Source organism: Chionomys nivalis, chromosome 9 (assembly GCF_950005125.1).
Source record: "Chionomys nivalis chromosome 9, mChiNiv1.1, whole genome shotgun sequence".
Lineage (NCBI taxonomy): Eukaryota > Metazoa > Chordata > Mammalia > Rodentia > Cricetidae > Chionomys > Chionomys nivalis.
Window position 1 is genome coordinate 71,036,722 of NC_080094.1, and position 143,746 is coordinate 71,180,467.

Below are 143,746 nucleotides of genomic sequence, written 5' to 3' on the forward strand. Positions count from 1 at the left end.
ATTAAAGGCAAGCACTGTCGGTTTCTATGGTAACTAGTGAGTGTGGCTACTGGGATTAAAGGTGTATGTCACCACTGCCTGGTCTGTAAGGCTAACCAGTGGGGGCTGTTTTAATCTCTGATCTTCAGGAAAGCTTTATTTATTAAGATACAAATGAAATGTCACTACACACATGATTTGAACCAAAGGTAACTTCTGCAAATGAACCTCAAAGAACAGAATGCAAATACAGAGAAAGGAAGCAACTACTCTATTGCAGTAGGAAAAATTAACGTTGAGAGTAAGGGAGTGAGTAAACAAAGAAACAAATCTGCTTTGCAAATTGTTCAGCTACCAGGAGGGAAAAAAATAAACATTTTTTGGGGAGGGAGGTATAGAAATGAGTTGGGAAAAACTTCATCCCAGAATACTAAGTGAGAAAAGCAGGCCATGGGGCTGAGGACAGGGCTCAGTGGGCAGAATGCTCGCCTAGTACACACAAAGCCATCCCCAGCACCACATAAAACAAACATCTTTGGCATACACCTGTAATCCCCAGGACAGAGGAGGTAGAGTGTGGTGGTTTAGATAAGAAATACCCTCCATAGGCCCATTTATTTGAATACTTTGTCCCCATTTGGTGGTGCTGTTTGGGGAGGGCCTAGGAGGTTCGGCCTTGCTGGAGGAAATGTATCGCTGGGAGAGAAAATAGGAAGTACACTTGAACGCATTGGCACAAGAGACCACTAAACATAACCCTGGTAGCACAGACACTGAGAAAAACAATTAATAAATGGGACCTCCCGAAACGGAAAAGCTTCTAGAAAGCAAAGGACACAACCAACAAGACAAAACGACAGCCTACAAAATGGGAAAGATCTTCACTAACCCCACATCACACAAAGGTCTGATCTCCAAAATATACAAAGAACTCAAGAAATTGGTCATCAAGAGCCGGGCGGTGGTGGCGCACGCCTTTAATCCCAGCACTCGGGAGGCAGAGGCAGGCGGATCTCTGTGAGTTCGAGGCCAGCCTGGTCTACAAGAGCTAGTTCCAGGACAGGCTCCAAAAAACCACAGAGAAACCCTGTCTCGAAAAACCAAAAAAAAAAAAAAAAAAAAGAAAGAAAGAAAGAAAGAAATTGGTCATCAAAAAACCAAATAATCCAATAAAAAAAAAATGGAGTGCAGACCTAAACAGAGAACTCTCAACAGAGGAATCTAAAATGGCTGAAAGACACTTAAGGAAATGCTCAACATCTTTAGTCATCAGAGAAATGCAAATTAAAACAATTCTGAGATTCTATCTTACACCTGTAAGAATGGCCAAGATCAAAAACACTGATGACAACTTATGCTGGAGAGGTTGTGGGGTAAAGGAAACATTCCTGCATTGCTGGTGGGAATGCAACCTGGTACAGCCCCTTTGGATGTCAGTGTGGCGATTCCTCAGATAATCAGGAAACAACCTTCCTCAAGACTGAGCAATACCACTTTTGGGTATATATCCAAAGGATGCTCAATCATGTCACAAGGACATGTGCCCAACTATGTTCATAGCAGCATTGTTTGTCATAGCCAGAACCTGGAAACAACCTAAATGCCCCTTGACTGAAGAATAGATAAGGAAAATGTGGTACATTTACACAATGGAGAACTACACAGCAGAAAAAAATATAGACATCTTGAATTTTACAGGCAAATGGATGGAGCTAAAAAAAAATCATTTTGAGTGAGGGAAACCTGACCCAGAAAGACAAATATCATATGTACTCACTCATACGTGGTTTTTAAACATAAAGCAAAGAAAACCAGTCTACAAACCACAATCCCAGAGAACTTAGACAACAATGCAGACACTAAGATCTCATCTACATGGGAAGTAGAAAAAGACAAGATCTCCTGAGTAAATTGGGAGCTATCTTACTGCTCCGTATTTTCTTTCTTTTATTATTTTTTATTTTTGTGATAGGGTTTCACATATGCTAGGTGAGTAGTCTACCACTGAGCTATACCCCCAGTCGTGTGTGTGTGTGTGTGTGTGTGTGTGTGTGTGTGTGGTGGTGGTGGTGGTGGGTCAGATGACATGTGGCAGTTGGTTCTTTTCCTTCTACCTCGCGGGTCTTGGGGATTGAACTTTGGGTGCTAGGCTTGGCAGTAAGTGACTTTCCCACTGAACTGTTTAGATGTGATAGTCACTGACTATATGGGGTTCACATTCTAGGGACAGTGTGACTGTAGATACAGTAAAAGACACCAAACGAATTGCACAGAGCTCACAGAGCACTTGCAGGAGTCCAGCATAGCCCTTTGGTCCCTTCCCCTCTTCCCGCCCGGGGCCCACCTCCAGGAGGCCCCGCTTCTTGCCCCACCCTCTTCCAATCCTGTGGCCAATCAGGAGGCGGCCATTCCTAGGGTGGGGGTGGTGCTGATTGGCGGAGCCTGAAGTCACCCGCCAGCGGACCTGACCGACAGATCGCCTCCTCCGGGTGGAGACCTCGAGCGCGCCTAGCTGTCCTGCCTTCCGAGCTGTGCAGCTCCGCAGTCCTACACCATGGCGGACAGCCGGGACCCAGCCAGCGACCAGATGAAGCAGTGGAAAGAACAGCGGTCCTCGCAGGTACCCTATGTTCCCCGGAGTCCCATGAGAGAGTGGGCGGCGGCGAGTAACGGCGCGGGGCTCCCCCTGGGTGTTCTGCTCTGGGGCTGCACCCCTGGCCACGCGCGGGTGCCTGCTTTCTGTCCCAGGGACCTTTCCACTACCGGGAGCAGAAGATTGGGGCTGCCGGCCTGCAGGACTTGTCGCTGGCAGCAGGGACCGAGTGGTTGGCTCCGAGTTTGGCAGTTGTGCCAGATGGGACAGAGGTCACAGCTTGAGGGAGACATGGAGCCGCCTCTTTAGGCAAAGAGCTGTTGCTGTGAACCAGGAAATGGGAACCAGCTCTGGCTTTTATGTTTGTGAAATTCTACAACTGCACGTATTGGTGTATTGGTGTTTGGGGGATACCCTGGCCAGTGCCCCCAGCAGCATTTTTGGTGACATACAGTAGATGCAACACACAACGATTAAGTAAAGAGAATTTTTACACCCATTGTTTCATTAGCACTTAGAAGCATCAGATTTGGTATTTTAGAACTGGCAATGACATTAGGCGGTGGTCATTGCTTTGATTCACAGAGCTTTGAGTGCCTGTATTTGCTTGCCAGTTAAGCATCACAATGCCGGGCAAGGTGTACACATTCTCGTGCGGTAAGACCACACGCTGGAGAAGTTTAGAGTCAAGACTGAGAAACAAGATGTGTAAACAGATAATTACCATGAAGTTCGGCTTGCAGACTAGCTGTGGAGTGTGGAATGAGTACTGGAGTTGGCTGTAAGGCAACTGTAGAAGACACTGTGGCCATGTCTTCACAGATAACAGGGATTTCAGTAGACTTGGTAGGGGCATCCCTGGCCTCCTGGGCATCTTGGAGAGGTCAAAGCAGATGATACTGCATGGTCCCATAGCTTCTGGTTAGTGGGGGTGGGGTGGGGGAGCCTGCCTTCCTTGCTCTTTCTCAAAACCATGCTCTTGTTGGTGGACTGGGGGAATCAGTGACAAGTGCCCCTGGACTAAGTTTGGGGAAACACAGATATTCTTCTCTAAGCTCTTGGTCCCTTCAGTTTTTTCCTGAGTCCTTCAAGTGAACGAGAGAGACAGTCGTAATCAAGGGCGTGCAGTTAATTACTGGTAGAGAGAAGATTAGAATGGGGCCCCTTAGGGCCAGGACCTGGTGGGTACCCAGTGGTTGCTAAAGCCTGGTTCTTACTGTCACGGATACTTGGTGAACTGAGAAACACTTGGTCAGTGAGGTCAAAGTAAAATACACTTGGCCTTAAGTCTCCTGTTTATTCTGAGACCCGTTTGCCTGTTACTCATTTGGGAGTAATCATTAAGTCTTTGCTGCTGATTTCTTAGGCGAAACACAGATGGTGAACAAACACAGGATGAAACTGGGGGGCTCAGTTGAGATGTTGCTCTCTCTTTCTTCTTCCCTTGATATTTCCATGCTCTGCGTGTTGCCCGTTGAGGGTGATACTGATGTTTTCTTCCTCAATTTGTGCTACTCTGAATAAGTGTTTATTTCTGTGGGGGATCCCTTTCTTTCTGGAAGGAAATTAGCATATTCTGGATAGCTTGGAAAAGTTGAAGTTCTTGATTATGAAAAGAGCCGAGAATTCAGAAAAGCTGAAAAGAACCGCAGAACATGCCTAACTGCCCAGCTTCTGGATTATACAGTTAGTTTTTGTATAAGATTATTCACTTTCCTGTCCCTTCATTCATCCATGAAATTAGGATTTTTTTTTTAGTGTATCTCATCAGTATAATTTATACTGTATTCTTTATCAGTATACTTATGCAGGGATGTGATGGAGAATGTGCCGTACAGTGATATTTGCATGCATGTAGATTTATGTGTTCTCTTCAGCAAGGTTAAATGCGTACATGAACCATTATGTCATGAGCAAGATGTCAAGGCTGGACTGAGGTGATGCCTTACTAGGTAAAGTGTTTCCTGTGCAAGTGGAAGGATATGAGTTCGAATCCCCAGAATGCATGTAAACCTCGATGGCAGTGTGTCCCTTGTAGTCCCAGCATTTCTATGTGGAGTTGGGGGGTAGAGATAGGAGAACCCAGCCAGCTAACCTGGCGTGCACAATAGAACACAGCTTCAAAGTGAGAGGCGAGCGCTGACACCTTAGGTTGTCCTGACTTCCACCCACGTACATGAGCGCATGCACGTTTATACACACAAAAATTATTTAAAAAACCAAATAAAGAAAGGGACTGCCATGAGAAGAGGTCTCAATTCTGAACAACTATGCCCCAAATACAAGAGCCCCCGCATATGTAAAAGAAACACTACTAAAGCTTAAATCACACATTAAGCCCCACATATCAATAGTGGGAGACTTCAACACCCCACTCTCACCACTGGACAGGTCTACAAGACAGAAACTTAACAGAGAAACAAGGGAACTAATAAATGTTATGACTCAAAGGAACTTAACAGACATCTATAGAACATTCCACCCAAACATAAAAGAATATACCTTCTTCTCAGGACTTCATGGAACCTTTTCAAAAATTGACCACATACTAGGTAATAAAGCAAACCTCCACAGATTAAAAAAAAAAAATTGGAACAGCCCCCATGTGTCTTAGCAGATCACCATGGCTTAAAGATAGAATTCAACAGCAACACTAATTTCAGAAAGCCCACAAGCACATGGAAACTGAACAGTGCTCTCCTGAGTCACCACAGGGTCAAGGCAGAAATAAAGACAGATGCTTTCCCATTCCTCATGGTGTCGTGTATCAGGAGCTAGACCTGTCCCCGCTAGGTAGTGCTTTTGCTATGTTATCAGACCACTATTTGCTTACACTATTGCTGGACACCTGGGTTGATTCCAGGCTTGGATTATTATGAATAAAATTGATATGAAAACTCTTAAACCAGTCATTTTTTTTTGTGCCCACACTTTGATTTTTCCTGGAAAATATCTAGCTGGATGTGGTGGCACACACCTGTGATCCAGTACTAAGGAAGTAGAGGCAGGTGGATCACCAGCTTCTGACTTACATGGCAAGAATCCTGTCCTAATAAGTAAGACATAAACTCTCTCTCTTCTCAGAATACAGTAAAGAGATGATTCTACAGGTATCCGTGGAAATTTTCAGGGAATTGATATAGGAGTTTTGCCGCCCGCTGCTCAGAGCCTGTGGGTTCTTCCTAAGTCACCTCTGACCCCTGGAGAACCCAAACACCAGAGTCCGGACTCTGTCCTGTCCCCTTGTTACCAGGGAGAGTCTGGATCTTAGCCTGTCCTACCTGTCAGTGAGTTTTCTGTAAGAGAATTCATGTTTTTGAGGTTAACCCTGATAATAAGCGTGTTGAGGGCACACTGCCAACATGAGGGATGGGAGTGGAATGGAGCGGGAGTAGCCAGGTTAACTCTGGTGTGAACGAGCTTGCCCATCTCATGTAGGCAGGAGGAGCAGAACTGCAAGTCACGGTGTGTCAGCAGGAGAGGCATGGCAGAGCCATCCCGCCTTTCTGTGAAGCCTTCACCTTAGCCAAGGTCTACGCAGTTCATGTGTTCTCTCCAGGTTAGAGAGCAGGAGCTGACTGCAAAGCATAAACCAGAAAGTATTAAATGTAAATCAGAAAATATTAATTCATTGTTATTATTTTTGTTGTTAGCTTCTTTTTTTTTTTAAAGTACCTCAACCCCATCATTTCTAATAAAAAAAAGAAAAGGGATATTTTTCATCTGTTGATGACTTATCCTTCAATTCTTAGGCTTTTCTCTCCAAATTCTCCTTCTGTTCTCTGCCTTTTGAATAATTGAAGTAGATCAGACCAGTCATGGTGCTAACTAATTTTAGATCTAGTTTCAAGACAGAGAAAAGCCCCCTTTCAGTTGCTATTTTGTGTAGCTGGAAGATCTGATCTTTATAGAGGGTTATTCTAAATGGTTTTTAATTATTAAAATTTAGTAGCAGTGTTTTGGCCATGAAGTAGCAAAGTGAATATTTGGGATATATGAGCAACTACTGTGACCTGTTTACTCATGTAGCCTTGCTTGACAAAGCATTTCTCATGTGTGTAACTGAGTGATATATTCAGTCTGTTCTTGGAGCGCCGACTTGGTGGCTGTGGAACCTGACAATTACCATTTTCCTTCAAAGAAAATTGGAAGACCAGTTTTCCTAACATCGGTCTCATAGGATTATTGGGATGCTTAGGTGAAGTAACTTGGGTGGCCTGTTCTCCAGCCCCACCAGCTCACTGTAGATAGTAAAGCTCTATTGCATTGTGATATTTTGTTCACAGTGATTATTTTCAGGGCTTGGGATCCAACCCAGAGCCTCACACACATGAGAAAGTGCTTGGCCATGAAGCGAGACCTGCTTCCCCTGCAGCGTTTGTAGCTAAGAACATATATCATTGCTTACGAATCCCGCCTCAGCTTTCTGGCCAGTGCTTCCCTGTATGTCCCCTGAAGTTGGGCAATCTTCCTTCTCAGTCTTTGCCCTCTGGGCTCTTCTCTGAACTGCTACCTATTAAAGGCTTTCCCGTCATGTTTGTTTTGGAGGTAAATTGTTTGTACATGAGGCCACATGAGGAAATCTGTTAATGATTTAGGAAATTTGGTCAAGTGGTCGAGCCCTTGTTTTATAGTTCCAAAGTGACTTTTCCTCAGTGTTCTTCCGTAGATAGCTCACTATGCAGGGCCACCCCTAGGGACGTATGGGGACCATTTCCCTTCAAACCAACACAGTGGCCATGGGGGAGAATAAAGCTAGGGTGCGCACAGTATCATGCGGGACCTCGGACACTGGTCACTCAGTGGAGGGGCAGCCACGATACATCTGATGTAACTAGATCGGGGAATGGTATGTACTACCAGCAGTTGTTTAACACAGTAAAATATCCTGACTTGTTTCAGAGATGGCGACTTCTGTACAACATTAGTAATAGAATCCATTGTATCACTAGAGGTGCTAGAAGGGATACCACACATAGCCAGCATACACAGCTTTAGAGAAATGAACATCTAGCTGCAGCATTATTTCTGAACGTCCCCAGCACGGATTGTGTTTGTAAATTCCACTGCATAACAAAGTTCAGCCCTAAGGGAAGCACCAGCTGGCATGGAGTCTTTGAAAGACCGTCTTTTTACTGTTAGTTCTGACGTTGGGTATCAAGCACACAACGTTCCCTTTTGGGGGTGCTGACCTGGAGGCTCATGTGTGGACTCCAGCGCCCATCTGTGTTGTAATATGAGCGGCAGGGCTGCGTCCCCGGCACCCAGCCGCCCGCATGGCTAGCCCCAAAATAATTACACGGAAACTGTATTCTTTTGATCACTGCCTGGCCCATTAGTTCCAGCCTCTTATTGGCTAGCTCTTACATATTGATCTAACCCATTTCTAATATTCTGTGTAGTACCACGAGCTGGCTTACCAGGAAAGATCTTAACCTGTGTCTGTCTGGAGTGGGAGAATCATGGCGACTCCTTACTCGGCTTCTTTCTCCCAGCATTCTGTCTGTTTACTCCACCCACCTAAGGGCTGGCCTATAAATGGGCCAAGGCAGTTTCTTTATTAAATGAAAGTAACTCCTCCATCACATCTGTAGTAGCAGCTGAGCTGGGGAGCAGACATCAGTCACCTCTGCTTCCCAGGACTAGTGTCTTAGGAACTGATGTTGAGGTGTGAGAAGGATTTCTGGAGCAGACTAGTATGTCGTGCTCAGCACACAGGGAACTTAAGAACGGGGAGGAAGGTGTGGAAATTGCAGTGGTGACAGCGTCAGTCCAGGGGTCAGCCGCACTGACTCTGCTGTACTTCTTTTCCTTCCGTGTTCACGTAGAAACCCGATGTCCTGACCACTGGAGGCGGGAACCCCATAGGAGATAAACTTAATATCATGACCGCTGGGTCCCGAGGGCCCCTTCTTGTTCAGGATGTGGTTTTCACTGACGAGATGGCACATTTTGACAGAGAGCGAATTCCTGAGAGAGTGGTACACGCCAAAGGAGCAGGTAAGAGCTATCTGTGTTCTTCACTCCTAACCTGGCTCAAAAGGTTTCCCAAAGCACCTGACAACCTGAAGTAGTTATCAGACACACATAGGCTTTCTTCAGTAAAACCCCAAATCTCCATTCTTGGAAGAAAGGAAACCGTCTCATTAATAGAAGAGTTGCCTACGTTAGATTATATATATTACATGCAAAACAATTTAACAATATTTGTTCATTTAATATGTATGGGTGTTTTGCCTGTGCACTATAATTAGTTCCAAGGAGGCCAGAAGAAGACATGGGATCTCTGGAACTGGAGTTACAGGCAGTTCTGAGCTGCTGTACGGGCATTGGATATTGAACCTGGGTCCTCTGAAAGAGCAGCCAATGCTCTTAACTGCTGAGCCGTCTCTCCAGCCCCCAAACAGTTTTTAAGATACTAACTCTTGGGAGCTGGGGAGATAGTTCAGTTGGTAATGCGCCTACTGTGTAGCTGTAAGGACCCAAGTTTACGACAGCGTCCATGTGTAAAAAAATGCTGGCGGGCTATAGAGCACTTGTAACCTCAGTGCCGGTGGGAGGAGGGGGAGTGGATAGAAGTTTAGGCCAGATAATAGAGCCAAATTGATGAGCTTCAGGTTCAGTAAAAGACCTGTTTCAAAAAAGCAATCAAGGGCATCTAGTTTCTTTTCTGACCTCCACACTCATGCATATAAATACACACACACACACACACTCGCACCTGCATGCTTACATGGTATGCGCATACACAAATACAAAACAAACAAAAAAATAGAAACTTTCCAGCCGGGTATATCATGTGCCGTGTACCTGTAATTTCAGCACATGGGAAGCAGGGGCAGAGAGAGCCTGAGTTCAAACCCAGCCAGTGCCAAGCAGTAAAATCCGGTCTCAGTAAATCAAGGGTTGGGGATGTAGCTCAGTACTAGGGTGCTTATCTAGCAAACCTAGGGTTCAGTCTCCAGCACCACACATACTAAATGGCAACCTTTCATTATTTTTCTGTTATATAGTTCAGTGAAGGAATGAGACACAGACAGAGAAGCACAGCATAGCTGCAGCTTGGTTAAACCAACACTGTTCTTTATGGGATAAATACCAAAATGAGCTGCAAAGTAGGACATAGTTATGTGAAAATGGGGAATTTGTGTGATTTTTTTTGTTTCTTTTTGTCTAACTTCTGTAGACCTTTGATCTTTTTATGGTGGATGTAAAAGGTGATAACGGTATTTCAAAGAAAAGCCCAGTAAGAAAAAGAGCAGCAGCCAGGTACTGGTGGTGCACACCTTTAGTCCCAGCACTCGGGAGGCGTTAGAGGCCAGCCTGGTCTACAGATTGAGTTCCAGGACAGTCAGGAATACACAGAGAAACCCTGCTTTGAAAACAAAACAAATCAAAACAAAAAGGAAAAAGGAAAAAGAGAGAGAGAGAGAGAGAGAGAGAGAGAGAGAGAGAGAGAGAAGCATAGGAAGGATGCTCCGCCCTTCTCAGCCTGCTTCCCTGTGCTCTCAGTTGGCCTTCTCGGTTGTTTCCTCCCTTTTTTTAGATAAGTTTCTTCCCGACATTTTGTCTTGCATTTCCATTTGCTGTTTGGCTGCTGTTCTTTCTCCCTGTCTGTCTCCTTCCCTGGAAATGGGTCCTTCGTCTACCTCAAGACTCCCTGAAGTCCTCTGCCTTTGGTCAGCCTTGACCAACTCACTACTTATACCCCCCATCATCACCTCCTGGCTCCAGCCGTGTGGCACTCATTTGAGCCCTTGAGTGGCAATAGCTTTTCATTTGGCTCTTAACATTCTGAGTTCGCTTACTTCTTCTCTCCCGTCGTATTGGAAGATCCTGGACTTCTGCTGCTGGGGGTTTGGTTGTTGATTGCCACAGGTGCCTATTGAGGGCCTGATAGTCCGGGGAATAGTCTTGGCCTGAGAATTTCTGTCTTTCTCCTCAGGTGCCTTTGGATACTTTGAGGTCACTCATGATATTACCAGATACTCTAAGGCTAAGGTGTTTGAGCATATTGGGAAGAGGACTCCCATTGCTGTTCGCTTCTCCACAGTTGGTAAGTCAAGTCTGTTTTGCATGCTGCCTTTGGTCCCTTCAACCTGCACCTTATTTGGGGGCATTTATAATTTAATCTCATGAAAAACATACCAAGAAATAGGAAGCAAATATTTCTGTACATTTTAGCTTATTTTACGTTATAGAAAGTATCTGGAGACCCAGGAAGTTACTGTTTTGTTTGTTGAACCGTGAAGGCGTTGCCACTGCAATCTTATGACATTTTGAAATGACTTCCTACAAGGGCTGCCTCTAAGGGAAGTTTGAAGTGGAGATCTTTCATAACCATTGTAATCACTGCCCTTACTGAGAATTAAGTCTAGAGCGACCATAGTATGCGTGATTTACTTACAGGAATCTGTAGGTCTGCTTTGTCGTGTGGGACTAATGTATTCCAGAATGATTAAGAAATTTTATTATTGTATTTCAGAATTAGTATTTATAGCTAACATTATTATGTTTATCCTAACACATCACAGTGCCTAATTAGTTAGGCTTCTCTGTTAGGTTCTGTGCTCAAAAACAAACAAAAAACCGAGGCATGCAAAAATGAATGAGATAAATAATAAACCTGTATCGTAGCTAATTTTCTTATTACTAGCTTCCCCACAACTTGCTTGTTCTTAAAATTTTTATTATTTTTATTTTATGTGCTTGGATCTTTGCCTGCAGGTATATCTGTGTACGATGTGCATGCCTGGTGTCCTCAGAAGTCAGGAAAGGGTGTCCTATCTGCAGGAACTGGTGTTTAAATGGTTGGGAGCTGCCATGTGGGTGCTAGGAATTGAATCTGAGTCGTTGGTTAAAAGCAGCCAGTTACCTGCTGAGTCATACTGTTTATTGCTCTAATCGCCATAATTATTTTCTTACTTTAATTACCTGTTTAAATGGATAATCCTGTCAGGTGTTGGGATATATACGATCTCTTATCACTTTCAATTGTCCTTTTGTCTAGACCCAATTAGCAGGTAGGTTGTAGCCAAAACACCACAAACATTTAAATACCTAATCTGATTCCAGGAAGTGGATTGGAGATGGTTGATGCTAAGTTTCTCTGTGATTTATGGCTTCTTGGCTGCAGGGAGCTTGCCTCTGCTTCATTCTTCTGTTTCAATCCTCCAGCTGGAGAATCAGGCTCAGCGGACACAGTTCGTGACCCGCGTGGGTTCGCCGTGAAATTCTACACTGAAGATGGTAACTGGGACCTGGTGGGGAACAACACCCCTATTTTCTTCATCAGGGACGCCATATTGGTAGGTAGTGGACTGTTCTGCTCTCTGCGAGTGTTGTTGATGCGTATTGATTTCCAGTTCTCTTTAGGGATTGACATTTAAGGATACGTCCTGGAGAAAGAAGAGAGGGTGGATTGTCAGGGTTGCCGTTTTACATTTTTTTTTCTTGCAGAATTTAGTATATCTTTATAACAGTAGTTCTCAACCTGTGGGTCGTGACCCCTCTGGAGGTCACATATCAGACATCCTACATACCAGATGTTTACATTACGATTCATAGCAGTAGCAAAATTGCAGTTATGAGCTAACAATGAAATACCTTTATAATGGGGGTCACCACACATGAGGAACTGTATTAAAGGGTTGCAACATCAGGAAGAACCGCTGCTCTATAAATTCAAGTGATAATTTTCATCGGCCTTAGATTTGGCATGTCAAGATTCACTGGCCTAGTGTGGATGGTCCAGCTTCCATTGTAGAGCCTGGAGGATTAGTCGGCACTGGCTTTGTCCAATAAGCAGATAGAGGTCGTTTTTGTTTGTGTGTGTGTGTTTGGTGGTGGTGGTGGTGTTAAAGACATACTTTAGCTTTGAGTGCATTTGATCCTAGAGTATCCAAATAATTGGTTGTATATGTTGATCGAATTTCATTTGAAAGTTAAGCAATCTAAGCTTCTGGAATTGGGTTGATCAGAAATTATAATCCATAAAGGAGTCATAGACAGGATATCACGTCTATGATATATGATATATATATACTATAATAATTATAGGTTATTATAACTATGATATATATCATAAGACACTAGATACTATAATAATTCTTATAAACTTAGGCTTGGGACTTTGATTTTCTCTTTCTCTCTTCCCCTGCTCCCATTTAGTTTCCATCCTTCATCCATAGCCAGAAGAGAAACCCACAAACTCACTTGAAGGACCCTGACATGGTATGGGACTTCTGGAGCCTCCGTCCCGAGTCCCTCCATCAGGTGAGAACCGTCTCTTTTTCACGCTTAAATACGTCACTTGGGATGGCATTGCTGATTAGGTCTTGCAGTGTGTTCTTCCCACTCCAGTTGTCTTATTGGGATTGGCTTCTGGCTTTTTGGGGTGCTTCTTCGGATTTCTTGATTGCAAAGTTTACAGTGGCACAGTGCTTATACAGTTGGAAACACTATCAATATCTAGAAGACTAGGAATAAAGTCTAGTCTGAGGTGAAGCCGTGCACTAGGGAGAGGGAAGTGTGCTAAAGTCTTTGCTATTAAAATTAAGTTCGCACAGCATATGCCTCTGGTTTCCAGATTTACTTTAGCGTTCCGTCATAGAATTTTACGGTGTTACTGATTCATGCTTCGTCATGCTCTATAATTTTTGTCATTTTTTTTGTAGACAAAATAATGGCAACTCTTCCCAGGGGAAGTTAGTGAGTGCGTTCCATGTCGTGAAGAAGCTTCTGGAAATTCGTGGATGTAAAAACTTGGAACACTTCAATTTAAACAAGAGGATTTCCATTTCTGTTCCTTAGGTTTCTTTCTTGTTCAGTGACCGAGGGATTCCAGATGGACATCGGCACATGAACGGCTACGGGTCACACACGTTCAAGCTGGTTAATGCCAAAGGAGAGGCTGTCTATTGCAAGTTCCATTATAAGGTATTGTTGTCTGGGCGGCGGGTACAGGCTCCTCCTCCTCCCGAACTCTTTCCTTCTCCTGTAAAGACTGAGCAGAGACTGAGACTTCTCCCACCTTTCTCTGACTTCCACCCCAGGGTATAAAGAACTGATACAGTTGAATAGCACCATGACTATTTTGTGAATTTTCCTGGGCAAATTCAGGCTGCTGCTCAGTTAGAACTATGTACAGTTGGTTGATGGATTCTTCCTTACATGTAGTCAGAGGTTGGGGTGCATGACTTCTGTCTTTGATACCATCTTGGTTTATGTTACAATGAACAATATTTTACCAGTGAACTCGAGAGGGTTAGCACTGTTTTCTGAACACCTCAAGAGGTTAAAACCTTCTGTTTCTAAACTATAGGTAAAGTAGAAGGAAGTGGGTTCATGAGAAATGAAGCCTCCCTCGTTTTTGTGTCTGTGGTATTGGACCTGAACCTCCCCCCCCACCCGGCGCACACTGGGCAGGTACCCTACCACTGAACTGCCACATCCCCAGTACCTCTTGTACTTTGAGACAGGATCTCATTAGGTTGCCCAGTTAATCTTGAAGTTATTTGGTAGCTCAGCTGAGCCTTGAACTTGCAGTCCTCCTACCTCAGCTTCCTGAGTAGCTGGGCTTTCAGGCCCACACGGCCAGGCTCAGCAGTCTGTCCTTTTTTAACAACACCCTACAGGCCTGCTGTCTTCTGTCATATTTTAATACTTACTTGAACAAGCTATTTATATGTATTAAATGGGAAATCTGTTTCCTTTATATCTTGGATCAATGTTAAGAAGACAGTTGGTCCCTGGTTTTATAATTGCTGTGTAAGGTCACTTAGAGCAAGACTCAGTGACTGTGGGAGTTACAGAGCCTAGTTGCTAGCCCTGGAGTTAGGCCAACCTTAACTCGGATCTTCACTATCCCAGGTAGCTGTGACATTGGGCACATTGTTGAAAGTTCATTTCATTGTAAAATTGGGATGCCTCTCCAGTGTCCACAGACCTGAATAGATTGCTTACAGGTTTACTGAGCAGAGGATCCTGAGACAGACTGAGATGTATTTGGATTCATTCATTTGCTCATTAGTATAGCTTATTCTGATTTGTTGTGACTCTCTTTTTAACCCAAGGAATTTGGTGAGAATAAGAACAGTATTGCATTGTTATGATGCATTGAACGCATTGGCTCGTTGGGTAACCTGCAGCTGGTGGCCTTCATCTTTAAATCTTGAAGTTGCCTTTCCCTTTGGCCCCTTTCAGAGTTGATTTTGCTAAGTGTTTCCATGACATGTGGCTTCTAGAGTCTTCTTAAAAACATGGTCAGCCAGTTGACAGGAGTTCTGGGGAAAGTGACGTAATGCCTTTTTGGGTGTGATTGTTTTATTTGGAAAGGCAGAATGTTGATCCTGCCAGCTCATAGAGAATTGGTCTAGCGTAACTACAGTGAAATTTCTGGTAGCTCGGTGAACTCGTATTCTTTAATTACTTAGCAAAACAAAAGGAAAACAGCAGAGATGGAGGGTTATACTGATCACTATTTTAGGAATTTGTCTGAGCTGTTTTAAAGTGGGCATTAGGTTCTTTCCGGATTTCCGTGGTGTATATTTAAGGCAAACGCTACGAAACGGCGTGTCCAAAAGGCAACTACAACTCTTAGGCTTTTCGAAGCCGTGTTCATCAGATGGTGAATGGCTTAAGAAGGTGCGATATGGTGGACTGCTGTTTAGTCTGCGTGCGCGCGCGCATGTGTACACATACACACACACACACACACACACAGAGGCAGAGACAGAGACACAGAGGGAGGCCTTGCCATTGTGACATTGAGGGGAACTGCAGATCACTGCGCTAACTGACATGACGCGGCACACTGTGTCGCAGAGGTGGGATTTGGGAATTAGAGGAGGAGATTAGAATGTTGGTGATCAGAGGCCAGGGAGGGTAGGGGCGGGAGGGATGGGAAAGGCTGGCTGATGGCAGGCGTCGCAGCGGGGACACGGCAGACTGCGCTGCAAACCTCAAAACCTGGAAGAAAAGGCTTCAGTGTTTTACTTTAACTAAGTGCTAATTACTCTCCATTAATGTGCATAATTAATGCATCAGTTAAAAATAAATTTAAAAACCCTTTAGTTTTTGTTATCTCTTGTTGACTTTAGCGATGAGAGTTTTTATTATTAAGAAACTATTTTTCTGATTGAAAAGTAATATAAGAATAAAAGTATAAATGATATAGAATATATAAAGGGAAAGAGAGCAATGACTTCAAGTGTGAAAAGTGCAGAAGAAATTCCCTTGACGTTGAAGAGAAACGGGATAAATAAGAATAGTCAGATCTGAACAACAGAAGCATGATGTAAAGAAAGTGTCGTCTGGTTACATTTTGGTTACCTCTTCTCTAAACTTGGTTTGAGCTTTCTTCTTTTTCTCTACAGACTGACCAGGGCATCAAAAACTTGCCCGTGGAAGTGGCAGCAAGGCTTACCCAGGAAGATCCAGATTACGGCCTCCGAGATCTTTTCAATGCCATTGCCCAAGGCAACTATCCGTCCTGGACTTTTTACATCCAGGTCATGACTTTTAAGGAGGCAGAAACTTTCCCATTTAATCCATTTGATCTTACCAAGGTAAGTCAGCAGGAACTGTGTTGTTTTATAAGTGTCTTCCTGTTTATAATAATATTATTTTATTTTTATAGTTAACATAATAATAGTAATAATAAATAATCACAGCTAAACATTTACAGTGATGGGTAACTCTGCAGGGTCCTTGTGCCTGTGAGTGGGTGCCTGTCAATGCCTCACTTCCACTCCTGTGTGGGAAGTTTACTGAGGTCACTTTGGACACTTCCTGTGTTATTAGCAGGGGACAAGGTTTGAAAAGCTAATATATTCTGGTTCTGCACAGTTGTCAATATTTGCCATTTCCTATTGCAATGTGATAATGCAGTCACCTGAAATTCTTATCATGTTCCATTGGGTTTAGAATTATTTTCACTGGTGTGATTATATTTGCGAGTTGGTGTTTTCATGAATACCTTTAATATGTGTCAGTAGGTTATCTGGTAATTATGAATACGACATTGTTTTCAGATCTGGCCTCACCAGGACTACCCTCTTATACCAGTTGGCAAACTGGTCTTAAACAGAAACCCAGTTAATTATTTTGCTGAAGTTGAGCAGATGGCTTTTGACCCAAGCAACATGCCCCCTGGCATTGAGCCCAGCCCTGACAAAATGCTCCAGGTAAGCCATTGAGCTGAGACATTCTGAGGCGGGTGTCTGTGTGTATGCACGCATACATGAGCACACAGTGTATAACTTGACATGGTCTATGAGGAATCGCTCGAACTTTTACTTGGATTTAGTTGAGGTGCTTAATTCCTGTGAGATCATGGATGAAACATCCTTAGGTGACCGTTCTTTAGTTTATCAACATAATTTTATCCATTTCCTATTTCAAGGTGATACTTGCCTGTTTTCTATCTGTGAAAAATCATTCATAGTTGATTTTTATTAGCCTGATTTTGTGATTAATGGCAGTGAAATAGTTTAGTCATGCGATCTCACCAGGCCTTCAGCACCCTTTAAACTGCTTTTTAGGGTGCTCGGCCAAGAGTTCAAAGAGCGAAAATTCTACTTTGGACCAGGAATCAGTAGGAAAATGATTGGTTTAATAATTGCTGTGCAGGCGAATCTTTTGTGACTTTAGACTCTGACCACAGAACATGTTAAAGATTAGACCTTAGATCAGACCACAGAGGCTGAAGTTTGCTGCTCACATCAGTTCTGAGTTAGGCAAGCGTCAGGTTGCTTGGAGAGCAAGCCGAGCTTTTTCGTGTGTCTGTTGGGACATCTGAGGCTTTTTCCAACATACAGCTGAGCACTGCCCCGCTGGGCGTGTTGCTGTGAAAGGCTGGGCAACTGTAGTGTAAGGCAGAGTGCGACAGTGGGTCTGAGGTTGATATGTGTGAGCCGGGGACGTAAAACAGTCTAGGAACAAGATGGCGCTCGAGATGGAGTTTCAAGGCAGAGCACGGTCCTGATTTTCAACACGACAGGAAACAGTAGCAAGCATGAGGATAGGCACAGACGTACACTATGTTGGTAGTAATTGAACTGCAGACTCATGTGTCCTGAACGAGTAATTGAGTGTGCACATGTTCACCACGTCTGTGTTAGAGGAACCTTCAAATGTTGGACATTTGTACAACTGTCCATTCTGGGAAGATGGAAGGATTATTCAGTTTTGAGAAGCATGGCCTGATAGCTATCAAGTAGAATAACTCTTCTCAGTGATGAGCAGTAAAGGAAGGAGCTGGGGTTAGGGACAGAAAGGGAATTGGAGCAGGGAGCTGCTGTAAACAGACGTATCTGGGGCTTGCTTGGCACTGGGGAGTAGAGGAAGTTTGGCCCTGCCACCACCTTTCCTGCTTGGCGGGCAGAAAGGAACTGAACTGTGTGATTAGGGGCTATAAGGGGGCTCCTGGAAGGCCATCGTCATGGATAGAGCTCAGACTGCGTAATCCTGGTATTGAGAAAATAGAAAATGAAAGGTGATTTGAGTCTTCACAGGAGCCCAGTTCACCAGTGTTCTTTGGGACCACAGGACACCTGGGGTCAGATAACGGCTGAGTCACACAGCTCAGCGAGAACCCTGAAGATTGGGGTGGAGTACTAGGCCCAGGGCGAAGCACCCACAGCAACTGGTATTCTGTTCAACAAAAGAAAACACATGTAGGCCAGGCATGGAGTTATTTACTCACTCGTTCTAATTCTAGGCGCATGTGAGGAGACACACAGTTGGGGAAGGACTGTTAGGGCTCCTTTGGCCACTTGGGAAGATTCTTTTCTGGGAATATTGGGGCAGAGGGCAAGTTCAGAGGGCTGCAGGTACCCTGCAGAGAATGAACTGAAACTGGGCAGTGTGCTTGCTGTGTTGATGGCCAGTGTCTTCGCTGAGGTTTAAACAAGGTCATGTTAATAAACCTTCAAACTTAATCCAAAGCAGTAAGCCAGAGCATCAGAAACGGCCAGACTCGTGTAACACAGGAAACAGAGAGACTGTACCAGTGTCTGGCTATGCAGCTGTGTGGCCTTTCTTTGCTCCCATGCTCCGTCATTTACAGCTGGGATCTGGGAAGAAGCTGTGCTGGTTGCGTGAGTGGGGGACAAGTATTTGGCCAGGTGGAGCAGTGGTGTAAAGGACAAAGCCTCGAGTAAGGACCCCCGTGTCAGTGAGTGCTCCTGTGTCCATCGCTCCACCTGTGCACCGTGCCGGTGTGCACCGTGCCGGTGTGCACCGTGCCGGTGTGCACCGTGCCGGTGTGCACCGTGCCGGTGTGCACCGTGCCGGTGTGCACCGTGCCGGTGTGCACCGTGCCGGTGTGCAGTGTCTCCACTCATAGGCGAGGTTAGGGTTGCCTGCTAAACAGAAGGTGATCGAGTCAGAGTGTTGTGCTGGAGGCTCCATCCCGGGAGCTGCCCATGGCTCCATTCTATCTTCTAGCCCGCTGATGGAGTTGGGGCACGGCTTCTGGAGTCAGTGGAGGCAGCCAGCTTCTTTGTGGCTGGGGTCTCGTGCCGCCTGCATGACCAGCCATCTAAAAGTTACCTGGGTGATGTGGGTGATAATGGGAAGCAGGCTTATTTAGCCACCGTGCTGGCAGAATCAGTGGGTCCACGTTAAGCATGGTTACGTGAGTGATTCGGTACAGAATAACTGCTGTGTTTGCCTTCTTTATCTTGGTGCTTAGTTTTCATTTTTTTAATGCTCATTTTAAAAATGGAGTTCAACTTTAAAATTTTAAATCAATTTTAAATTAGCATACATATTAATGAGTTTTCATTAAGACATCTGTATATATATTGTTATATTTCCCCTTCCCCCCTGCCCTCCCTCCTCTTCTCTCCTTCCCATACTGCTTTCCCTCGCCAATCTCTTCGACCTTTATGTCACATTTATTCTGTAATCCCTTCTGGTTTTCCTTCTCCCTTAAAGGAAGACACTGGCCATCAACACAGCAAGCACACTGCCCCTCTCATGATCTCCTTTCTAGTTTTTTAAACCTTGGTTTTTATTTTGCCTTATGCAGTCAGGAACAGAAGAATACTGTGTGAGAGTCAGGCAGTGATCAAGGTTGTGGAGGGATGGCCATGGAGTAAAACCTTGCACAGTGTGAGACAGTTCAGTGATGAGAGGAAATACAAGGCCTAATTTGCATATTCCCCTTTGCCTCACAGTTGTTATCTGAGGCTGTGGAGGGCCAGTAGCTCCAACCACAGCTTTCTCTCCGTGTTTGTTGGTCTCAGAACACAGAGTGTGTCCAATTCCCCGTGCAGCGTGGGAACTGCTTCTTTGAACAGTTTCCGCACAGCTGGCTTTCTAGAATTATGCTGTGTTTTATGAGCAAAGGTTCAGTTCTTTCCCTGGAGTAGAGGGCTGGGGAGATGGAGAATTAATTCAGGATTCTGGGGAGGCAGAATGTGAAATACCATACCAAGGCACTATGGCGTCCTGGGGAATGGGCAGGCATCATTGTCTAGGACAGATGCTATGGGACATTAGGAATGATTTTTTTTCTTTTTTTTAAAGAGAGAATGCACTCTCTAGTGGGAAGAGGCTTGGATCTGCTGAGCAGAGCTGGGCAGGGTTATGCAGTAATCATGTACTTGGGTTTCTAGAATGATGTTTGTAGCACCTTTCCTATTTCAAAAGCAACTGTTCCTGACGTCTCCCGTGTGTACCTCCGTAGGGTCGCCTCTTTTCCTATCCGGACACTCACCGCCATCGCCTGGGGCCCAACTATCTCCAGATTCCTGTGAACTGTCCCTATCGTGCTCGAGTGGCCAACTACCAGCGCGACGGCCCCATGTGCATGCACGACAATCAGGGTAGGCCTGATGTAAAGGCAGAGAGCGTGGGAAGTGGGTGGGCTGGGATGCCGGCCGGTGATTCTCAAACTCCTGAGACCTCCTGCGCTGTACCGTGCTCTGCAGGTGCTGCAAGCCACCAGGTCTGATGCTCAGTGGGAAGTTTTGAGCTGCATGTGGTCTCTTCTTGTTTCTGGCTGTGTTATTTACATTTTTGAGATGCCCCCCCCCCCAGCTTGCTCTTGCCCGGGACACTGCAGATGAAGCTGGGAAGACGAGCTTGCACAGGGCCTAGTGGTGTGTATTCAACCTAGGTTACAAACTGCACAGCTCCCCAGTCATTCTTACTGGGACTGAGACCTTGAAAATGCTAAGGCACAGAGTTCATGCTTCTGCCTGCGGTTCTGGTGAGGCTGGAGGGCTAGATCTGCCTGGAATTTGGAAGGGAAGGGAGGGAGATAGAGAAAATCAAGAAAGTCTTTTCTACATTCTGTTGTGGACCGGCCTTGACAAAAACACTTCTTGCCAGGGTAGGAGCATGGGGTTTTTGAAATAATAGTAAAGAATATGAAGATGCATGAAAAATAATAACAGCAACCATAGAAAGTACCAGGGGGCAGTCCAGTGAATACTGAAATCACCTGCCTTTATTTTCCCGTACATTTTTATACCCAAATACAAATGAGGGGAGAATGTAACAAAAGATTTTATTAGCATGATACAAAGGACAGCTCCAATGGTCAATCGCTTTAATACTCAGAGACATCAAATCATTAGCATTCTGTTGTTTAGGCAGTGGAGCTGCTCTAGACCACATATCCTGAAGACAGCCACTTCCCAGGTGACCTCGTAGTTACAGAAGAAGGAGCAGAAGTACATTGGCATATCCTGACCACCTGTCAGGATGGCATGGACCTGCTTGTATGAGTTGTTTTAATGTCAAAAGAATCAAGTAATCACATCCTGAATTGGGACTTGCAACTACGCTTGTCAGCCACTTAGAACAACCTCCAACTCTCTGACTGCAGACAAGGTGGAAATAGGCTCACATTTTTGGGCCTTCTCCCAGGTTAAGTTTACCTAAATCATCAACTGAGATGTCGTTCTCCTGCATTTGGATATATTTTGGGGTTGATTTGTCAAGAGCATGACTTTTCCTATTTAATTATCCTTTTTGATGCAGTTGCCCAGACAGCCTCAGGTTTTGATTCTGATTAGCCATACTGAACACTTAGCTGCTGTGCTTTCTTTTAATATTCCTTCTAATGAATAACTTGGTTTTTAATTTCTTGCTGGGTGCCCATCTTTCAGCAATAGGCTGCAGAAATCATTCTCTGTAGAAGTTTGACCAGTGATGTTTATTTGTAGCCATAGCTATGTATATGAAAATTAATATTGTATATTATAGGGTACACCTCCAATGAAAAGAATATATATCTTAAAGGGGACTTGAATAATAGATGATAAAAAGTGACTTAAGAGTTCTGACACCCAGAGGCCATGGTGATGGTATTTTTATGTATTTCTTGCTGTTCTTTACAGTGATGACTTTTACACATTTAATTGTTTTTATACATGCCATTCAGTGTTCGCCCCCCCCCCCCCACGTCATCACTCCCAGGCCTCTCTGGTATTTACTGAGCTTGTACCCTTTCTGTCAACCGCTCCTGAGTGGATATAGTATTTCTGTTCTCTTAGGGCTGTAGAGGCAGGGGTCTGAAGTTAAAGATAGCCCCTGCATCTGTATGGTCTGTAAAGTCTGTATGTGTCTTTTCATTCTCGCAGACTTTGTCCCCCCCCCCCCTTTTGTGGTCCTTTTGTTATTGCAGCTGTGCCTGGCACAGGCATCTGTGTTTATCTTGAGCTTCATTTGTAGCGAATAGTTTCCTGTTTGAATCCCATTGATACACTTGTGAGAAAGCTGCTTTGGGGTAGATGTTGAAGCCCTCTGCTTGGTTTTAGAGCGCATTTGGGCTATGCTCTGGAAATTCTCATGAAAGAACTTGGTTGTTCCCAGTTGCCAATACCTTCAAGACAACTCCCACGTTTGGGTAAAGGTCAGAATGTATTTGGAAATAGAATTTAAAAATTCTCAAAGGGTGAATTCTTAGTGAAGAAATACTGTGGTGCCTGGCTGCTGAGCCCTCTGCCTTTGGTACCAGCACGGCAGCTTCAGGGCTACTTTCTGAAATGAAGAACTGAAGGCCCCAATAGTATCCGCTCTCCCCCAACTCCACACGCCCTTGGTATCCTGATCTCTGTGATAGGAAGCGTCTTCTAATTGTTCACAGTGGATAATCTGTCCCTGCAGAGAGCTGTGAAGTTTTCCAATCACAGGCTTCTTCCTGTAAGCCCCTTGTGTTCCCAGGCAGTGTTCCTGTACAGGCGGTGTAGACTCTGATATCTGCTGATATCAGCTAAAGCAGGGCGTGGTCTGGAAAGTATGTGTACCAAAACAAGGGGCCATTGAGATGACTCAGAGGGTAAGGGCACCTACTGCCAGCCTGAAGCCCCAAGTTCAATCCTTGGGACCCACGTGGTGGGGGGAGAGTTGACTCCCACAAATTGTCCTCTGATCCACACATGTTTTGTGGTACAAGCACACACACAGTAAATAAAAATTAACTAAAACATGACAAGGTGAGAAAAAGAAGAGCTTTATCATTTATCTCAGGATCATAAAGGTTGTGTAAATATACCTGCCAATATTCTGTTCAATAAATCTGGATAAATGAATGCTAACATATTGTAAATACAGATTTAAAAAAACCCTTCCCTTTTAAAAAAAGTTTTCTTTAGGGGAGAATATAAAAGTGGAATTGAGGTGAGGATTAGTCTGCTAAGGAGAAAAGTTCTAAAATCCGTGTGAGAAAGAGTGTCATCAAGTTTTCTCATGGTGACAGAGGCAGAAATGTAGGTTCTAACCCCAGCCCACCTCCCTCCAGCCCCTCGGTCAGCAGCCCTGAACATCTCAGAGCGCCACTTTTGGTCTGCAGGTGAGGGAACAGGGATAGAGTTAGGTTGCTCTGTGCAATTGAGAGTCACTGTTTGGATGACGCCTGCATCTGAATGAAACTGTCAGATCTCTGGACTGATCTCAGTGGCAACCACGGCTTTGAAGATTCTTCTTGGTGCAGATAAGCCAAGACCCTTTGAGGTACTTTGACACAGCCTTTGAGATCTCTTTATTCAGACTTAGAGTGAGGCAGCCCACGTGAGCATTTAGGGAGGGCAGCGTCGTCTGCTGAGCCTGAAGTTAGACCTGGGAAGTGAGGGACCATTTCCCAGCTTACGGTGTGAATACATTGGCACCTAATGTATGTGTGTCTGATTACCGCTGGTACCTGCTCCTTCCCACACTGATGGCGTGGGGATATTTATCGTTTCCCTAAGTCGGTCTCTGCTTCTCTTTAAAGGTGGTGCCCCGAACTATTACCCCAACAGCTTCAGTGCGCCGGAACAGCAGCCCTCAGCCTTGGAGCACCACTCCCAGTGCTCCACAGATGTGCAGCGCTTCAACAGTGCTAACGAAGACAATGTCACTCAGGTAACGGCTTCCTTGGCTCTGTGGTGGACACTTGGCTGGTTTTCTTGTCAGTGCTTCATTATATAACCCTATCAGTCTCATTATAGAGTTCTGTTGGCCAGAACTTGCTGTGTAGACCAGGCCAGCCTTGAACTCTTAGATATCTACTTCCGTCTCTCAAGTGCTGAGACTAAAGACATACGCCGTCACAGTGACTTATTGTCCACTGCTTAAGGTGCCTAATGCATCTTGAATTGAAGTCAGAGAAGACTTAGCTCTAATAGTGAATCAGGCTATTGTGTGGAGTCAAAGAGTAGTACCATACTGTCCTTTCCATTCAAGATTTGGGGACACATTCTCAGTTCCCCTAGCCTTTATTGAAGCGATGCAATTGGGTAAAGCTCTGGAAAAATGATTTCCTGAGTATCTAAGAAATGGGCAAGTAAGACACGCGCATCCTAGCGGAACAACCCAGTTTCCAGGCGTTAGACCTGGAGATCCCAGACAGCTGTTGGGCTGGGAATGCGGTACAGTGCTTGCCTTGCCTTGCATGGGCAGGGCCTTGGGTTTGAATCCAAGCCACAAAACACAGACACCATCAGCCACAATAGTATGTGGGGTTCCATGCCGGGCTCCTGGGCACGTGGCTCAGCTGTGCCCCAGATGTTCACTTCTGCTTTGCTGCCACTGTGGGCCCCCACTTTTCCCCTCTCAACTTCCGCTGCTTGCTCATGCCCATGGCTGACTCCTTTATGGCTGTTTTCTTTTCTCTTTTCTTTTTGAGTGCCTTCCACTCTGTTTCCCAATGGTCAGATGGTCTTGGCCGATCCTCTCACCAGGTTGTGTGTGCTTGGCCGTGGCTCAGCCTGCTGCCCTCGGTCAGGTGCTCACCCTGTTTCCAGTCATGTGTGGCTGCCCTGTGGGCTTTTCCGGTGGCAGCTGTGGGAGCTTGTGTGTGGGCTAGGATGTGCCCAGGGCAACACCCACCACACCCAGCCAAAGAATGAGAGTATGGTTGCTCCACAGTCCTGTGTGGGAGCATTCTGCAAATTGATATTTAAATTCAATTAGAACTATTTTTATTTTCTCAGTTTGAAAATGTAGATTCCAAGTGAAATATTTATAAATACGTAAATGAGTCTTTGCGTGAGTACGCGTGTGTGCTGTTTTATTGTGGGATATAAAGCACATTTAGGTGAGCCTGAAATAACTTGTAAAGGCTTTTATAGTAAATGCATTATTTTTAGAGATATGGGTGGCATCAGGTGTATTGCAGTGTAGCCTCTGCTGCTCAAGGAATTTGCTTTTGTGAGGTTAAGACAGGAGCAAAGCAAGCCATGCAACTCCTACAGAAAGCAGTTAGTTAACGAGACTGCCATTTGCACACTAAGGCTTGCTGTGTGAGCTTTCTTAGGACCCTTTTTGTTTTAGTGAGAGGTTTTCTTATCACTACGTAGGACTCCTATTTTTAACCAGCCATCATACTGGCATTTTGGATTCAAGCATACTGGTGCACTAGTAAAAGTCTTGTGAGAAATACCTAAGAAGCTTCACGTTGATTTCCTTAAGCGATTCATGTGGCTTTCTCTACCTGGCTTAGAGGACTTGTTCATATCAGACCTGTCCTCTTGCTCCTTCTACTTATTGTCTCTGCCTGCCAGGCCTGCCTATCCTCTCTCCTGCCTTGCTATTGGCTGTTCAGCTCTTTATTAGACCAATATAGATACTTTAGGCAAAGTAACACAGCCTCACGGAGTTAAACAAATGCAATATAAAAGAATGCAATGCATCTTTGCATCATTAAACAAATGCAACACATCTTAAACTAATAATCCACAACAGTTGCGTGTGTGTAGACAGTTGGTTTACAGAATTCCTGGATAATTGACAGTGAGCTCCCTTGACAAGCTGGCTGTAGTGAACCACTGGAAAGGCTTCCAGAAATTCCTTCTGGGGCAGCAAGATGACTTCAGTGGGTGAAGGTGCTTGCAGCCAAGCCTGACAACCAGAGTTTGATCTCTAGAACCCACGTGTAAGAAAGAGCTGATGCCCGCAAGGTGTCCTCTAGCATCTACACACACGTGTGTGTGTGTAAGCTTGTGCATGACAAACAACACATAAATAAATGTAAAAACTCCCTTTTGGTTCAAGATGATAGGTATAGATGGCCTTCCTTCCTTCCTTCCTTGCTTCCTTCCTTGCTTCCTTCCTTCCTTCCTCCCTCCCTCCCTCCCTCCCTCCCTCCCTCCCTCCCTCCCTCCTTCCATAAATAAACTATATAAAATGTTCTGGAAAGGTATGACAGCTCAGTTATTACACGTTGTCTTTAAGGTCCTGTAACCGGAGTGAGTCACAGTTGTAACTGGAGGTTTGCTGGAAGTATATATCTGGTGGTGGTGGGATTCTTTGGGGGGGTGGTCAAGACAGGGTTTCTCTATGTAGCAGTCCTGACTGTTCTAGAACTCACTCTCTCACTCTGGCTGGACTTGAACTCAGAGCCACCCGCCTCTGACTGCTGAGTGCTGGGATTATAAGCGTGTGCTACCCCGCCCAGTATGGTGGGACTGATTTTTCTCTTTGTGAAGGAGTTAGGTCTCCGAGGGGTTATAGAACTGCAGGTTTCGAAGGTAACAGAAGGCTAGAACTGATCTCAGTGTTGCTGAAAACCAGGGAAGAGCGCCACTGTGGAGATATTACCCGTCGGCCTGAGCATGTGTCTTGGAAGCATGCGGGCTCCAAGTGTGAGAATCCTGAGAAATTTTTAATCCTGAGAAAGACACAGACACAGACACTTGTACATATATGCACACGTACATATCTGTACAGATTGTGTATTTCAAATGTAGACTCTTGGGTGAATTTTGTTCATGGTAAAATGGCTGTTCTATTTTTTGTTACTGCTTGAGCAGGTGCGGACATTCTACAGGAAGGTGTTGAACGAGGAGGAGCGGAAACGCCTGTGTGAGAATATCGCCGGCCACCTCAAAGATGCTCAGCTCTTCATTCAGAAGAAAGCGGTGAGTCCGGCTTTGATAGCTGAAGGGTGACACCTGCTGGCCCATGGAGATAGTGCAGCCGTGTGGAAGACTTACAAGGAAAAGCGTAGTTTCCAGTTTACCTGAGCTAAGATGATCTTTAAGCAGTGCGGCAGCTCCGAGTCAAACTATGATTATCTTGTCTTTATGTTTTGTCTGGTGTGATAACACTCTCATTCTTACCTGTTTCTTCAGCGTGTAGAAATTTGTTTGTGTTTAAAGTAAATTCTTGTGTGTGTTGTTTAATTCATCTGCAGCCCCTTCTGCTCTCAGTAGTGTGTCATGGCCAGATGTGGCTTTGCCTTAGCCTCATTTAAGCTTTTCAGAACATGAGAGGTATTGCTTCCAGTCTTGTGGTTTGAAGCCTGTGTCAAGGCTCAGTGTCACGAGTCTGTGACTGTCCGTCAGGCAGAGTAGAAGAGAAGCTTGCTGAGTCAAAGGTGCTGGGATGTGTCTGCTGGCTGCTCATTGAGCTTCATGAAGCCCTCTCTCTGGCTTCTAGGTTTTTGGTTTGCTGCAAGTGTACATTCATTGCAAACATAGTAGCCCTTTGGTTTCCTCGTGTTAGTTGCTGCTTCTCTGATCATAGGAACCACTCTTTGGAATGTTCTAGAACCCAGGTCAAGAACCAGCAAAGAGCCTGGTGGTTGCTCTGGGGGATAGGCAGGGCAGGTTTTATCTCTTGTTCCTGATGAGAGTAGGCAGAACTGGGCTCGCATCCTTGGCAGCCTCCTGTCACACACACTGAATTGCTAAGGCTTTCTGTTTGTCCCTGGTGTCCCGCCTCCTCTCACTGTTTGCCGGAGCACAACTGCTGGTTGGGCATTCCTTCATGGAGTTGCCTGGCAGATACCAGGCTTATGCTTCTTTCTAAATCTAGGCAGTGTCAAGTCTGTTCCTGCATACAGATTATGGACTTGTGAAATACCCCAATTGGAGGTCAGCCGTTTACAGGCGGCTGGTACAAGTCCTCCAGGTGTGTTTCCCCCCCTAATAGCCCATGAGGTTGGTTGTATGCTTTCTCCCTCAACAACAAACAGTTCTTAGAATTCTCTGGTGGTGTTTAGTTGTCCTGTGATTCATTTCGGTTGTGACAGGAGTCCCTGGAGTTAGTGTTATAATCTTAGATCTAGGGGGTCAACTCTGTAAGACCCCTTCCACTTTACATGTCGAGGATACCTGACACATCCATAAGTTCTGACTACTGGGGACTGGAGAGATGGCTCAGAGGTTAAGAGCACAGGCTGCTCTTCCAGGGGTCCTGAGTTCAGTTCCCAGCAACCACTTGGTAGCTCACAATCGGCTAGAATGAGATCTGGTGCCCTCTACTGGCGTGCAGGCATATATGCAGGCAGAACACTACATTATAAATAAATCTTAAAGGTTCTGACTACTGTCCCAGGGTTCCCTGGATCATCTGCCAAGGTTAGTGGTTGGCTAGGGCGGCTCGCAGAACTCAGGAAAACACACTATCTAGGATTACTTGTTCATCATAAAGGATATCGCCGCACTCCTTACATGGAAGAGACATAAGCTAGGTTTGTGGGAAGGACTGGCAGTTTCCACGCCTCTCCGCTACATCACCCTCCCAACACCCGCATGCTCCCACCTACCAGAAGCTCCATGAGCCCTCTCATACAAGGGCTTTCATGGGCAGGCTGGTGAGGCCATCTTCTATGAGGTGATTGGGCGCCATCTGTAGGCCCACTGCCCTCCCTGGATGCTCAGGGTGGATTGGAAATCTCAACCTTCAAGTCCTCTGTTTGTTGTGTCTGGTACCAGCTCCACCCTGAAGCTCATCAGACTTTCTACAAACCTCCTCAGTGGCACACTGAAGATGCTAAATTCCAAGGCTTCAGGATCTATGTGCCAGGAACGTAGGTTAAAGACCAAATGTGTTTTGGTGGTACCCTACAAATGTAGCTTGCTCATTTGGCATGGGGACATTGAAGCTCAGCAGATGAAGTGTCTTCGCCACAGCAGCTCAGCACACAGACTGGAGAAGTTAGGCTGCTCAACCTCCAGGTCTTCCTCCAGAGTGTGTATAATGATATGCCGTATGGTACAAATTCCTATTGAGATGTCCTTCCTCTCCTGCCGAGAACGCACAGTGAAACAGACACTTGGGGTCAGTGTATGGGTGTGGAGATGCTTATCTGTGTCTTCCTTTGACTCCAGGTCAAGAATTTCTCTGACGTCGACCCTGAGTACGGGGCCCGCATCCAGGCTCTTCTGGATAAATACAATGCTGAGAAGCCTAAGGTGAGCCAGAGTGGTGTGACTGCTGAGGAGCCTGCTCTGGGCTGGGTCAGATACAGCTTGGTCTCCACTGACATTATCTTGTCAGCGCAGCAGCTCCTAGGCATTTTCTTAGAGATGAAAAGAACTGGCCTGCGCAACACATATGCTTCATTTATCTCCGCACAATGGGGGGGAGTGCGCGTCTGGGTTGTTGGTAGAGAGATGCCCCGGTGCCGGTGAGTCAGCTAACATTGCTGGTCTTTTCTTCCTTCACACAGAACGCCATTCACACCTACGTGCAGGCTGGCTCTCACTTTTCTGCAAAGGAGAAAGCTAATCTGTGAGGCCCCAGGTGCTCAGTCTCGCCCTCCACCAAGATCTCTCCTGAAGCGGAGAGCTCAGGGCTCGCCTGTAGCCACCACTGGACCGCTCTCCCCCGCTGATGTGCAAACTCACGCTGACGTGTTTAAAGTGATAATCCGGCTTCTAGAGTGAATAATAGCAATGCTTTTGATGCTGTCTCCCAAGGGGGAGCTAAAGGTTAGGGCTTAGCAGTCACTTAACAGAAACGTGGATCTGCATAGGACTTCTGTTGGGATCATGCACTCAGAATGACTCTCATTTAAATGATTACAAGAAAGGTTTTTTAGGCAGAAGCATAATTTGATTAGATAAGATAAAAATCTTGGTGAGATTGATGTTTTCTCATGTTACCTCATGGCCTGAAATATATACCTCTCTCTCTCTCTCTCTCTCTCTCTCTCTCTCTCTCTCTCTCTCACTCACTCACACACACACACGAATGAAGAAGATAAAGATGGTCCACTCAGAAATTTTATTTTTCTAAGGTCCTTATGAGCAAAACCATACTTAATACATCAGTGTCTACCAAAGATAACTTTAGCACTGTTGAAACTTACTGTTTGTTCCTTATCGGATTCTTTTTTTTTTCAATTGAAATGGTGTTTATGCTAATACACAGTGATTTCACATAGGTTGATTTGTACTTGCTTACGTTTTTACAATAAAATGATCTATGTGTGCCTTAGGTTTTATTGCTGTGAAGTGACACCATAACCACGGCAACTCTTAGAAAGAACATTTGATTGGGGTGGCTCACTTGCAGTTTCAGAGGTTCAGTCCATTATCATCATGACGGGGAGCTTGGCATCATGCAGGCAGACATGGTGCTGGAGCTGAGAGTGCTATGGCTTGCTGGCAACAGGAAGACAACTGAGAGACTGGGCAGTACCCTGAGCACAGGAAACCTCAAAGCCTACCCCACAGGGACACACTTCCTCCAACAAGGCCACACCCACTCCAAAAGCCACACCTCCTCATAGTACCACTCCCTAAAAGATTATGGGAGCCAATTACATTCAGATTACCACAGTAGTGTTTGATTTCTTTCAGCTCTCTGTACAATGTGGAATGTGCCTCTAGATAACACAAGCATTGTCTGTCTTAACAACGCAAGTGCCAGCAGCCACAGGTCACTGTTTGTTTTTGAGTGACTCTGGCACACTGAGAAAACAGTCAGTGTCTGGACTTTGCAGATTCCCCTACCTGGCACTCATTAGCTCACCTCTCAGGGGCTTTAGAATAAGCCCTTGGGGGCTGAAGCGGTTGCTCAGAGGTTAAGAACGACTTGTACAGCTCGCACAGAGGACATGAGTTTGGATCCCTGTGCCCACGTTGGGTGGCTCATAACCGCCCGGAGTTTCAGAAAACTCCGAGGCCCTGGCTGAGAGACACGAACTCTGTCTCTTTTACCAGAAGTTTTCATTACTCTGAATTTCCCCTCTATCTGAGCAGATTAGAAACTGGTCTATCTGTAAACCCAGGCAGTAAGTATACCTTTATTTGATTTATTTGATTTTTACAGCTGCTGCTGAGTCCTGTCAGAGCAGGGACCTACTGCCATTGCCTGTCAAGTCTGTAGGATGAACTAAAGACAAATACCATGCACCAGTGGGGAAGGAGGTTGCTTATTTATGGGTTATTCATGTAGGCTCAGGGAGTTTAGGGCATACTGTTCTGCTTTATCAGATTTTATTTCCTAAAATAAGTTGGCAGTTAACAGCCACACGCTGTAGCACGCTTTTACATCTAATACTTACGAGTAACTTCAGTTTTTCTCTGGAAGCTTCTTGTGACTTTCAAAGATGGAGACATGGATGAGGTTCACTTCCCTCGTTAGGTTTTGTTTTTTTGTCCAGTTATCTTCCACTTAAGGGGCACTAAGGTTGTTGCCTTAGAGTTACGGAGCTAAATGTCTAAGGAGGGTGTGAGAGGCAGTGTGGTTATCGGTGCCTAGACACACGGTTGGCTTTGGCCTGGCCATGGCCACTCTACAGTCCGGTAGTTTCCAACAACAGTCATGTGTCAGCCCTGTGTCCAGCTGGTCCAGTCCAGGCTGGGATCAGCTGTGTCACATGTCCCTACTCTCCCGGGACCCACAGTGATGGCAAAGTCAGTTGAAGGAGAGCTTTTCAAACCTTTGCGCACGTCCTCTGGTATTTCTCTGGCCAAGGCCAGAGGCGTGGGGTGGTGGAATTTGCTACACGGAGGGGACGTGCCTGTGTGAGTAGATGCACTGAACAATACCCTACTGTAGACCTCTGCCCCCACTGTGCATCCCTGGAACCCAGCCACCTTTTAATTGTCACCCGTCACACTCCTGCCTTCCCTTTCATTCTGCTATAGTTTTTTATTTTATTTTATTTTGAGTGTGGATGTATCCATGTATGAGTGAGAATGTGTGTGCGTGCGTGTGTGCGTGTGTGTGTGTGTGTGTGTGTGTGTGCATGTGGAGGTCAGGGGACAGCTTTTGGGAGCTGGTCCTCTTTCTACCACGTGGGACCCAGAGTTTGCTCTCAGCTTCTCAGGCTTGTGTCTATACCTGTGCACGGAGCCGTTGCACTGGTCCAGGAAAGAGTATTTATTAACTACTTTTGCCACAAGCTATTTGGCTGTTTTCTGGCTTCTTAGTTCATGGAATAATCAAAGGGCGAAAGACCAAATTCTACTTTAAATTGAGAGACAAAAAGAAGGGTGAAAAACTCTTTCAGAGCTTTGAAAGATGTGAGAGATTAACATGAACAAATTTAAAATGTTGCACTTTGGCTGGGTGGTGGTGGCACTCGGGAGGCAGAGGCAGGCGGATCTCTGTGAGTTTGAGGCCTGTGTGGTCTATGGAGTGAGCTCCAGGACAGGCTCCAAAGCTACAGAGAAACCCTGTCTTGAAAGCCAAAAAAGAAAAGAGAAGAGAAGTTATACTTTAAGCAGATTTAAGGCACCTAGACTGACGCCTGCTGTGGGAAGCTGTTGTAGATCTGTATTAGTGGAAGTGCTCCCGTTTGATTGAGCGGATTCAGCATTGTCTGCTGACTTCTTATTTCTCCTTAGCATTGTTTGCTTACAGCAGTGCTTTAAATGATCTCTTATGTAGCTGGAATTATCTTTGGGTTACCAACCAGCTTAGTTATGAATGCTCAGCCTTAGCTTAGGCTTGGCCCACTAGGTCTTTTGATTTAACTTAACCTGTTTCGAATTATCTATGTTTTGCCTTGGGGTTTCTTAACCTTTCTTTCATTCTGTATGTCTTGCTTTCCTGCTTCCTCCATGTCTGACTGACTGGCCCCTGGTGTCTCCCTGGCTTCTCCTTTCCTTTCTCCCTAAATTCCTCCTCCTCCTTTCTCTCCCTCCCCAGAAATTCCATCTATATCTCTTCCTTGGCTATTGGCTGTTCAGCTTTTTATTAGACCAATCAGGTGCCTTAATCAGGCAAGGTGAGACAGCAACACGTCTTTACGTAGTTAAATATTCCGCAACATAAACAAATGCAACACATCTTTACACAGTTAAACAGATATTCCGCAATACCCTTGTGTTGTCTGTCCTTGGATGAACTCTATTCTGGGACCTTCTGTTTGCACATACTCATACTTTGAGGAATGTAGCAGGTTGAAGGCTGAATCCCCCCAACATCCTGGAAACTGTGATTGTGACTTTTTTTTGGCAAAAAAAAAAAAAAAAAAAAAAAAGATGAAGACATCTTTGGGTTGAGGATCATAAAATGGGCACCTCCTGATAATCCAGGTGGGCACACCAGGTGATCCTGAGGAGAGCATGGGGCAGAAGGAAGAGCAGGCTCTGCAGAACGGGCAGGGCCTAGATCTCTGCAGCCTCTGGCCAAGGCACACTGCAAGAATGATGGTGGCTCTGCCCTTAGCGCATACTGCGAATTCCTGCGGCTATGGAGGGGCCCTGACTTCCGGCTTCTCGTTCCCAGCATTGTCAAGAAGCACTGCTTTTGTCTTAAGCCTCCGACTTTGACCGTTTATCAGAGCCTGAGAGCTGACAGTGCGTGATTCTGTAAGATGAAAATTTCACACGCAGCAGAGGGGTTGTTTTGGTCTCCGGGTTGTGTGGTGAGCTGGCGGCTTGTGCTGACGGAGCAGCATCCCTCAGCCATGCGGGTCTTCCTCTGGCCTGTTCTGTCCACCTCAGGCCCTGCTCTCTTTCCAGTCTTGGTTCTGCTATGAATGGGAAGAAAGTCTGAAAGTTTTCAGCATGACACTTGGGATGACTGCTGCTTTCTGTTGGTTTTGAGCTTCGTCTTAGGCCTTTCACTCACTACTTAGCTCCAGGGCACAGGCCCAAAATTTAAAATGTTGGAAAACTCAAAAGCCCAAACTAAGAACAGACGTGAATAGCAGCCGCTCTCCTTGTGCTCAAGAGTCAGGAGGAGGTGACCAAGTGTTTGTTCCAGGGTGCTTTCCAGCTTTGGCTCAGTTTCGGGAAGTCAACACCAAAAGACACTGGAAACTAGAGTTCAGATTTTCTTTTTTTCTTTTTCTTTTTTTTTTTTTTTGGTTTTTCGAGACAGGGTTTCTCTGGTTTTGGAGCCTGCCCTGGAACTAGCTCTTGTAGACCAGGCTGGCCTCGAACTTACAGAGATCCGCCTGCCTCTGCCTCCCGAGTGCTGGGATTAAAGTCGTGTGCCATCACCGCCGGGCTCAGATTTTCTTAAAAAGTTTTTTGTTGTTGTTATTTTTAAGTCTGATTTAAATATATATATATTATGGCTACAGTATTCCTCCTGCATGTATGCCTACAGGCCAGAAGAGGGTGCCAGATCTCGCTATAGATGGTTGTGAGCCATCATGTGGGTGCTGGGAATTGAATTCTAGATCTCTGGAAGAGCAGTCAGTGCTTTTAACCTCTGAGCCACCTCACCAGCCCTCTTAAGTCTGATTTCTATAAGAGATAATTCCCAGCAAGAAATAAACTACAACCTCCAAAGAAGCAAATTTAAAACGAACACCATGAGCTTCAAACAAAACTCTGTCTGTTGGGGCTGGAGAGATAAGCAGTTAAGAGCCCTCCATAACCAGGCATAAGACTAGTTCCGGGGGCCAGTGCCTTCTGACCTCTCCTCTGTGGGCACTTGATACACATACATTCATGCAGGCAAGGCACTCAGACACACAAAATGACATGAAGCTGACAAAAATGCCTTTGTTGGCCACACTATTCCATGAGCTCCATCTGGTAGTGGAAACTTTTATGGTTTCTGAAGGTAGTGGGCAGGAATTCTCCATCTATTTCTTAGATTATGGAGGGCTTTGTAAAAAATCCCTATTCCCAGCTTCAAGACACTGGGCCTTCAAAGGTTCTCAGGTTGCTGAATTGGATAATACGCAGACATTGAACATGTTAAATATTTTATTCACATTGTTTATAAACTATATCCACCTGGAAAACACACGGATCCAAAAATAGATTATTTTACAGTAATTCACATTTTTTTTTTAAAAACAAGTTGCTTTTTGAGGTTAAACTCTACACAGAGAGGTCGTCAGCCTGCATTGCTATTCAGTGCCTCATCGCTTGGCAGTCTCAGCTCTGGGGAAGTCCAGGTTGGGAGTTGTCCACCTTGTTGCAGGCCAACAGCAGGTGTGGAGACGTCAGTGCGGACTCTAACCCGTGAACGTTTATTGTTGTAAATTCACTGTTCTTACTTTTATCAAGAGATAAAGCTCTGTGGTAGAGTCGGAGCACTCATCGGGTATGAAAGGAAGAGAGACTGATGACGTGCCCGGCTGTTGTGGGCTGATGGACATTGTCTGCTCTACAAGGGTTTAACGTCTTAGCCCCAAAGGGAATCAATGAGTTCTGGTTTGATCAGGTTGACGGTTTGAATCACAGAAACAGCAGTGATTTGGGAATTAATGCACATATCTGCTGACTAGTCTGTAGAAATGACGCTAGCCACCAGCGAGGAGAAAGGGGGCCGTGATCTCAGTAACAGTTCCCAGTGTGGCTAATTACAAGTATGTAAGTTCTGAGGGGTTGGCTGTGGATCAAGTGGCTGTGGCTCTGTGGTCACAAATGATGGTCTGGTTAAGAAACTTATCATTAACTTAGGCTACATCCAATTACGTCCCAGCTTAGTGACTTAGCTTTTTTATTAGGCAATTCTTCTATGGAATAATTTCACATCTAAAGTAAGCACGCCACCTGTACGTTTCATCCGCTCCTAAAAGTTAATCCCAGGTAAGCTGCCTCAGCTGACCACTCAGAACCTCTGGACTAAAAGGGTAACGTGTCCTTAATGGTGCAATGGGCCCCTCTTTTGAAGCAGTACCCATAACATTGACTACCTCGGCTCCAAACACTTCATTAGGGAAATAATGTCTCACCAAGTTGCCACAAAAGACCATCCCTTCCTCCCGCTTGGGGTGAAGACACTTGCTTAAGGGGTTCTGCCATCACCCCAATAGACAACAACTGAATCCAAATGAGAGCTGAGACGTGCAGAGATTTTATCAGCGTGTTTGTAGGTTTTGAAGAGGAGGAGAGGGAGGAGGAAAAAGAAGACTTTCAAATGTCTATTTCGATCTGATTGTTTCAAACAGAAATCCGTCAAACAAGCTCGGTGTGCACGCAGATCATAGTTTGTCTTCCTGCCACCCGTGTGCGTTTTTTCCAAATTTGTACACTAACCTCCGGTCAACTCGCTCCAAAATTCCCGTTTTGTAGTAGTATCTGCGAAAGGCAAGCAGAAGAGAGAAACCCAGGGAAGGTTTTGCACCCCAAGAAAAATAACAGCATGTAAACATTCCTTACTCCTCTCGGGTGACAGGGCTTTACCAACCCTGGTATTTCCACACCCTGCTATTAACTTACACTTAAACCCTTCCCAGACACCTTGAAGACTGAGCCTCTCCACAGTCAGTCCGGCATGTGTGCGTGTGTGTGCGTGTGTGCCCGATGGCTTGGGTTCAGGGTGATCACCCCCCTCATCCTCCTGGGGAACGCTGCCAACTGGTAAGGATGGTGGGTCACTTTACAAGCCGTAATCCCACCTGAAACTGAGGAGTAGTTTAGCTCACGATCCTTTCATATGAGGTGGTGTAATTTTCTCCGGCTGCTCTTTTATATAACTCGTCTCTGCAGGCCCCACCGTTCCTTTACCTAAGGGCTCTGCTCTCGTCTCTGCAGGCCCCGCCGTTCCCTTACCTCAGGGCTCTGCTCAGCTTTTCGTAGGTCATCCTGTCGTTCTTCTTCCTCTGTCCCCACATCTTGGCCAGGGCTTCTGATTTAACCACTCGGAAAATGCCCTGCTCCCTGTCTTCCCATTCCAGGATGCCACAGTTTTCTTCAGGAGACAGAAGCAAGTCTCGGACAAATTCCCACAGGTGAGAGCTTTGGAGGCCTTTGGGAAGGAAGCCCAAGAAAGTCAGCTTCCTGTCTTCCTAAACTGGCTTTTTTCAAAGAGAGACTGTGTCTCCTAGTAACACCTTAAGTGACACCCATAAAGTCTCACCAACATGACCGCCCAGTCATGAATTGAACAAGGAAGACGCCAGTGGAGATGGCAAACTTGGGGAAAAGCCCACGAGGCCTCAGTCCTACACAGAGAGCTACAGGCTACCGAGGAATGCTGGGAGTGGGAGAACAGGCCCTCCTCAGGGAGAGCACACAGATTGGTTGTTCAGGGCCAAACAGTTGGTCCTGAAAACATACACCCAGGTAACATGATAAGGACTGAACAGGTTCTATTCAGGAATATATATGTGTATACGTATATCCATGCCGTAACAGTGAAAAAGAGATCATGAGTTTGAAGGAGAGTGGTGAGGGGTACACAGGAGGGCTTAGAGGGAGGAGCGGGAAGGGGAAATGATGTACTTATAATCTCTGATAAAAAAATATGAGAGACGTTAAAAGAAAAGAAAGTGGGAGGCAGAAAAGGAGAGAAAGGAAGGGAAGGGGGGAGAGAGAGGGAGGGGGGGGAGAGAGAGGGAGGGAGGGAGGGAGGGAGAGAGAGAGAGAGGAGAGAGAGACAGAGAGAGAAAGGAGAGAGGGGGGAGAGAGAGGGAGAGAGAGAGGAGAGAGTGAGAGAAGAAGGGAGGGAGGGAGAGAGAGAGGAGAGAGAGAGAAAGGAGAGAGAGAAGAGAGAGAGGAGAGACAGAGAGAGAAAGGAGAGAGAGGGGGGAGAGAGGGAGGGAGGGAGGGAGAGAGAGAGAGGAGAGAGAGACAGAGAGAGAAAGGAGAGAGAGGGGGAGAGAGAGGGAGAGAGGAGAGAGAAAGGAGAGAGAGAAAGGAGAGAGAGGAGAGAGATTGAGAGAGAGAGAGAGACAGAGAGAGAGAGAGAAAATCTGACAAATGCTGCCATAGAGCACAAAGAGGAGAGAGAGAGAAAGGAGAGAGAGAAGAGAGAGAGAGAGAGAGAGAGAGAGAGAGAGAGAGAGGAGAGAGAGAGACACAGAGAGAGGAGAGACAGAGAGAAAGGAGAGGGGGAGAGAGAGAGGGAGAGAGGAGAGAGAGAGAGAAAGGAGAGAGAGGAGAGAGAGAGAGACAGAGAGAGACAGAGAGAGAAAGGAGAGAGAGAGAAAGGAGAGAGAGGAGAGAGAGAGAGAAAGGAGAGAGAGAAAGGAGAGAGAGGAGAGAGAGAGAGAGAGAGAGAAGAGAGAGAGAGAAAGAAGAGAGAGAGAGAAGAGAGAAAGAGAGAGATATGTAACTTCTTATTAACCTGGGGAATTGTTGCTGGGTTGGACAAGGCTCACTTTAAGTGCTCTGCTTGGAGTCTTACCAAGCTGCAAAATGTCTGTCTACTAATAAACTGTAAGCAAAATCTCCACGCAGAGACAAGAGGTTTACCCAAAGAACACCATGGCTCTTCAAGAGCTCACTCCTTTCTGATGGGCAAGAGGGTTGCATTAAAATGGGAGCCTGGCTCTTTTCTAAGCAGAAATGGAGGAGGAGTGGATTGGGGGTGGGAACAGTGGGGGGCAGGAACAGGGAGGAGAGAAGGGAGGGGAAACTGGAGCCAGGATGCAAAAATAAATAGGTAAGTAAACAAAGTTACTTTAAAAAAAAAATAAAAGATCTGGTACCCACAGCCATTCTGCAGTTTCATTTATCACCGGAGCTGGTATTTCTTTTGAGCCTTTAGGGCATGGTTAAGACTGATCTGGGTCATGACTGCCAGGGGTTGGGTCTGGAAATGCAGTCTCTTTAGTTACCCTCGGTGTCAAAGGGGTAATCAGATGCCCATGTCATACTGCGGGCTCCAGGGTGTAATGGTTTAACGCACAGCAAGTGGCTAGCACAGGCTAGCACAGGCTAGCACAGGCTAGCACAGGCTAGCACAGGCTAGCACAAGGTGACTGCTTGGCACATAATGGATGTGGAGCTTGATTCTGCCCCAGGCAGATCTCAGTGCTCAGAAAGACTCATGGACTGGCCAGTCCCCCACATTGCCTTTGTTCTCTTCCCCCGAATACCTCAGTGAGATGGCCACACAGTGGACCAGGAAGCAGAGAACTCTCCTTCAGTAAGAGAACCCAGCCAGAACATTTCTTTAACTCTTAAAATGCTCTGGCCAAATGAAAATAAGGATTTTGATCATGTGTATGAAAGCCATCCCTGATTTCTCTGCTACCTCCCTGGGGAAGCGACTGGTCCCACTCAGGAGCATACAGAAGAAAAATGGTGACCCTGCTCTTACTTGTTCGGCTGTGACAGTCTTGACTCTTGATGCCACTTGTTTTCAAGCAACTGGAATCAGCATCTGAAACAGAAGGACCATGGCAGTGGAGGAGCCTCAGACTGCACCCCACAGAACAGAAGTTAACTGCCAGCCTTGTGATAGGAGACACTTTAGGGTGCTTAGCAGATGGAGGGATCCTGGGACCTGCTGTAAACGCATGCCAAGCTTCTGCTGGAATACAAGAGAGAACACAGGCGCAGTCCCTGTTCGTGTGACCAGGTGAGCCCCAGGCGAAACAGACAAGCCACCTGGTGTTTCAAAGGTGATCTGTGCAGGACACTGTATAGAGAATGAGGTAAAGAAGTGGCTACGTTATGAGGGCACACCTCACAAGAGGGGACAGTTACATTATGAACCAGTGGGAGGAGAAAGAAAGGAGGGAGAGGAGGAGGGGGGGAAGAGAGGGAGGGAAAGAATGGAGAGGGGAAGAAGAAAAAAGGGGAGGAGGGAGAGGGGAAGACAGAGAAAGGAGAAAGAAGAGGGAGAGGAGGGAGAGGAGGAAGAGGAGGAAGAGGAGGAGGGATTTAGGTGGAGGCAGCAATGTGCATCCTGTTCTTCCCATCCCAGAGTACCTAGGAAGCTTGTGTACCCTGTGGCTGGAGAGGACAGGAAGTGCTGCTGCCATCCATGGAGGCTATAGACAGACAGTGGCAGGTCATGTTTTTGGAGGCTGGTGATGGATTGGGATTTTATATTAAAGTGAAAGCAGAGATTCCACCCCCCCCATCCCCGTCCCAAAGGTGGTGGCACTGCCTTTTTTTTTTTTTTTTTTTTTTTCTGAGACAGAGTCTTTCTTAGCTCACATGGCACTGGACTCGCTGTGTTTTGGATGACCCTGAACTCCTGGCCCTCCTGCCTCTACCTCTCGAGTGAGTGCTGGTGATACAAGTATGTACTGCCATTTCCAATTTATGCCGTGCTGGGCATGGAACCCAAGGTTTCATACATGCCACACGTACTACGTAACTGGGCTACATCTCAAGCTCAAAGACCCCCATTTTAAGAAGACCCTTCTTGTGACTGTGTGGAGAACGAATTGGAAGGGACGCAATAAAAACAAAGAGATTAGAACTCATGTAGGAAGCAAGATGTTAACTCAATATTGAATCGAGTTACATATTATAGTTCTGTAATCGATAATCTGAGATACCCACACATGCATTGTCTCAAGGAATATGAATTTTTAAAAGAATATCAGAACCAGACCTGCATCCCACCACCTTAAATCTCTGCCTGTTCTCAGCTCTCTGCTCTCCTTGCTTCAGCTATACAGGCTCTCTCTCAATGCAGGCACGGTCCACCTTGGGGCCTCCACAGTCGCTCTCTGCCCAGAGTACTCTTCCCTTTACTCTCTGGGGATTCACATCCTCATCTTGGTCTCGACTCAAATTCACCTTCCAGGGGTGGCTTCCTCCAGCTGTGAAAACTGTAAGGGCACATGTGTGCCTCTAGGTTCTGCTTCACTTCTCACATCTGCTTCCCCTTTCTGTTTGCCTTTGAGCTCCTTCCTGACACATTGATTTGTGTGGTTTGTAGTCTGTGTCCACTAGAGGGCAGGGTTTGCCTTTGCCTATGTATCCCCTTAGCGTCTAGCACGGTGCTGGGTATCAGCAGGTCTGAAGTGACATTCTACACTACACTGACCACACTGACGGTATAGCCTATGACGTGGGCTAATGGGACAAGGAACAGACGTGTCATCTTGGGAGGAAAGGGTGTCCTGTGTACACTGCTGCCCAGTTCCTGTGTTCTATGCCATTGGGTCAGATCATTCCCCAAGTGGTCCCCTTTTGTCACCAGGATGAAGGCTATCATGTTAGGCAGGCTTTCATAAACTGGGCCACACCCAGCCCTCTAACCTTATCTCTTTCTGTGACCCAACTTTCATCTGAGGTTAGTTGGTTTCAATAGGTGTGGCTGTCCTGGGCCTCAGGATTTTTACCCACGTTTCTCACCCACCACTTCTACCTAGCTGACTCTCACAGAACCTCTTCAGAAGCTTTCCCTAAAGCCACGTCCTGGGCTAGAACCCCTATCTGCCCACTCGAGGTCTAGCGGCACCCGTGTGTTCTTTCCTTTAAATTCTACCTTGCCTCTCCTCTACTAAAGCTGAGAGCTTCCTGGAGAGAGGCCTTGAGTCCAGAGTTCCCACCCCGGAGCTAACACTCATAATCAGGACACCGTCAGGTCCTCTTGGGAGCCTTTGGCAAGCACCGAGAGAGCACTTAGCTCCTATGGGCTGAGGAGTTGTCACTGCCTCTTTCGTGCTGTGTGTCTGTCCCCATCTCTAGACTTCTCCATTGTGTTGCTGAATCTTTTAGGGGAAAAGCAAGTGGAACCATAACAATAATCAAAGGCGAGTTAGTGCCCGTGAACAGATAAGAAGCCTTCACTGAACCGTGAGGAGAGCCAGGGAAGGGCGTGCTTTTCAGTTCTATGGGCCCTTGTGCTTGGGATGGCATCCGTTTGGTGTGATAGGGGAGCACAGAGCAGGAGGCATCACAAGAGACATGAAGATGGTTCATCTGGGCACATCACTGTTCTAACTATCCCAGGCCCTCATGAGCTGAGGAGCTTCCAAATATCTCTTTTCTTCAATCTAGTGATTGAGAAAGAAGCTGAGACACAGGAGGTAGAGCCATTACTGCCGAGCCAATCTCGAGGCCGGTGCTTGATTAAACTCTGTACCAAGATGAGCTGTTGATCTGCTGTGGTACCCTGAAGGAACTCTGTTTATCTGCAAATAGTAGTGTGCACGTGTATTTGTGTGTGTGTGTATCCAGGTAGCTGGGGTGGCTGTTGTGGCCTCAGGGTAGGCATAGTCTGTGAGGTTTAGGCGAGCGCCTGGTTGGACTTGAGAGTGGAAACTTAAAATAGAGCCAAGGGGTTTATTATCATTTGTTGGTTGAAATCATAGTTGCTTGTCCTCTAGAAGTTAGGATGGAGGCCTGGGAATAGGGTTTCAAAAATCAAGCTCATTGCAGCCCATGACACTGTCAGTCCATCCAAAAAGCCTACTCTACACTAGCATGGCACAGAGATGCTCCAAGGTTCAAGAGCAGGAGTTGCTAGCCATGAACCCAAAGGCATAAACTCTGTTCTTGGGTATGGTGTAGCCTCAACTGACATCCCTGTGGTGGAGGAGGGTGGGGACATGTGGAGAAGGAAAAAAAGTGAGCAAAGACTGGAGTGTTCCTCCTTGAACAGTTTCGATGAATTTGTGGCTTGCTGGACTTTTGGCAGGAACGAAGTTGAAGATACCCTGTTACAGATCTTTGTCAAACTAGACTCAGAGCTAGACACATCTCGGGAGCCTTGGGTTTCCACAAAGTGGGCAAGAGAACAAACAGAAGAGCCTGGGAGCAGCTATGCATGTGTATACCAAGTGTGTAATTCTGTGTGTATGCACGTGTGTATATGCATCATGTGTGTATTCATGTATGTATGTGCATGTGTATTTATGTATGTGAATGTGTGTATGCATTGTGTAAGCATGTGTATATTCCTGTGTGTATGCGCACATGTGTAAGCATGTGCATACGCACATGCATTCATGTATGTATTCCCATGTACATGCACATGTGTGCATGTACATTTTTATGCATGCGCATAGTGTGTATTCCCATGTGTATGCATATGTGCATGTGTGCATGCGTGTATGTATTCCTGTGTATATGCACTTGTGCATGTGTATGTGCATATTCGTGTATATATGTACATTGTGTATTACTGTGTGCATACACATGTGTACGTATGTGTATAGCAAGTGTGTATTCTTATTTGTATGTGCATGTGTGTATTCATGTATGTATGTGTGCCTGTGTATAGAAGGTGTTTATGCTGTGTGTATGCATGTGTATAGAAGATACGTATGCTGTGTGTATGCATCTGTGCATGCACATGTGCATGTATGTATGCATGTGTGTATGCATGTGTGTATGCACGTGTAGCTGAATGTATAAGCACAGAGCCACTGAAAGGACAAGCTGGAATCAGTCCCAGGGTTGTGTTTACTCTCAACTTGCTAAACCCCAGGTTCTTCCGTTGCAAATGTGAGCTCGTATGTCTAGATTCCTGACTCTACACCTAGCATAGTGTTAAGTGCTTAAAAAACAATGACAGCTAGCAACTTTTACTGAAGTCTCCAGGACGCCACCCTGCCCTCCTTGGCTATGCTGTGGTCTCTGGTTGGCATCAGTATTGAAAGGCAGCCTCTGGTTTCCTGTTCCAGGATATCTGGGAATATGAAACATTGCTGGGTCATAGACTTTGTGGTCATATGGTCCTAGGACGGGCTTATGGTTTAGCCTATCGAGTTGCTGACTTCGTTCCTACCTCTGTTCAAGTTCTACATTACAGTTTCTGCTTGGGGAAGCATGGTCCTGAAGGTTGCAGAGAAGTCCGCGCAGGCCCCAGGAGGGTCTGTAGAAGGCAGTCGTATCCTGGCCATGGAACTGGGGCTGGGATGGGAAGAGCTGTGGGGCTGCTGTCTCGGTAGTCTCAATAGAGGTCTTAAGTCTAGGCTCGGCCTAGGAGTTGTCCCTCTTTGTTGTTGGGGCAGATGGATCAGAGAGCCTCAAGTAGCGACCACTGGTGGAGGGGTTACCCCCTGCGAGTCCTAAACACACTTACCCAAAGCCTTTCCTCCCTCGCCTCCACTTCTAGCTTTTTCTCATTTCTTCTGAATTGGGCAACCAGCATCACCATCCTAGACTCCTGTCCAACCCAGACACAGCAGCCCAAGAGATCTTCAAATCTAGTGCCCTTCATCATTTCCATTCTTACAATCCTTCATTGGCTGCTCAGCTTCTTGGCATGAGACCCAAACTCCCCTGCTCATAAATCTGCCCTTGCTGAGCTCTCAGGCTCAGCTCCCATTCCTCCTGTGGATGCTGCCGGTTCTCCACTGATAATGTCCAGGAGAACTTGCTGTGATGGAGAATACCAGCAATCCAATATGGTGACTCCTGGCCAGCTGGGACTGCATTAAGACACAACTACTGCTCCCGAGGACTTGAATTATAACATTATTTAATTTTGTAACGATTGCATATGGGTAGTGGCTCCTCCTTTGGACAGCCCAATGTCACACCTTCTAGCTCTTTTTCAAGGATGACTTGGGCCCAGCATTTGCCTTTGTCCCCTGGAAGCCTCGCTTCCTTCTCTCCAGCTAGGGTCCTGGGGCTAGACAGGGGTGACCCATTTCACAATGGAAGTTGCTATTCTTGTGCTAATATCCCTAAACCAACAAACAAAAATCACAAAACTTTAACTGATCAGAAGTCTAAGAACTTAAATCCGCAGTTGATGGAGATTTAGGGAGAGCGGGGGAAAAAAAAATCCTGGGCCAACAAGATGGCTCAGTAGGTAAAAGGGCTGGCTGTGTGAGCCTTGTCAACCCACCACAGAAGGACAATCTATCTCCCAGGAGTAATCCTCTGGCTTCAGTATTTGCATGGTGGCACGCACGCACACACACACACACACACACTCGTGCACATGCACACACGAGAACACACACTAACTAACATAGAACTTAAAAATCCTAACAACTATATAACAAACCCTCATTGTCTATCCTTTCACATCTGTCTTTCAGAAGGGCCTTGGAAAACCCCATGTAGCCTGCCTACTCTTTGACTGAGCAAGAGTCCATGGGGAAAGGGCCCTATCCAGAATCACATCTCCTTTCAGCCCTTGGGCCAGGGTCTTTGCCCAGAACCTAATAATGAATAGCAATAATAATCATTTTTTTTTAAAAAAAAATGGTAGCTCCAGCTAAAGGAAGCTGCTGGCTGCTGGGGGGTGAAGTCATTTTTCAGGGTGACTGGCTATAGCCACGGGTAGGCTGCCCATACTCCAGTGGTTGGCACCACACCCTTGCACATGCATTGGCAGCACTAACTTGGATCACATGTTATATTTTTAAAAAGAAGAAAAGGCATGAAGTTGAAGTTGAGAGAGGACATGTTGGGAAGAGTAGAGAATGATTATGATCAAAATATATTGCATATATGTATGAAATTCTTGAAGAACAAATAAAAATATTTTTTTTCAATGGGAGCTCCAAAGTTTCCTTTCCCTGCCCGCGTCTGCAGAAATGAAATGAGAAAATGATTGGAATCACAGGCCATTTGAGACCTCCCCATCATTTTCCAATTGTCAGTTTGACCTACTGAGTGGGCTCAGATTATTCTGAAATATCAGCAGCCATAAGGCCTCTAATGGCTGGAAGTTATTGGTAACGTGGATAATGGGCACTGATGTTATAGTATCCACGCCGCAGGCACCAGAAAGGTCCTTTACCAGGCACAAATGCCATTGCTTCTTAAACTAACCACAACCTAGAAGGGTCCTGTCCTGATATTTTATAGACAGAGAGATGGAGTCTTGAGGAGGGCAAGGGCTCCGTGGACATGAGTTATTGTCCCATAGACCTCCACCTGTGGTCACATGATTTAACCCACGTCTCCCCACTGTTTCTCTACATCGTGGCTTCTTTCGGTTCATCAGCTTTCTATTGCAGCTGTTAAAGCAGGATGAAACCCAAGCGGCCAGCAATAGTTGGGCACAGCTTTGGGTAGTTTGAATGTTGTACTTACAGTCTTTGATGGCGGTCTTCGTCTCTTCAGCATCATTGAAGAAGGAATAACCTGGGAAAGGAAGGGGTAGAGAGATTCACAAACTCTCCCGTGCAATCCTGGGGGCTTGCCGGGTGAGGAGGGGAGGCTTGGGGGAAAGGGAAGTGATTCTCCCCTCGGGACACTTGGAGACTATCAGGCCCTTATAAAGCCATCCTGAAACTGAACAGCAGCATCCTACTTTTTCAAAGCTTGCCTAAGAAGAACAGCTGATGCCAGGGAGTCCACAAGGCTCTGTGGAGCTGCTGGTTGAGCTCATCTAGAATCCAGAAACTCTGGGCTCTGAACTGAACTGGACCACCGTTGTCTGTGCAGCTTTGCCTGTCACAGGCTCTCTGGGCTCGTTGCTTCGTCTCAGTGGAATATGAGGTTAAACACCTACTCTGCTCCCTTCTGGCCCTGGGCCTATGATTTCTGACATGGGACTGTAATCCTCGGAGTTCAGGATGACTGAGGTGTGATAGCCAAAGGGAAGAGAAGGAAGACCATGATGGTTCCTTACTCTGTAGAATGGTGACCTGGACTGGAGTTTAAGATCATGTTTCCAGGAAGCAAGTCAGGTCAACAGACACCTATTTCCTAACTCGGTGTCTGGCATGAGGACTGCTTTCTCTTTGCTGACACGATGGAACTCTTTGGCCAAATGGCCAACTAGAACAGGGTCAGGGACTGATGGGAGATGTTTCTGGTTTCTACATCGGTAGAAGCCATTCTGTGACCCCAGGCTTTCTCCTGAATTCTACTTCCAGTGATCAGGTCTCCTTGCTTCTAGACCTTCAAATCTTACTGCAATATCTACTGAATGGATGATTCTCTGGGCTCTGGAAGCCCCTCTAGTGCCTCTTCTAGTTGAAGCTTCCATATTCCATGTCCTCTTCTTGCAGAGACCTAGACTATGGGGTACCCAAGGCACAGATAGTTACCCAGAATGTAACTTTTGTCCAAAAAGAGCAAACCTCAGAATGATTGTTCTAATGGTGATTATGCCCAGAGGGGCAGTGGGCCCACCATGTCCTGGGCAAAACACTGGAGTGTAAATTCTGGCCATGAAGCACGTGCACACAGACTTGTCTGAGGAACCTTAAGGGAAGAACTTCAGAATGGAGCAGGTAGTGGGATTGAAGGTGTATGCAACCACACCCTTGGGAGGTTTTTGAATGGAGTTCCAGGATCCTCTTCCCAGGCTTGCTATGACACACTCAGACTTGTCACCATTTAGGGAGCACACTCCCTGAGGATAGGCTTTTACTTCTAGCTCAGGGTGGCTACTTCTAGCTACCACTCTCTGCTTTCCTGCCGGCAAGACTTCCTGATGGCCCAGAGCAAATGGAGGCCCTGGACAGACTCCCAGAGCTGGAAAGTGCTCTGAGGTTTCTCTGCCCAAATGGGAATCTCTGCATTGGACACAGTGTCCCTGTCAAGGTAGACAGCTTGGCTCCCCAGAGACAGGAAACTTCCTGCTTTCTGTGTCGGCCAAAGTAACCTTTCCAAGAGAAACGGGCAAAACCGACAACTTTTCAGATTCCTTGAAATCAAACATAGATGTGTCTGCTTTAGTGCCCCTCCAAGCTCCTGGGCCTCTTGGTTGTACTAATATAGAAGGAGCTGCTACTTAGTGAGTGTCCTTATAGTTCTGGGCCAAGTAATTGTTCACCAAATCCTCTAAAGAAGCCCAGTGGACAGCAAAGTCAGGGGATTTGGACAGGGGGTGCTTCTGGCAAACCCTATGACTTCCGTGTGTAAGAGTTGGGACTGTATTAGTGACACAACGTGTCCTTCAGATTTCCCGGCTCTTACTTTGTCCTGATTGCCTGTGGAGTGGCCCCGCACATGGTCTGACCAGAGCGGAGGTACAGACCTCACACCAACTGCTCTATCGCGAGGGGGAAAAACAGCGCATGCTCATAGCATTCCCGTGCTACTGGTGCCACCTTCTGGCCATTGGATCCTGGACTGAAAGGAACGTACTAAGAAAGGCAATTCTTTGGACTTCTCTGGAAACAGCAAGGGGAAAGGTCTCTTTCATTGTCTCCATTTCTGCTTAGTCAGGGAAGAAGCCTTGGACTTCCTTACTCGAGCTTGAGTTTTATTTTCCTTTAAAACAAACCCTATCCAACTTGTTTCTCGGCTTTTGCTTTTCTTTCGACTAAACTCTCTACACGGGGACAATGGAATTTCTGGCTACCGAGAACTTTTGACTGAGTGCTGGCAACGTTTGGCTATGAGAGTCACGGAAAGGGAAGCAGGTGGCAGGGATCCGGTCCTAGTCTCAGCACCCGCTCCCGAAGCTTGCGGACACTGACCTTGCGAGCGAATGTTCTGGAGGATGAAGTACAGGTACTCCCCACAGATGCCGGCCGCCTCGATGAACTCCTCTTGCGTCATGCTGCATAGCTGCAGGCCGCTGACGTTGAAGTGGCAGAAGGAGATGCAGTTGGCGTCAAGTTTGTACTGGTCACAGCAGAACTGGAGCCATTCCCAGACATGGCGCTTGGTCCAGTATTCAGGGTGCACCGATGTCCAATAGGAGTCACAGGCTGCACCAGAGCACAGAGAATTAAGAGATGACAGTCTTCAAGGGGCTCCAAAGACTACTCCAGTTACGTTAGCATCTTTGCCCTTTGCCCAGTGGGAGGAAAGGGCTTTAGATCTGGCATGTTCTTGAAGGGTCCAGGTCACCTTCTCTGCAGAGATGACGAGAGAGAGAGAGAGAGAGAGAGAGAGACAGAGAGAGAGAGAGAGAGAGAGAGAGAGACAGAGAGAGAGAGGATTCTGTAGGTGGTTGCTGGGGCCAGAGAGAGTATGAGGCAGGTGGGAAATTATTTTATCTTTTTCTGGTACTTAAGAGGAAGGTACTCTGTAGCACGATTAATAAAAACCCAGAGACAGAAATTGGGGTTTAACCTGAAGGTCAGAAAAGCAAAACAACCAGCCACTGGCTCTTACCTCTACCTCAGCCAGAAATGGTGATCCTGCCTCCATGAATCTCAGAATGAGACTGTGTGAGGGCTGTCTCCTCCCATTTTATATTCCTCTCTAATGCTGGGATTAGAGGTGTTTCTATGGCAAACTCCTGTGGCTACTGGGATTAAAGGTGTGTGTCACTACTGCCTTGTCTGTAAGGCTGATCGGTGCAACTGTTTTACTCTTTAAACTTTAAGCAATCTTTATTTATTAAAATATAAATGAAATATCACCACAGTACTCAATAGACAGGGAAAGCAAAAATATTCCTCTGACAACATGGTATCGAGAATAAGAACTGGGGAGTTCTAAAAGAGGTCTTGATTCAAATTCTGATTTAGCTGCTTGCCTTTTGTGTAAGTCCCATAGATATTTAGGCTTCTGATTCCACAGCTGGAAAATGGGGATTTGTTTGACCTACACGGTTGTTACAGAATTTGGAGTTTGGAGTTATAGAATTTGGAGGCCAGTGCCTAGGGAATTACTAACCAATCTAATAGTTATTAACTGCCTCTGAGTGCCAAACTCTATCTGAAGCTTGTTTGAGTCTCTGTGTTAATGGACAGACAGCCATGTTGGATAGCTGTTTGTGCATAGCCTCTGGCCATCTTTTCCAAGGGTCTGGGGCTAGCTAGACACTGCCCATAGCGTGGCAGACCTTGGACCACCATAACAGATGCCTGTGGAGGAAAGAGATCATGGAGGAGTTAGCTGTACTGATGATCCTATGTTCCTGCTGGTGGTTTTAGATTTATTCTCTCCTGTGGTCAGAGTGCCTGCTTCTGCAAAGGATCTGTGTAGACATTCACACAGTTACAGGTGCTGCCCTGACTTGGAGACTGGGATGTACGCGGTAGCACCTTGTCCAGGCGCTCAACAGTCCTTTCTCAGCGTTTTCAGCAGAAGCAGACAGAATGGCGGACTTCGGGATAGACAAGGGGTGAGAAATCCCATGATTTAGAAGCGTGTCGAAGAGAATTGCTGCTACAACGACTTTTCTAACACAATTCTCTGTTAGTTCCTGGATTTTTTCCTTTTTTAAAAAACTTATCATCCAGAGAACTAAGACCAGAACTGGATAGTGTTCTAGAAAAATGCTTGAACTCACCCAGCTAAAATCTACAAGTAATTATCATGCAAATAACTGAGTTATATATTTTGTCACAAAACTCTAGGGCATCATTGGTCCTTAAAAAGCTGTAAACTAAAAAAAAAAAAAAAAGAAAAGAAAAAAAGAAAGAAAAAATAGACAAGGGGAGGTACCAGGCTTTTAGTCAGATTCTTTGTTGGTTGCAGGCAGCTAACTGCACAGGCCAGGACGCACAGTGGTTAAGTTTCCACTGGGCTACACCCCAGCCCTGATGAAAATGATTCTTGCATTCACCACAGTGTCTCTCCATTTACTCACCTGTCAATCCACGACCCATCCATCGATCCACCCACCCACCTGCTTGCTGTCCTTCCAGCCAATAACTGAGAACTTCCCTCCCTGTTCACGAACTGGAGACAACTCCTATATCATAGCTTGTTCTCCAGACAAAAGGAACTCATGTTTTGATGCTATTATTAATGCTATCACTGTCCACCTGCTTTGTGTGTGCCACAAATAGCAAAGTAGGAATTCATGGTGGACAGACACATTCGGCCCTTGTCCCTTGGTAGATGAGGAACTTGAGGACCAGAGGGGACCCACTTTCCTTAGATCCAACTAACAGGGGCTAACAGAGCTGGGATGTGAGCTGTGGCCCGTCTGCCTTGCTCTTCTCAACCCCCTGTGCTCATCCTCAGAGGATCAACACAGAAAGACATGGCACGTGAGGAGAGAGGTGGGCAGAGAGCTAGAGAGGAGGTGACAGTCAGCAGAGTGGCTGCGGTCCCTGGCCCAGGCTGTGTGGATGATGGAAAGTGAGATCCTACAGTGGCAGTCCATACCAGCTGGCATTGTTGCTGTTGCTATCCCCCTGCCTCAACATTCTCACACCCGCTGTTGCTGTGTGAGCCCAGCTAGTTAGCCTGCTGGAGGCTAACTCTGAGGTGCCAAGCCCTGGCTGGCATCATCTGGTGTCTTAAATTCCTGCAGTGATCCTACCATATAGGTGTGACGGGGCTACTTCATAAAGATAGAAGCTGAGTTTCCCTCTAAAACCCAGGCTCCTTCTGGAAATCTCTACTTACCCGCTGTTGAACCTTTTGGAAAGCCCAAATCCTACACTTGCTTCATTTTAAAATCTTAACCAGTTTTGTCTTTCCTTTTTTCTCCTGGAGCTGGAATTTGAGCCCAGGGACTCATACCTGTGTAGCAAGTGATCTGTTTAAATCAGCAGCCCCTTAACCAGAATTTTACATTCACATACATGAAAGAGCCTGGATTTCGCCAGACTTGTAAGTGCTGGTGCTCCAGCCTTTTGCCCAGTAGTTGAAGACATAGAGGGGATGGCTTAAACCTTCTCCCCTTTCCTTGGTCTCCCCACTGCTGGCTGGAGCTGGCTGATCAGGCTCATGGCTGGTTCCCGGCAGAGGGCAGGGTCTCTTGAGAAAACAGACGCTTCCTGACTTCTGTCTGTGCTTTTCATCTACTGATTTCTGGCTTGAGTAAACCTAAGAGGCCTTTAGACCTTCCTGGTATTCTGATGCGAGATGTTTATGGTCCTTGACATTCTTTGGCTGCCGGTCCTGCACGGGGCCTGACTGAGATGGCTATCATGCGCTGCTGTGTACCGTACAGCACGTTTCTCTTCAGGGAAAGCTTTTGCTGCGTTTCTGTTCCCTTCCCCTCTCCATTTCTACCGCGGGGTTATTTTGTTTGGCATTTAAAGGTAGACTCCGTTGTTTCTGGAAGCCAAGAGAGCCTTCAGAACCCAGAGAAATGAGAGGTGGGCGGCCAGTGCCGACGACATTGGCGAGGTGTTGCTGGCCTGGAGCCCCGCTCTCTCCGCTCCTTTGGGGAGCTCACTTACAGAGCGGGCTTTGTGTGCAGCAGGGGCCTGGGACCCAGCTAAATGGTGGCTGGCCTTTCTCTCTGCAAAAGCCCTTCCCACAGTCTCCAGAGCTGGGAAGAAATGGCTGTTCTCAGTGATGTGGAGGCAGAGACGGTTGGTGAAGGGATGATTCCATGGTGTCAGCTTTAGGATGAGGGCGGAGGCCTCAGTGGCACTGCTGAGGACCGGAGGAATCCTGCCCCAGGGTCTTTATTACCTGCCCCTCCACACTCCCTGCTCTCTGCCTGAAGGTGCCTTTCCCCATTCTGAGTGGTTTCTCTTCTCTCACTCTCTCTCACTCACTCTCACAAAGAATCTTCCCCTCAGGTGCCCTTCTCAGGAGGTTCCAGAAGGATTCACAGCACCTCTCTCCTCAGATCTGGAGCTCTCTTCACCCTGAATGAGGAGTGCTAAGAGCCCCTTCTAATTCCCCTGACCCTTAGGCCACAGGTATTCAGTTAGTATTGCCAGATCAACCAACGTTTATGATCTTTACCTTAAGGTAGGGAAACAGGTTCTAGGAGGTTACTGGTTCCCCCTCCAGGGTCACAGTGGCCATTAGTGAGGTAGTTAGGCACCCTGTAGATGTCTTGCCTCATGCCACATTTCCTGGTCCTAAAGCACCAAGTTGGCGCAAACCAAGATTTGGTTGAAGGCAGGCAGATGTACTCATATTCACCACACAATTATGTCAGCAAGTCTCTCTCTCTCCTCTCTCTCTCTCTCTCTCTCTCTCTCTCTCTCTCTCTCTCTCTCTCTCTCTCTCAAACTTAGGTCTGAAAAATCAGAAAGAAGATGGAGAGGTGATGATACCAGTGTCTTCTATCCTAGGAAATTACATGAAAAATGAACGCAGGGCAGATAAAAGAAGGGGCTATTTATATAAGAATTATATTCTCTTGCTGACTCATGTCGTCTGGGAAGGTAGAGTGTTCTTAATGTGTCTCTCATTTACCAAACCCACCAAACTTTTTGGAGAAGCCGTGCTAAGAGACCTGTTTGCCTAGGTTCCTAGTTGAAGCCAGCCAGAATCCTGCGCCCAGAAACCTGGATGCAGAAGTCCAGAGGCCACCATTAAGCAGCAGGCTTTGCCACTGCCTTTGAAGTCTGAAGTGGGTCAGGGCACTTGAGGGTCAGCTGCCTTGGGAAGACAAACTGAGGAGCCTAATTCTTCCTTGATTCCGGGGAAGTTCTCTCAAATGAAGCTTTCAAGTTGGATGTATTTAGCTTCATTGGGACTTCAGTTTTCGCTGCTGGCTGATGTGCTCTGGGGTCCTCATGATAGGGAGGTGACACCCAGGCCTGAAGTAGCCCCAGGTAGGGACATGGAGATTAGAAAGTTCATGCCATAGCGGACATTAGCTGCCCAGCTCCCGTAGCAGGCCTGTTCATTCTCAGAGCATGGGTAACTAGAACAAAGGCAACCCAGTACCAGGCGAGGGGGAGACAGACAGACGTCTACTTTAGAGGAGGCCTGAGTTAGACAACTTGGGACCGTAATTAGCATGATTTATTAGCATAGGGAGTTGGGAGAGTTTTTCACCCAAGGCAACAATGAAGAGAGGTGGTGGGTGAACTGGGTGGTTTAGGGCACCATCAACTGCAGCTTTTGTGACAGAGAGGAAGTTCTGTGGTGATAAATGGCCGCTTCCAGGTTTCCTCTCAGTGCTGGGCCGGCCCCATCCTATAACCTCTCTTGGCTTTTCATTCTCACCTGGAAATAACTTCAGCCATGAGCACTGTAAGAAACTGGGTGACTTAGACCGTAAACAGTATTAGAACGTGGACGGAGAAGAGAGGAGAGCTGGCTGGGTGTTCGCAAAGAACCATGACCTTGAGAGTTAGGGAGACCTTGCGAGAGCCAGGCCTGAGTAGCCAGGGTGTGGCTTCTCAGAAGGCCTATCCAAACCAGAGGGAGCCAGCAGTGACTTCCCTGAGGTGCAATTTCTGCTACAGGACTCAGCCTAGACTTCTGAACGATTTTGCGTGTGTTCTTTGATTTTGATTTCGAAATTCTTAGGCCTGTGCCCGTGGATGCACTCTTGCCATTCTGTACCCAGCATATGAGTCTTAGAAAAGCCCAGGTGTGATTTAAATGCGTTCCCCTTGAACTTATACTTAAGATTTTTTTGTACTATTCTTTTACAAAGCTTTCCTTGAAACCGGATAATCAGAGCTGTTATATTTCTTTTCTTTCTTTCATTTTTATTTCTTAGAGACAGGTTCTCACTATGTAGCTCTGGGTGTCCTGGAACTCACTGTGCAGACCAGGCTGGTTTTGAACTTTCAGAGAGCAACCGGTCTCTCCTCCCCAGCACTGGGGTTAAAGGCATGCGCCATCACACCTGGCCATCACATCTGGCCAGCACACCTGGCCCAACAGCTCCTTCACTCCTTGAGGGCTCTGATGTACTTACTAGCCAGCCTGCTCACCACTGTGACTTTCAAGCTGTCTGCAATACTTTCTATGAGGTCTTATATCACAGCACCCATTTTACAAACAGGGAAAGGAAGGCCCCAGGAGACAGCCCTTTTGAAAGTCACACGGTGGGTAAGGGATGGAGTTAGAGTTGGGCGATACAGGTCTCATTCTGGTCCTGCAGCTGAACTGTGATAACAGCTATGCTGAAGGAAAGGGGAGGAGTCTGCCCGAGGGTGTGCGGGTGGAGGGGGCCAGCACCTAGTCCTCTCCACTGCCACCTGGACTCTGTGCTATGATAGACTTGAGGCGCTTCTTGGAATCTATTCCCTAGAACTTTCCCGGGCTGGAAAGTTCTGCTCTGGAGAGAGTATAAACAAAATTCCAAAATGAAGGAGTCACGTGTTGGCACGGCTACTTTGAAGGCCAGGGAAGATGGGTGTGGGGAGGAGGCTATCTAGGGTACAGCTCCAGGAAGCAGGGGTGAGGCAAGGACTTTTCAGAAGGTAGACGATTGGAACTTATTTGGATACACAACCTTTTAAAAATAGATGCACATGAAACCCCTCATGGTGGCGTGTGCTTTTGATGCCACTACTGAGGCAGGGAGTTGGAGTTGGCCTGCCCAAGACATCTCCTACTACATACTGTGACTCTGTTTCCAAAAACCATGTGGCCCAGCCAGCCATTGGTGGCTCACGCCTTTAAACCCAGCACTCAGGAGGCAGAGGCAGGCGGATCTCTGCGAGTGTGAGGCCAGGCTGGTCTACAGAGTGAGTTCAGGACAGTGAGAGCTATTACACAGAGAAAACCTGTCTCAAAAGACTAAAAACAAAAATGAAAATAAACCCAATCAAACAATAACAACAATCAAACCCACATGTATGCGCATGTATATGAAATAGAGAGTACAGAGTTTCTACCCGAATAAATTGTCTAATATTGACAGTTCTCTATTTTGAAAAAGCCGAAGCCAAGGATGAATTAATAAAGCTCGAGAGTGTTTTGCAATCTGCGACTGCGCCCTTTCGAGCCTTCAGTGCGGTTGACCGAAAGTCCTGCTTCAAAAAGCAGGGCACAAACCCTTTGTAGTAAGCACACTGAGGACACAGGCTCAGCAGCTCTTGCCTGAAGTCATTGTCAACGTTTGAAAAGAGCTGGCTTTTCTCATTAGGCTGAGCAGGGCACCCCGCCCTCCCCTGGACATGGTTTGTACACAGGGCGCATCACTTCCTTGGCTGTTGGTCTTAATTGCTGACTGGGAGCCTTAGCACTGAGATCTGGGCTGGAGAAAGGAGAGAGGCAGATGGGGGGCGATTGCCATCTGTCTCGGAGTTGCAAAGTGGTCCTGGATGAGATGACCCCCGACAAGTTTCAGGCACTTGTCTCAACACCTGACAACAGGATTAATTCTCATTTTACACTCCCAGCTTTAGGGAGTGGGTGTATTTTGATGAAGGAAAATGTGTCAAGAAGTTTGATGTCACATGGCCAGCAAGTGGCAATGTCTATATTCAAGATGGAGATCTGTGGGCAGCGAGGAGACATGCTTTAGGAGGCAGTGGTCAGGGCATCCTGACTGCCCCGATCTATTCCTGGTAGAGAAGGTTTTTTATAGAAATTCAGAGCCGCATGACACTTCTCTGATGATGTTCTTGTTGGGAGGAGAAGAGAAGATATTTTATTTTCACTGGTCTCATATCTGGATGGAGATTTCAAGTTTTTAAAATGGTGGTGAGAGAAGTTTATGTTTCTGATGTGTCCTGACGCGGGATTCAGAGACACTTCTGGAAGAATGTTAGCAACGACATTGTCTCACTGTTCCTCACACTAATGGAACTGCCAAGGCCTCAGACTGCGGAGGGCTGCCCCCAAGAATCCAAGAGTGTACAGAACTAAGTTACATGCTCAATTCCATTGGTGATACCTTCTGTTATGGGTTATATTGTTTTGTTGTGGCAAATATACCAAACATAAAACTATTTTAAGCTTTTTTTGGTTTGTTTTTTCAAGACAGGATTTCTCTGTGTAGCTCTGATTGTCCTGGAACTCACTCTATAGACCAGGCTGGTCTTGAACTCAGAGATCCGCCAGCCTCTGCCTCCTGAGTGCTGGGATTAAAGGTGTGTACCACCACCGTTTGGGTATTTTAACCTTTTTAAAATATACAGTTAGGAGAGAAGAAGTATGTGCACACGGATGCAACATTAGCACAGTCACGATCTTTAGAACTTTCTCTTTACCCCAGGTTAAAGTAGCCCGAGTTTTGTCAGTGCTGTCCTATGCCACGGCCATCAGTCATCATAGAGGGGATTGGAGCAAGAGAGGCTAAATTGGAGTAGACAGGGTTAAAGCCAGTCTCCACTTTAAGGTCACATGGAACCTGGCCTAGACTCTGGTCAACTACAGAAGGACAGGCACCAACAACATGAAAGAACAAATACCCTAAAGCCTTCACTTTCTTCTTTTCAAGTTAACCTCTTATCTAAACTTTTGAGGAAAGGTGAATTGCATTTTTCACCATTTCCAGGATATCCGGATACTTCTCGGCACCAAAGGAGAGCTGCACTATGTATGCAAATGAGTCAAGTCCAAATGCAGCGATCTCTCGCCGTTGTGACATGGAACTGTCATTCACAAGGGTCACCTTGAGAACTGCTCTACTGACTTGCAAAAAATATTGCAAAAGAAATACCCCATAATGTTCTAGGAAAGTATGATTTTTTTTTTGTTGGACCCCATTCACAGCTATGGCTCAGTGCATGTGGACTACAGACCATGGGTTGGGTAGACCCGATGGGGTCTTCCAGCTGAGAGTGGGAGGTCTCATGCGTGCAAGCGCGTGTGGGAGGGAGTGGGGGGCATATTACTGTGATTTAGGGATCACTTCTGTTCTGGGAGTGCAGCACTGGCCTCTAGCTCTAACTAAAGGCAGGAGTTCTTTGTGGTGGGTGACAGTGTGGACACCTCCTGATGACTCCCTACCTCTGGATTCTAGGCTCAGCCCTCTTCAGGCTGGTGCGCTCAGGGTTAAGTCTCTAGGAGGACTGATGGCTGGCTTCACGGGTGCTTGTGTCACCTGTGGGGTGTGCACCTGCTGTGCTGGCAGCCGGTTGGGTTTGCTGGGATGTGCAGTCACCCAAGCACTTACTCAGGTGTGGAGGCCTCAGAGGGTTTCTGGGGCAAAGCTCAGCTGGCCTCCCTCTACAGTAAGATTTACATAAGGGCTCAAGCTTCCTACTTAGGTACAGAAAAATGAGCTGGGGGTTGGGCTGGAGAAGGAGAGTGAGAGAAGGGTGGAGAGAAGGCTTTAGGACTGGCAGGGGACTCGTGTTTACTGATCATTGCTCTGAGGCAAGTTACACAGTTTACACAGAAATAGGAAGAAGCAGGAGTGAAGATTCTAGTCTTTTCTTCCCCCACAAGGCAGAACCCCCTTCCCCGCAGCTCTCCACCAGCCTCTGTCCTGAGCACTGGCATTTCTAGACTCCCCAGTACATCCTGCCTGAACCCAGTCCCACTACCCTTGGGTGGAGACCCCCAGGTGTCCATACCTGTCTGATGTTCAAAGGCAGGGTAATATTCTTCATTGCTGAACAAATCAGTCCAAGACATCAGGGGGTCACAGAAGGATGTGTTGGGTAGAAAGGTGCTATGGGTTACGGAGTCCAACATCACCCTGGAATATCAGAGAGGCTGTGAGAATGTGTGGAATATGGGCTTCCACAAGCCACATGGTGTAGAAACTCCCAATAGAACGGCCCTTAGCTTTGAACAAGAACAGTAGTCAGGCACTCCCATTAAGTATTTCCCACAGATAGCGTTCTTTGGTCCTCACCAGATCCTGCCTATCCCCATTGCACCTATGAGAAAACTGATCCAGAGGAGTTGAGACAGTTGCCCAAGTAACATCACAAGAAAGTTGCAGAACTGGGATTTGCGGATGGAGGTTCACATTGTGCAATACTGCCTCTTTGACAGTAAAGACAGAAAAGACTTTTTCTCTTTGCTCATGCCTAACCTCTCTCTCACTATATATATTATATGGTATATATAGCATATATTTTATATGCTATATAAAAGTGCACTTTGGAAGATAGTCAAGCCTTGCCCTGTGTGATTCTATCCAGAATGCTGAACCAGTCAGCTCTGAAAGTTTCTGTGTTATCATGTGCATGTGTTTGTCACAATCTTATTTCCCAGCAAAAAGAGGCCCAAACTGGTGTTGTGACATTTTTATGCATTAGACATGTGCATATGAACACACACACACATGTCACACTATGTTATTTCAGTTAGTGAACATTTACACGATACCCTGCAGCAATATTAATGTGCCAGCTCAATCCTCGACCTTCCCAGGAGTTCTGTTTCTACAGATGAATACCACATGGTGTTCCTGACACCGGAGTTCTCTCTGCTTCAGGCGTGCTCTAGTACTTCCCTCAGAGCAACCCCTGGGAAAGACTCTTTCACGGATGAAGGATGGGGCTCTGGGTTTCCGGGTAGGGAGTACAGCTGGCAGGAGATGGAATCTGAGTGGCAACTCAGGTGGGCCTGCTCAGAAAGTCCCTGCTCTTATCTGTTACTCTGTGCTCCCTGAGCCCCTCTTTATGGCGGTTGGAGGGGATCTCATGTAAAGGTATCTGGCCGAGACTGGGCAGACCACAGGTGTTCTTGCCCGGTCAACCTCACCTTTGCTTCCTCCCATAGGCTCAAATGCTGCGTTCTGTATTTCCACAATCGTGTGTGTGTGTGTGTTGGAAGATTTCATGTTTGGAAGATTTTTTTTTAAAAATTTGTTCACTTAGCTTCATTTTTTTTAAGTCTTGAAATAAAATTGATAAGATAAATTGGCTCATTTTCTTTAAGTCGTGAAATAAAATTGATGAGATAAACTGGCTCAAACTCTATTCACAGGGAGGACGCACCAGCTCAAAATCACAGCACTGGCAAAGGCCAGGGCAAGAGCGAGAGTCCACATCCACAGACAACATAAGACAGAATCAGAATGTGTGAATGCTTCTCCATCATTAATCCAGGGTCCCTCAAACCGCATCCTTTTACCTGTCACCATGCTAATTCTACTGAATCCACTTGCTTCTCTGAACACAATAAATTAAAAATTCTGAACAACCATCTTTTTCTTTTTCTTTTTAAGGTGAAAGTACCTTGGAAGGGAAACTTTATGTCAACATCACAAACGGGAAAGCTAGTATTCTTTAATGTTCATAAAAATGAGTGTCCAGCTGCAAATCAAAATGGCTCGTTCACATACCACTAAACCACGAGTTAGTTATCTACAACCTGAAGCCAGTCCAGCCCACGCCTCCTTTCTTTATTTTTCCTGAAGCCAGAAATCCTTTTAGATTTTGAAATGCTTGTTTACTTAGCATTCTTGATTTTTGTCTTTTGGCCAGCGAATCATAAAATATTTACTACTCGGCCCTTTGAGGGATTTGCCAACCTCTGGGCAGAATTACCTTCTGCTTCCTCTGTGCTGTAGAACCAGGGCTGGAAAATACACTCTGCCTTTTGCTAGGAAAGGAAGTGGAGATCCAGGGAATCTGTGTCACTTGCTCAGGGTCACACAGTCAATGGGCAGCAGAGTTAAGTTTGAGGGAGGCCCTAACTTTCCCATGTGCTCTGTTAGCTTCCCCACCTAAAGACACAGTTTCTTCCAGGTACATTTATGTAGTGATTACTAAGAGCCACAGTGGTCCTTTGAGATGCTCACAAATCTACCATCATGATCACTGACATCCAGTGTGCAGAGGAATTGTATGCTGGTAAGTAAAAACAAGAGTTCTTCATCTTGGCTAGCATCTCTAGGCCAGAACCTGTATAGTAGTCCCCAAGAAAGGTCTCAAACTTTCTTGATACCTGAATAGGGACAGTGGACTCAGCAGTTATCATAGCCATGGATATCACGTGGGAGCCGACAATCTGAAGCCAAGACTTCCTAGCTCTGAGCTCTGATTTTCCCATGGATTGGCCAGTTTTCTCTCTTGAGTCTGTTTAGGGTGGGGTTGGGGGTGCCAGGGAGCAGGATTAAGGCTGAACACCACACTTAGTCTGAACTCCTAAAAAATCCAGAGCAAAGGACGGGAACAGCCTCACCCTTTCTAGGCAGGACGCTCAGAATACCTCTGACATGACCTTCACTGAATTCGAGAAGGTGGACCCCACAACCCAGTCTCCATCCTCCAAAGATGAAACTGGACCGGCTTTGCCCTTCTTCACCCACATCTGACATATAGAAGACATTTAGTATTTAACAAGAAGGGTATTAGGTAAATTGAACTGGATCTTATAAAGCTCAGGACTGTTTTTGATTAGTAGGGTGTTTACCCCCTTGGAGGGTTTCCCCGCTCCCTACACACTAGCCCACCCCCTTGATCTGTAATCTCTTCAGCCCTGCACACAATGATGGATTTGGTTCCCTTTGATAATTCCTTCTATGGCAAATTATACCCATTAGATTTGCTTAGTGGGCTTAGCTGGCCTATACATGCTGTTTTCCTTCCACAATTATTTCTTGCTTCTTTGGGGAGGGGGGAGGTCTTTTATGAAAGCAGTGAACAGTTCTTTCCTTCTTTCCTTTTTGTTTTGCTGTTGTTGTAAGAAGAGGCGTTATTAAGTCTAAGCTCACCACAAAAGGCCATGGCTACTTAGCCAGCATGCCCTAGGTGTGCGAGCTCTGGAAGAAAGGCTGCTTTGTGTTCAGCTGAACCTTTTCTTTAGGCCTTGGAAGGTGCTTGCAGGAATTGGGCATTCTGACTGTTTCTTTGATGTAGGTGGATCACAAGTGTGGTACCCTCTTCTCGGTGAGGATTCTGGACCAGGAATATGTAAGACCAGGTCTGGTTTTGCTCAGCCATTCTCAGCATGGTATGGGGGTGACAAAAAGCTCCAAGGGGAGGGTGATAAGGAAAATAAGGCAGAAAAGACCTGGGTTAGATAGACTTCACACTGCACGAGATGGAAAGAGGACACTAGAAGGTTCCCGGGCCCACTGGTCAACCCACACTCTGATTTGCCATTAGGAAAGATTTCCGGACTTGGAGTCATGATCCTGCCTTTTGCTCCTCTGTAGACCTTAGTTCTTCACCTACAATAAGAGACGGACTCAAGGTCAGCCCCGGCTACATGATTTTCTTCAGGTTCCCACCTGATCAGCCGGACACTTCCAAACCTGCCTACGCGTCCACATGCACAGCCACATTGATAACATTTGCACTGCAGTCAAGTGAAGTCTCCAAATAAGCAAAACACAACTGGTACGACACAGATTAACCCGTAGCCCCAGAAAGTCCTCTGGTCCCTTCTTCCTCCTTCCCTCTTATTCCTGGCTAGACAACGCAGCCAGATACCTTAGATGTCCTGGATCCCCACGCCCTGACTTTCCAACAGCAGACGCAAGCAGTTTCTCCTACATTAGTTACCGCTCTGGCTGCCTCATGAGTAGAAAAGGATTGGTATGATCAACCCCAGGGTGGTGGAGTCAGACGCGCTCTCTCCCACTGTCGAGAAGGCTGATAGTAGGTACCTTTGGAGTGAGTCAGGGCTGGCCTGGAGCTGAGAGCTTCCAGAGACTTCCTGTCCCCTTTTGGAGCAAGCTCATACACCATGCACACACACACACACACACGGTCCACCCAACCAAAGGCCCAGGCTCATGGGCTTCCGTCCTACTTACAAACCAATGGCAGCAAGAACAGGCACGTTGCCCATGGCCTGAACCACCAGAGAGGTAAAGGCGCAAACCAACCAACCTTGGCCAGTTTGCCAGAAGAGGAAAATTCCTCCTTGACCCTGACCAGAATCATCAAGTTCATTTTGGGCATGTGACCAAAAATCTACCCAATTAAACATCTACGCTTTGGCTGTTTCTCTCCCTCCCATTCCCTTCCTTTTCTCCCCTCCCCATCTCTGCTGTGTGGACTTGCCAGGCAGATCAGGCTAGCCTCACACTTGAGCCAGTCCTCTTGCTCCTACCTCCTGAATGCCGGTGTATAGGCATTGGCTATTTTCTTGTCAAAACGTCGCTGAACAAAGCCACACCAGTGCAAAATAAGGAAAAAGACTGAGAAGGGTTTCTGATATTCCACCTTCTGGGCAGTGCCGTGGAGTAGAGAAATTGCTTTTTTTCCTCTAAAGCTCCATGACTCCCGAGTGTCCACGGGGCCCAGAGCCCCACAAGCAAGGAATGTCAGGTTTCCTGCCCACTGCGGCTCTTTAAGAAGGGCAGGATGCGGAGCGCCCAATGAGGGCATTTCAACACTTGCAATAAAGGAAGGCTTGTGGGTTGGGTACTTGAGTATTTGCTCTGGAAGCTACCTCAGCATTGTGGGAACCAACTTGTTGGTGGCTTATCGAGTAACTCTTCATTTTTTTTTTCGTTAGCTTACTTAGGACTTCATTTGTTTGTTTTTAGCTGTTTTTCTGGAGGCTCATGGAGGGAAGCTGTGGGTTTTGATGCAAAAATCTCAAGTTTTAGGTTAAAGACATAAGGAATGAATATTGTTTGTGGTACTCACCAAGCAAGCGATGTGGGGCACAATTCCTAACTACTTGTCTGCTATAATTTCTGACTTTCTTACATGCATACTAAAAGTTTTGATTTTTTTTTCTTTCTGGCCTGCCATCTCCGATAACCCCCTTTCCTCATCCTTAAAATGGACATTTTCATATATGATCCTCCGAATGTCCTGAGGATTTAATAAACCAGCTAACATAGATAGAGTAGCTAAAAACTTTCACTATGGAGAGTTAGAAGAGGCAAAAAGCTGCTGTCCCAAACATGTTGAATCATAGGGAAAAAACCTTGTAGAGAACATAAAAGCAGATGAATTAAACTTTCATGTGGATGGGCAAACAGAGGCTTGGGTCTGGGACTTTGGACTAAACACAAAGCTGTCTCCATAAATTATCGGGCCTTCTCGTGCCTCAGTTGTCCCTTCTGTAAAATGGAGACGAAGTTTTTAATGTTCTAGGATACCATTTCTGTCTTAGGAAATTCTCAGCACCTTAACGCAGATGCGGGAGAGCATGCGTTTCCAGCTTCTGCCAGTAGGGGGCGAATACACATGACCCCAGCACGCACGCAGAGACTGATAAGGTTTGAGAAGAGTGGAAAAAAACCCTAGCCACTGTTTTTCTGGAATCATTCTGTTCTAAGGGGCTGTGGAAGGGTCAAATGGGATTCTTTTAAACTATTTTGTACAGACTCCTCAAAAGTGGCCCAAACTGTAATAATACCATTCTCTCCTTCCAGAGGGACAGCATGGTGAGCAGGACCCCTCCTCGGTGGGGGAGGGGGTCTGGGAGTGAAGTCAGGGTTGGGGAAGGTGGTGGATTTTCCTTGAGCTGGCTATCTGTGCAGAATCCGGCTTCCCTCCTAAAGGCAGCTGAAGAAGGGGCAGAGATTTGAGTTGCCTGTACACATTCTCCTCAGCTGCTCAGCTTTAGTGGATCCAAGGGAAGTGGGAGCCGGTGGAGAGGGTGGGTGGCCACTTAGCCCGAGGAGACAAAAATCTCTCCGGCAAGCAGTCAAGGCTGAGTCAAACACCCCCGGAGTTGGCACTCTGACTGCCTCATGGAGGGGTGGGTGAGGGAGCTGGATATAGAGAGAGACTCAGTCCCAGGCCCCAGCTGTGTCTCTGAGCCCGGACACCCCTTTTAATTCATTCAAAAGAGCAAAAGAAAAGCTGCTTACGTGAAGACAAGTGGCGGCTTGGTCCAGACAGAAGGCTTTCAAGGCAAGAGAAGGCAGGCGTGCTCCCGGCACCAGCGGACGGTAGAAATAAAGGCACCTGTAGCCTTGTGATATAAGTGACACCTACAGACAGGTCCGTTTGGTTTTTCAGGTTTATGCACAGCCCCTTTGATGACGGTGACATACAGTGTGTGACACGGCTCCTTAGTGGTGGCGGTGTGTGGGGGGTGGCTCTCACATGCAGAAAGCTTCCCTTCCTCCTGCTTTTGTGCCCAACTCCCACCGCCCACCACCCGGTGAGGGGACCCCGGAAACAAGCAAAGAATTCCTGCCCCTGGGAGTGCTTACAGGTGCATTCTCCGTTGAGCTAACTGGAGGGGAATTCATGCTTGGTGTCTGTCCATTGCACTCTTCTCCTCCCTAGCCAAGTCTCGAACCTTTGTGTGTGGTGTTTGGCCCCTTTCTGGGTGCGCGAGGAAAGAAGAGCAGAGTTGGTTGTGGTAAAGAAGAAGAAAGGTGCTGCAGGGATCCAGTTCTGCACCCATCATTTTCCGGCTGTGTTACTGTGAATAAGTTAATGAGCATATCTGGGATTCATCAGATTAACGCAATAATGGAAGCCGTTCCTTGGGGCTGCTGGGAAGACAGTACTTGGGAATGTCAGCTAATCACCTGTCCTTAGGTGCTACAAGTTTCCTTTATAAGGCGTGTTAGTCAGAATTTCCCTTCCTTCCACTGATCCTGGTGGTGACCTTCCAACCAGGGGCAGGGGGAGAGCCTGTGGGCAGCTGCTCTAAGCACCCAGAGGGCATCATGTTTGAAAGGGGAGCCAGGAGATAACTTTCTCCTTTTCCCAGTCTCCTCTGCCTTACAGACGATCTACGAAGGGACCTTGTGCCCAGAACCACACACCAGGGGCCCTGACTTGGTTTGCAAGCTCTCAGTTGTCCCACTGAGAACTTCCCACTGTTTAGGACCTCTCTCTAATCTCACTGGTGACATATACGGTCCTCCGGGAGGAGAGTTTGTAGTCCTCCATCTTGTGTGCCATGCTTCCTCGATCTCAGGCAGCTGAGACACCAACATGCCCAAACTGCAGACTCGGAGCTTGAAGGCGAAAGCAGGGACTGGTTGGTTAGGTTTTCTTGGGAACGCTGGGCATGGGCACAAGCACTCAAACCCAAACACATGAATGGTGCAAAGAAACAAAAGGCGTTTCATCCGAGAAGTCATGTGTCATCATGGAAAAATAGCCGGAGAAAGATAAGTGGACTGTTGAGGACACGGGCTTAGCTGCCTGACCTTAGACAAGACAGCCAGCTTTTCGGAGTCCCAATTCTCCCAACAGTAATAGGAGAAAAGAGGATTAAGATAGCTATTTATAAAATCATTTTGCTGGGTGTGGCGGGGCTTTTAATCCCAGCACTCAGGAGGCAGAAGCTGGCGGATATCTGTGAGTTTAAGGTCAGCCTGGACTATACAAGCAGTGAAACCCTGTCTCAAAAAGTGTTTTAATTTCTTTATGTTTGTGTGTATATGTGCATTTGTGCGTCTCTGTGTCTGCGTGCTTGTGTAGGCCAGAGGTCAGCACTGGGGGTATCTTTCTCAATCACCCTCAATCTTATTTTGTTTTATTATTATTTTTTTAATTTATTTTTATTTTATGTGTATGAGCGTTTTGCCTGCCTACATGTATGCATGTGTGTCTGGTACTTGTGGAAGTCAGAAGAAGGTGTCAGATCTTGTGGAACAGAACTGGAGTTAGAGCTGCCTCGTGGGTGCTGGGGATCTAATCCAGGTCTCTGTGGGAGCAGCAGATCCTCCTGACTTTGAGACATCTCTCCAGTACCTTGGTTATTTTTGAGATGGTCTAACACTGAACCTGGTTTCATAGACTCAGCCACACTAGCTGGTCCAAAGCTCCTAGGATCTACCTGCCTCGACTTTCCCAGTGCTGGGATTGCAGGCACATGCTGTTGCACCTGGCTTTTTTTTTTTTTTTTAAAGTATGGGTTTTGGGATCTCTCTAACGCAAGTTCTCCTGCACAGGAGGCAAGTACTTTATCCACAGAGCCATCTCCCTAGCCCCCAGGGCAGTCGTTTAAAAACTGTCCTGTTTAAAGGGTGGGAGCAGGAAGAGAAAGTGAGTCTCATACTTCCTTTTAGATTCAAGAATAGTCTCAAAGATTTTCTTTAAATTTGGGTAAGATGACATCTGAACAAAAGAACCTGAACATGAACAAAATTCGCAATAACCGAGTTCAGATGCCCTCTGGGACTCTTTGAGTTTTAATACCTATGAACTGTCCTGGAGAAGCCTGGTTTCTGGGGGCTCCTATAGTCCTATATGCTACTTTCTCTCCTGCTGAGTTTTGCCCCTTTTTGCTATTGGTTTCTGAGCCACACACATACAATCTTCCCGAGGAAAAATTTCCAGGCAACATATGCTATTCTGTTATTGTTTTTAGAAAAGAACCTTTTGGAGAAATCTGCGTTTTTTTCTATGCCCTCGGTTGTTTAAGAGTGGAAAGAAATCTAGCAACCGATGTCTGTGACGTCAACCCTGGTTTGTCCCATGGTCCTGGGTGACAGTGTGGGAAATTACAGGTTTCTGAACCAGTAGATAAACGGGGAGATTAATACAAACAAAAACAGAGGAACTGCACTCCAATTAAGTATCAGCATCAAGTTTTGTCTAAACTTGAATAGAATGGATATTTGGGACCTCAAACACTAAGCTTGTAAAAGCTGCATGATAAATGTTGATGGAGACGGGATGTGGAAGTGGGAAGGGCAAAGAGCCAGGGGTGGGGGCCAGGTGGTAGAGCAAGGGCTGAAGTTATTTAGAATTCTCGCTATCTTCCTTTCAGGTCCTCAAAGTGACATTCACAGTCGCTAAGAAGGGTGACTCTGGAGAGAGACCTCTCAGGCTGCAATCTCTGCTCCGCTACCTTCTGACTGGATGAGCCTGAGAAGCCCCCCTTCCCTGGCCCCCAAACAACTGCAGTGCCATCTGATGTATTTTATTAATTAAATTTTGTGCAGATCATCAACCAGGGAGCTACTTAGCGACTCCTTTTTTTCAGCTGATGAATGTGAAGCCTATGGGCATAAATTTCTCAGTAGCAGTAGCAGAGCAAGCACTGTGCAGCCCCAGCTGTTTGCCCCAGGAGTCCAGCCTCTTAGGATCTGACAGTTCTGGGTACTCCTGGGGTTGATTTTTGAGTAGGGGAGGAGCGAATCACATTTATATGCAGCATCTTTCATAAACAAGTATTGTACTGGGGTGCCTCACCTATCTTACCTTGATTATTGTTTACAGTAACCCTAGGAGATGGTTACCATTATATTATTTTTAAGATAAGGAAACAGAGGTGTTGGCACTTGTTGGGGGGGGTGTCACCCAGCTGGGCTGGAGCCAGCTCTGATTGAATTGCAGCCTACCCAATATGAAAACTGCTGTAGAGAAACACCACCTCATCTTGGCCTCACTCTCTTGCTCTGGCCTCAGCACTGACCTCTTTGGGTGTCTCCTTCTCTATGGCCCAGGGTCTTCATATTTCCTGATCATTGCCAGTGCAGCCCCTCTCTAAGTGTACAATAGAAACCCTTTGGTGTGCTTCACTGGATGTGAAACCCTGGGGGTGGGTCTTGGGGTAAAGAAGAGAGCTAGCGTGTTTAACACACACACACTCGCACACACACTCACATGCACACACACACCACAAAACTATGTGAGTTAAAGGACATGCCATCTGACATGGGGCAGGAAGGTCCCCTGCAAGCTGGCACTGACTTGTGTCTGCTGCTTTCCCTGGAGCTGTTATCCAGGTCATATCCCCATCCTTTCTCCCCACAAACTGCCACCTTCACTGCCCCCCAACCCCAACCAGGCAGCACAGACTACAAACAAAAGTGAACTGAAGAGAAAAAATTGGGGCAGATCATAGACCATCAGGACAGACCTTCACTAGTGAAAGTTCAGGCTGTGGAGTCAGTCTCCATTATTCCGGCTTTGTTTTTGGGACAGACTCTGTGGAGAATGTTTACTTTTCTCTACTCTGTTGTTTCAACTAGTTAATGTCAGAATGTGTTTTGGTGGTTTTTTTTTTGGGGGGGGAGGATGTCAGTGGATGTATCTGATAACAAATTCCTGGCACCTGGTGCCTGGCACCTGGCACCTGGAGGCCATTTGATGAGGTATGGACTTCATGGGTACATTTCTTCATCCGTGAGGCATTTACTGTGATTGCTGATACATGGTAGGTCTCATTAGGATGGAGAGAAACGCAGTTGTTGATGGAGACCCCTGACCTTTGAGTCTGCATGCCAAGATGGAGAATGAATGGCGCTAACAGCGGCCCTTCACTGGGTGAATTTCCTGGGTGCTAGGAACAGACTAAGCATACTGCGCATATTAAGTCATTTGATTGTTGCGCCATTCCTGCGATGGGTGTGTCATTATCATCACTTAAAATTTACTGATGAGGAAAGAGGGATAGAGAGTTCAAACAACTTGCCTAATACCGCACAGCTGGTAGAACCCTTCTCAGGGTTTGGATGCAGAAAAGCATGTGGCCAGAGTTCCCTGACTTATGTCATGGTAGTCCTGGGAATTGAGATGTACCAGCTTTCTGATTTGATGTTTTAAAGCATAAAGGGTAGAAATGCGCTGGTCTCTAAAATTCACAGCATGGACTTAAGGCTATAGACGTTAAAACACTCTGTCTATTGATTGTGTAGTCTGAGATTTTCTTTTCCCTTTAATTCCTCTTTGGGCATCTTCTCCCATCTTTAGCCACTCATGTGTCCTTGCTGATTAAAGATCTCAGTTTAGTTGAGAGCATCAGTGAGGTGGCTCTCTCTGTCTCCTACACACTCCTTCTTGGCTGTGCTTTGGAAGCGATGGGTCTTTGTATATTTGCAGCACTGAACAATTATGGAACTTAAACACTGGCAAAAACTGGTTAGTCACAGTGTTATAAAGATGAATAATGCTGTAATAAACATTACAGAATTTGAGTTTTGTTTTGAGACAGAGTTTTGCTATATAACCCTGACTGTCCTGAAACTTTTTATGTAGTCCAGGCTGGCTTTGAATTCACAGAGACCCACCTGCATCTGCCTTCCAAGAATTGAAATTAAAGGTATGTGCCACCATACCTGACTTGAATTTAATTTTTTTCTTTTTGTTTTTAAAAAAGGTTCTCATGCAACCAAGGACGGTTTTGAACTAAGTCTGTAGCCAAAGACAACCATGGACACAAGATTCTCTACCTTCCAAGTGCTGGGATTATGGGGTTATGCTTCTCTGATTTATTTATGAAGAGCTGAGGATGAAAACTTAGGCTTCATGCATGCTAGATGAACACTCTACCTACTGGGTTACATCCACAATAGAACCGGATTCTGTTAAAACCGTGAAAATACCAATCTCCTATTTACAAGGGCTTAATTACGTGATGTTTGTGGAATGGCTGCTACACTGTCTTTTCCCTTTGTCGGTAGAGGCACTAAAAGGCGACCCTTTGCAGACTTCTTGCTCAGGCTCAGGATGGTAAATCTGAAGCCATGATATGCACGGGCATAGATATGACAGGTTCAGTCAGGGAATCCCTCTCCAAGGAAGGATTTTGAGGACAGAATTTCCCCTAGTTCTTTTCTTATTAAACATTAACACTCTGGCAAGCATGAGGGTTCCTTTCTGCGAATGCTATCAGAGGTGACCCTGTGGCCAGTTCATGCTGCTGCCAATTTATTTATTTTATATGCATGGATATTTTGCCTGCATGCCTTCCTTGGTGCCCTCAGAGGTTAGAAGAGGGTGTTGGAACCCCTGGAATTGGAGTTACAGATGGTTGTGAGCCACAGTGTGGGTGTTGGGAATTGATCCTGGGTCCTTTGCAAAACTATTCTGTCTTCTTAACGGCTTAGACATCTCTTTAGCCCCTTAGCTTTTAGTTTCTGTATGTGTGAATGAATGGTTGAGTATAGACAGAGGCCAGGGAACAAAGAGGGGCCTATGAGAGGAGAAAAAAAGAGGGTTTAAGGGAAAGGGTGGGGGGTGATTGATATGAAAGTGTGCAAGGGAATGCTGGGAATGGGAGGGCCCAGGTGGATCCGGGCATGGGGACCAGAGAAAGAGGGGGAAGGGAACAGAGTCAGGGCTGGAGTAGCCAAATGTGAGTATGAATGAAAATGTCCAAAGGAAACCTGCTATATCTTGTATGTTAATTAAAAAAAAACCAAAATAATGCTTTAAAAAGATGTTACTGAGTATGTGTTTATCATGCCTATCGATTTAAATAATAATCTTAGGATTTGAACACTATGCTAAATGTGCAGCTAAGTTATAATGCTTATCTGGATTTCAGAATTATTAGTGTATGAATTTGGTAGTTATAGTAATTATAAAAACCCAACAAATAAAATAAATCAGCATATATTTATAAAAAGTGAACGAGTAAGACCTGGTTATAGCTTCAGGGGAAAAGAAGTTGTCTGTGAACACGCAGGGGAAAGAGTTGAGGGAAGAAGTTGAGGGAATTACTGCAGTTAATTTTGAACGAGGGGTTTGTAGGATGTGAGAGAAGGGGAGGGGCTCTGTGGGATTCGATATCCCAACTGTACAATGAAGGACTGCAATGACCTGCTAAAAATGTATGGTTATTATGACCCAGACTTAGCCATCGTAGGAGTGGGGCTGTTATTATACCAATTTTATAGGAGAGGAAACTGAGGCTCACGGACTTCCTGTGATTTGTGTAAGGTCACCGATTCAAGCAGCAGAATCAAGGTTTCCTCCAAAGGAAGTCAGAGCCACTTGGGAGGCAGAGGGAAAAGCAGAGGAGGAGAGGGGGCGTGGCTGACCTGGCGCTTCCTGGGCCCAGAGAGCTGGCTCTGGTCCACCGTCCCAGGTAACCTCCTAGGGAACAAAAGCGGGGAGCACCTTTCCAGTTCAGGAAGACCTCAGTATGAAACAATCTCAGATTTTGTCGCTCTATAGGGTAAACACCTGCAAGGCAGCATGACAGTGGCTCACAGTGTCCCAGGATACTGGGTTCTTTCTTTCCTTTTCTTTTCAAAGTGTATTTTACTTGAAGAATGAGAGTTCTAGCAAGTTGCATTTTACAAATATTGGGAGTAAGAGTGGGAATTCCCACGAGAGCCTCCCACTTTCGGAGTATTGTTTCGAGTGTGGCATTTGGTGCATCTCATCTGAAAAGCAGATGAACAGTCAGGCTGAGGACGAAGATACTGTTCAGATGGCGCTTTTATCTACGTTATTCCTCCCGAGGAAGAATGATACTTGGGCATTAAGTTTTCCTAGTTTATCTCTCTCCTGCCATGAGACTGGACATTCTGGTGCATACAGAGAGCTATCAATCAGCTGTACTGCACGGTAGCAGCTGTAGAAAAAGCCTATCTTTGGGGTTTCCTAATATTATTATTGTTATTTATTTATTTATTTATTTTTGGATTTTTCGAGACAGGGTTTCTCCATAGCTTTTGGTTCCTGTCCTGGAACTAGCTCTGATAGACCAGGCTGGCCTCGAACTCACAGAGATCTGCCTGCCTCTGCCTCCCGAGTGCTGGGATTAAAGGCGTGCGCCACCACCGCCCGGCTTCCTAATATTATTATAATAGACACAGTCTGGATAGTTATTTTTATAAAGAAATCATTCAAACTGCATATTATTTTGTGCATTGTGGGTTCTGGTCTGACCCCTGTGGTTTTTCTGCACATCAGCTGGTGCTCTTGGAGATTATTTATTCAATTGTTTCTTTTACCTATTTTGAAATAGTATTTTTCCTTCTCCAATCTCTTATTGTTTTTCACAGTTGTAAATATTTGCCATTAAAATGTTCAAAGGTCTTGTCAGACATGCTGGTACAAGCCTGTAATCCCAGCACTCAGGAGGCTGAGGCCAGAGGGGCATTAGTTTTGAGGTCAGCCTGGCCTACTTAGTGAGACCCTGTCTCAAAGGAATGAATGAATACCTAAGTTCAACGATCTGAATTATACCCTGAAATTTCCTAAGGTTGGTTCCGTTTAGGGACTGAGTGTGGGACAAAGTCTTGTGCAAGAAAGCAGGCATTGTGCTGTCTTACAAAGCTCTTCTGAAGTTTTCTGGCATCTTGTTATCATAGTTTGTCGTTATATCCTGAGTGGAGGCTGAGGGTTCCTGCTGCTGATCACCTGGAGGCCCTTAACTCTGAGAGCCAACTGGCTTCGCCAGACAAGTTCCCATCAACACGAACACGTTTGTATTTTGAACTCATAAACCCAGGAGTCCTTGTTAGGAGTGTGGCTAGCCCAGGTAAGGTGCCCAAGGTCCACATCTTTGGATGTTGTCTCTGAGAGACTAGAGTCCAAGTGAAGACAAATACCCCCAGAGCCCCGCACATTTCTCTCACCTGCCTCCCTTCTTCAGAACCACATTTTAACTCCTTCTCAATGAGTGAAAGCGAGTGGGTAGGCTTTGGTTCCACTTCGAGTAACAATTATCACTCTGGCTCTTGGGAACCAGTGAGATGTAGGCAGGGCCGATCATTTTCAGGAGAAGTGGTTGTTAAACATGTAGCTATGGCCTTGCTAAGAGCAGAAGCCAGATGAGAAGACATTTGAGGAGAGAGCAAGAATGGAAGGAACCCCAGGCTTTGAGGAATTGTAGGTCAGATCTCAGATTTTTGTATCTCTTTAGGTCTCAGTACCCTCATCTGAAAATAAATGATTATTTCATAGAGTTTTGATGACAATGGAATGAAATGGGTACTAGAGACATGGCTCAGAAGTTAAGAGCATTTGCTGCTTTTGCAGAGACCTGGGTTCCGTTCCTAGCACCTACTTAGTGGCTCATAACTGTCTGTAACTCCAGTGCCAAAGGATCTGATGCCCTCTTCTGACCTCCATGGCAGTAGTCACACATGTTGTATGCATGTGGGCATAACAATCATATAGATAAAAAAATCTAAAAAAAATTACAACTGAATGAAATTTTGTAGTGTAAGAAGTACTTAGACTAGTGCCTGACATATACTAGATATTCAGTAGATTATTATCATATTAAGATTATTTTTAAGCTTAGCTAGCCCTGGATTTGGTAAGCAACACAATGGGAACACTATTGGTTGTCCACTAGATTGGGTAGACTAACACACATATATGCATTTTGAATGTGGGTAGACATTCACCCGCCATGAGTCATTGCTAAGAGAAGGTCACAGAAACTGATCAGTGGCTCTTATTTAACTTAACCAGAGCAGGGATTTCATAAATTGTTTCCTTACCTATACCTCCCCCTCCACTCCCCAGTCTCCAATGTGCCCTTTGGGGAACACAGAAAGTCCATTAATCCCAACAGGTCACTACAGAGTACCTAGAAGATTTGCCTTTTGACCACACCAATCCTAGATGTCACCACTTACATCTTTCTGGCAGTCCCATGGGGGGACTTCTGAGAGCTCACTTTTCTACATCTGCCCATGGGAACATGGAAGCCATCTGTCTCTACAGAAAATAGTCATTTGGCTTTCTGGTTCTTAGGCTGTGTCCACCTCAGGTTGCAGCTGTTGCTTAGGGCAATGTACAAGCCAGAGGGCAGATTTTGCACAAGGACCTCAGAGTTAGGTGGGGGTATAATTGGAGTGGAGCATTCCAGCCAAGTGGAGTGATGCGTTGTACAATGGCTATGTGTTGAGAAAGCTCTCCCAGGCACACAGTGTTTGTGGTGGACAGGGAAGAAAAGGCAGAATTGACTAGACTGGCTCTGTCCATATTCTAGAGTCCCTAGAATTGCTCAGCCCTGTGGTCACTGTTGGCAGAACCTACCCTGGGAGTGTTACCTATCCAATGCTGTACCAATGAGGCTTAACCAGTTGTAAGGCAGACTGGTAGACTTATCGAGACAACTGGGCCCACGAGGTTCACATCTCCCCTCTTTCTGCTCAGAACAAGTGGGGTGGGTTGACTTTAGGTCAAGTTGAACAATGGGCAGGTGGCTCTCGGGAGGAGCTCCAGCCTCGCGGGATCCTTCAGAACTGACAAACTAGCTTGAGATGATGGGACACTTGAGACAAGCCAAGATAGATCTGAGGTAAGATCTGAAAGGGTGGCTCATATTTGTGACCAAAGAGGCCACCCATGGGTGCAATTTACAAATTGGGGGCCCTGTAACTCTAGCTGTGTACAAGTATGGATGTCTTCTTTGGTTGGGAGGGAGAAAGTGTCATGATCACCACGGTATAATGGAAAAGCGGGCATGATCTCACGCCCAGCTCTTTCAGGCTGAATGAACACATGCAACTGCCTCTCTGCTGCCACATATCCACTGACTCCTCTCCCCTAGACCCATGTGCACCTAGACAGAGCTCCAGCCACGTTCTCTCCTGTATCTGTCGTCCCAGACACCTTGCGTCCTCTACACGAAGGCAACCATTCCAGTGTAGACTCCTGCCCCTCCCTGTGCTTACACTACACACACCAACCATCAGATAAACGCGGTCCCCTTGGGAAGCTGATTAATAAAACTATTTTATCTGTAATTACACCTGAGTGATAATAATGTCCTCAGAGCCTGCACGGTTAGATCGGCTCAGATGGTCACAGCCAGATTACAGCTGAACTCACTCTGAACTCTCGAGCTCAGAGATTACAAACGACTCCAGGTGGATAGAGTCATTCCGTGGAACCAAAAAGGCAAGTAGAATTCCATTTTCTCTTCCTTCCTTCCTTCCTTCCTTCCTTCCTTCCTTCCTTCCTTCCTTCCTTCCTTCCTTCCTCCCTCCCTCCCTCCCTCCCTCCCTCCCTTCCTTCCTTTCTTTCTTTCTTTTCCGGAGCTGTGCAGTTACGACCTCTGAAAAGACCATAGCCCCCACCAAAAGGAGGGACAGCCAAGTTACTTCCTTCAGCCCACTCCCAGAGGCCAGTGACAACCTCAGATAGTCCATGGAGGAAGCTGCCTCCCATGCTGGTTTGACCATTGACATTTGAAAATAAACAGTTTAATGTCTGGGTCTTGGGATCCTGGGGACAGACTCCGGTGAGCCATAATTAACTCTTTCAAGTCTTCACGGTGTCCTCTGAACAGTAAAATATCTGATTCTTTATGATGTAACGCTGAATGGAGGCAGTGAGGAGGCCTTTTGGGCTAATTACATGTTGGAACGAGGTTAACGACATGCCAGAGATTCTTCATATGGTTCCTCTGACAGTGACAAGTCACTTGGTAGCACGCTAGGGCCAAAGACAGCCATTGGTTTGATACAAGGTCTGTGCCCTTTTCTCCGAATCTATTCTCTGTCCCTGAGTTTCCAGGAATCTTGGTTTTAAGATAGCTGCGTAGCAAGGGCCCGGAGGTTTGGACTGACATCCTTTTAGTTCTCAGCTCCATCATGTGCATTTTTCAGCATTGACTTAGCCAAGGAAGGAAACCACAGCTCATGCTCTAAGCAGACATTCTAGGGCCAAGCAGGAGGCACATCCATGCAGGGAAATGACGTGTGCAAAACCCTGCATCCGCAGAAATACTGGATCACAGCGAAAAGCCAACCGTGCGCCCACGACAGAGCGCAGCACTTGAATCCCATTCCACATTTCAAGGTCACATGAGTCCCAACAGAGATTCTTTTTCCATTCGTCCAGTTCTGGACCACTTGCAGAGCTGTCTCCAAGGTGCCCGAGTCCAACACAAGCACACCCTGTAGTGGATGTCATTGCTAACCCCATGTTGCTCCCCAGCCTGGTGAGGTCAGCCAAAATGAATGAACCCCACTGTTAGGCGGGATGGACAAAAGTCCCCAGAAAAGACTGTCATACATACTGCCTGAGGAGGGGTCAAAGCTCTAGGGGTGGCCATGGACTGATGGACTCAGTTGTATATGTAAGAGGCATTGAATTTCCTCAGCATTTTCTGGGGGGACCCTTCTTTTCCTCCCTAAAGCAGGAACGGGACAAATTTATCTGCACTCACTGAGTGACAGTCTCTCAAGGTCTCAGCACACTCAGACACGCATAGCTCTTACCTCAGTTCATTTGTCCCGCCAGGCTGGACTGGACTCAGGTTCTCTGATGTCATCTCTCTGCCCTCTGAAGGCCCTGGCTGGCTGGGCACGGGCCCCTCCTCTTCAGCGAGAAGGACACTGCATGACTGCTTCCAGGCAGGTGGCACCTCCTCTGGGTGTCCAGGCCCTAAGCAGTCTCCCAGGTGTGGCAGGGGCCTGGAATGGCAGCCTGCAGCTGGCTCCTCCACCTCCACAATGACCAGCTGTCAGCAAGAGGGTTAGGCAAGACCGGCTCTCACTGGAGCTTCATAGGAGAGGCAGAGACAGAGTGCCCTAGACGTCTGCCTGCTCCCTGGTGCACGTTGTTGAGGCCTGAGCGTGCTACCTGTGGTCTCCTAGGGAGGTGAGACTCGGCGTCCCGAGGAGCAGAGCAGAAATGTGTCAGACAGAGCTTGTCAGCACCTCAGCACCCTGCCAAATAGTAATTATCCAGCCTCGTGCCACCTAGAGAGGGAGGGCAATATTTTCATCCCCATTTTATAGAAGGGTAAGTGGAGGCTTAGGGAGGTCAGACAACCACTTTAGCCAGACAGTCAGTGCTAAACTTTGCCCTGGGGGAGGCTGAGTCATAGGTTACCACTGGAGCTTGGGTGAAGCCAGGCCTTTGGGGACAGCCATAGGCAGGTCTGCTCTGTGGTAGCTGGGGCTTGGGCAGCTATGGAGGTCTGCTTTCCCGTGGAAGGCTCCAGGAGACTCTCTTTCTCAGCCAGCTTTGCCCCTTTCCAGTCCTTATTTAACTCAGTGTTCTGTTCTGGTTGTTTGGGTTTTTTACCTTCATCATTCACGCTCCCCAGCTACTGTGCAAAGAAAACTTTCCTTGGGCAACTGGGTGAGTAGAAACTGCCATTCATATTTTCTACTTGGCACTCACAGAGCATATTTGCTTATTAAAACTCCCGGGAGATCTTCCAGAGAAGAAACCTGTTTTATTTCTTCTTGCATCTCTCGCTTTCCCCGTGTCATCAATGAGCATAGACCACCCAGCTAGGACTTTATCGATCAGTACTGGGAAATCCCAAGAGAGACCCCCACCAGGATCACAGACTGTGCCTCTTTCACCAGTGTGTTCATTCCCCACACCACCCACTTGTGCAGGGCTTGCATGCTGGGCAGAATTCACATCCTCTTGCCCCTAGTTTCTCAGCCGTGATGCTAAGAAGCTATCTTTCATGTATGTTTTCCAAAGCCCTTGTGTGAAGCCAGCCACACACGGCAGCGGCTTCTCTCATTGTGATGTATACCTCATATCTATTTCTCTTTCCTGTTTTCCTTTCTCTTCTTTCACAGGGTGGCCTTTCCTGGTCACCCTCTTGTCAAGGTGACCATGTTACCCAGCCCCATGCCTATGGTACTCCTGAGAATCACACAGTATGGCCGCCTCCTTTATGTTCGCTCTTACTTGACTTTAGTCTCCTCCCAGTGTTTCCCACTACTGAATACTTGTCTATTTATATATTTCTCTGCATATCGATCATCTCCAGGCTATCAGTGGATTGATGTGTGTTCTATTCACATCAATGTTAGAAAGATCTATGCCAGACATGGTCCCCTGTCTGTTTGCTTCATTCCTGGATCCATACCTGGGCTGCAAATCTCTAGCCACATGTAGGACTAGAGGCAAAAGTCTAACCTGAGTTCTGCCTTCCAAGCTGAGTATCTTAGGAGGGCGAGTACAACTCACGAAACGTCGCCTTTATTCAATGTACACAAGGGAGTCATTCCCTTGTCCAATTCTGTGCTAGTGGGTTATACTCTCCCACAAGAAACCTTGTGTCTAAGCTACCCAGTGGGGTAGCTTCATAGACTCATCCATAGAGGGTGAGCTTCAGGAATTGGCTTAGCGGTCATTATACTGACTGCATCACTATTTGGGAACCTTACCCAGACTGCCTGGCTTTGTCTTGTGCCTTTTTTATACCTTTCTTGAATCTATGCCTGGATTGTAACCTGCTACATACATTAGGAGCTCAGTGCATTTCTGTGCTGGTTGATAGGCCCTGCCTTGGGCTAAAGGAAGAACGGAAAGAGTATTCTCTCACAGGCCTAATGGAACTGAGTACCACACATGCCTGCGCTAAGAGGGGTCCTGAGGCCACAGCCAGCAATGTTTCCATGCATTCATTCGTATGCATGTGTATGTACTGGCTAAGGTGTAGACACTGGCCACTGGGGAGGCTGAATTCCAATGGGATTAAGTGGTGTGTTTCGTGCAAGGACTCTTAAGCAGGAGTACAGGTAACACACCTCACTCTTGGATGCCCGGCCTCTGGGTGTGGTTTATCCATGTTTCACGTGGCAGAAGAGAGAGGATGAAATAACAGAGAAAGCCCTTCTTAAAGTCGCTGGTTTCACATTTCTTTTGGGGTGGGCATAAGGACTACAAAACAGAGTAGCAGGCATGGGAATTCTTGCCCCATTCAGCCTCAGGGTGGGCACAGGCCAACAGGAACTGTTTCCGCTCTACACCATTGCACTGTGGGAAGGTTTTAGCTTCCTAGCTCTATGGGGATGGTTATTTGAGCAGGGGTAGAAAAAAAGACAAGAAGAAAATGTCTTTTAATAACGTCTGACATTAGCAACAAAACCAGAAAATTAAAATTAGAAAGGAAGAGAAGCCACCATCATTTCCCTGCGTGAGCACATTGGGGGGAGTTTGTTTATCTCTTCAACAAATATTTACTTTGGATCTGACAGGAGCCAGGCACTGGGCATTGCAGCTAAAATAATGCACAAAGCTATGAGTAATGAGGAAAATTTAAGACTTTTTTGTTGATTACTGTAGTAAGCTGAAAGCTACTCCCCTAAAGAGAGGTCTGATTTTACAAAGCCTGTGATCATCGGATGGTCCACAAGGAGTGACACCTTCAAAAGGATCTTGAGAAGGCAGAGTTCATCCTGAGTTACCTGGTGGTGGTGGTGATTGTGGTGGTGGTGGTGGTGCTGGTGGTGGTGATGGCGGTGGGGATGGTGGTGCTGCTGGTGGTGGTGGTGCTGGTGGTGGAGGTAGTGGTGGTGGTGGTGGTGGTGGTGGAGATGATGGTGGTGGTGGTGATGGTGGTAGTGGTAGTGGTGGTGGTGCTGGTGGTGGTGGTAGTGGTGGGGAGAGCAGTGAAGTGAGAAGGGCCGTATAAAACCACCAATTAAAAGAGACCATAACTAGAATCTCCCTCAAGTCCTCTGAGAGGGCATGGCCACACAGAGATCTTGACTTAGAATTTTTGGCATCTAGACTATGAGACACTAAATATCTATTGTAAGCCAACAAATCTGCAATAACTTTTTGGCACTGCTAGGAATTTAATGCATAAATAAATACTCAGTGCAGACAATGCAGAAGCCACTGAGATCTGCAGTCCGAACGTACATTCGTTTTTATTTGTTTATTTATTTGTTTATGTTCGGAGACAGGATCTCTCTAAATAGCCCTGGCTGTCCTGGAACTCACTCTGTAGACCAGGTTGGTCTCGAACTCACACAGATCTGCCTGCCTCTGCCTCTCAAATCACTGGAATTAAAGGCATTGTCACCAAGTCCAGCCCAAAGTACATCTATAACCCCAGCCTTGGAGAAGAAGAGGAAGGAGGCTGCCCTTACTGGCCAGCCAGTCTCACTGAATTAGTGAACTCCAGTTTAAAATAAAGAGTCTAGTGGTGGTGGCACACATCTTTAATCCCAGCACTAGGAAGGCAGTGGCAGGCTGATCTCTGTGAGTTAGGTTAGCCTCTGTCTCGATAGCTAGTTCCAAGACAGACAACCAGGGCCACACAATGAGTTCTGTTAAAAAATAAATAAATAAATAAATAAATAAGGAAATAAAGCGAGGGGCTGAGGAAGACACTTGACACCAACCTCTGACCACTACATACGCACACATGTATGTGTTCTCATGCATACATACATATTCACACACACATATACACATGCACATACATACTCACGCATTCTGAACACCTTTCTATGCTTTTTGTCTTTTACACTAATTTTAATAACTTCCATTCTATTTGATCTATGCAGGTATTGCCATTCATTCGAGTGCTTTCTTTGCACTGGATGTTTTGGTTGTTTTTTGTTTTCTACTATCATGAACATTGTTGTGTGGTCTTTCAAATGGTTCTTGGGTACAGCAGGGTAAGGCACCCCATCACTGTGCAGAGTATAGAGTGAGCTTCAGAAGCTGAGCCAGCTCACCAGTGGTGGGCAAGAGTCTCTGAGGGATGCAGGGAGGCCAGACTAAGCTTACTAGCTTGAGGGAGTGGCTTTAAAAGCCACAACACTTCTTTTTTAAATGAATAGGATTAAGAAAAGATTTATGTCCCAATGAGAAAGCAGCAGGGTGTTTTCAGCTTTGGATCCAGAGGCAGACAGAAGACAATGGGCCATGTGGATTGATGGATAAGAAGTGCCAGTGTTGCTGGGAGTTCACATTGGTTGGTTAGAAGCTGAGCATTGTTTCACCCTGCCCTTCCCCATGGACTGAAGCACCAACAGACCCATTTCCTGTATGAACTGCATCTTTTCCCATGGAGCCTTGGGTGATCGTGTGGGGCTTCCAAGGGATTTTGCTATGTTACCAAATGCCCCATAGGATAGAGTTTTGCAACCAGGAGAAGGACAGTCTGTGTTCCTTTTCTATTCAGTCACTGGCTGTTCTGTTACTGTGTCTTCATATTTTCATTTGTGGGAAGGTGACCTGCAGTGGAAGAAGGAGGGAAGAATGGACTTGAGCTTAAAAAGACAGAGAGTGAGTTCCAAAGATGGCGGCTCTAAGAGGGATAACCTTGAGGACATTATGTTAAGTGAGAAACGCCAAAAGGACAAAAGATGTGCAGTTCCCCTGACATGAGACACTGGCTGGACAGAGTCGTAGAAACAGCAGGCAGAGTGGCAATTGATTGCTGGACCGGGGCAACGGGGGTTATCTCATAGATGCAGACTTTCATTTTGGAGCATTAGAAATGCTCCAGACGCAGATGGTGGCGATGGATTGCAACATCGCATTGTGAATAAACTTCATGTCATGGAGTCACACACCTACCATTTGCAAATTTCATTTTGTGCACATTTTACTCTGTTAAAAGATAAAGAAATGGTGAAAGCTAACCCAGAAATTCTAGGCAAGAAGGTGGTGAGGGAATAGAGTGACCGGGAGAATCGAAGACTCGCTAGACAGGAGTAATAAACATTGACTCATCAGGGAGGTGAGGTGGTTGAAAATCTGTTCTGTCTCAATTATGGTGTCCCCAGTGGACAAGGAAAGAGCTGAGGTTTAGTGATACGTAGGATCTTCTCAAGACGGCTGTAACATCGAGATGGAACTCAGACCCAGCTCGGACTTGTCCAGCTGATCTTTCCTGCTCTCCTTCTGTTTCACTGCTTTCTCTGCATTCTTGTAGCACCTGATCCACTTACCAGCTGATTCAATAGATCACTATCCCATCCAAGAGATGGGAAACTAAGACTCACATCCTAAGACGTCTACCTAACTTCATGTAACTAATGAGTGCCAGGCACAGTCTGTATCAACCCATCAATGCTTTATGGCTTAATCTAAGCTCTAGGAACAGTTTCTTAAATGTGGCATGCGTGCACATGCACACACACGCTTGTACACACATCACATGCACACACACACACACGTGCACCAGGAGGGAGTGATTAATGGTAGCAGTATCATACGACACGGCTGTAGTTTTAAGATACACCCTGTAGCATCTCTTTGCCTTAAGAGGTCATGCAGATCCTAGAAGGCCCCCATTTCACTCTTTTTCTGAGGACTCTTGATACCAGAACAAGTTTGCCTGAGAAATAGGTGCACCCTGTGATACTGTATTGCAATGACTTATTGACTCATCTGTCTTGTCGACCAGGTTGTAAGCACTCAGAGGGGAGGGTGTAGGCTCTGTCTGAGTTATCTCTGAATACTTACTGCTTAGCATTGTGCTCCACTCCTAGGAGGGACTCCTTACCTAGAGAGAAAGAATGTATGAATAAACCAGAGAAGCAAAGACAATGTTCCTATTAACCCTTCAGGATGAACTGTTTTGATAGTCGATATCTATAGAGAACAGTGGTTAACTCTGGCCTGACTTTGGTTCCTCTCGCTCCACCTGAGAGCTACACATGTTCTGAACCCCTGCTGGGTGGCGTAGGGAAACAGAAGAACATGTGATCCACATCCATTCTTAAGGATGCAGTGGTTCAGAACAAGGTTGTAAGATTATACTCAAACGTCATGAACAAAATCTTGTTGAGTGTCCTAAAGAAAGATGAGCTTTAAGAAAAGGGCAGTAAGAAAAGCAGAGAAATTGTTAAGATCCCAGGCCTTAGCATAGAGGCTGCTTATTGGCTGTGAGACCCTGACAGGTTACTGGAACTCCTTGAGATTCAGTCTATTCTTGTGAGAAAATACAGGGAGATGTTAAAGGTTGAGCATGTCTCCTAGAATAGCCGTTCTCAACCTATGGTTCACGATCCCTCACAGCGGTCACATATCAGATACCCTGTATGTAAGACATTTATATTATGATTCATAACAGTAGCAAAATTACAGTTATGGAGTAGCAATGAAAATAATTTTACATTTGGGAGTCACCAGTTATGAGGAACTTTGTTAATAGGTCCCAGCATTAGGAAGGTTGAGAATCACTGACCTAGAAGATGTAGACATTCTAGCCTTCAATGCCGATAAATGTGACTTTATTCAGAAATAGGGTCTGTTGTTGTTTTGAAAGTGAGATGCATCCAGTAGGCTCATGTATTTAAACCCTTGGCTCCTACTTGGCAGTGCTGGTCTGGAATATTGTGGAACGTTTAGGAGGAGGAGTCTTGCAGGAGGAAATGAGGCACTGGGGACTAGCCTGGATGTCCAATTACCAATGCTCCACTTCCTGTCCCTACCCTGCTCTCTGACTGTGAGCACAGTGTGAGTAGCTGTCTCATGCTGCTACTGCTGTGACTTCCTCTCCGTGTAGACAGTTTCCCCTTGAACTATAAGCCAGAACAAAACCATTTTAAGTTGTTTGAGATACTTGATCATAGTAACAAGAAAAGTAATTAATGCAGGGTCTTTACCAATGGCCAAATTAAGACTAAAGTAGACAATCCCAAGCCAAAATGACTGCTGTCCTCATAAGAGAGAGACACAGAGAACAGCACTACAAGGGACAGATGATGGGTGACAAGGGAGATGGACATCCATGAGTTACAGATACTGGGGCCGCACAGACTCTTCACCATAACTCTCAAGAGGAACCAAATCGCTGGCCTGGTGACCTTGGAATCTTAGACTTCAGACCGTGAAAGAGTAAGTTACCACGATTTAAGACACCGGGCTTGTGGTTCTTGGTTCCGGCTGCCTTAGCAGATTAGTGGATGAGGTAATAATAGTACTAACTTCTCCAGGATGTGAGGATGCTATGAGGTGGGGTGATATAAGCAGGGCCCTTTGCTCTGCTCTTATCCACAGTGTTTAATAGTGATGCGTGATACGCCCACTTCTGCCTTGGGGAGCCAGACAGGTCGTACAGTGGCAGTAGCATGTGTCCTGAAGCTCAAAGCTGGGAAGCATGTGGGTTTCATCGGGAACAGGAAAATGTGCCCGTGGACTCATCATTTGTAAAAGCAAGGGCTTGAGCTTTGCCCCTAAGTACTTACTATCTTCTGACCCAGAGACAAGTGGTCCTTGGTAAGAAGAGGCTGGCATGTCCTTCATCTTCTTCCAATAAGAACCATTTATTTGTCCTTTATGAAAGTCACCACTGGGGCAGGCAAGATGGCTCGGTAGGTAAAGCCCTTGTGTCCACACTTGACAATTCCAGTTTGATTCTTGGGATTCACAGGGTAGAAAGAGAGAACTGACTATCACTGATTGCCATCTACCTGCTGCCCTCCACAGTGCACACACACACACACACACGCACACACGCACGCACACACACACACACACATTAAAGAGATACTCTTTCCTGCTCTAGTTACCTTTCTGTCCTATTCTGGGCTAAGGACCAGAGTTCTCTAGTCTTCCAGACTGGACGTGTCCTGGAAGGGTATGCACCTCCAAAAGAGACCATGAGAGTTTTCACTGGGGATAGACATGGATTCTGAGATGAGAAGGACACTTCAATCTTTGAATTGGCCCTGATGATTCTTGGGGATATTTTCCTTTAGGAAACAATCTGTTTGATGGAAGTTGGAGGCTAATGTGCAGAGAGGTAAGCTGGAGAGCATTGAAGTGATGATGATGATGGATGGATGGATGGATGGATGGATGGATGGATGGATGGATGGGCGAGCAAGGGATGTAGGTAGAGACAGAGAACATTTTCTGATCTCTGTTTATACAGGCACTGATACCATTGTGAGGGCCCCTCGCGTATGATGTCACATAAATATAATTACCTCAAGTCATCTATCTAAATATTGCTACTCTGAGCCGGGCGATGGTGGCGCACGCCTTTAATCCCAGCACTTGGGAGGCAGAGGCAGGTGGATCTCTGTGAGTTCGAGACCAGCCTCTACAGAGTCTACAGAGCTAGTTCCAGGACAGGCTCCAAAGCCACAGAGAAACCCTGTCTCGAAAAAACAAACAAACAAAAAGTACAAAAAAATAAATATTGCTACTCTGGCAGTTAGGGCTTCAACATAATTTCTGGGGGTGGGGGCGGGTGGGGAGAATGCAGTTTAGTTTACAGCAGGAACATACTATCTGTGAGCTTGTAGAAATAACTAGGATAATTACGCTTTTACAAATTTGCTTTGACTAAATTTTTTTTTTTTTGATTTTTCGAGACAGGGTTTCTCCGTAGCTTTTTGGTTCCTGTCCTGGAACTAGCTCTTGTAGACCAGGCTGGCCTCGAACTCACAGAGATCCGCCTGCCTCTGCCTCCCGAGTGCTGGGATTAAAGGCGTGCGCCACCCGGCTTTTTGACTACATTTTTATACAAAGTTGTTACTGATACATTCTAACCTTTGAGTTCTCAGAGCAGGTGCCTGTCATAGTCTTGGGAAAGGAATGGTTCCGTTCTTTTCTCCCTCTGTGATCTTTTAGTTCCTGGGTTCTCCACATTTTGTCCCCTCAGTTTCTTTGCTCACGCTAGTCTCCCTGCCTGGAACACCCTCTCCTCATCCAGCAAGTATTTTTGGGGTGCTAATTATGTTCGACACTTGCCTAGGTAATGGGACATAAGGTGAACAAATGCTACTCATTTCTGCTCTCATGGACTAACATTCCGACACAGGCAAATAAACAAGAGGAAGCGTATATACGAAAACCATGCTATGGAGAAAAGAACCATGGAGAAAAACAAGGCAGTGAGTGAGGTGGGCTATGTGGGTGGGCAGGGTCTGTGCTGCACATTTTAACTTGAAGGTGACAGAGATCTTCAGGACTTCCCTGAGTCCCCGGCCTTGGCCAACGGACCCCGCTTTAGGTCTTGTAGTGTCTTTCTTTCCTTTGTGATTGCACTCGTAGGTACAATTACTCAGTGAATGTGTTTGACCCTGTTGTGCAAAGCTTTGGCAAACTGAGTCCACCATTTGCTGTGTTTCTCTCCTCCCATCTCGGAGACGATGCCTTTGCTACCCTGCAAACAGAGACTGAGTAGGCCGTGAGAACGAAACAGGACACTTAGATTTCTTCCCAGCTATGGGCCGGCAGAGGGGGAAGTCATAATGGAAATGCTATAAGCAATGTGTCTTTGGGCGCCGTACATAGTAGGGACTTTGGAAAGCAAGCGATCAAATAAGCAGCAAGCCCAAAGCTGTGGTAGTGCAGGGCTTCTCAGACTGGAATGTGGTTGCCAGTCCCTTGGAGGCTATACTTCTCCCAAGTCACAGCAAACATTATATGTCACCCACATGACATGCTCTCCTGACAATGCAATATGACACATGCCCCATTGAGATCTGGGGACTACCTCCCCTCTCCTAAAATCATGCTAGCATCATGACAGTAGTGACTTTTTGAGGTGTTTAAAATTCAGCTGCCAGACTATGAGAACAATCATAAAGGTTATTCTCTTTCTTCTGGATTTGAAGCTGGGCAGGAACAGTTGTGTTCAGCCGCCAGCATACAGGCCACATGTGAACAAGGAGAGCTTTAAACGCAGCCTAACAAAACGTTGTAAACTTACGTAAGATGTGTCGTTTTGGGGGTGGGGGAGGATAGCTCGTTTCCATGCTTGAGTATGAACTTTGTAGGTGACAAGGCCAGGCCAGATGTCAAAGGTTGGACGAGCTTTGTTGGGTGTCTGGGGATGCATCATGTGGCTGAAGACTGCTCAGAAGTGAGGCCACGTTTAGTAAAGCAAAGCTGATGAGAAAAACCAAGTCCTGTTGATTGTTTGAGATCCTCGGCCGGGCTATACCCGAATCCCTGTGAGTCTTCAGTGAGCTGAGCCAATAATCCCACTACTCACAGTACTTTTCTGCATCTTATTTGAATCGGATCTCTGTCACTGTGTCAGAAGGGCCACAACCAAGATGATGGATAGCAATCTTGGTAGTTTATGTCTATAAATGCGTTTGAAACTGTTCAGGGCTGTGAAGAAACAGGGATCTTGTTGATCCTACCTCTTTAAGAAAATCCTTGAGGAGTCTTGTTGACTGATTACTATTAATGAGCACCCCTAAAGCTCCATCCTTTGATGCTCCAGGCGCCCTCAGCAGGTACTTCCACCCTCTTCTCTCTGACCCCTCAGTTCCTCCCCCCCCCCCCCCGCACTTGTTTTAGTCACCCCGTACCTGCTCCCAGCGTTTCTGAGGACAGGCCTGACCCTACCCAAAGGAACTCCGTGGAGAGTCTCAGTGACTCATCTTGAACAGAGCCTAGGGTTTGTCTAGAGATTTCCGAGGTGGCTCTCTTGTGGGAGAAATTCTAGAATTCAAATGAATAAGTGGATTGGGTCTGAGTGCCAACTTGGAGCGATTAAAGGATCCCGTGAAAGCTGAACCCCTGGAGAGCTATGTCCGTTCCTATTGTATAACACTGAGATTCAGAGGTGCAGAGGGCTCGCTTCTTTTGATCTGAGCACCTGTGCACATTCACCCTGGTCCCTTGGCGTCCTGGCATGAGCCAAATTCTTTACACCATGGTGGTCAGTCCCAGGCTCTATTCCTATCATCCCGGGTACTCATGCCTACATAAGAGTTCCTCCGGAGATTGGGGTGGACTGTACTGGTCAGTCTTGTATGTTGAGACCTACCTGGTCCTTAGGTCTTAGTAGTAGCTACAAGGAGGCAGGACACTGGTTCTTTCCTCTCCTGCCTGTGAGCAGGCGATTTTGGAGGTTAAGCTTTTGAGCATGCGATTTCTGATTTGCAGCGTTCTTCCTGTTTGTCTCCCTTTCTACAGAATCCATTCTCCTTACCCAGCTGTCAGTGCTCCCCTCCCCCAGGACACACTCCTTCATTCACGTTAGTTCTCCTTACCTTTGAGAGTCTGGAACTCTTTATCCTTCACTTAGTGATTTGGGGGCACAGTGAACTTTAAGGGTTCAATGTGTCATGATTTATAAGTATCTTTTTTAATCCCCACGTCTCTGGGAGAGCCTCTAAAAACCATGGAGCAGTCCACCATAGACTCTTGGGCTTTGCCTAATGGGAAGTCAGGGATTCCCGGTCCTCCTCCCTAGAGGGCAGAGAGCTAATCTCTGTGGACTAGAGGTCAGGCCCGGAAACCTGTTCCATCACTTTCTAGCAGTGTGGTCTTGGGCTGTAGAGGAACTTCCTATTATTACCTCACTTTCCTTATCTGCTCTGTGAGGGCGATGACAAACCCCACTTCTGTGAAGATAAAGAAAAACCACTCAGGTGCTAGCACACAAGGAAAACACAGAGACGGTTGGCTGTGGAGGCTATTATATATAAATCAGTAAAAATTAAGCATTTAAAAGGAAACACTGCTGAGCGAGGTTCCTGACTCTGAGTGCCATGTGGATTTGCCCTCTCAGCGACTTGAGGCAGCCTCCAGACACCACCTCTATCCGATGTATGTTGTTTCATCATCTTATTCTTTCCCTCAACAGAGAGGCAGCTCCTATCTTCCGTTCGTCTACAGGGTTTAAGCCACCCCAGCTCCCACAGTAGGACTGTGGGAATCAGGATTAATGCTGGGAAAATGTTTTCTAGTTTTGGCTGAATGATGGATTAGCAGTCTGGTCTGTGAATTTACTTCGTCAGCTCCCAGCCCTGTGGTCAGGGACAAGCGATCCTTTGCTTCACTTGAGGGGAATGCTGAAGGCGAACATAATACTCTCGTCTCTGCTATTTCTGAACTGGAGAGACTGTAAAGGAAGCTTAAGAGAGGAGTGTATGAGTTCAGACAATGCTTGCTGGCTGGTGAGGAGTGAAACCGCGAGGATTAGGAGCTACATTGCACACTGACAAAACAAAACAGGACCAGGCCACACACTTAACTCTTTATCTACCAGTTCAGTCTCCATGGTCTGCAGCATCTGCCTGCCATGACAGTAGAGCTTAGTTTGGGACTCTTGAGGAATTGCATTTGGAATATAGAATGCATTTGCTCAACTCCAGGCATAGGAGCCCTAGTTTTTGTGCTACATTTGGACAGCAAAGTAGAATTCTATAAGTAAAACTTACTGTTCATTAACTCTCTTTTGCCTAGATACCCCTAACAGATTCTGACCAACTGGTTAGCTCTAAGGCAGGTGGTGGTTTAACACAATAGCTTCAGTAGGTCTTTTTGTTATTCAGTGTTTTGTAGAGCATGGAACTTTCCCCATGAGGCTAAAAATCAGGAACTCTGCAAAGACCCATGCTAAAGATTTTGTTCTGTTCTGTTTTGGTTCTGGGACACAGTGTGGCCTTCGTGGCCTCTCCGTAGACATTTTCACTGTACTGGATGGATGGGAAGATAATATAGTAATTCTATCATTAATTTCACATGATGTCAAGCCCAACTACAGAATTATTTTTGCAAGCAGGGGTGATATCCAAAGTATTTAGTAACTACTACCTGTGTAACATTGAGCAATCAGAGCTTACCCTGGGGATTCAGGAACTTTTCCTGCTTGAATATCAACCTGTAATTGCTGGCTTATGGGCAGTCTAGGGCGCTCCAGGGTTGGGCGTCAGGGAGCAGAGGGATAGCATCTATCTATCAACAGTCTAGTTTTTAAAATTTTATGTATGGGGCATATACATCTCACTGTGCCAGTGTAGGCTAAAGGACTAATTACAGCAATGGATTCTCTCCTACTGTGTGGGTCCTGGGGACTGAACCTAGATCATCAGGTATGGCAGCAGATGCTTCGGCCTACTGAGCCATCTAACTGACCATTGTGAACAAAAAGTTAACAGCCAGTAAGACAATGCTGTACATGTTTCAGAATGTGAGGGTGACTATGCTTTAGAATGCCGAAAGTTTCAAGACACGCTGGTAAAATGGTTGTCTCCATTTCTTGCCAAGCTCAGCTTTCTCCAGCTGCATCAGTCAGTCAACCAGTGGTCAGGACAGGTTGCTATCAGGGCTCTTCCTGCCTCGGGCTTGCTGGTCCTGTTTCCTTGCTGTCATCTCTAGCTGATGGCGGGGGCATGTTTGTCCTGATTTTGATCCCTAACTTACTGCTTAGCTTCTGGTCCGCTTATTCCCTTGCTCCTTGGCTGGTGTGTTCGCATCTCACTCATGGAATCCTGGGCTTGGTCCACTTGCCTGTGACTTCATGACTTCAGTCGAAGTGTTTTTTGTTCGTTCGTTTGTTTGTTTTTTGTTTTTTGAGATGGGGCTTTCATCCTTGGACTTCAGCATAGGATGTCATCCATAGGAACCAAAGCAGTGACTCTGCCTTTCGTCCTTGACTTCCACCTCTGGACCTCTTTCTCTTTGCACTGACTCTCGCTCTTCCCCTCTTCCCCTCATCTCCTATTCTTCCCACCCTCAGCTCTGGTCCTTAACTAGCTCACTGTCTTCCATTCCAGGGACACCAAAGAGCATCGAGCAGTCTGTCACTGATGTTTGTTTGTCTTGGTACTAGGGCTTAACCCCAGAGTTTCACACAAGCTAGGTATGATGGTTAATCTTTATCTCCAACTTCCTGAAACTTACAGTAAGCATGGTAACAGCTCTGAATGTGTCTATAATGGCGTTTCACTGAATGCCCGCGGCATGATTCTACTGTCTGGGGTCCCAGAATGAAGGAAGAGGAGGAACGGAGCTGAGCACCAGGGCTCACCTGTCTCTGCTTTCTCTTTGTAGAGCCCACGTTACCAGCCGCCTCAAGTTCCTGTTATTATGACCTTATTCTCTTAACAGACACAGTTGGAGGTGAAACAAGTCTTTCTGTCCTTAAGTTGCTTGCGTGACGATGAAAAGAGTAACAAATACGTCAGATATCCACACTACTACCACCGAGCCATGGCCCTAGCCCATTGCCATCTTATTTAAAAATACCCCTACCAGACAGGCCTATAGGCAAGCCCGTGGGAGCGTTTTCTTGATTGATAATGGATAGAGAAGGGTCCAGTTCACTGTGAGTGGTGCCATTCTTCTGCAGGTGGTCTTAGGGTGTATAAAAGTAGGCCGAGCAAACCAGGAGACAAGCCATTAAGCAGCGTTCCTCTATGGTCTCTGCTTCAGTTCCTGCCTCCAGGTTCTGGCCCTGACTTCTCTTTATGGTGGTTGGTGATCAGGATATGTAAGCCGAGGAAGTCTTTTCCCCCCCCAAGTTGCCTTTGGTCATGATGCTTTATCTCAGCAATAGAAAGATAAGTGTTTTCAGCAATTTATGTGTTGAACTTCCTTTTCGGATTCAGCTGCCATCCCCATTCTTTCTCACAAACCCACACATGCTGCCGCCTTATACAGAAGATGCAGATACTCTGGATTCTTGTGTCACCTTGCCTTTGCACCTGGCCAGCACGCCTCTCTCCAGTCTGCCTTCTTTGTCATGGTGATAGGGCCAAGGGACCTTCTTTAGCAGATGCTTAGGTAATTGGCTTCCATGCCACTTCCCCCACTGACCATCCCTTCTCCTGAAGCCAGAGTTGAATTCTTTGTGCATTAGTCATGTTTCCAGTGCTGTGATAAAACGCAAACAGCTGGTTTGCTGGTTTAGCTGTTCATTCCCCAGAACTTAACCCTTCTAACCCATCCCCTCCTCACACGTGTAGGGGAAACCAGGACACTTCCGTGTTTCTTCATAGTTCCAAACAGTGGGATGGAGTGTGTTGCAGGGAAGAAATGAGTGCAGGCATCTTTTCCATTAAGTTAGGAAGACTGCATTCGGGAGACATCAAAGGTTTAAACCATAGCAGTGTGCTCGGTAGATACCAACATGATGGGTCATCAAATGAGAGTAGGGCTACTGTTTCTGTTTAGTTATATTTATAATTGATGTGTCTTGAGGATGGGACCATGTTTCCCTATCTTTTAGTCTAAACAGCCAGCTCAGATGTTTTGGAAAATAAAAAGAGGTTATTAAATGTTAAATGAATGAAGAAAACGTGAAGAGACTTTCTGAGAGCCCTATAGAAGAACCACAAACATCCATGACATATAGAATAGTCATTTCATTAAGAAGAAAGTCTTCCCTGCCCCCAATATTAAAGCTTCATGGATGCCAGGCAAAATCTCTACCATTGAGCAATATCTCCTGGTTTTGTTTTTTGTATTTTGTACTTTGAAACTTTGTCTCAGGCAGGCCTCTAGGTTTGATCTTCCTGCCTCAGCCTCCCGAGTAGCTAGGATTATAGGCTTGCAACAACTGGACCAGCTTATTCGTTTAACTTTAGGTACAATTTTAGCAGGTTCCTCCATCTCTTTAATACCATGGCTAATTTGAAAGAACAGGTGGATGAAGCAGGAGAGAAGGTGCTGGCAATGAGGACCCTGACAGCAGAAATGTCACCTGACCCTCTCACGGTGCTGGGAACGGAACTGTCATAAGGCAAAGGATGAATTCTCAAGTGTGACTGGCTAGAGCATGGAAAACAACTTTAGTCAACAAAGGCCATTCTCACCCCATCTAATACTGACCGACTGGAGGAAAGCCCTGTCTCTGAAAGGTGACATGACGCTGTGTGAACTTTCGTAGGAACAGAAGGCATTGACCCTATTGGAGTTTTCACTGAATAAGCCTCAGCCATCTGGAAGAGACAGGACACTCTTCGTTCACCAAGATGCTACACCAAATCTGCTGGGTTGGACATGGTTCTGGCTTTTCCTAACTGCACTGGGCAGGAAAACCTTGTTGCCAGTCAAACAGCAAGAAAATGAAAACTGAAATGTATCTAGACATTGCTTTGCAATGTCTTCTCTTTGCAGTACCAGGGAGCCCTATTTCTCCTGAAGGTTATATGAGGAGAACCGCTAGCATAAGAAATGTTTCCTCTAACTTACATCATCAGTTTCTATTTTTCTCAAAAATGTAAAAATTTTAATCATGTATATGTGTGTGTTAGTGTGTATATGTGTGTGTTAGTGTATAGGCTACATGTACACAAGTACATGAGTGCAGTGCCTGCAGAGGCCAGAAGAGGGCGTCCGATTCTCTGAACCTGGAGTTAGAGGCACTCCTGAGACCCCCAGCGCTTATCGAGAGATGTAACTACTGAGCAACCTCTCAAGCCACCGGAATCCTATTTTTGGTACAGCAGCTTAGGGATAAGGTTTTGTTTAGAGAATCCTCAGTTAACAAATATGTTCCAGGTTCTTATTTAAGATGATAAGATATCCAAATACAAACTTTTAGGGGGGCAGTAAATGACAAGATACTAGATGCTTAGGAAAGTGCCCAGCATATAACAAATGCTATCCACTGTGTCCAGAGCTCTGTGGCCAAGCGTGTGCTATGAGGAGTGAGGCCAAGATCTGAAATTTTGGGTTGTCTGAATGTGAAGAACAAGCAGATGGCAGCCACAAAGAGACAGGAAGGATATTTTAGGTGGGATACCAAGGCACAAAAGGCAAAAAAAAAAAAAAAAAAAAAAAAAAAAAAAAAAAACCCTGTATGTTTAGACATTGGGTCAACTGTCCAAAATAGGATGTGCTCCATTGCCAGTGTCCTCTGAAAGAAGATGGAAGGGAGGTTCAGGGAAAAACGAGGTAGGGGTGGGTCTATGTGTGTGACATCTTGTAAACTATCTTATTGTCTTACTAAAAGACACAGACTTGCTTCCCTGTGACATCTTTAGACCTAATTTTAAATTCCCTGGTATAGAAACCAGAAAGAAAAAGAGAAAGACGAAACCAAGGCTGCTCCCACGGGTGCTGGAGGGTGGGGCATGAGGCGAGGGAGAGGGCAAAGATGCTTCTGGAGCTTCCCAACTTGGGCAACCGGGTGGCTGTGATGCTGCTCACCCAGAAAGGGAGGAGGGAAGGAAAAGGGGAGGGAGGAGGAGCAGGTTTGGGTGTGGAGAGGTGGTGAGTTCATTTTTAGGGCAGTTTGAATTTGAGGTGCCTAAGGGAAGTTGAGGTGCAGCTATCCAGCAGGCAGTTAGAAGGCAGAGTGTGGATGCCGACTACGGAGCAGACTAGACAAACCGACTTGGGAGCTACCAGCTTACAAAAAGCAACAGGAACTTGGAGGGAATGGTTGGGTTTGCAAAGCTAATGAGGGCAGTTGAAGAGGGAAAGAGGCCCACGGGTGGCATCCTGGGAGCATGAAGGACAGCTAAGCGGAGGCCTCAGCCTGCGACCCAAGGAGGGGCTAAATGTATGAGCAAAGCCGTTGGCTTGTGAGCAATCTTCAGAAGGCCCTTCCCAGAACTTGCTGGTCCTGGTTAGCTATCAGAGAAACGCCATGGCTCTCAAAGAGCCTTAAGGGATTTATGATCTTCGAATCAGTGCTTTTAAGTTGGAAAGAATTTTAGAAGCCTCGTGGTTCAGTGGTTTTTGAAAAAGAGTTTAAAGGAGACAACTCTTAAAAACAACAACGAAAACCTTGAGACCCTTTTGCCCAGTTTCAATAGTTAATAAAAGGTCGAACAGTCGCCACGGGGGAAGTTGGACCTAATGGTATCTCTTGGAACGATACATAAACGCCTCGGCTCCAGGATTTATCCGTGTCAAATATATGCCAGTCTTAGCGCCCAGTTCTGGATGCAGTTGTAGACAAAACAGTTCTTGCCCCGGGCTCCAGGCCTCTCTTCCTTGGCTGCACCGAAAATCACCTGATGAGTTTTGAAACGGTCCCAGTGTCTGGACTGTGGGCTGTTCCCATGAAATCAGAATTCTGGCAACCAAACCGCCGGTGTCTGTATTCATGCGCAGGCGCATCTTGGGAGACAGCTAGCTACAGAAGACCCGAGAACCCGGCAGGGTTCTACTGTCTGCTCTCATTTTCTCCCCATGTTAAATTGGCTGAGATGGACTGTGGCGGGGTTGGGGCTGGAACTGCAGCTCTTCCTTCGAAGTGTCTCTTTCTGCATACCAGTGTGGCCTTGGCTTGCTCTGTGCTGTGTGGCCCTTAACCTGGTTGGTCATTGGGCTTTGATGTTAAGTAAAAACCTAGTGAATGGTTAGCATTGTTCTCTCTCCGCTGCTGCTGTCTTCTTTCTCTGTGAGAAACCAGGCAAATTCTTTCTCTAAATGGGGTATTCTTCATTCAGAGGCCAGACAATGGGTCCCTTTCACTGGCTATTCAGTCTCTAGTAACAGAGACCACGGGGACTGCCAACAATCTGCTTGTGAAACTGGCACAGTCCAGGACCTGAAAGCGAACCAGGGTACGGACACCTGCAGCATCAGTGGCCCGGCATTGTGTGTAGGGCTTCCTAAGAGTCCGGGACTTCTCACACTCCTTGGAGGGAATGCTGCAGGCAGGGCTGAGGCCTGCTGGACTTCCTCTCCCTAAAACGCTGCCAAAGCTTCTTCTCCAGCAGGCTCACTCCTGCTCGAGAGGCAAAGGACACCAGTGTGTATTGCTGGGAGATTTCGAGTTGGTGGATTAACTCCTCTGGGCTTCAGTTTCAGGCTTGAAATGCTTAGGATGTAGGTTCGCTGTGAGCCTTCAAAGGTACAACTACTGCAATGCGTGGGCCGTTCACTGAAAGCTGCACGCTAAACTGAGGCTGGGCTTTGTTGTAATTTAATCCTTAGAACTAAAATAGAATAAGAGATACTGTAGATGGTTGTTCCTTACAAATGAGAGAATTGAGGAGCCAAGAAAGGAAGGCCAGAGAGATGGCCATGGAGGAGCCAGACTCTGGTTCAGGCTTCCCATAGTGAGAGGTCAACACTGTATTAGCTGTTACCTCATATTGAACGCTGTTTAGAATTCAGTCTGGAGTAGTGAAAAGGTGCTTATTTTTACCAGAGGAGATTTATATTACTTTGGAAACACACAGAACTACAATATTGAAGTTTTGAAGGCAGCATAAAAGAAAGACACCACCCCAATAGTTGGTAGGAGCCAATTATGTGCTAGGATTGAGAGCATCTTTTACATGCATTGGAAAAAAAAATCTGAAATACAGGATTCATTGTTCATGTTGGAAATGAGAATACAAATCAAGGAGCAGTGTAGATCCTGACCTTCGAGACTGTATCTGTTTGTGCTGATTTTGGTTACCATGTGTGTCCTAGTGACCCTGAAGAATACAGGGGCCCTTTATCTTTTGGTTTACTTTTTTCACATCCTGAGGAAGTTCGTCCTTACGCCTTGCACCCCACAATAATCAGAAAGAGCTGTCCCTTAGGTGGCTTCCTTGGTAGCCATATTGGGAGGAGAAGGGCACTAATGTTAATATTTGTAATAACAGTGATTGTAGCTAATGCCCAGTGAACACTGCGTCCTTATGCCCCGTGTGTTCTGAATAATGTTGCAAGAACTCCAGAGATAGTATCACATTTAATTCCTACAATGGTCCTATTCAGTCAAGCTCAAACTCTCCCCATTTCTCAGGTAGGTAACTATGACACAGATCGGTGAAGCAACTTGCCTACGGTCACATAGCTAGCTATGGCAGAACCCGGATGTGCACTACAGTGTTACCTGGTAACCCCGAGGGAAGTTAGTGCTGTGGTCGACATGCCCTCGACCTGGTAGTTTCTCTGTGGAAGAGCCCATGGAGAGGGCTCACTGAGAATGATTCTCCTGCCTCTTTATTTTTGTTCTCTGTGGATTGGGTTTTAAAATGAGACTGACTTTACGTCCTCAGATGATTGTGGCTTTTGTCCTTGTTAAATTTGACTCTGATCTGCTGGCCCAACTGGATTCTTGGGGTTCTAATGCCCTTCCTCTCCACTGGGAATCCAGGGCAGTGTTTCTGTCCTAATTTAAGGAAGGGTCTCCTTTTGCAGTGAGTCACCTGTGAATTCTCATTCTGTGTCCTGCTCTTCAGACTGTTTCTGTGTCTCAGACTTTGACTCCGAGAGTCACATTCAAATCCTGGAGCCGGTGGCTGGAGAACCCTTCTGACTCTGGCTTTGTTGTCCCATCACATGGTTCGAACAAGCTGAATGTGGAGAGAACAGCTCTCACAAAGGTTCACAGTGAGAAGTGACTGAGCTAGGATCCCAGCCAGGTCAGCACGGTACTGAAGCTGACTGTCACCTTCCCACATGACTCCCAGTTTTCCTTCCCTCTTCCTTCATCCTGAAGCTCCTAGTGTTGCCCACTTGTGTGTCTGTGTGTCTGAAGCTCCTCAAGTCTGGATCCTGTGCTGCTGTGCAAACAATTCCCTCGCCTTTCCATCCCCGCTTGCTGGGAACAGCTGTCACGTGAGGGCATGTATGTGTGTGTTCCACTTGTCCTTACCTGCTCCTCCTAGGAGATAGCTGGTCCTGTGCCCGACTTTGATTCATTTCTAGTGAAAAACAACCTGACCTAAAGATAAGAACTCACTCCAGCAAGATCAGAGGATACGATAACGTGGACCTCTCAGAGTTCACGTTAACTGGTGACTGATTCCACTCCAGAGTTCTCATGTGTGAGGCTAGGGTGGTGCCCTGGGAAAGACGGAAAACCAGGCCTGTTTCTTAAGGATAGCTGAGACCTTCCACTAGAATGTTTAGGAGGTTAGAGTGTGGGTCAGTTGTGTGTGTGTGTGGAGAGCTGGTGTAGGCTCTCTAGTGGGTAGAAGGTTAGCTGTTTAGGATGCTCTCTGGAGAGTTGCCTCCACACTCTGAGTTTTAATTTCTCAATACAGGAGACACGCCCTTACAGCCTTAGCCCCTTTATCAGTGAGGGGTGTGAGAGAGACTTAGGCTGTTTAGCTGAGGCCTCACCAAAGCATATGCTGATTTTGAAGAGGGTCCGTGAAGAAACTGACACTGTGAGGGATTCCATAGTCATATGTCATATGTCAGGATTCTGGGAGGATCTGGGAGGCAGAGTCATAATGTCATGTCTACGCCTAGTAGCAGGGCAGTGACATCTCTGAAAGAGTAGATGAGGACTGGATGTTATTTTTAGTGAGCTGCCCTGGTCAGTTTTCTAGTGTTTTAATGAAGTACCCGTGGCTTAAAGAAAAAAAGTTTATCTAGCTCACCGTTTTGAAGACATAAAGCCTTCAGTGTCATGCAGGCCTCTCTCTGACTGACTACATGATGTCATGGTAGACAGGGTCATGGCAGGAGCACTCATGGGAGGATCCACACATGAAGACAGGAAGTCAGAGTGAGGCCACCAATTCTATTCTTTTAAATAGCGACCCTCTCCAGAGAAATAGCCAGGGTCCCGTGAGAACTACAGTAATATCTTTTGAAGGAAGTACCCTTCATGGTTAAGTCACCTTAAACTAGGCTCCACTATTTAAAGGGCCACCTACTCTGTACTGTCACTCTGAGAACCAAGCTTCCTGCCCATGAAGTCAGAGGTGGAGGTACAGGCAGAGCAGGAGGAGCTGAATCCGAGCAGGGGCAAAATGCCATGTGTGTATTTCTGAGCCTCTTGGAGACTTCTGATTTTTGCTTAATGACCTAGTCAATCTTGATATTTGCTCCATAACATATATTTGGTTGTGGCTGGGCAGAGTACTCTATACATACTGACTAGATTATGTTGGTATCTATCATCTTACTCAGACTCCTTCTGGTTATTCTGTCCACTGTTAAGGGAAGGCTGTTGACACTTGCTGCCGTACATGTAAATGTGCATTTGCCTATTTCTTCCAGGTTCTACCGGCTTGGGGTTCTGGCACTTGACAGCTCAGTTGTTTGGCTCATGATGGTTCAAAGTTGCTCTTTCTTCCTGGTGGAGTCATACTTTGGTCATTGTGCATGCTCTTCATGCAGCTGGTTCTTTGCTCTGAAATATACTTTATCAGGCCTTCACATCACCCTCTGCTTTCTTTTGGCTGAAGTTCATATGGCACATATTTCTCATTCCTTTGTATTTGTAATCTATCCCTATCATTCTATTATTATATTATTATATTCTATTATATATTATTATATTTCACAATTTATTTGTATTTATCATGGCTAGTCCATTGGAGTATAGAAACTTACTTCTCTTTTATACCTCCTTCATTTACAGTAAAATTTCTTTAAGATTAATCTTTAAATACATTTAGAGTCACGTGAGAAATGTTATAATTTTGTATCTACTGTCTAGTGTAATTTAGGAACCTCAAGATGAGTGGGAAAGATGACCAGTTTTTCTCATGGTTTTTAATTTGTTTATGTCCTAAGACTTTTATCTTTAATTTTATTGCTTCTCCCAAACCTTACTCTACCCATTCTTAGGGTGGGTCTGCTGGTGAAGGCTGTTAGTTTTCCAGTGAGTGTGTCCTGCTGTCGTATCCACCCCTGAGGGCTGTTCCTGTTGAACATAGTTTCCTCTCAGCATTTGAACAGCCTTCATGCTACTCCCTTTGACTTTGTGGTGTCTCATGAGGAACCCACTGCCGTCTGAATAGCTTTGCTCTCACAGGCGGGGTGCTGCTGCTTGATAGGTGTGGTCAACATCCTTGTCTCGAGCTTACAGAGATTCTTCTGCCATGGAATTGATTTCTGCCGGTTTATCTTGCTCAGCTTCTGTGCTGACTAGTTTTATGTCAACTTAACACAAGCTAAAGCCTACTGAGAAGAGGGAACCTCAATTAAGAAAATACTTCCATACTATCAGGCTGTAGGCAAGCCTGTAGGACATTTTCTTAATTAGAGATTGATGGGGGAGGGCCCAGCCCATTGTGGGTGCTGTTTCTGGGCTGGTGGTCCTGGGTTCTATAGGAAAGCAGGCTGAGCAATCTATGGGGGAGAAAGCCTGTAAGCAGCACCCCTCCATGGCCTCCGCATCAGCTCCTGCCTCCAGGTTCCTGTCTTGTTTGAGCTCCTGTGCTGATTCCTTTGAGGATGAGCAATGCTGTGTAAACTGAGTAAGCCCCCCCCCCGAGTTTGTATAACCATGATGTTTTGTTGAAACAATAGAAACCCCAACTATGAGAGATTCTTAAATCTTGGACTTGGCTGCTTACATGAACGTGGGAAGATTTTTGCTGTTATTTCTTCAAATACTTCTTCACTCTCCTGCTACTTCTCCTCTCCTTCAGGAACCCCAGTTCCACGGACGGTTCTTTTGTTATAGTTGTAAGGTCCTCCATGTGCTACTGATTTGAGTGAGTGCATTTGTGTGAGCATACACACAGGTACATATATGTACGCATGTGCTTGTGTGTGCACATGCATGTTGAGGCCATAGTTCAACCTCAAGTGTTGTTTTCCAGGTTCAGTTCACCTTATTTTTGAGGTGGAGACTAAAGCACTCACATTGGTTATAGGCTGCCATAAGTCGGGCTCTCTCACGGAACCTGAGCTCTGACATTAGACTAAACTGGCTGTCCAGTGGCCTCAGGACCTGCCTGTTTCTGCTTACCAAGTACAGGCATTATAAGTGCATGCCATCATGTCCAGGGTTTTACATGGGGTCTGGGGATCAAACTCAGGTTCTTGAGTTTGCACAGTGAGCACTTTACAGTGGAACAACCTCCTTCTGCTGCTTTTTATAATCCAGTTCATTGTGTCTCTGATATTCAGGCTGAGTTATTTCTGTACTTCTAGCTTCGCCAATTTTTTTCTTCCTCTCTCATTTTCTCTGTTCAGCTGTTGACCTCATTCATTAAGTTTTAAGAATCTAGGGAGTTCTGTGTGTTCATGTTTGCATGTGCGGAGGCCAAAGGAGGTACTGGGCATCTTCCTCAACCACTCTTCAGCTCATTTTTGAGCTAGAAGCTTGTTCTTTCAGTTGACTAGCCAGAGAGTTCCGGGATTTCCGGTCTCCACACTCCAGTGTTACTGGAGGCCACAGATGGATAGACCTGGATTCTGCAGGTCCAGGAGGTTTAAAATCAGAACCTCTGGCTTTCCCAGCAAGAACTCTTTGCCCACTGAGCCGTCTCCTCAGATCCTCAGGTCTTTTTCCTGTGTATGTGAGTGTGTGTGCGTGCGCGTGCATTTAACTAGTGCTGTCTGCATGAGACTGGTGGGGAGACATTTACTTGAACAAGGGCTACTTACTAGTGGTTACACCACTGAGGACCAGGAATTCCCTTCCCTTACCAACCTTTAACTATGTACTGCTCCTCTGGTAGGAGTGGGGCTGTATGAACTCTTCCCGTTCATAATGGAATGTCAGTGGGTCCGGTCTTGTGTGGGTAGCCACTGTTGATGTGAGGTCATGTGTACAACAGTATGCCATGTCTAGAAGACATTATTTCACGGTGCTCCTCTGTCTCCTGGGTCTTACATTCGTTCCGTCTCCTCTTCCGCAGCGCTCTCTGAACCTTAGAGGGGATGATCTAGATGTCCCGGTTAGGGCTGAGACTCAACAGTCTCAGCATTTTGTCCAGAAGTGAGTTTCTGCCTTAGCCGCTGCTCGCTGCCAGAGGAAGCTTCTCCTAAGGAAGCCGTAGGGAGTGCTAATCTGACCGCTGGCTCTGTCAGGACTCTGGCATTCTTTCTCCACTGCTGGGAGGTTTTCACAATGAGTGATTCCAGCCGGGCAGTGGTGGCGCACGCCTTTAATCCCAGCACTCGGGAGGCAGAGGCAGGCGGATCTCTGTGAGTTCGAGGCCAGCCTGGTCTACAAGAGCTAGTTCCAGGACAGGAACCAAAAGCTACGGAGAAACCCTGTCTCGAAAAAAAAAAAAAAAAAAAAAAAAAAAAAAAAAAAAAAAAAAAAAAACCAAAAAAAAAAAAAAACCACAATGAGTGATTCCATTCTCTATGCTCAATTATTAAGTTTTAAAAATGGCAATTGTATTTTTTATTTCTAAAATTTTATTTGAATCTCCCTTGTATTTTCTACTTATTTGTGGAGATATTGAATTTCCTTAAAACTTTGTTGTCCTTCACTTGTTTAAGTATATCCATAAATATATACCCATGTGTTCTAGTGTCTCTGCTGTGAAAATTTGCAGTAATTGTAACATTTGTGGCACTGAAGTTAAATTTCCTTGATTCTTAGCATGATTAGTCATTTTGCCCTGACACACTGCACATCTTGCTTGTGTTAGGACACCATGTATCTTCTTTTTTCAAAGGACTTTTAAATTCATCTGTTTATTTTATATCCCAGCCTCAGTCTCCCCTTACATCTTCCCCTCTCAGTCCCTCTCCCCAATCCCCCCCCCCCACTCCCCAATCCCTGCATCCTCCATCTCCATCCAGGACAGGGTAGGTCTCCCATGACTATCAATAAAACATGGCTTATCAAGTTGCAGTAAGACTAAGCACCTCCCTAAATATTAAGGCAAGGTGACCTAGTATGAGAAGTAGGGTCCCAAAAGATAGTAAAAGAGTCAGAGACAGTCCCTGTTCCTGCTGTTAGAAGTTCCCGTAAGAGGACAAGTTACACAGCTGTCTCTTGCAGGCTCCCTGGTTGTTCATTCAGTCTCTATGAGCCCAGGCGAGTTGACTGTTTGAGTCTTCCTGTGGTGTCTTTGACCCCCCCTCCCAGCTTCTACCCCTTTCTCCCCCTTTTCCGCAGGATTCCTGAACTCCACCTAATGTTTGGCTATGGGTCTGCATCTGTTTTCATCCGTTGCTGGGTGACAGACACCTCTCTGATGACAATTAGGCCAGGTACCAATGTGGTCACAGGAGACCACCAGTTCAGGCTACTTACTCTGGGTCTTCTTTAAACCCTCTGGGTCAGTTAGTGTATTGGGACACTGGCCTCACAAGGGGAAGGGGCAGGTGTTGCCTTGTCAACTCCTGGGGTTGGGATGTGAGTTCCAGTTCTCTAGCTGGTACCTCCTGACACCTGGAGGGGGTGGGGTCTGCCAGAGAAGCGAAGGGGCTGACTCCCCATTTGACTTTCTATGCTATGGCCCTGGCTGGGAGGGTGGTGTATCTGTGACTACCAGTCCCGTGTCCTTCACTGACACCGCGGTAAAGGGAGGTGGCCTCCTCACCCCGGCCTTTCCCTAGGCCTCTTCTGATCTCTGCTATGGAGGGTGACCAGCACCCTGATGCTCTTGGGAGAGGGAGGGTGGAACTGTTATCATTCAGGGAAACTGCCTGTTGATTGGTCCTCACGGATGCCAAACTGGCAAGGGTGCTGTTGGAAGCCTCCTCTAGCCTGGTAGAGTGGCAATAGATGAAAGAGAAGAAAGTTTTTTTTTTTTTTTTTTTTTTTTTTTCTTTCCCTGGAATGTTTGCCTGGAGTTGGTCAGTGGTGGTTTAATTTTTTTTCTTTCTACCAAATCTCTTTCCTGATCCTGGGCCAGAGAGAGCCAATTCTCACTGCTTGTGTGCGTTTGTATTTCCCAGCCTGAAGACAATCTTCATGCTAGCCTGGAGTATATGAAATGAATGAGAAAACCCTGTGCCAGCCCTGCTGGGGCTCAGCCCCTAACTCTTTACCAGCCCTGTTGGGGCCCAGCCCCCACCTCTGGACCAGCCCTGCTGGGCCCAGCCCTTGTCCTCTCTACTCTGCTCCCCAGCAGTCTTCTAGAGACTGCTTCCTGTCCAGGGCCCGTGGGGTCTAGAGATTCTTATTTCTTAGTGGGGCAGGGGACAAGAAGTACATCAGCATCTTCCCAGAAACAAAAGCCCTGAATCCTTAAAAAACACATTCCTGTCCTGCTGAAAGGGCTGTGTGCTACAAAGAAGACTTGACTCATCCCCAGTCACTCTGAAAAGGGCAGGGGCTGACAAGGGTTGTCCCCTGAGGAGGGCCCATGGGTCCTGTCTAAAGCATGCTTTTCTTCTATTTTTGTCAAACCACACAAAACTTTTATCATTACCTTTTTAAAAAATCACAAAAGTGATAAGTGTTTTTTAAGAGATTTATTTGTTTATTTATTTGTGCCTGCACTCATGTGTGTGGTGGGGGAGTGAGCGTGTGTAGAGGCTAGGAGAGAGTGTTCGATATCTTTCTTTATCACACCCCTCTTTTCCTTTGAGGCAGGGCCTTTCCTTGAACCCGGGGCTTATTTTCTTGGCTAGGCTGGAAGCTGACAAACACCAGTGACCTTCTGGAGCTAGGGTTGCAACTGGCCTGGGAGGCCTGGCTTGTTATGTGGGCGATGAGATCCCAAATCTACTCATGATTGCAGCAAATGCTACAAACTATTGAATCATTTCGGCAGTCTCTGTATATTATTTTCTAGAAAATGTAGAACATATAGAGAAAACGGCTAGGGTTCCATATTGGAATAGTGGAATCACATCAACACTTACCTACCACCTATGTGTTTAAATACTACGCAATAGACAGCTTTTTACTCGAAGGTTCTGTGAATTTAACTGATCATGAGTAGAAAATATTAGAAGAAAAGTCTACTAAATACATGCAAAATTTCCTTGTTATAAGTCCGTAAACAATACATTATAACTACTCAATTAACATTTATATTAAATGTTAATAGCATCTATATTATATAAATATAAATAAAATTTATATTATATTATGCATTGTTGGTAATCTAGGATGTGTGCAAATATGCTACTTTATATAAGAGACTCGAGCAGCCATGAATGTTGCTATGTAAGTGGGCTTGGGACCAATGCCTCACAGATACTGTGGTATGACAATATGTAAACACATAGAATATATAATATAAATTATATTATATATAATATGTAAATAATATAATATATATAAACACAAAGTATGTATGCAACAGTACAAGATCATACTCTACCCTTTTGTTGGTTAGTAACTTGCTTTTTCATTTAATCAGATATCTCAATATTGTTCTCCAGTAATATTTAATGGTTACATAATATTCCACTGTGAGAACATAGTTTCTTTTTCTCATATCTGTACCCTGTGGTAGGACATGGAGATTATTTCTAGTTATTTTTACTTTAAGCAATTCTGCAAGACTTCTTTGTAGATATTCTTTGTTTACTTGTCTGATTATCTCACGATAACCCTCAAGAAATGGGATTGCTGGGCTGTAGGGTACACACATTTTTGATGGGGGTGAAGGCTTTGATACACATCTTTCCGTAGCCGACTCACTCTGAGTTTGGTCTTAGTTCCACTATATGATGGGCTCTTCTGATTTTAGGGTGAGCTGACTGGCGGAATACTGATGGTTTTTCCTCCCATGTCCCCACCTACCTCCTCTGTCCACAGTGTTAGCTTGTGGCAGGATAAAACATGACAAATGAGTACCCATATTGCCACACCCTCCCTGCCCCACATCTTCTCATCCAGAGGGCTATCCTCCATTCATGACAAGATGCAACTTTCAAACATAGGGCCCGAGTGAATTTTCACGACTCTCCAAACAGGCGCTCCTTTTATTTGTTTCTTTGCTATTACAGACGTACAGTGATTCCCAAGCATCTTAATGTCTTGTTTTGTTTAAACAAAACTTTTCAAGGAGAGCCAGAATCGTATAAATCAAGCCAAAACCAGCTGATTGAGGTTGGAAGGTATACACAGGGGCTCTGGGGAAGCCTAGGAGTCCATAGATTTTGCCTTGTGTTCCCCTTGGAAGCTGAAGTCCAGCCCATGTTCCTTTTTTATCAAAGCTGGCCTTCAACAGAGTGCTGTCCCATCTGCAGGGAACAGTCTGCTTATGATCCATGAGCCCATGGAGCAGCAAGCACACAGTGAGGTTTTTTTTTTTTCAAATTCATCCACCCAGATAAGTGACCTTTTCTATACAGGCCACACAAAGGCAGGCAAAGGTCCCACATGAGTACACTTTGAAAACCAACATGGGTATTTACCTGTACATAGAGTCTGGGTTTCTATTTTGAGTCCCCAGTTTGCTGGTAAATTCCAAAACAAGTTCAGTACGTTTCCTTGTCTCAGAACATTACTGCTTGAGTGTGGCTGGGGGCCAACAGCCTGTCCGCAGAGCAGCAACCAATACTGTTATTAAATGTGGAGAAACGTGTAGGCAACACCTGGCCTAGGCAAGAGTCTTACATTGCCTTTTGTTTAGAAATATGGATGTGTAATGTGTGTGTGTGTGTGTGTACAAGTGTGTGACTGTGTACACACGTGTGTGTGAGCACATGTACAAGACCAAAGTTGATGTCTTCCTGGGTCAAGCTCCAGTGTATTCATTGAAGTAGAGTCTCCAATTAGGCTAGTCTGCTTGGCCACTTTGCTCTGAGATTGTAAGCCATCTCTCTAGTAAACTTGGATCTATTTTATTTTGTTTTAAAAGACAAGATTATACAATTTAGGATCAAATTGTCCTAAATCTTGTGATCCTCCTGCTTCTGGCTCCTGAGTCCTGTTATTGCCAATATTTTTGCCACTATGTCTGACCTCTGCTGTGAATTTATTTGAGGGGCATAATTATAGATACCAGGAGTAGGAGGCCTTGGGCTGGCCTCAGAGATCACTACTTTACAATCCCTAAAATAATATCCTTAGTTTATAGTCAAGAAATGATGAACCTGAAAAATGACTCCTGGTGTTTAAGGTCACAAGGGGAAGAGCCAGGACTTGAACCTAAAGCTTCCTGACTATGGTCCCAGAGCGTGATGACTGACTCTGTGACCACGAGGACCACATTACCAACAAAACAATCCGTCTTTCTCACTGGCCTCTCTCTCCCAAAGAGAGAGAGAGGTGTTTACATACTGGCTGTGCCTGAGGTGTGGCCAGTCTCCACGGAGGAGGATGCCTCATGCCATATGGGGAGTCCATGTGATGTCCATGAAAGGGGCGGCATCTACTCAACAGCTTCTGCAGTTCAAAATATGCCTCCTCATTCATCCCCATACTGAGTCAGCCCTAGGAGTCACATCTACTTCCCGTGCTGCGACGTGGCCTCTCTAAATAACAACAACAATAATAACAAGAGTAATGATGGCAAGCGTGGTCTGAGAAGAGTTCCTTTGATCTGCAGATCTCCAAGCATGCTGCCAACGTGGTCCAGCGGATAGTGTTATTATCTTCCTTTTTACAGATGGAGAAAATGAGGCACAAGAAGTTTAAGCTAGGGGTTCAAGGTCATGTGGGGCATCATTAATGGAGCCATGTGAGGAACTTGATTGTTAGCTCAGGAAGAAAAAGCTCTAGGCACTTACCAGCCTGTTGACTGGCAATGGCCACTCTTTATGAGGACGTGTATTTTTATAAACCATGCCATAAAAGTGAATACTGATCATTAGATTTCATTTCAAGTACATCTTTCACAATCTTAAATGCTGAGAGAATGTGGCAGCCACCCCCCTGAGTAGCCAGATGGCTACATAGTTCTCCGCAGTATCAGATAGGTCCCCAGTGGTTCAGGAAGAGACTCTAACCTTCTATACCGAGGCCCACAGCTGGCATTAGATGATGTCTTATGGAATCTCCCCATGAACCAGTGTTTTGTCTTTCCTGGCAGGGCCACCTTGGAGAAGAAACTTGATTTTGTCTCCTCTACACCTTCAGTTATAATGAGAGTAATTGGCATGGAATCATTGTTGTGGTTTTAAAGACATGGTATGGTTTTGCAAGAATTCACCTGACCACTCCCTAACACAGACACACACACAGAGACACAGACACACACACAGACACACACAGATACACACACACACACACACAGAGAGAGAGAGAGAGAGAGAGAGAGAGAGAGAGAGAGAGAGAGAGAGAGAGAAAGAGAGAAAGAGAGAGAGAGAGGAGTCTCAGAGATGCTGTCTTGTGCCAGCTTTAAGTGTTTGTGAGGTTCTGTGCCATCTTAACATTGTTCCCATGCTCCCTTTAAAAGGGTGTGAACTTTGGAAGGGTGCAGGCACCTCTGGAAGTGTTCCATGCAGGGAGGGATTCAGCTCAGGGCAGTGGGAGCTCATGGAACTATTGGGAGGATTGCAGAAATGGAGACCCCCAGGGGGTCATTGTGTTACTCTCAAGTCACCCCACTGCAGCTGAGATCTGGGCCCTGTGAAGTTGCTGACCTGATTTCTTTACCACCAATTCATTTGATAGCCATGAAGCTGGCAACTGGCTGAACTGGGGAGTCTGGTTGATAAAATACCCCCCAAACATCCACATCTCTATGCTATTGCTGCTTCATTCAAGGGTGTTACTAAGGAAACCCAATTTGCTTCTAGCACCATGCCAGTTAGAGTGTCTGAAAAATATCAGTTTTTTTTTCTGGCTCTTGATTTACAGAAATAGGAAATTCCTGCCAACAGTCCTATGCAGAGCTCACATTCCGTAGATGTCACCTTCCATGGTGTATTAGTCAGGATGTACTCTGCTATGATGCAGTAATAAGCAACCCTAAAATTTCAGTGGCTTAATACAGGCAATGTTGATTTCTTAGTCACCAAATATCTGATGCAGGCTGTGTGACCTTCTTCCTTGTTGTTGTAGATCATCCAGAACAATTGAACAAAACATTAAGACAGCAATAAAAAGATGAAAGAGGCACACCATTCTCTAACCTGCCTGAAAGGCATGCTGGGAAATAAAGGGGGCATGTTCTGTTAAAAGAGGTGTTACTTTAGTCCCTTGGCAGATCATGTTGCTGTTTATTCCCCTGTTGCATCTTCCCAAGCCCAAGAGGAAATGCATCCAGGGCTCCTTGAATGTCAGTGTAGACACATTGTATATTCCAAGTTTTGCAGCCTTGGCGGAGATGATCAGTGTGGTATCCCTGGGGACTCAGCGAGGACTTTCTTCTTTACATATCAGTACTCCGGCACCTGAAGCTCCCATCATTAACATTAATCGCTCTTTATGAACTACTTTAGGGATATTTTGTCCATTAAGCAATAAACCATGCCAGATTATACTGGAGCCTTTTCATGTACTAGCAAGAGCAGTCAATGAGCTGTGTGTGCTTGGGGATGAAGAAAAAAATGTATCAGTGGCGCTGCTGGATGGGAGTGGGTTCCTGAGAATGCAGGACAGGCATGGAAGGGTGCGGAAGAGGCACCTTTCCCTAGGGAAGAAGATGAAAATGGTTCAGGTGGCTTCTCCTTGCCAGGGCCCCTTTTACTGGGGGCCTCTGGGGAGCTATATCTTTGTACAGCTACAAGCAATGATGCTACAAGATCTCTCTGGATTGGACTGGCTTTTGGAAGAGATAGGCAGAAAGATCCATCTTATAGACAGTGAAGAGAGGTGAGCCTTAAAAGGCAGTATCAGACTATTCTTGCCAGCTAGAGGCAGCTGCTCTAGACTCAGAAGATGAACCTTAAATCCTAACTCTGGCCGGGCGGTGGTGGCGCACGCCTTTAATCCCAGCACTCGGGAGGCAGAAGTAGGCGGATCTCTGTGAGTTTGAGACCAGCCTGGTCTACAAGAGCTAGTTCCAGGACAGGCTCCAAAACCACAGAGAAACCCTGTCTCGAACCCCCCCCCCCCCAAAAAAAAATCCTAACTCTGCTACCTACTTGCTGGACTGGCCTCCTATGGACTTGCAAAATGTAGCTTGAGCATGTTACATAATAATTTTGCATGTCTATTAATAGTATTGAAAGAAAATGCATGCAGGGGACTCAGGTCTGAGCTCTGTTCCTCTTTCCTGCTCCTGGCTTACTTTTTCTTAGGTAAAATGCATGGATTTGATTTGTCTTAGAGTCCTAAGTCTTCATGGGGTCTTAAAGGTAAGAGAAGGGCAGTGGGGGCCATGCTGGAAAAAAGTCCCTGGAAATGGTCCTCTGGTTTATAAGAAGGGCTATTCTGGACAAGATTTAGTCTGGAAAGCATGTGTTTAGCTTCTAAAATATACTCAGAAATCGTGTGGATTGGGTGGACCTCAAAATTTCCTCCCCGCTAACGTCACGATGCCAAGAAACGGCTTAGAAAAATGGCTTTAGCTCCCCAATGTCTGAGGCGCTCATTTATGATGAGTTTGTTCAGGGAAAGTGAGAAGTTCTCGTCTGGCCCTTGCTCAGGCTGAATCCTGCTGACAAGACAATTCTGTGCATTCGTGACTCTTACTATGTTGAAGACAATAATGGCATTTTCTCTAACAAAGAGAAAGAAAACATGCTGTTACATCGTCTTCGTAAATGACATCACATCATTTATGTAGAGTTTCAAATCCGGCAATGAACAACCAACATTGCCAATAGGTAACTGACTATAGTGTAAAAGCATAACCCAGATATGGAAATGACAGACTCCCATTCCAAAAAACGCTTAGAACCAGTGGTCGTGTGTGTGTATGTGTGTGTGTGTGTGGTCTCAGGCTGGCTTGGTCCAGGAATAAAGCTGGACAAATGAACAATGGGGTCTCTCTGGCGAGGTAGGGGAGAAATGCAGACTTCAAACTTAGGCTTATTCACTAGGCTGGGTACCACACAGGCACTTCTGCCATTATCTACTTTTGTATGTTTGAAACCTCTCGTAATTTAAACGAGCGGCAAGCCCTCCCATCTGCCATGAGTGTACTTGCAGGCCAGAGCTGGGATTCCTGCTAGTTGCTGGTCATTATCCCAACACCAGTGCTTCTGCTTCTTGGCTGTGTGCCTTGGGCAAGTTACTCACCTTCTCTGAGACTGTTTTCTCATCATAAACTAGAGATAAAAGAGCTTCTACCTCACAGAGTTCTCAAGATGAAAGAAGCTGAGCAATACGCAGCACCGAGTACTTGGAATATAGTAAGGACTCGAAGCTATGTTTGCATACAGTTTGGATCTGCCCAGCACCTCTATGAAGATGAGCAGGCAGACAGGGCAGGGCCAGAAAATGATGCTTCTGGGATTGGAACGCAAACACTCCCCTTTCTCTTAAGCAGGCAGACTGCTACCGGAGTTGAGGATTTTGTCCTTTGTCTATTTACCCTCTCCGTGTCCTCCACACTTCTAATACCTATAGGGCTTTTTGGTATTGGCCTCAGCGCTATAGGGAGCTGGGTGTACACTTACTTTCTGACTCTGAGTTAGCATAGGTTTGCCCCAACTCTGTTTAGTGGTCTGTCCACATACCTAACACCTTCAATTGCCAGAAGAGGCTTACATTTATCATCTGAGGAGAAGCAGGGGCTGCCTGCTATTCCCAGAATGTCCTTGGGCAGCCGGAGGTGCAGAACTACCTACCAGGTGTGTCCTGAGCCTGACAGCCATCTTGCCTAGTGTTAACAAAGAGTAATTAAGTCATCCCATAAAACTCAGTGGTGGAGGCTGAGGTTGTGGTTCAGAGGAGGCTGGGTCAGTGCCAAGGCTGTTTGGCTTCATCCAGTCCACACCCTTCACAGGTCTCCTCCCAAGGCCTAGTGTAGGTGAATGAGAACTGAGCCCAGAAAACTTGGGTATAAATCCTTCTTCTCTTTTCCTAGCTGTGTGACCCTAGATGAGTGATCTAACCTCCGAGGCAGTGGTTTCGTCATTGAAAAGTAGTGATCACAATCTTCCTTTACCTTGAGGTCATGGAGCACGTAAGTGTGCAATGACCCAAAGGCCTTCTGTATGATCTACTATTCAGGGAGTGTTTTGTGGTCAAGAGGATAAAAACGGGCAAAGAGGAAATTCTGACGACTGGATTCATTCCATTCCCCCAACTCTGGCTACCCTTTCATCCCAAAATCACTTCTCAGGGCCAACTGGGCTTGAACCAGCATTTGCCACCCTCTATTCCCCCTTCATCTTAACTCTGAGCTGGGAGTACAGCTCGTTTCTTGGACAAGGGTCATATCAATCAACGGAGATGATGTACGTAGGCAGATACGGCACAACCGTGGTGAAGCCAACAGTAACTAGTCTTCTCTGAGTAGCAGCTGGCCTTCCAGGAAATCAGGCCAGCCCAGGAGCTCCGGCAGTCCTTTCTCTAGGAGCCTCTTTCCCCTTTCACGGGACAAGATTTCTCCTGTATACAATCTCAGGAGTGATTTTTATCAAATGCTACCCCACCAGGACCACCCCAGGATTTGAAGAGTAGCCTTCAGGATTTCTTTTTTCTCTAAGTACTTGTGATTTTGAATGTCTTATGGTTGATGCTTACTGATGAGGAGCCCAGGCAGAACCAAGTGCACTTTGAATGTGTTATGTCCGAGAAAGCAGAGAGGTGAGCACACAATTCATTCCAAGCACAGAAGAGGGAGTGTGATTCCTGTCCTCATAGAGCTGACAGTCTAATGAGGAAAACAGTGCCCTGATCAGGTAAGAGGAGGTGGGACAGTCCAGTTCCTCGGGGTGACGTGAAGGTTTCTAAATCCAGGTCCAGGAGACCTGAGTTTGGGTTTAGGTTCTGTCACTTTGAGCAGGTCACTGCCGATTCTTGGGATTCTATTTCCTCATATGAAAACAGGAGGTTTTCATATTGTATTGTATCCTATGGGCTGTTTTAACCTATTTTTTTGAGGGGGGGGGCTTGCAGAGAACCCAGAGGACACAGAATGTTTTGGTTTGAAGTGTGAATTAGAACATTTCACATTTAAACCAGAAAACGGGACAAACTTTTTTATGTTTATTTTTCACCCACCTTTGGGATGCTTGTACCATCTCTGATAAACTACTCCTTATCTTGGAAACTTCCAGAAAAAAAAAAAAAGACCTCACTGTCCATCATAGAGAGGTCTGAAAGTTACCTCAGGAGTCTAAATGGAAAATCAATTGTGCTTGAAATGCCCTAAGCACGGGTGGAAGATACATAGTTGCAGATTCAGGGAGCAGTGTGGGTAACCAGACAGGCTCAGAGACCAAGAGGATGGATTGTAGACGGTGATGATGGCTCCGGCCCAGTCTGGTGCTGATTAACAGTTTCTTTGGAAGCATTTTCCCACAAGTGTTACAATGAGTGAGATGAAGGTATTAGTGATCGTATTTGGTCCCTTAGAAATCTAGCCGGGGGAGACACGAAGAGGGTGGCTGGTAAGAGCACACAAACACAGGCAGGAGTCAGCAGGAGATACCTCTGGGGGCTGTGCTTGAGTTGAGGGCACAGAGCTACTGCCACACATGACTGGAGAGGGAGAGAATGAAGGAGAGACTGAGATCTAGTGTTTCTCCATCTTTTAATGCAGCTCTGCCCTCACCCAGCCCTCTGCTGGGAGCCTCTCCTGGCTGGTTCTGACTGGAAGCCAGAGGACCGAAGAGGCAAGCAATGCAGCGCGAGGTGTCAACTTCTTGAAGCACAGAGTACAGGGCAGGACTGGTCTTATGGAGGGAATGACAGAGATGGAGAGCGGAGAGGCAGCAGTGGCTAGCAAGAGTCTCGCTGGACTCTCATGATGACTTCAGGACTTGGGGAACCAGGTACAGGTCCCCAGTGAGCAGTTACTTAAGCTGTATGTGTATTTGACCCTTTCTTACTCTGTCCTGGGTCATCAGTGAAGGAAGCATGGACCAAAAGGACTAGTTTAGAAGAGGAACACCCACGCTCTCCTGAGGAGGAAAGAAGATACTCTCGTCCTTTGCCTTTCTTTCCCCCAAGGTTGAGGGGCCAGACCCTCCCTGGTAGGCAGCAAGCCCGTTCTTTCTATCTGAGGAAGGGAGAACAGACCTTTGAGAGTCTGTTGCATGTGGGGCATGAGGCAGGCTCTGTGTGTGCTCTGTCTCTTTGAATCCTTTGGTGATTAACGCATGGAATCAGTTCCAGAGCCAGCTGTCTTTGGAGGGCGTCAGCGTGCTGGCTGTAACACACCTTGTCATGAGGCTTACAAAGCTGGGCTTCAAAGCCTCCCCTCCTCTGTAGTTCCAAACACCCAGGTAGTTCCCCTATCAAGGACTCTATAGTTTTCCTATCGGACTGCTGGTGAGCTACTGCACGCAGCTGGTAGCAGCTTACCCTGTGCCCTTCCCAGGGGAGCCTGTGTTTTCCAAGGCAGCAAGAGTGGGTGGCGCTGAACCCAAAGGCGTGAATCAGTGATGGTGGAATCCCAGGCATTTCAGGAGGCCATATTTCTAGGGTGGGTTCCTTCCTGACACTGCTCATATTACACAAAAGTGGCAGCCACCTATTGTCCCCCAAGAGGAGGTTGTACGTGTGGGTGTGGTAATGGGGGGAGGCACCTCCTGACGGAGGCAAGGGCTGTCTGATTTTTCAAAACCTAATCTGTCTGTTCAAAAGAGAAGCAGTTTGATGATTGTCTCGGCCTCTCTGAGTAGAAGGGGAAGAATGATTACTTTTCTCTCCGAAACTGTGTTCCTTTGCCCGGAACACGGTGCTATCATTATGCAATGTCCCTGTTGGCAAACATGCTGGAGCCCCTTGTCTTCAAACTGGTGCCATTTCCAAGAAGGACCATGGCCTTTGTGAAGAACTGGGCTACTGAATAGGGAACTCTGTGCCAAATGACAGAGCCAACAGAAGGCAGGACCAGGAAAGTCCTGACCCCGATGTGAAGGCAAGTCACTCTGGTGGTGGCCAAATGATACATTTAGTGTTCTGAAGAAGTTTTGGGGTCAGACTGAGGTCATACTGAAAACTAAGGGGCCAGACCAGGCCTGGCAAAGCTGTAAGATATGACAAGAACCACACTGATCTGATGCTGGAGCCTCGGTCAGTCCACAATTCAGAGATTTATAACCAACAGGCAGGGCCAAAGGGTATTTCCATTACCACTGGGACATCCGTGATAATCACGACTGTTCAGTGTTGACCCATTATACAAATAATTTAGTCAATTCTTTGGGAAAACCTTACTTAGTCCCCAACTGTATTTATTAAGTTTCTGCTATGATCATGCACTATTCTTTGTAATTAGGTAGCTTAAGGGACAGGCCACACAAAACCTTGTTCTCAGGAGTGGGGAGATGGCTCAGCCATTAAGAATACTTACTGCCCTTCCAGAGGACTGGGGTTCTTTGTCCAGCACCCATGTAGGAGCTCACAACCATCTGTAACTCCAATTCTAGTGGATCTGATGCCATTTTTGACCTCTGCTGGTAACAGGAATAAACAGGGTGAACAGACAAACATACAGGTGAAATACCCACATACATTAAAAAAAAGAACCCTGTTCTTATGGGAGGGCTACTATATGCAACTACTATCCCACAACCCTAGGGGGCACTATAACCCTGTATTCCTTATAACTAGACCACCATGAATGCAGTGCCCCCTTGGCCGTCCTGTGGTACTCACATTCTAGGGCAGATGGTAGAATATTGACAAGGTGGGTCTCAATAGCTCCCATTACAGTTTGGGACATGGGACTCATGGAGAGGCTAAGTAGCACATGAAGGTTTTCAAAGTGACCATTGTGATGTAACCCTCTATTGACTTGCCCTAATGCCTTCCTGGAGTGTTGTACTCTGTACATGCCATTCTCTTCTTGGTGGACAGAGTGAAGAGGGAATTAATGGGTGGGGGTGTTAGACTGGCAACATAGGAGGAGCTGGGGTGGCCGAGGTACTAATCTTTACTGGATGAATAATTCTGTACCTGAGATGACAGGATCCCTCTTAGCCATGGCAAGTTTGAGGATGGCAGCAGCTGCCTTGGTTGAGAGTAGAAGAGATGCCGTTTCCCCTGCTTAGCTGTACCTGGGCTTATACAAAGAGGTCTCTAGTGGGCCCCACGGTCTTGAGGCTCAGAGTCAGCTCCTGCTCCACCTGTTTACTTGGAATTTATTAAACATCTTCGCTATGTTTGGGCTGAGGCATAGCTGAAGCTTTGTAGTCAGAGCTGCTGGACGCATTTGGTCCAAGACAGAGAAGAAGCAGTTGACAGATGGCCTTAGGCTGAGTTCTCAGAATAATGCAAGACATTCAACAAACGGACACTGTTCTGGACTAGGGTCAGGACTTGGCCCTGCTAGAGTTGGTAGATGAGAGCTTCAGCTTTCCCTTTGGGTTAGGAACAATGTGGTCCCAGACGTGAAGTGAAGAGAACTTGGTCTGATCTCTCTCTCTGTCTCTCTCTCTGTCTCTCTCTCTGTCTCTGTCTCTCTGTCTCTCTCTGTCTCTCTCTCTGTATGTGTGTGTGTGTGAACTTGGTCTGATCTCTCTCTCTCTCTCTCTGTGTGTGTGTGTGTGTGTTCAGAAACAGGCATGTATGTACTTGTTTTTATGTGTGCCTGTGTCTACACGTTTGTATGCACATGTGTGTAGCATGTTTGTGTGCATATGTATGTGCATATGTCTGTAGACTGCAGAAGTTCACATCAGGTATTCTCTATCAGTTTTCCTCTTATTGTTTGAAACATGGTTTCTCACTGAATCCAGCACTTCTTGATTGGTTAGGCTGACGGAGCAATGCACTAGGAGGGTCCACTTGTCTCTGCTTACTCCAGAACTAGAGTGTGCAGACAGCACTACCATTCCCAGCTTTTTTGATGTAGGTGCTAGTAATCTGGACTTGTGTGGTAGCTGCTATACCAACAGAACCATATGCTAACCCCTGAATTCTGCTTTGTGTCTAAAGCTCTTTCTTGATGAGGAAGAAAGATGGCCACTGGTTGTCCTTCTCTTTCTGTTTCTGCTGTGTCTCCTTCTTCACCCCAGGTGTATCTGCATATACACTCAGCTTCTGGAACCTGGAAAGGGCCTTCAGGGACCCAATTTCTGCTTTTTCATGTTCTGAGCGCTTTCTCTCTACATAGGACAGAAGCAAATTGTGCCACTGGAAAATGCTATCACAGTGTCGATCTTCTTCCGTTGTTTTGCTATCTCCTTCTCTGTCCTTTCATTCTGGAGCCCAGTTTTGAGGCAGCAAGGGTTCAGGTATGGGGACAAAGGACTGTTATTTGTGGGTACTTGGAGGAAGATTGCAAGCCCAGAAAAAAGGTTAGATGGGTTCTCCTTGGCCCATGTATAATGATTCTCGTTAGGCGTATGTGGTCGTTAGGGCTCTCACCTTGATTCTTCCAGAAGCTGTGGGGTTTACAACAGAGGGAGGAAGGCAGTGGGAACACGAATGCTGGGATACTTTGCCAGCCTTGCCTTTTCTTGGAGTCAGAGTTGAGTACTACCACTGTGGGGTTGGGGGGTTGGGAGCAGGGAGAATCCTCTCTCCTCTTCCTTCACACAAACTGGTCCAGTTCCTGCTCATCTCATTAGATGGACACTTTGATTCCTGTTCAAATGTACATCCTTTTGATTGTTGTTTTCCATAGCTTCCTAGAGAGAGAGAGAGAGAGAGAGAGAGAAATGTACATCCTTTTGATTGTTGTTTTCCATGGCTTCCTAGAGAGAGAGAGAGAGAGAGAGAGAGAGAGAGAGAGAGAGAGAGAGAGAGAGAGAGAAGGGATGGGAGGCAGGGGACAGGAGGGGACAGGACAGGTTGACTCAGGAAATCTCTGTCTTCTGGTCCACTTTACCCTAGACTGATATTTTTAGAAAAGAAACATTGCATGGCAGTTTGGACCAGGCGTGGCAAATACATGCTTGGCTCAGATACCGCCACCCACTGTCCCTGTACCTTATAATAAGGTTGAAGCCACTTTCTCTTCTGTGAACTCTGATCCTTCTCTACACAATGTACCTGAGCTTCACAAGCCAAAGGTGACATTTGTGAGGAAACTCATTCCCTATACCAGTGCAAGGGCTTTGGCTATGAATTTTCTGCAGTGACTCTTTCCTTCCATCCTCCCTCCCTCCTTCCCTTCTTCCTTTGTTCTTCCTTTCCTCCCTCCTTTCTTCCCCCTCCCCCTCTCAATTGCATCCATGCTCTCTTTCTGTAGGACAGAGATCAATTTGAGTGCTGTTCCCCAGTATTTTCAACCTTATTTTCTGAGATGGGGTCTCTCATTGGCCTGGGTCTTGACAAGTAAGCTAGGTAAACCGGCCACTGGGCTCTGGAGTGCATGCCACCACACCTGGCTCTTTACGTGGGTTCTGGGGATTGGGCTCAGGTTCTCATGCTTGTATGGAAAGCATTTTGCCATCTGGTTTACCTCACCAGACCCCCCGTGGGGTGAGACGTTCCCAGGGCAAGCCTGGATGGCAGCTGTGTGGGTTCTCTGAAGGCACCCTGGATCTGGGCGCTTCCAGGGTACACTAGACTGGACTGACTCATGGTATCTGTTTGTCTCCTCCACTGACCAAGCTGGTTCTCTGGTCTCAGGCAGAGCTCAGCTGAGTCCTCGCGGTACTCCACATCCTCTTTATTACTAATGAGGCGTTGTTTCTTAATTACGAGGTACTGGATCCCAGAAGGGCTTTCCTTTGTCTCAGAGGACTTAGCAAAAGACTTAGGAAGATTTCTGGAGGATGACATTCACTGCAGGATCCTTCCATTCTTCGGGAGTACAAAGTCACCAAGTTGATAAGCAGGGCAAGTTCAAGTGAGCTGGGTATCGGGATGGAGAATGACTGGATGGGAATTCTTCATTGTACCACTCAGAGGGTGACTGTCTGCCCAGCAGTCCCACACAGTCCTCTGCATACTCCATTGTCTCATTCAAAATAAAGCAATCAAAGTGTGGGAGAAACAGAAGCTTTAGGCAGTCTAGTACTGTAAATGACGAAAAGGAGCAGAAATAATGTTAGAGCATTAATAGTGCTTGCTTAAGAAAATGTACAAAATAGAAGAATCTAACTTTCCTACCTCAGGATCACCCATCTCCTGAGTCTAAGCAAGTCCTTGCAAACAACACAGAATCTCAGGGTCCCTGTGTCCTAACATTGACACAGAGTGGGGGAAGTTTGCTAGTAGGGTCCTCCGGGAGTTTTGTAATTGTGTATATGTGAGTGTTTGTGTGCTTGTGTAGGAGCATGTTTTGTGTGGTGGTGCAGGACTCCAGAGGTTTGTGTCAGTTGTCTTCCTTTATTACTTTTCCACTTTATTTTTTGAGACAAGGTCTCTTCACTGAACACAGAGCTCACCAATTGGCTAGACGGCTGGTCAACCAGCACCAGCAATCTGGCTGAGTGGGTGCTGAGGATCCAAATGGAGCCATCTCCCTAGTCCTGAGAAATGCTTTGAAACATTTAATTTAAAATAAAAAGTCAATTGTTTCTTTCTTTTGAATTCCAAAAATGTTAAAGGAAGGTAGAGGATAGTTGGAATTTTAGCTAAGGCTGTAACATTTTGGAGAAAAATGTGTCTGATGGGAAAATGAATAAGTGACCTTGGTGGTCTGTGCTGGCCAATTTCAGCAAAAATGGCCTGAGGTTTCCATGGTCATCACCACCAAAGCTATCTTGACCAACACACCGTGGCCTGGGAAGAGAGCTTACATCTGTGAGACTTACCTTTCTCTTCTGAACAGTGGAGAGAACAATGAGGACAGGCAAAATATTTAAGTGAGGAAATGTATTAGTAATTTGCTGAGAAAAATTTAGGACTTTATTATAGTTTATTCAATTTTTATAATCAATCAATTATGTTTATTGTATACATTCTAGAATATGCAGAAAACTCTAGGGAGAAAAAAAAATCACACAGGCTAGGCCTGGAGGCAGATGTATGTCATCATAGCACTCAAAAGGCTGAGACAGGAGGATGGCGAGTTGAGATCAGCATGGGCTGTGTAGTAAGACCTGGTATCCAAAACAAATAAACAACAATACCATACACACAGACACACACAAACTCTCTCTCTCTCTTTTACACACAGACACTGACACACACAAACTCTCTCTCTCTCTCTCTCTCTCTCTCTCCCTCACACACACACACACAGAGACACACACAGACTCTCTCTCTCTCTCTCTCTCTCTCTCTCTCTCTCTCTCTCTCTCACACACACACACACACACACACACACACACACTCTTCTCCAAACACAGTTCCCTTAACTTTTGAGTTTGTTATTTCCTTCTATTTGTATTGTGCCCCTTTTTGGTGGTAAAACACACATAACATATTTTAACCATTTTGAGTGTATGTTAGTGGCACTTTATTTACTTTGCTATGCGGCTAGCACCACCAACCATCTCTAGACATTTCCAGCATTCCAAACTAACACTCTGTATCAATTAAGCAGCCTTGCTCCATTCCCCACTCCATCCCTAGTAATATTTATTTCACTTTATGATTATGAATTTTTATTTCCTGTGTCTGTTATTTATTTATTTATTTATTTATTTATTTGTGTTTATGTGTAAGTGTGCGTATGCCGTGATGTTCATATACAAGTCAGAGGACAGTTTGTAGACATAGACATTGGTTTTCTCTTCCCACCATGTGGGTTCTGCTGAGTGAACTCAGGTCATCAGCCTTGGTGGCAAACGCCTTTGTACACTTGGCTGTCTAGGTGTCTGTTTTGCGTGGGATGACTTCTACATTTGTACTTTGATTTGATGCTTTTTATTTTTCGTTGGTTCAAATAAATCTTCTAATTTACATCTTCTAATAAAAAATTTTAAAGGAAATTGGAACTGGGCCCAATGAATGTTGGATATAGCATCCTAATCTCTTCTCTTCACCTTTGGATATCATAAGCACCCTTTTGTATGCATTTCTCCATAAACGTTATTTTTAATGGTTGAGCATCATGAAATTGAGTGGTTGTATACTTATAGCATTCTTTTCCCAGTGTTTTTAAATGCTTACAAGGTTAAACGGTATTGTGGGCTGGGGAGAGAGCTCAACTGACAAAGTCCTTGCCTTGTAGCAAAGACCTGAATTCCACCCCACAAACACATATGAAAAAGCCAGGCATAATGGTGTGAGCTTGAAATCCCAGCTCTGGGGAGATAGACACAGATGGGTCTCTTGGGGCTCACTGGCTATCCAGCCTGACTTACTTGTTGAGTTCCAGGTCACAGGGAGAGACATTGTCTCAGATAAAAGGTGGATGCCCCCCTGAGGTTTTCCTTTGGCCTGCACAAGCACACCACACTTGCCTCCTTATGTGCGTTTGGAGAATGGAATTCAAGTCTTTGCTACAAGGCAAGTACTTTGACAAATGAATTATCTCCTCAACCCAAGACACAGTAAATATACTGGGGAAAGAACGCTGTAAGCGACATAGCACCCAAGGTGATAATGCCAGCCATTTACAATGATGTTCATGGAGACAATGCATACCAAAGGATGCTTATGAAGTCCGGAAGCACAGAAAGGAAACTCGGATGCTAAAGTCAACATTCATTAGACTCAATTCAGATGTATGCTGCTCAAACTCCATCTTCTCTTTGAGATAACATATTTATTTGGGGCCAGCTTGGAGGTTTGATTATGGAGATCAAAGCATCTGCCCCTTACCCCAAACTTCTCTCGGTGCCTTTACCTGGGAAGGGGTGACACTATTCAAACCTTGTACACCTCTGACAGTTTGCAATTCTAGGACTAATCTTTCATTGTGGAGACCCAGGGGCTCTTTGTCTTTTTCATCGGATGGGCTCATCTCAAACGTCATGGAGAGGTGTCCTATTCTCTCCCTTCCAGGGAAAGGCTGTGTCACAATGAGCAGCCCTGGGCTGCTCCCAGCTCTTTCTTGGTAGCATAATCTGATGGGTGCCGAGCACTGCTCCCAACTCCCTTCAGCTCCCCTCCAAGAAGGTGTCATGGCCAGTGCAGATCGGAATCAACCCATTCTCTCCCCTGCGGGACTGTGTTCTTTGGCTGCCTGGCCAGAAAGCTGGGTCTATATTTACCTATCATTTTGATGCTATCTTGGGGTGTAACTGGAACTGGGTTCTGGGTGTGGAAATTCTTACTCAGAGCACAAAAGGTTGGAGGGAGCTCAGAGGCTGCACCCAGGAAGGACTCTTCCCTGAGGCCTCTTGGCTAGGTGGCTCTGGTTTCTTGGAGCCCTGTTACGTCCAACAGGTGGGTGTTCCTTTGAGGAACGAGCCTGATTTTCAGTAGCTATGGGCCATTGTAACTGCTCTTACCTGTCTTCTCTGCATTATTCCACCAGGTCACAGATGGATTATTCCAGACGCTAATCATGAAGGCAGAGCAGTTACCATAGAGTGTTTTCTCTTGGCGCCGTGGGAACGTTGGTCTCTTGTCCTTGATATGTGCTTCAGGTCCCTCCAATGGAGTCATGACTTCCTGAGTGATGGCAGCTGGATTCCAAGTGGATCTGCAGTCACCAGTCTCCATCACAGTAGAGGGAGATTATAAACAGCTGTCTTCAGAAGTCCCATCATTCCCACACTCATGTGCTTGTTCCTTTCCCCAGTTTTTTTTGTTTTGTTTTGTTTTTCGAGACAGGGTTTCTCTGTAGCTTTGGAGCCTGTCCTGGAACTCCCTTTGTAGACCAGGCTGGCCTCGAATTTACAGAGATCCACCTGCCTCTGCCTCCCGAGTGCTGGGATTAAAGGCGTGTGCCACCACTGCCCGGCTACCTTTCCCCAGTTTTCTGCTGTAAAGCAAACAATGATTTTTTTTAAAAAAATGTTCATTTCCTCCTTCTCAATTGTATTTGTAGATCAAGGTTAATTCTAGTATAATAGCAAAGAGAATACGCATGTTTACTTAGATATACAGTTCCTATAGATGTGAAAAGATACACAAGAACTTCTGCAAATCCACATTAGTTCCTTCTTTCTCAGTGAGATAAAGGTTCTGAATGCTCATCAGGAAAACTTGGCATTGTTATATTGTTTTTTCTGTGTTGTCTACAAAACACTTCAGTACTGAAGGCTCAGGGAACCTTGTGGAACAGGAGGCAGAAAGACTGTAAGATCCAGAAGGATCATGGCGTTTGCTGTGATGTTTGTGTCTCTTAGTAATGTTAGACGATACATCCATAAAGTCTCCCAACCAACATGACTGCCTAAACATGAGCTCAACAAGGACAAGAGACATGCTAATGTGGGTAAGGAAAAGCCCATATGGCCTCAACCCCACACAAAGAATTTATCACAACTAATGGATACAGACAGGGGAGAAATGGTCTTCCCCAGGGAAGAGCACCCCAATTAGTTACCCAGTATCAAATGGTCAGCCCTGAAAGCACACACACACAGTAACATCATGCAGACTGAAAAGGTTTAATTCAGGAATATATATGTATATATGTATGTATGTGTATACATATATACACATATACCTACATGAGTTCAATAAAAATTGATGAATAAAAAGACTGTGAATTTGAAAGAGAGCAAGAAAGAGTATATGGGAATGTCTGGAAGGAAGGGGAAAAAGTAATTATATTATGAATTGAAAAATAAAAAAGTATATTTTCATATTTAAATTATTATAATAGTTAACACATAGAGCTTAGTGGGAAAACATCACATACCTTAAATATCCATCCTCAAGTTTCATTGTGGGCTGGTTCTGCTTCTTGTGTCCCATCCCACTCCCTCACATAAAGTCATGCAGTAGTGCACTGTGTATCTCCAAATGACAAGCCTTTTATTTTTTTTAATACTTCACTCTATGTATCTTAGTTGGGGTTCCTATTACCAAAACCAGCTTGGGGAAAAAGTGTTTATTTGGCTTACACTTCAACACTGTAGTCCGTCTCTGAAGGAAGTCAGGACAGGGCAGGAACCTGGAGGCCGGAGCTGACGTACAGGCTGTGGAGGAGTGCTGCTTACTGGTTTGCTCCCCATAGCTTGCTTAGCCTGTTTTCTTACAGACCCCAGAATGACCAGCCTAGAGGTGGCCCTACCCATAATGGGTTGGGCCCTCCCACATCAATCACTAATTAAGAAAATGCTCTGCAGACTGCCTATATCCTGATCTTACTGAGACATTTTCTCAGTTGAGGCTCCCTCCTCTCTAGTGACTCTATCTTGTGTCAAGTCATCACAAACTAGCCTATCTGCATTGATGTGTGGTATATGTGTGCATGTGTGCTCATATGTGTGTGCCAGAATGTATGAGGCCAGAGGCTGACATAGGGTACCTTCTGCAATCCCTCATAATCATTTTACTCTTTGAGAAGAGTCTCTCACTGAAGCTAAAGCTCACTGACTGGTTAGTTTGCCTGGCCAGTGAGCCCCAGAGATGCTCTCCTAGCTCCGGGGTTACAGGCATTGCTATCATCCCTTACTTTTTACTGTGTATTGGGGACCCCAGCAGGTCCTCTTGCTTGGATGGCAAACACCTTACGAGCTGCACTATTTCCTCAGTAGAAATTAAGGATGTTTTCCTAGAGATCAAAGAAAAGAACATTACATTACCTTAGTTAAAAATAGAACACAGCTAACATCTCCTTATCATTTCCGATATGTTTGTCTTGTTATGAGGAGCAAAAGAATCACCCTATCATAAAGTAGGCAGCTGAACTCATTTTTCTAGGTTGGCTTAAGGAGGGCTCTAACGAGAGATACATGGTAATTCTGATCACTTGGCACAGTCGAGACTTTGATTCTTTGGAACATAGTATCACAACTCAGGATGGTGCCGGTTGAATGTGTTCCCCGGGTACAGTTTCAGTTTGTATAACTTTCCGTTTGCCCAGCTGTGGCATGAGTCAGTTTTGTTAAGGGTGGGATGGTCTCCTAGCTTTTGGACTATGCACTTCTTTCAGAAGATGGGTGAGCTGTGTCTATGACAACACACTAGTAATCCATCTAGTGCTCTGTTATGCAGGTAAATATGCTTTAGAATACACGTAAACTAGCAACAGAAACGGACGGGATGGGAGGCACCTAGCAGTGTTTATGTATCTTCTTGTTCTATTTAGACCCTGTTGCTTGTGCCCCATGTTGCAGTGATCTGGGGAAGACTTGGAGGTAATGACTGCAGTACAGCGTAGTGGTGGCTCACAAAGCCGGAAGACTCAGGTTTAGAGGCCAGGGCTGCCACTCTAGCTGTGTGATCTCGGGAACCTCACTGACATCTTTCGTTTTTGTTTGTAATACAAGGATGTTAATAACATATCAATATGGTTAGGTTCAATCTGTAAGCAGCGCCTGGTACACGGTAAGCACTGACTGATATAGCTTACATGGTAAGCATTGATTGATATAGGATAATAATAATAATAATAATAATAATAATAATAAGGATGATGACAAGCTTTGCTAGCAGGCTGGCAGCGGTCTGAGTTTTTCTCTCCCTTGATAGAGGACCACAGTGAAATGCGCACATTGGCATTTCCTCAAGTATTGCCTGAACTCACGATCATGATGATAGCGAGGGTGTGCAATAGTTACAGGAATAGTCATGTTGGGTGTGATGGGTAGCTTGTCACTCGGTTCATTCTAATTGATGATGGCGGCTCTGGTATGACGGTGGTTGCCGGGATGATCACGTTGGGGATGATGACTATGACAAGACATGGAAGGCTTTTACAGTTCCTGTCCAAGCCACCTTGTCAACACTCGCCTTTCCCGAGAGCCCTTCCCTCAGCCATCTGACAAGTATGCTGACTAACTTGTTGCACCCTGCCTCGCTCCTTAGCCTCTGTCTGTTGATCTCTTCTGTTGGTGTGGTTTTCTTGTTCATCTTTCTGTGAAGCCAGGTGCTGCGCTTGCCTGTAAATAAGCCCAGGAGATGGACTACGGTCCCTGTCCAAGGAGGGGTCACTTTTCTGCCGGTAGCCCTTGATAACATATGCCAGGGAGCTTGCCTCTCAGGCCCTGAGGAGCTCAGACAGGGTGCAAGATCCCTAGAGGGCAGCCTTTTGTGACTTTATTCACTATGAGGCTCATGTCTTTGTTGTCTTAAGAGAGGGCAACAGACTCATCCGGTTATCCAGCCTGCTCCATGGGACTGGGCTACCTGGCTTGTACACACTCACCTACTCCAGCTATGAGGAACTCCAGGCTCCCCACAGCCCTGTGATCCCATGAAAGCTGGGGAAGGGAGGAAGGGAAGGGGAAGACATTCCCTTCCCAAGATCAGGACAGAGGGAGTTAGCAGTGTCCCTAAGGCTGCTGAAAGGCATGGCTGAATTCAAATGCAAATGTGCCAAAAGCTGGATCTCAGACCTGTGTGTGTTTCATTATCTTTCCAGTAACCCTGTTACTGGAAACTGGTAACTTCATGGAACTGTGTTTTACCCTCTCCAAGTCTGGTTCAAATGTAACATTTTAGGGTCGGTTATGTATACTATCATATCATCTGCAAATAATGAAAGCTTAACTTCTTCCTTTCCAATACGGATCCCCTTGATCCCCTTATGTTGTCTTATTGCTATTGCTAGAACTTCAAGCACTATATTGAAGAGGTATGGAGAGAGTGGACATCCTTGTCGTGTTCCTGATTTTAGTGGGATGGCTTTGAGTTTTTCTCCATTTAATTTAATGTTAGCTGTCGGCTTGCTGTAAATAGCTTTTATTATATTTAGGTATGCCCCTTGTATCCCTAATCTCTCCAAGACCTTTATCATAAAGGAGTGTTGAATTTTGTCGAATGCTTTTTCAGCATCTAATGAAATGATCATATGGTTTTTTTCTTTCAGTTTATTTATATGGTTGATTACATTGATAGATTTGCGTATGTTGAACCAGCCCTGCATCTCTGGAATGAACTCTACCAAAGAACTCCTACAGCTGATAAACACCTTTGGTAATGTGGCAGGATACAAAATCAACTCCAAAAAATCAGTTGCCTTCCTATACACTAAGGATAAGGAAGCAGAGAGGGAAATCAGAGAAGCATCACCTTTCACGATAGCCACAAATAGCATAAAATACCTTGGGGTAACTCTGACCAAGGAAGTGAAAGATCTATTTGGCAAGAACTTTAAGTCTTTGAAGAAAGAAATTGAAGAGGACACCAGAAAATGGAAGGACCTCCCTTGCTCTTGGATTGGGAGGATCAACATAGTAAAAATGGCAATTCTACCAAAAGCAATCTATAGATTCAACGCAATCCCCATCAAAATCCCATCAAAATCCTTCACAGATCTGGAGAAGACAATAATCAACTTTATATGGAAAAACAAAAAACCCAGGATAGCCAAAACAATCTTATACAATAAAGGATTGTCTGGAGGCATTACCATCCCTGACTTCAAACTCTATTACAGAGCTACAGTACTGAAAACGGCTTGGTACTGGCATAAAAACAGAGAAGTCGACCAATGGAATAGAATAGAAGACCCTGACTTTAGCCCACAAACCTATGAACACCTGATTTTCGATAAAGGAGCTAAAAGTATACAATGGAAAAAAGAGAGCATCTTCAACAAATTGTGCTGGCAAAACTGGAAGTCAATCTGTAGAAGAATGAAAATAGATCCATATATATCACCATGCACAAAACTCAAGTCCAAATGGATTAAAGACCTCAATATCAGTCCAAACACACTGAATCTGATAGAAGAGAAAGTGGGAAGTACTCTACAACACAGGGGCACAGGAGAACACTTCCTACGTACAACCCCAGCAGCACAAACACTAAGGACATCATTGAATAAATGGGACCTCCTGAGACTGAGAAGCTTCTGTAAAGCAAAGGACACTGTCACTAAGACAGAAAGGCAACCCACTGACTGGGAGAAGATCTTCACCAACCCCGCAACTGACAAAGGTCTGATATCCAAAATATACAAAGAACTCAAGAAATTAGACCGTAAAAGGTTAATCAATCCAATTATAAAATGGGGCACTGAGCTGAACAGAGACTTTTCAACAGAAGAAGTTCAAATGGCCAAAAGTCACTTAAGATCATGCTCAACTTCCTTAGCAATCAGGGAAATGCAAATCAAGACAACATTAAGATACCATCTTACACCGGTCAGAATGGCTAAAATCAAAAACACCAATGATAGCCTCTGCTGGAGAGGTTGTGGAGAAAGGGGCACTCTCATCCATTGCTGGTGGGAATGCAAACTTGTGCAACCACTTTGAAAAGCAGTGTGGCGGTTTCTCAGGAAAGTCGGGTTCAACCTACCTCTTGACCCAGCAATACCACTATTGGGAATATACCCAAGAGATGCCCTATCATACAACAAAAGTATATGCTCAACTATGTTCATAGCAGCATTGTTTGTAATTGCCAGAACCTGGAAACAACCTAGATGTCCTTCAGTGGAAGAATGGATGAAGAAAGTATGGAATATATACATATTAGAGTACTACTCAGCAGTAAAAAACAATGACTTCTTGAATTTTGCATACAAATGGACGGAAATTGAAAACACTATCCTGAGTGAGGTAAGCCAGACCCAAAAAGAGGAACATGGGATGTACTCACTCATATTTGGTTTCTAGCCATAAATAAAGGACATTGAGACTATAATTCGTGACTCTAGAGAAGCTAAATAAGAAGGTGAACCCAAAGAAAAACATATAAGCATCCCCCTGAATATTAACCTTCATCAGGCGATGAAAGAAGACAGAGACAGAGACCAACATTGGAGCACTGGACTGAAGTCTCACGATCCAAAGGAGGAGCAGAAGGAGAGTGAGCACGAGCAAGGAACTCAGGACGGCGAGGGGTGCACCCACACACTGAGGCAATGGGGATGATCTATCGGGAACTCACCAAGGCCAGCTGGCCGGGGACTGAAAAAGCATGGGACAAAACCGGTCTCGCTGAACATAATGGACAATGAGGACTACTGAGAACTGAAGAACAATGGCAATGGGTTCTTGATCCTATTGCATGTAATGGCTTTGTGGGAGCCCAGGTAGTTTGGATGCTCACCTTAATAGACCTGGATGGAGGTGGGTGGTCCTTGGACCTCCCACAGGGCAGAGAAACCTGCTTGCTCTTTGGGCTGAGGAGGAAGGAAGACTTGATTGGGGGAGGGGGAGGGAACGGGAGGTGGTGGCGGGGAAGAGGCAGAAATCTTTAATAATTAAATTAATTAATTAATAAAAAAAATCAGCAAGGAAAAAAAAAACAAATGTAACATTTTAAATCAATTCTATAGTCTGAGATAGACATTGATTTTCTAGGCAGCATCAGCTGGGCAAATTAATCCTTTTAGTGATTCTAACGTAATCGCAACTCACAACCTTTTGCATATTTCTGTGCAGAGCACAGTGCATTCACACAGGCTCTGATGCTAATCAGCACTAACACATGTGAGCATGCACTTATCTCTGCCTGCTGGTGCCTCACGTCCTTGTTCATGTCTCCAAGTTGCCGGGTAAAGCACACTTTTAATCTCAGTACTCAGGAGGCAGAAGGAGGCAAAAAGATTTTGAGAACAGCCTGCTCTACACAGTGAGTTCTGGGCTGTCCAGATCTACTTAGTGAGCGACACCCTGTCTTAAGAGAAAAAAACCCAATTTTAGAGTGGGAAGTATGAGATTTTGTGCAATGAGCCCTACGGTCTTAGAGTAGTGTTCATGATTTATTCCTTAATATAAAACATAGTTTATGGATTTGAGAAGCTTTAGGAGCTCAAGCTAAATTATAAATATTCCTGGAATTGAAACATACTTACCTAGCATGAAGGTACTTATGCCATTCCAAACAACTGCTTTCCATACACTTTGGTTTTTTAGTTTAAAAGTTTCTACAGTTGGCTGCGAGTTCCAGGCCAGGCAAGGGCTCCATCCTTTGGTTGGTGCCTGATGAACAATTGACACATACCTTGTTCCTTGAGAAGTAAAAATGAACCTTAGGTCTCTGTCTAGTTGGCATGGTGCAGTTTATATCAATAATTGTCAACACTATTTTGGCTGAACGCATCAGGCTGATTGCTTACATTATTGATTACTTCCTCTTCCCAAATCCAACACTTCATGAAAGGATCAAAGGACCAGAGACATATTGGCCTTGATAAATGGATGATAAAAGTAAGCTGTGTGATTTAATGAAGAAAATATTTAATATTTAAAGAAGGAAACATTGACTAATACTGTAACATAGTGTTCAAAAACATTATGCTAAATGAAAGAAATAGGCAAATGTCCCTGAATTGTTTTATAGAAAATTCCAAAAAAGGCAAACACCCAGCTACAGAGGACACATTGATTCTTTCCAAGTACTGAAGGGAAGATGGAAGGTTAGTGGGGTTGTGTGTGTGTGTGTGTATGTGCCTGTGTGTGTGCATGCATGTGTGTGTGTTTCTTAATAAGTACAGTAAGTATTCTTTCTGTAGCAATGAGAGATTTTGAACTAGATGGAGGTGAAAATTTTATAGTCTCAGAGATGGACTCATTTGCTACAAAATTTACATTATAAAATCATCTCTATGTTGCACATTCTATGTGAAATTTATTTCAGTTTAAAAACAAAAGAAGAGAAGCAAAGACCAAGGGGAAGAGGAAAGGGGACATCATTGGTAAGGAATTTCAATACATTTTAGAAGCCATGAACAATCTGGAGTGGAGGAAGCTGTAACAGTGAGACTGGGGGTAGGGTTAGGGCAGCGTTGGTACCAGTGAAGGTCAAGTCAGTTTGCTAAAGAGACACAGGAGGCCAAGGCGAGGAGATGGCAAGGGTATCTGTCAGGCAACAAGAGATGGAGATGTGTTCAAATTCAGCATGTATAGGTTGGATTATAAGGGTCTTTTCCCCATTCCCAATATCCAGGGCACTCAGTTGTCCTCTGGGTGAAAGAGATATAGAAGCAGCAGGGTGTGGGGTGAGATGGCATCCAGAAAGTGAAGATGGGCAGGGCCATGGACCAGACTCCAGCTCCCTTCCTGGAATGCTGGCAGACAGTGTGCAGCAGTCCTATATACTGCCTTAGACAGAAGTCTGGAAGACTTCTTTCTGGAGAATTTGCTAGAGAAAATAACTGGCACGTTATTTGTGGGATCCCCTGGGGGAGAAATCCACCACCCACACTCTTTTAGTGATTGTTTCACCACAGCCCAAAGCTTCCACCCAAACACCTCCTTCAGTGAAGCTCCCACCATCGAAGAGAATCAAATAAAGAGAAAGAAGAAACTTAGAAGATAGAAAACAGGGAAATGGAAGGGAAATCAAAGTTAAATTAAAAATTCAGAAACACCCATGAAATGATAACCCTTCTGGGAGATAAAGATATTGACTAAAAAGTTGCCACAGAATTTGAAACAACACAATGTTAGGTTTCAGAGACAACAGAGAATCAACCCAGAAAGTAGGGATGACCAGACCTTCAGAATGACAGCAGGAAGGAGAGAAGGCAAATTCTAAATGAAAATTCTGGAATAAACTGGTTTCCAGGTCAAAAACCACACACACACACACACACACACACACACACACACACGTACACACACGGGGTGGGGGAGGATGGAGAAGGGGTAAGTGAAATACAGAGAGACAGGGAGACAATACCAAACTCAGGGAGACACACAGATAGACAGACACACATACACACATGCATGTGCACACACACATGCGTGCACACACACATGTGGTGGGGAGAGAAGGGGTAAGTGGGAGACAGAGAGACAGGGAAACAGACAGACACACATATACACATGTGTGTGCACACACACGAGGGGGGGAGGGAGAATGGATAAGTGGGAGACAGAAAGACAGGGAAACAGACAGACAGACAGACAGACAGACAGACAGACATATACATACACTCTCACAGAACCATTGTTGTGAACTTTTAGAAGTAGAATGTCCCAAAGCTTCCAAAAAGAAAAATATCGCATACAACTGTCTTGATCTCAGAACAGGATTAAACTTCCCTGCAGTAACATTGGATGCTAAAGAATAACAAAACAAAAAACAAAAAACAAAAAAACCAAATGATAGCAAACAAACAAAAAACCCATAATGTCTTGAACTTTTGGTTGAAATTCCATAGCTAGCTCATTCACTGAAGCGCTTCAGTGACGTGAGAATTAAAATATTGTTAGGCACATAAAGACTAAACTTTTTATTTCTTGTGTACCCAACCCCAGGAGTTGTTGGAAAACACATTTCAACAGAACCAGGACATAAGTCAAGAAAGTAGCAGAAGACATGCAGATTGGGAAATACAGACAACATACAATATGAGAACACAGCCTGAGGGACACCAAGAGATGCATCCAGGCAGAAAAGAGACTGACCCAGAAGAGACAGCACCAGAGGAAGAAGTGAAAGGAAATTTGATTGGCTGACATGTTTGGAAAGTAAAACACCAGCGAGCAATTGTTTAATAGACTCAGTGGTTCAGTGTAGAAGGACAAAAAGGTTCTGGGGATGGATGCTGACAATACTGCACAACAACATGAATGCATTCAATAACACTGTTATTACAGGTTGTGTGTGTGTATGTGGGCATGTACACACTATGTATGCAAAGTCATTTGCTCTGCTGGGATATGGGGGATTGAAGGATTTATCTAATTATTCTTTATCAGTAAAAGCTTGGGAGTCAGATATCAGAGGAAGAACCTGAATAACAAGAGATGCAACCGGTGAACTCCCCCCTCTCCTTCTTGATCCCCACCCTACTACTTCCTGTGCCTCTTGATCTGTCTTTAGTCCTCCAAAACCTCTATGGTTAATTTTGGTCAGCTAGTGGCTAGCTCACCCTTTGATTCAAAGTGAACGCTATCGCCAGTCTCAGGAATATCAGAATGTAATCGAAATACCCCACATCAGGGGGTGGTGCGGAAAACACTGGGGCCCTGTAGTAATGGAGGTTCAAGTGATTTGGGACGCTGTAGTGCTGCTGGCTAGATCAGAGGACAACTTTAAGCGTCATTCTTCAGGTACTCTCAGCCTTTCCCTTCCTTCTCCCTTTTCTGTTTTTAGACAGGATCTTCCACTGGCCTGGACCTCACCAAGTAGCTAGGCTGACTGGCCACTGAGCACCAGATATGCCTGTGTCCACTTCTCCAGGGCTGGAATTAGGATTATATACAGAGGTATGTCCCTATACCTGGATTTTTAACATGACTTCTGGGTGTGGGAATCAGGCCCTCTCATTTTCCAGGCAAACATTTACTGGCTGAGCTATATCCCCAGCCTGATCTTACTCTATTTAAAACAAATAAATACATACATGTAATTTAAACCTTTAAATAGTATTCTAGTCTGTAATATACTTCTCAGGCCTTAGCTCTAATTCCTTTAGCTGTTCCTGTGGTCATCTCTATACATGCACAACACGCTTACATGACTTCTCTGCCTTTTTAATAGTTCTTATCCCTTAGGCCTTGAGTCTATTAGCATTAAAAATAAGGCTGTGCTCACTCGCAGGATTTCCTCACCTCAGGCCCACCCCGCTCCTCCTCCGTGTATGATGTCCGAAGTCAGCACTGATAGCTGTGTGCGTGCCGTGAAAGCATTAGGGTTGCATTTTCTTCCTTTACCTCCTCGTCTTCCTGCCCCCAGCCTCATCATGGAATTCCCAATGACGTCATGTCTTCGTGACTTGGCTTTCCTCTGTTTTTCTCCTGTTGGCATAGTTTCCCAAGTCTTCCAGCCTGGTTGGTGGCTACTCTGACTGAACGCTCAATTGTCTGTTCAAGTTTCCCTATCTTAACATCCCAGGTCTTCTAGCCTCCCATTTCCTGTACTAGATCAACTGTGTCGTCTATTGGTTTATGCCTGAACCTTGACTGAGAATATCTTTATTTCTTTTGGGTGTACATATCACAGAGAAGACATATGTGGGTACAATATCATGTGCCCATGTGTTGCAAGGGAGAGGGCCCGCTTGTTTGTCCCGGCTGCCCGGCTAGCTTAGCCCTGAAATAACCACACAAAAATTGTATTAATTAAATCACTGCTTGGCCCATTAGCGCTAACTTCTTATTGCCTAACTCTTACATATTAGTTTAACCCATTTCTATTAATCTGTATATCACCATGAGTTCATAGCCTGCCAGCAAAGTCTCAGCACGTGTACCTCCTGCAGAGGGTCCATGGCATCTCTCTCTAACTCTGCCTCCTCCCAGCATTCAGTTCTGTCTTCTATGCCTACCTAAGTTCTGCCCTATTAAGGGCCCAAAGCAGTTTTTTTTTTTTTTTTTAACCAATGAAAGCAACACAAAGACAGAATGACCTCCTACACCACCCATGGAGGCCAGAGAATGTCTGGCATCATTTTGCTTTATTTTTTCTCAGAACTTCAACCTAGGCTGGTAGCCAGCAAGTGCCAGCAGGCCTTGCATCCACACCCCACACGACGCTGGTTACCAGGCAGTTGAGTTGCCCTGTCCAGCCTTTTACCTGAATGCCTGTGCAGTGGGCACTCTTACCTGCTGAGCCAGCCCCCCAACTTGGTTTATTTTCTATGACATTTTAAAGAAAGAGTAAAACAAACCAACAAAAGGTAAAGCTGTAGAGTCCCCAGCCAAATCTGGAATTCGGCAGCCTAGAAAACCACTGGGTCTTGGAGACACACCAGGCACTCCTTGAGTTTTCCAGATAGCTCCATTTCATCTGCCTCTCAAGCGCACAGTGAACCCATCCCCCAGGACAGCCCTTCTGTGTGTCCTGGCCTGGCATGAGGCACCTGCCTGTATCCAGCAGATGCCAATCAGCGCTTGCCTTAATAATACCTTAGCCCCAACACCCGAGGTTTAAGTTGCATTAATCACCTAATAAAGAAATCTTCACAAGTACTAATTACTGACCCAGCCCTGCTGCTAGACCCATTTCAAAAGGTGGCATCTTAGAAGTTATCGCGCTTATAAGTCATTCAACAAACATTTATTGTCTACTGGAGGCAAGACACAATTCAAGGGCTTTCACGCGGGTTTTCTGTTCAGTCCTCACGACCGGCTTGTGAAGTGGGAGTTCTTGACCTTTGTAAATGAGGAACCCGTCAGAGAGACAAAGCTTCCCTCAGCCATTCCCTCACTGCACATATGCACACGTACCAGCTGCTGGGCGAGTGTCCCTGGTCTCGTGGATCCTCCAGTCTGCCTCATGATGAAAAGTATCGAGCACACAGTTCCACTCAGGATATGTCAAGTATATTTGAGACGACTGTCGCTAAGAAGTCTAACATATACTGTTTGGATGTCACAAGGAGGCCACTGGTCCTGGCCTGGAGAATCAGAGGCAGTTTTCTGGAGGGAGTGCATTCTGTCTGTCAACTAAGGGATCCTTAACCAGAGGAAATGGAGCAGAAGGAAGGACCAGAGGGAAGGCCAAATATAAGCAAAGGCTCAGAGGCGGGGAGGGGATTTGTATAAGGGAGGAACTGAAAGGCCAGTGTGACCCTAACAAAAAGCAGACCCATGGCTGGACAGAGATCAGCTGGGGAGCAACTTGTGAAGTTTTGTGTGCTCTCTGAATGAACCTGCAGGCTGTCGTGGTTGAGGAGCTGAAGGGTTTGTACCACGAGGGGGTGTGGTGAGGTCCATTTTGCAAGGACTCTTTGTTGTTCCGACTCTGCTGGAGGGAAGGCCGTCAGAAGAGCCCAGAGAAGATGGCTTCCCAAACCACCACCAGAGGTGCTGACTGTGAAACACGGGTACAAGGAAGAGGAGGGATTCAGGAGGCATTAAGCAAGAGGTGGGCTCAAGGCCATGCAGATCAGAGCCAGGATCTGAACACAGTTCTTGACATAGTTGAGACAGGGGCAGCGTTCTTCCCGCTTTATGTTAGCAACTTCTTCATCATTATGGCCAAAATACTTGAGAGAACAACTTAATGAAGTGAAAAGCTTTTTGTTAGTCCGCAGTGCCACCAGTTGCGGACAGATATTCAAAACCTGAAATGGAGGGGTGCTTTTCATATTCAAACTATAACATGCTTTTTTTCTCTGACCCAGATTGGACAGGGCACTTGCAGCTTCTCTCCCTGTGTATTCTTTGGGGATGCTGAGGTATACCCAAATGGTCATGGGGAACATGTCCCTTTCCCGTGCAACGAGAGAGTCCCCATCGTACTTTGTGCAGTGTGTCACTCACAAGTGAGTAAGACCCAAAATGCAGTCGCTGCCTTTAATAGCACACAGCCTAACAATCTCCGTGGCAATGCAAACAGGGTCCCACAACAAAACTAAACAAGAGGAAGTTTAGAGTCTCACACATGGCTAACAGTCAGAGTTGCAGGGCTATTGCTGATTGGATATACGAAAAGCCCAAGATACTTGATGTTTCTCAAACTAGGGTGTGTGTGTTTTTTTAAAGAGACAAAGCCACTTTTCGACTGGTCTGATTCTCAGTTCCTGCAGGAGAGTATATTCTGGAACAACTGAAACTTGCTTTGACATTTGAAAGTGGATCTATTTTTTAAGTTTGGATATTGTGCCAAATAATTTACCTTCATGGATTTACTGGCCAATGTTTAAAAACTTTCATGAAGTCAGGACACAGCCACTTGCCTGAATTTCCTATTCCGCAGTAGTCAGAATGTGATTGGAAAAAGGGCTTGTCTCAGCCCTGCGGTGGTGGCGCATGCCTTTAATCCCAGCACTCGGGAGGCAGAGGCAGGCGGATCTCTGTGAGTTTGAGACCAGCCTGGTCTACAAGAGCTAGTTCCAAGACAGGCTCCAAAAACCACAGAGAAACCCTGTCTCGAAACCCCCCCGCCCCCCCCAAAAAAGGGCTTGTCTCTCAGACGCATCGGGTAGGGATTTGAAGTGGGTCTCCACTTTTCGGGTTTGAAAAGAGAGGTACAGAACCTGAAGATCTCATCCATGATGTCTTGACTAGGAAGCTCCTTGAGGATACCCCGGGGGACCCAGCTGCGTGCCTTTGGGGTCCCTCCCGAATTGTGAGGAGGACAGGACAAGGGTTGAAGGATGACAAGGGTGCATGCAGCATCTGCTCTTAAGGATACAAACCCTGCTCCCTGGCCTGGCCTTAGGGTAGTCACAACTGCACGGAGATGTGTTGCTAGCTGCTGATGGATGTACAGAAAATGTAAGGACAATTATATACAGTCCTCTTCACTTTACAGTTGACTGACCCGCAGTACTTTTGTTGACTTTTGTCCCATTGGGACCTTTCTATCCATAAGTAGGCAGTGTTATTGTAGATTGTAAATGGGTACACGTTTTCTTAAGAGTGTGGGCTGATATCTTCCTTTCTGCTAGTGAGTAGGAAGAGAGGGGGTCCCAGCAAAACTCTACATTGTCAGCGATGCGAGCCACAGCTTTGCCAACTTAACAGTAAATTTTTAAAGACTAGGAGAATATTTCCCCAATTTTTGGAGGATTAGCTACAAATACATTTTGGAACTTATCCAGCAGTATTTATATTTCTTTATCACTTAAAAAAAATTCTAGCTGGACGGTAGTGGCATACACCTTTAATCTCAGCGTTCCGGAGAGAGAGCAGAGGCAAGTGGATTTCTGTGAGTTTGAGGCCAGCCTGGGCAACAAATTGAGTTCCAGGACAGCAGAGCTGTTACACAGAGGAACCCTGTCTTGAAAAACAAAACAAAACAAAACAAAATCCTAGCTCAGAAATAAATAAACTATAGTCTGGGGGCCAGATCTGTCCCTCCCCCAGCACCCGTTTTTGTAAACATTTAGCAGGATCCTGCTCATTTGTTTTGCACGTGGACTGGAGCTGTTTTTGTATTAACCATGGCAGAATTGAGTGGGAAGGATAGAAAGAGGGCATCATCCAGGCGCACTCCAAAATAGCGCCTAAACATTTATTGGATAAGATTTGCCAATCTCGGACCTTCTGGCATTTTTGTAAGACCTTCCCACCCACCTAAAGGGGCTCGTCAGATTGAATACCCAATAAGAAGCAGGGGTCTTTAGAGTTCTTATTCTCCCCCTACAAGGTTTCTTCAAGATAGACCAGCCCACCCCTGTAATTGATGCTCCTCATTTCTCCTGAAAAGCTTTCTCCTTCCCTCTTGTTTTAGTTTCTCCCTCTGAGTCTCTCCTTGGAGCTCTGCGCTGGCTGAGGTGGGGCCGAACACACGCGGGAGAGAAAGACTTCCCGGGTTGTTTGTACCAATCTGGAACCATCAGCTTCTGACTCCGGTGAACTTGGCGGGTACCCGAGCACACCCGGTGCCTCGTCAGGATCAAGAGTTCCGGGTTCCTGCTTGGCTCTGCTGCCTGGCACCACGGAGGGTGGGGAAGGGCAGAGCAGCCGATGTGAAGAGGTCCTGGTCATTGGGAAACTGCACATAGGAGCGAAGGCCAGGTTGGAGGGCACACCTCTAGATAGGTCTGTGCTGGAGTGGGGGAGTGGAGAGAGGTGGTGAGAAGCCCCTGGGCTCATGGGAAATCCTTGTCAAAGAGCAGAGTCAGAAGATCTGATTGACAAGGCAGGAAATAGTCTGGTTAGGCGCTGAACAGGCACGGTAGATGAATGAACCAGGCTGAGGTAAAAGGTGTTGTGAAGATCCCCCGCAGGTCTCCTGTGCTCCAGTTCTTGCCTAATTACTAGGTTATTGCGTGAACAGAATTCATGTTCTTAGCCCTGACATTTCTAGTGAGGGAGTCGGGAGGTAGCAAGAGGGATAGGGTAGCATAGTGGCACCCAGATCACAGTGCAACATAGGAAGCTCCTGAAGGGTTTGAACAAGGTCATGTTTTGCTCTGGCTGCCACACTGGGGACCAGGTCTGAGGCTACTGTCATAGTCTGGAGCAGGTAGTTAGGAAGAAGCATGTTCTAAATCTGTCATGGAGGAGACACGCTTCTCAGCTAGGCTGGCCTTGGGTAGAAAGAGGGAAGAACCCGGGAATGAATACGGAGGTTTTGGCTATGAACGGAGGGGAGTGGAAACGGTAGGCAGTCACGAGTGTGGATGTGGACGTGCTAGTTGTTATGGTGCTGATGCTGAGTAGAAGCTGGCTGAGTGTGGTGTACCAGGGAGGAGGTGGGCTGTGGGTTTCAGCCTTGGAATCAGCCTAGAGATGGCCTTTAGAGGCACAAAGCGGAATTACCCCTTCTCAGAGGGAGGGGGACTGGAAGAGTTGTGTGTGAGCACAGGTTTCCAAGGGAGGAGGGTTCATAAGGGGAGAGCCTGCGTTTATAAAAATAAGAGAACACGAGAATTCTCCTTATCAGGGCATTTACCAAAGCTCTGCCTGGAAGAGGTTGAGAGAACAAGTCCACAGTCCGGTGGAGATGGGCTGGTGGCCTCTGTGTGCTGGAGAACCCTGCTGCGTCACTGTCTCAAAAAAAACAAAACAAAAAGTCCTCCAGCCAATTGTAAATGATGAGCAGAACCATAGGGCTTTCTGATGTGTTGTGTAGTCAGGCAAACAGCCATGGGATGGGGCGACCCCCGGGAGACTGGGGATTGCTGCTGAAGGTTCCAGGCAGGACTAACGAGGGGGTGTGACTCTCTGGCCGCTCCCCTAGGGGAGAAGCAATGGAGTTTCCTCAGAAGCACTTGGCACATCATCTGAACCACAAGAGAATTCAGTCCTGCCATCGATAGCTGTGTGACTTCAGGAAAGTTGCTCAACTTCTCCCAGCCTCTATTTCCCCATCGCTAATGACTAATAATTCCGACCAGGGGTATTTGTAAAGATTAAAGAATTTTAAATACATTAAAGCGTGCAGTGAGCTGCGAAGTGACATGCAAATCCAAGAGGTGGAACGACAGCGCCTGAAATCCCTGGCTCCATTTACACAAGAATAGATCGGCACACTTTGCATAAGTGACGGGGGTTTCTCTCCTGAACACACTTCTTTGAGATCCTCAATCCCAAACATTGGGAGGGGGAAAGCTAGGGTCAGGAGTTGAGAGAAAGGGAAGTGGGGGCGGTGGGCATCTGATCAAAGCACGTTACATACAAGTATGAAGACGTCCTGATGAAAACCATTATTTTGTACAATAAATTAGGCTAAAGGAAGAAAAGATAAAATCAGATTTTTAGAAAAAAAAACCCTCAGAAAAGGTTTTCCATTATTTGGGAAGTAAAGCACAAGTCTCCATTCCTGGGCTGGGAACATGAAAAAAGAAATTTCACTTCCCCAATCAATGATTGCCCTCTCCCTCTGGTTCCTTATCTGCCTCCTCCTTATCTCGGGGAAGCCTTTAGCCTGTTGCCAGGTGAGATCTCTGATCTTTCTCTTCTGCCTCCCGTGAAGCTGATAAAAAGCAGGAGAGAGCGCACAGGATGAAAGCAATCCAAGTCCTGGCGGCCTCAGTCGCTGGAGCATGTAAGACTGGACTAGAGAATGGGGTGCCCCTGCTGGGGGTGGGGAGAGCTGCAGAGCGCCCAGCTGAAGCAAGACAGGCTCAGCAGGCTTGCCTGTTCCAGGCTTGGCGGTCCCGAGCCATCTCTGCTATTGGTAAAACCGGTGAATTGGATTTTAGCTTTAGGGCCCCTCGGGAAATATGTAACTTTGCTTGGGCTGCAGTCGGGTTATTTCTATATGGGGCCACTAGATGGCGATGTCTCCCTAACCCTAAAACAAGTTTTTGCGTTGGAGAAATGCCAAGTTTTAACACACACACACACACACACACACACACACACACACACACACACACCTACCTCTCCCCCAATGTGCAAAAGAATGTCCAAAATGGGGGAAACAAAGGAGTTTCTTTCTGAACATGGTGGGGGTCTCTTAGTGATGCAGACAGACAGGACCCCTGCTTGAAGGAGGTCTCTCTGTGAGGACTGGGGGCTCCGCTTGGGATGCTGTCTTCAATGGTCACACACAGTGGTGATAGGGAGATATGGGAACTGCAGGGTGGTGGAGACGGGCCCTAGATGTGAATCCTGCTAAACTTTGTGCCACGTCAAGTGCTTCCTGGACTGGCAGAAATAGGCCTTGCAGATGCATGCCCAGAACCGGCTGCTAAGATTGTCCTGGCAGAACCGAGTACCTCCTTTGCAGGCCAAAGACGCAGAAAGAGCGAGAGGAGTCTTTTCATGGAGGTGGAGAAACTGAGGTCAGCGCAAGGCAGCTCTCTGGATTCAGTCTTCTTGCTAAGTTCCTTTGCATGTAAACAATTCAGATGGCTTTCAATGCCCCTTTCCAATGCCTGATGGTGTGTGCTGAGCTAACACACCTTCTTAAGCCTCCTGGCTCAGCCCGCCAGGCCCCGGCGTCTGTGCATACCACAGCGCACCACACTGCATGAGGCTCGGCAGCAGATGAAGTTGTTCAAAGCCACCCAGTGGCTGATTCATGCAGCAGAGAAAAGTCATTTAAAGTAATTGTGCACTAACTTTGCCACACAAATCTCACAGTAGGTGATTTGAAGGTTAATAACGATGACAATAGTAAGCATTTGTTTAGCACTTCTTACCGACCTGTCTCTGTTTTAATCAAGGTACATAATCCCGACAATAGTGTGGATTAGGTATTGTTGCCTTTTTTTTTTTTTTTTTTTTTTTTTTGACACAGGAACTGTCTATGTTGCCCAGGCTGGCCTGGGACACAGGGAAATCCCTCCTGCCTACAACAGTTTTGTAACTGTTGACACATCCGGTTCAATTGTTACCATATCGGCTTGGCTTTGCAGAGCCAATGGGGAGGGTAAATCAGAGAAGGCAAATAACTGGCCTAAAGTCACACAGTTGAGGCATAGAGCCAACATCACACCCTGCCCTGCCTGGCATCGGAGCAGAGCGTGTCGCATGCCTGCTGTGACGGGCTCTTTTAACACTTTCTCCCACCTGCAGGATCTGACGTAGGAACTTGTCAGAGTTTCGGACTTCAGCACGAGTCAGCGTTTTATCGTCCTGTTGTGACACGGTGGCACAGGGTTGGCGAGCAAGCTCAGGGCCTGGAGACTTGGTGGCATCCAGGTCACACCTACAGGGCACTCGGAATGTGTGGGATGAGAGAGGTACCCGAAGATAAAGGCCAGCACCAGCTGACAATGCTGGACCTTTGTCTTTTTGAGGGCAAGAACATATCGTGGGGGCAAACAGATATCTCTGGGGACCAAGGGCACAATAATATAAGATGGCAGCCAGCGTACAAAGGGCCTCTCCGAAGGTCATATTTTATGTGTCTCCCTTCTACAGAGGGACTTAACAAGTTAGAACAAGGGCTGATTAGTCCGTCCTCATCTTGCGGGAGACAGTGTCTCAAATGCAGAAATGGATGCTGTGGGCTAGGGATGTAGTCAGTGGAAGAGTTCTTGCATAGCATGTGTGAAGATCTGGGGTGCCTTGGCACTGAAAACAAAAGCAGAAACAAGGGACACAGAAGCCAGAGTGAAAACAGGCTTCAAAAAACCAGGTTCCTGTTTTACCACAGAGGGGGTTGAGATTGAAATTGAAGTGTCTTAAGCTATAGATAAATAGCCGTCCAGGTTCCTGTTTTACCACAGTGTGGGTTGAGATTGAAATGGAAGTGTCTTAAGCTATAGATAAATAGCCGTCCAGGTTCCTGTTTTACCCCAGAGGGGGTTGAGATTGAAATGGAAGTGTCTTAAGCTATAGATGAATAATCATCTTTCCCAGTTCCACAGTTACTGGCACAGAAGTAGCAATGAAGATTTCCAGTCTGACAGACTGGATTCCCAGGTCCACATCACCTTCTTTTAACTTATAACCCTGGGCAAACTGTTTAGTTTCTACTGAGTCTCAGTTTCCTCATATTTAAAAAAGGGAAAGTCCAGCATCTGCCCCAAGGTTGCTGTGAGTATTAGATATATGATGTAAGTATGATATATACGCTACGCTGCCGTGCCGTGTTTAATAAACAGCACTGGTCACGATGACGATGGTGGCTGTACAGGCTCACTGCACCCTTGAAAGCTTGCTGTACAAGCCCGACAGCCTGAAGTCAGTCCCCAGGTTTGCATTCATGGAAAAGTAGAAAAACGTCTACAGAAATGTCCTTAGTCCTCCACACTTGTGACAAGGTACACGCACCCTCACCCCATCATGTATGTGTGTGACACACACACACATACTAATAAAAAATATAGTTTTTAAAGGGGACCAGAAATAGAAGAGAATAAAAGGAGGAAAGTCCCTAAGGACATCTAAGAAGAAAAACAAGGACCCTATGATAGAGTTAAAAAGACAAGTGTGACTTCCTTGATGATATGCTAGCACCAGAGAAGAGAAGGCCTTGGGAAAGGTCATAGTGACGACTCAACCCTACCTCCATATGCCTGCCACACCGTCTGGAGTTCCACCAGGTAAGAAGGGTCAGGGACTGTCTCACTGTCCATCTCTATTTTTGGGTTGCCTGTTTGAGGTAATAAACACAAATATAAGCTGAAGTCTCATTTTCTTCTTTTGTGTTATTACAGAAGAGCCTCTTCCACTGTAGAAGACAAGGAAAAAACAGACCAAGGAAAATTAGGCAGAGAAGTGCAGCCTGTAACCCAAACATCTACATCCCATTGCCATTGCTGTGTCTGCCTTCCCATCTGCCATTGCCCTTTATCAAAATGTTTTCCGACTGTTAAATATAGTGTTAGCTACAAGTCTCTTTTTCCTTTATAGGTAATGTTTTTTCATTTCTCATCTAGACACTCTGTCTTGGAGTCATGAAGAATTCGCCCATATCTCTTTAGAAATGTGTACATTAAGAATTCCCCTCAGCGCTGACTCTGTGTGTGGCACACATAAGGGGCAGATTCTCTTTCCCTTTGAAGTAGATATCCAGGGGTACCCAAGCCATGTTCTCTCTACCATTCTTCACTTTGACTTTTTCTTGAAAGAGAAAAAAGGTGCCCACACATCTTACTTACTTACGGTGGATCTCTTATTGTTGCTGCTGTGACCCAGCAGTCTGCCTGCACATCCTTTATAAAGGAAGAGACTATGTTTTTCTGGGGGTACATTTTGGATAAAATAACTACTTTCCCCTTTGGTAGGTCCCAGGAGATGCACCGTGTTACACGTCCTTCCCAAGGTGGTGTCAGTGCTGATGGGAGAGCTCCCCATGCAGACTCCAGACTAAAAATGGTCCACAGGCTTCACTGACTCACTGGGAAAACATTATCCATCATTCCCTTCCTCTTACAGTTCATCTGTGACAGCCAGTCAGGGAGCTCCACCCATCTGCACAGGGTAGGGATGTGCTGTCTGCCATGTGTCTGGAAGGGGAGGATGCCCAGCCACTGGAAAACACGAGTGACGTCGCCTCCACTTATCTATCCTTGAATGAAAATGACAGTCTTAATCACTCCAGCTCAATAGCAAGACTCCATAGCTGGTAGAGCCAGTCCTCCAGCTCTGCTTCTCCTTCTGGAAGGTCCTGGCTTCTCTTGAGTCTTGGTAACTCTACGTGAATGTAACAAAGTAACTATGTTCTCTCAATGCCTTGTTGGGAGGTGGGAAATAGATTAGTCTCTGCCAGTGAAGTGCTTGCCGTACAAACATCAGGAACTGAGTTCCAGCACCCATGTGAACATCTGGGCATGATAGCCTTCTTAGCACTAGGGAAGCAGAGACAGGGAGCTCCTGCTGGTTGCTGGCTGGCAAGTCTAGCCAATTGGTGAAGTTTTCAGATTCAGTGGGAGACTGTCTCAAAAGAATACAAACAAATCAGTAACGTTATGCAGAATGTGTGGGTTGTTTTAATGTATTTAGGAACACACACATATATCACAACAATTAAAGAAAAAAGAGGTCATGAATTGGAAAGCGAGCATGGAGGAGTATATGGGAGGTTTAGAGGGAGGAAAGGGAAGGGAAATTATTTAATGACACCATAATCTCACAAAATAAAAAAAGTGAAAAATTAAAGAATTATAAGGTAAAGAGAGATCAAGGAAGATACCCAACATTAACCTGTGGCCTGCACACTAACACACACACACACCTTCTACACTCACACACACACATTGTGGAAACACACACGTCTTATTGGAGTTGTTATTGGAAACATAGTTTCCCTCGAGAGGGAATTAACGTTTGAAACAGGGAGTGTTCTAATCCATTGGCTTGACTTTTCTTTTCTTTTTTTTTTCTTTCCTGAGACATGATTTCTCTGTGTAGCCTTG

The 143,746-nt window shown here is 45.9% G+C and overlaps 2 protein-coding genes across 6 annotated transcripts; one reads left to right on the top strand and one right to left on the bottom strand.

Annotated features, from left to right (window-relative positions):
• The first annotated feature begins 2,426 nt into the window (after nt 1–2,426).
• Nucleotides 2,427–30,235, top strand: Cat (catalase). The gene is made up of 13 exons (XM_057780746.1): nt 2,427–2,599; nt 8,401–8,572; nt 10,518–10,628; nt 11,750–11,880; nt 12,743–12,847; nt 13,385–13,510; nt 15,949–16,140; nt 16,606–16,758; nt 20,268–20,406; nt 23,802–23,932; nt 26,821–26,928; nt 29,125–29,208; nt 29,466–30,235. The coding sequence occupies exons 1-13, from the start codon at nt 2,534–2,536 to the stop codon at nt 29,529–29,531; spliced, it is 1,584 nt and encodes a 527-aa protein (XP_057636729.1). The 5' UTR covers nt 2,427–2,533; the 3' UTR covers nt 29,532–30,235.
• A 4,678-nt stretch (nt 30,236–34,913) lies between these two features.
• Nucleotides 34,914–64,030, bottom strand: Elf5 (E74 like ETS transcription factor 5). 5 transcript variants are annotated; one of them, XM_057781163.1, is made up of 7 exons: nt 63,971–64,030; nt 57,807–57,931; nt 48,195–48,428; nt 45,853–45,903; nt 39,209–39,271; nt 36,715–36,910; nt 34,914–36,240 (listed from the first exon to the last, which is right to left on the bottom strand). In XM_057781163.1, the coding sequence occupies exons 2-7, from the start codon at nt 57,925–57,927 to the stop codon at nt 36,144–36,146; spliced, it is 762 nt and encodes a 253-aa protein (XP_057637146.1). In that variant the 5' UTR covers nt 57,928–57,931; nt 63,971–64,030; the 3' UTR covers nt 34,914–36,143. The 5 variants fall into 5 exon arrangements, with proteins under 5 accessions (XP_057637146.1, XP_057637148.1, XP_057637145.1 ...); XM_057781165.1 differs by lacking the exon at nt 63,971–64,030 and adding an exon at nt 62,364–62,462; XM_057781162.1 differs by lacking the exon at nt 63,971–64,030 and adding an exon at nt 62,251–62,462.
• Between the last annotated feature and the right edge of the window lie 79,716 nt (nt 64,031–143,746).

Coding starts and splice junctions, on each gene's coding strand:
- Elf5 (XM_057781161.1), bottom strand. CDS start 61,986: ATGGGCAACGTGCCTGTTCTTGCTGCCATTGGTTT. Junction 57,932..61,951: donor GTTCTTGCTGCCATTGGTTT/GTAAGTAGGACG, acceptor CTGATATTCCAG/GGTGATGTTGGACTCCGTAA. Junction 48,429..57,806: donor TGCCTTTGAACATCAGACAG/GTATGGACACCT, acceptor GCTCTGGTGCAG/CCTGTGACTCCTATTGGACA.
- Cat (XM_057780746.1), top strand. CDS start 2,534: ATGGCGGACAGCCGGGACCCAGCCAGCGACCAGATGAAGCAGTGGAAA. Junction 16,141..16,605: donor ATCCATTTGATCTTACCAAG/GTAAGTCAGCAG, acceptor CATTGTTTTCAG/ATCTGGCCTCACCAGGACTA. Junction 16,759..20,267: donor GCCCTGACAAAATGCTCCAG/GTAAGCCATTGA, acceptor GTACCTCCGTAG/GGTCGCCTCTTTTCCTATCC.